At 40.2% G+C, this 144,179-nt stretch overlaps 1 protein-coding gene across 3 annotated transcripts; it reads left to right on the top strand.

Annotated features, from left to right (window-relative positions):
* Positions 1 to 39,238: 39,238 nt before the first annotated feature.
* Positions 39,239 to 127,210, top strand: LOC126185134 (protein phosphatase methylesterase 1). Of its 3 annotated transcripts, XR_007536957.1 has the most exons (11): positions 39,239 to 39,584; positions 71,962 to 72,148; positions 72,223 to 72,332; positions 72,687 to 72,932; positions 81,491 to 81,556; positions 87,561 to 87,780; positions 107,318 to 107,504; positions 107,907 to 108,039; positions 109,284 to 109,382; positions 115,445 to 115,545; positions 124,704 to 127,210. XR_007536957.1 is itself a non-coding variant. In XM_049927967.1 (9 exons), exons 1-9 carry the CDS (start codon positions 39,523 to 39,525, stop codon positions 109,300 to 109,302), a joined length of 1,230 nt encoding a protein of 409 aa, XP_049783924.1. In that variant the 5' UTR covers positions 39,239 to 39,522; the 3' UTR covers positions 109,303 to 109,558. The 3 variants fall into 3 exon arrangements, 1 of the variants encoding a protein (XP_049783924.1); XR_007536956.1 differs by lacking the exon at positions 115,445 to 115,545; XM_049927967.1 differs by lacking the exons at positions 115,445 to 115,545; positions 124,704 to 127,210 and having other exon boundaries at positions 109,284 to 109,558.
* Positions 127,211 to 144,179: the final 16,969 nt, after the last annotated feature.

The raw sequence follows: 144,179 nt of genomic DNA, 5'->3' as shown, positions 1-144,179 counted from the left end.
GGTGCCCAAAGAGGAATCTAAGGGATTAGGTGGAAAAATCGAGGATACGGCAGCTGATTCTGATGTAGGGTATGTGGTGAAGAATGACCTGACATACCCCATTAGTCTGCATGATGTGCACGCCGATTTGCAGCTGTGTCCAGAGCAAGTACTGTAGTTCCACAAGAAGAAACCACCCTAAAACTGATGACAATGCTGGGGAATAAGTGGAGATACATTATTCACTATCATAACCTCCAGCGGTGTCTCAGATTGAGGATGGAGCTGGTTAGAATCTTCACCTGTTGGGTGATGAACTGTGATCCATATGAAGTAATGAGGTACATGACAATGAATTAGACACATCCTCATACACAGCCAATAATCCTTAAGTATTGTTACACAGAACAAGAAGGTTATTAGCCTAATTAATGATGAGGTGAATGGATTGCTGATTATGGAACTTGTAGATCTGCAAGCAAAAATGTGTGCCTGTCACACACTGGAAGGTGCCAGCCAGAGGTGGGCTAAGGGTGTGCATCATGTGGCAACGAGAGCCCTCTCTGTCAAAGAGTGTTTGCGGTGTGTGTACAGCGGTGTTCGCAGTGTTCCGCCACAGCTGCAGCACATTGTGTGGCAAACTACTATCTCATCAAGAGGACATGAGGTGTACTCTGTGCTGAAGTGTAAAATCGGCGTGTCCCTCATGATGATAAAAGGGTCATTTGTGATGACAAGATTCTCACACTATTCACTTGCTGAGTGTGTGGGAGGGGCGGGGACTGATTTTCTGAGAGGGAGACAACGAGACTGGGTAATTGTCCCTGTGTGTGTGTGTGTGTGTGTGTGTGTGTGTGTGATGTAAATATTTATTTGTGTACACTATGTATGCTAGCTTAGTTTGTGTACTGTGAACATGTTTGTAAATACATATGCATACCATGGATGCTAAAAAATTTTTAAAAATATATAGGCACATACCATCTGCACCAAGGTAAAAAGTATAGAATTGCACATCAGACTCCAAAAAATGTAATTGTGCCATTTATATTTGTAAATAGAATAGTCTTTAAGTTTCACCTGCCACTAGCCATCCAAGTCAGATTAGTTTTTAAGTGTATGTAGTTCACAGTCCATTAGAACTCTTGTTGCTCATTCATGTAAATGGTACTTTTGGGACTGCTGCAGTTTATGAATAAAAGTATCCTTGCATTAGTGTTTAGAGTAGATTTATATATATCTCAAAACTGTAAATATTTCAACCCGTGATTTTTTTCGTTTGTTATTCTTAAAAAATAGTATTATGTGAAAAAGATTCAACTTGTAATCTCAAGAACTGGATTGTAATCTCAAGAACTGAACTGTATCTGTGAGAACTGAATAAACGAAAAAATTCGTCACCATATGTGTTAGTTACTATTTACAAAAACTTATCCCAGCTGTATATATAAAGAATATGCAGGACACAAATGACATTACTTTTGAACATGAAGGTGAAGTTTAACATCGAAGATAACGAAATATATAGATTGGTTGCATTGGATTATGCCTATGGTGCAGCATGAATTGGGTTATGGGGACAGGAGGTATATGACTGTGTCTGCTTCCAAAGACATATAGCAGACGTGTCTAAAATGATATCTCCTTTATATCTCCTGCGCTTGAAGAAAACTGCAGACGTAGTATCTGAGCAAAATTGCATATATTTGACTATCAAAGTGTACAAGCATGGCGAAATCATTAAAAAAAGTACACACAATGTATGAGGTAAAAATTCATTTATTTCTCATCCAACTTAACAGTAATTTTATATTTTCATAAGCAGATATAGCAATTTTCACACATCATCCTGAGTCAATGGAGCACAGAACACTTATAGAATTCCAGGTATTGAATAGCAGCATACTTGAAGATTCGACGCATCCATGCAACCTTCTCCTTCATCTAGATGATGGTATCAATGCGGTCGAATAATCTAAGCGGCGTCACCGTATCTTTATAGGATATGCCAGGATTGTCTCAGTGAATTCCATGGTAGAAATGTGTTATCTATTTTGCACTCCTCCGTGTTTTAGTACATTTCACATATCTGAAAAACTTCAGTGATACAATGTTTGCTGAGAATGTCTATGTTATTTCGGCATTTTCTGTGTATGCTATGTATGCAAAATCTTTAAATATGAACTGTCTAAACTCATCATCATAGAAACTCTGAGCGCCTGCAATGATGTTCACACCTAGCGATAACATTGTGGAATGCTCTGGGTATTGCGCAGCACATGTTCTTTTATACAGTTCATTGTGCAACACTGGTGAGTGGTCAGTAGTTAATCACACAGTCATGTAGTACTAGAGCATACACTGCAGTGTGTCCCATGAAATTTTTCGAAAATTCGAGTACAATTCGCACAGCTATGCTTCCAGATTTAATTATCTCGTTCTGCTTGAGCAGTCTATTATGACGATTGGCGCCAGCTCCTTGAACTTCCATGGACATCTCTCCTCTTCTTGGTGTGAAGCATGGAACCTTGTATGTATGTCATATGCTAGACGGTACACATTTTCATCCCACGGCCGTTGTAAATAATCATACGGGTAGAATTCGGAGTTCAGGTAGACTCTGGCATTAGTGAACATGCAGTTATCAAATTTGGTGCACTCATTTGCTATATTCCCTCTTATATTGGTCTGAAAGGCAAGTATGCTGAAACTAGGCGTCTCCATTTGAGCGGAGGCTTTAATAGATCCTGTTTGTCTGCTTGCAGTCGGTAGCATTGGATACTCAAAAACATCCATGAACGGAAAGATAATGGTAGGAATGCACCAGCATTCAGAACTTTTAAAACCTTCAACTGCTGCTCATCTGATACAATGATGTGTGTCACTTTCCATATTATTTTATTGATGATGATCTCGTTCTCCTCTTGAATTCTTTGAATGTATAAGTTGTTATCTGTTGCACTCCATACCAGAATAAGTTCCTGTTTAACATTCAGAATAATTCGCTGCATGTCCTCAAAGTATCCGATAAGCAGTTTTAAAGGTATACATGCAGTATGTCTTGTACTATTCCACTGTTCGATCCACCGACTTGTCTATGAACCACCCAGCATTTTCTAAATGGTTCAAATCTGAGGCAGAAGCAGAGTCATACGTTTTAAGAGCTGATGTTATGCCTTTATGGTCAGTCTCGGCCACGTTAAGTTCATATAGTATCTCATGAAACACGAACGCTAAAGCATTGTGTGTAAGGTTTGATGCCATTGTAGCAGTACCATCCCTTTTCGTAAATGATCCATCAACATATATGAAACTCCAGCAAGTGAGGGTTAAAGCATCTTTGTGTTGGATGAAAATCCTAATTTCATCGTTCTTGTTAAATGTGGTTGATGCATAAGGTTTTTGCGATATGTATTCCTGTCATATAATACACTTGTCATATTCCACTGAGCTTGTTATATCAAACGACATCATTATGCAACTCAGCTATTGATTTAAGAAACTCGCAGTTTTCACGTGTTATCTATCACCTTGCTGTTCTGTTGTCAAATGCTGTGCTGTGCAGTGTGCACTTTGGTTTTATACCTTACATCCCTCCTCTCTTCATTGACAATACGGGGACGCTGCGAACCCTGACTTGTTGAATGTCGCCGCCAATGCTTCTGGTCTGGCAAGTTAAAGGTCACCACATCTGCGTTCAACAGGTTGCAAAAATTGACAATTTGATTATCCTGATCCACAATATGCATCTCCAGATAGTCCAGTGCCTGAACTGTTACTAAGAGGTAAATAGGCTTGGTAGGGGTCTCAACGATCTTATTCCCTGTTTCCACTGATTGGAAGACTTCATAAATTGTATGAATCAATCTGTTGTTAAGATAAGAGTATGTTGCACTGTTACAGTTGACACAGACTGTACTGACAGGGAGTATATCAACTGACTAGTCGGATCTGTAGAATTTATTAGGATCCTTCTTCAAAACCTGTCCTTCTGTGAAACCCAGTAACCATCCTATTGAACATTTCTGGTTAAAGTCAATCGTTGCATTCATTGTCCCTATTCCAGATTTAAGTGTATTGATATTTGCACATAGTGCATTTTGTACTTGTGGAGGACTGTGGCCACTGGCTTTAAGGCGTTGGGCAAAGGCAGAGCTCTGTTTTACATGTCCCCATCTATTAATAAGATTTTCTTGCAATCTAATTTTGAAGGTTCGGCCTGTTTGTCCAACATCTTAAGATTTTGCAATTTGCGCAAAAGGGTAAGAAGTTAAATATTTTGGAAGAAATTGAAATATTTAGGCATATGGAAGACAAAGATTTGTCTCTCCTTAACGGCCAAATATTTGGCGCCAATCAGGCCTTTTTAGAAGTTATAAAATCAGTGTTATTAATGTAATCCTGGAGCTCTCGTTGTTCTGCCTAAATATGAGCCCTGTTCCTCTCTGGTCTTATGTCGTCTTCTTAGCAAAGCCCTTAGGGTTTTTTTGACTCAAATAGGATACTTGCGAATTTGTCGCTTTAAATGATGACGCATTTTACATATTTCAATGTAGCTATAAAAAAAGGGGGGAAGTTTACCCTGCATAACGCCCGTCTTCCACGTTGGTGTGTATTTTTTGAGCCTAATAATTTTACTCGTATTTTATAAAAAAAGTTTTCTTGCTAGACTTTCTAGCTCCGAATGACGCAGTATTGAGTGTTAAATGGGCGGCCTCTTTATTTCAAATTACGGCGTGTGTTTTTAATGTTCTCGTTCTAGTGGTATATGATACGAAAAATCTGTATATGTACTGCATCTGTGTGTTGTATTACACACCTTGTTTTCTCATTTTAAATTTACCGCCTTCATTTATATCTTACTTCGTCAAAATTTTAGGATAAGTTAAGCACAGGTGTTGCCCCTAGTAATTCCATCTTATCAATCTTTTAAGTGCATTACATTTATAAAGTTTTAGTGGGTATGTATATCAAGTTTACGATCTCTCACTTTTAATCACTGTTGCGTAGCAGCGCCACCTCATGAGGTGAACGGGAACGCGTTATGCAGATCTTGGTGCCTCTCGCGTCTTTCTAGAAAAAGTAATGATTTTACTATTTTATGTTTCTAGTTTTTACTGAGTTTAACGAAGGCGATGTTGGCCTGATATAGTCGACGATGTCCTTTGGCTACACTGTCTAAAGGATTCTTAAGAAATACCACGTTAAGGTTTTTTCTCTTTCAATAGGTGATCTGTTTATATTTTTAATAGGTGATCTGTTTATACTTGCTTATAGGTTATCCAAGTCTGCACAACGCGATCGCGATTCTTAAATAGATATATTTGTTCTCTGTTTTCTATTTAGATAACCTGAAGATACCTAAATAAGACGAAACGCGTCGTTGAAAAATAAGAAATCTAAAATTGCAACCAAGACTGTTTTTAACCAATATAATAAGATGTCGTAATTTCATGCATTTTCTGTTGCTGATGATTATTTTATAGGACTGATGCCAGCATACCATAATTTTTGAACCGAAATCAGATGTGAACACTGAGCGCCATAGACCTCTGGATAGCTATATAGTGAATGTATCGCAAAGAATCTATGTGTCCTTCCTTTTTGTGTATAAAGTAGTAGTTTTATTATCTTAAAGTTTCTTGCCATAGAGAGAGGGACAGAAAATTTGCAGGGTGAATGTGTGTCAAAGTGTTCGAAATATGTTTCCTGCATTGGGGTATTAACAGCATTGTATTCCATGCAACTAATATATTGGAAACCACACTGCTTTAACTTATAGCATGTTTAAGCGCAGAACTGTGTAGCCTTAGGAGTGTGTGTTTATGTTCTACAATCGTTTCTCTCTTTCCAACATCTTCTTGTTATTTAATAGATACACTACAACAATATTACAGAATTGATAGCGCAAGTGATTTGCACAAAATGTTTCTTACTCCTTACATCTGGAGCTCCGTGATGCTTCTTCTTCTTAATCGTCTGTTATATCACCACAACGTTCTCAAATGTATCAGACTTGTATCTGTTATACACCAATAAAGGGTGCTAGCTTCCTCAACATGCATGCATCTAGAGAGATCGTGTGTAATTGGATGAGCGATATGAGTAAGATTGGTACAGAACAGTCTTCATGGAACGGAAGTTACGGTATTGGAATGAGAATGCTGGTCTATATCATTGGCGTTGGTCGGCTGTGCAAGCCTGGAACATGTGTTAGGCTCTTCCCTAAAGCAAAATATTGAAGTGCATTGATTACATGGAATTCAGCTCATTCTGTTCCTTAACAAGACATAGAATGCAGTGGGTATAGTGTGCTTCTATTTCTGGTCAGTTCCAAATTAAATTGGAGACAATGTTGCGAGGAGGGTTGGTTAAAGACAGAGGAACAGTTGCAAGATGCATAGAGAGACCATTTAGAGTTTTGCTCAGGATCCATGAATGCGAGAATACTTAGTTAGCCCTATTCACACAGAGAGAGATGGCCAATCATAATAAAATCTTACCGAATTTATGAAGTGTTTCGGCTAAGGAATGCAGTTTTTGCACCTCCTCTCTGCTGATAGGTATTTCCTACACTAAGAAACAATATTTTCGTTATGTGGTGTACACAGTGTAACAGAGTTAACAATGTGTCCACATGTACAGAGCCCTCGCAAAGTTATTGAGGGGGGAGGCTTAGTAACGATACAGAAATTGAGAATCATGCTACAGTGTCATTGGCTGATAGCATCACAAGATCGACACAATGAGACGTTTTGTTGACATGACAAGTCGTCGAGTGTGGTGATTTGGAACTTGAATAACGGGGTAAAATGCGTTTAAATCACGGGAAACATGGTAAAATTACGAAAATTGATGGAGAATACGTAAAACTGAGGGAAATATGACAAAAATGTGGACGAATGAGGGTACTTACATGCTCACCTGGGTTTATGAAAATCATTTCATCCCTCCACTGGTGTGATTGACAACTGAAGGCCCATAATATGGGTGCTGTATGGGTTTAAGTCCTGCAAAATACCCCTTGTTCCACATGCAGTTATGCATTGAAAGCTATAAAAATGAAAGATGCAGTGCCCAAAAATTTGGTGGTCCTGATGATCAACACCTAGGGCACTGAAACAATGAGCTTATACCCAGGTGTAATATGCCCCACCAATATGAGGAATCAATGCTCATGGTCTCTTTGAAAACGGAACACTCCCCATGTCCAGTTTTCTTTGAGCGCCGATGGATCGAAATGTGTTAATGCGAGTTTAACACTTGACATAGACCTCAAAGTCATGGCGGAAAACCAAAATGTATGGCTGTGTACAAAGCAGTAGTCATAGACTGCTTGGATGTGTTACAGCAAAAATCAATGTATCAAACTGCTTATGAAACAACAACACAGAAATCCTCTCTTGCGTTTGACAGTCTGTGCGATATGGTCCCATTACAGTGCAGGTGATAAAACTTTATACAGGTCTATGCAGGCGATTTCGATCACTGCGTACCTGCTCCAGTGGATCAATATGTGTATATTAAATAGCACCACCACATATGCTCGATGTCAACACGCAGACGGTATTTCTTTTCGATGTATCGGAAGAGAGGGATCTGGTAATATCTGATCAAGTTCTCTACCGAGTGAGATTAACAAAGTTTTTATGGTTTGTTGTTTTACTCCGTTGTTTGTTATAAAAATTATGAGGAGAGAGAGAGAGACTGTGCTGTCAATGAAATCTCTGACACCATTCTGTTGTCGTGTTTCTTACGTAGTAATCATAGGAATACGATAAAGGAGATCAGGACATGTACAGGTTGATATTTGTACACCGTCATTTGATATCTATGAAGTATAGGTGTTATGCTTCTGAGTTTCTTTGTGCAGTCTGCGTATACTCTGCATGATTGTGAATTTCCTCCTGCACATTACTGTGCTATTTTTCTCGTTGTGAAAGCTCCCTATGTAGTTAGTGATGGGCGGAGGACTAGAAAGCCTCCTAACTAATGGAGAAGTGCTGTCGGAACATGATGGGATTTCAAGAGAATTAGCAGGAGTCTGTGACTTGGCGGGGGACATCTCTTACTCGTGGAAATAATGTGGATTCAAATGCTATATATCGAACACTGGAATATTCGTGAGAATACAGCAGGTAAGCAATACTCTGAGGAAAGAGGAATTGATAGGTGAGCTCTATAATGCTTCTTCTGTTATGGGCAAACATATTACCACCTCTCACATATGTCACATGAAGTGACTGCAGTGAGAAAATTAGGAGCTAAAACGAAGATTTTTACCAAGAGACAATTAGCAGTAGAAGTTCCGTCATTTGTTTTCTCGATAAATAAGAGAAAACATTCTTCCGTGAAGTTTGTGGGCGTGTAAATGGGTGGAGTGACATCTTAATAGGTAGACTAAGCTTACATTTACTTCTATATCAGAAAACCGGTCTGTTATAGCACTCAAAGTGGACTCACGAAACCACTCAGTGGCTGATGTGCTCTGTGTTACCACGTCATTACCGCCCAAAGACAATTAAGACTTGTCTGTTCAATGCCAAAGCCATCAGCAAAGGAATCAGCATGGGTTTCGAAAAAGACGGTCGTGTGAAAACCAGCTCGCGCTATTCGTCCACGAGACTCGGAGGGCCATAGACACGGGATCCCAGGTAGATGCCGTGTTTCTTGACTTCCGCAAGGCGTTCGATACAGTTCCCCACAGTCGTTTAATGAACAAAGTAAGAGCATATGGACTATCAGAACAATTATGTGATTGGATTGAAGAGTTCCTAGATAACAGAACGCACCATGTCAGTCTCAATGGAGAGAAGTCTTCCGAAGTAAGAGTGATTACAGGTGTGCCGCAGGGGAGTGTCGTAGGACCGTTTGTAACACCATAGCTCTAATGCTGTACTGATTTATTTTGCTTTTGTTTTATTTAATGTTACACTGCTGTGCTTCCGTAAATGTGTGTGATTAATCGATAACATAAAATTGTATACTGCTTTCTTTATACAAACTTTGATGTCATGGTTTGATTCTATGCTGTGTAGCATATCTTTCATTTAAACTCTTTGTTCCATTTGGAGGGAACAAAACTTACTATACATAAATGTAATTTCTGTGTGAATAATTTTTTGTAGAAATGTCAATATGTGCAAATGTTCTGTTTTATTTAATGTATTTGGTTACTGTTATGTAAACTGCTGATCCTCACTTAGGGTTCTTAGTTAGTTTGTATGTAAAAGGTGTAGTGGCTCCCCTCGGGAACGGAACTGTGTAGCGCGCGCAAATTGTGGCTGGCCTATGTAGAAAAGGTGGAACTGATAGTCAGTCGGGGACGAGCTACGAGTCGGGAACGAGCTACGAGTCTGTGCACTGCCATGTAAAAGATGCATATTGTGCTGGTTCCGAGAGAAGCTTTTCCTGCCACTTTCCAATGCCTCGGAAGAATGGATAAATAGCTGGAAATATTCTGGGATTGGTATCAATCATCGCCACCAAGAAATGACAGAGTCCAGCAATTCTACCTGCAATTCCACCTAACAACATGCAGTTGCCACCACATTGCGCAATCATTACATCGGAATACTACAATGATGTACAGTGAAGGAACAGCTTAATGGATGTGTTAGTGTGCTCAAATATAAGGTAATTTGTATCTGAATTTATGTACCTACCTTGATTTTTCTCCTCATCATAACACCTCTCAAGTTCCTCTCCTTTTGAGCTAAAATGATATCCAAGTGTCCCTAATGAAAGAACCTTTATGACCAATGTTATGCTAATTAATGCCTCTTGAACTTAGTAAAAAAAAGAAAGTTAAAGTTAATGTGGCAAGAGAGTGAGTTAAAGTAAATGTTGTTTGCTGAAAATAATTTTCCTATTAAAACTGCTTATTAAAGTGCTGTTGTCAACTGCAAAATTAAAAGTTCTTAAGACTGAGGCTTCTAAAGTTTTGCTTAGCAAATGATCACCTTGATATCTGTAGTAAATTTAAAAAAAGATGAGTCAGTTTCTTGAAATTTTGTCAACATTGTGTTTCGCTGTAGTAAAAGTGGAAAACTGCAGTTGTGAAACGTTATATACTCATGTTTGTTAAGTGTATGTCTCTCTTGTGTATAGGAAGTGCATATTAATAATATAACAAGATCCACAGTTTGTTTATCAAGTAAAGGGAAGACCACTAATTATAAAAAACCATAATTTCTTTAAAGCCTGAAAGTAATAGGGTGTTTTGGTATCTCTTATAATTTTGCAAATAGTTCTGCTGCTCTAACTGCTAGCTTCATTCTTAACATAAACAAATGTATGTGTCAGAGTTCACTGCATTCCCGTGTGACAAAGTATAGGTTGTGTTTATCCACTAAAATTACTAATAACTATTTTCTTGAACGAGAATGTTAATCATTCTCTTGCCTAGTTAGGCTGGCGACCATTTTCTTTATCCATTAAACAGTGCAGATAGGCAAAATTCCGTTTGTTACTGTTCAAATATTTACGTAATTCTGACTTTCATTTCCGATAAGCCACCTCCGTTAGGAATAACACGGTCAACATAACAAAATTCCTCTCACAGGGTAACACTGCTCTGTTGCTTTATACCATAATTGCTGTAACAAAATAATTCTGTTTTGCAAACTGCCTCCAGCTTCGAGGTTAAGGTATAGCAGTAGCAGACAGGAGTGTTATACGTTGCTATTCACAGTATACATAAATGACTTTGTGGATGACATCGGAAGTTCACTGAGGCTTTTTGCGGATGATGCTGTGGTATATCGAGAGGTTGTAATAATGGAAAATTGTACTGAAATGCAGGAGGATCTGCAGCGAATTGACGCATGGTGCAGGGAATGGCAATTGAATCTTAATGTAGACAAGTGTAATGTGCTGCGAATACATAGAAAGATAAATCTCTTATCATTTAGCTACAAAATAGCAGGTCAACAACTGGAAGCAGTTAATTCCATAAATTATCTGGGAGTACGCATTAGGAGTGATTTACAATGGAATGATCATAAAAAGTTAATCGTCGGTAAATCAGATGCCAGACTGAGATTCATTGGAAGAATCCTAAGGAAATGCAATCCGAAAACAAAGGAAGTAGGTTACAGTATGCTTGTTCGGCCGCTGCTTGAATACTGCTCAGCAGTGTGGGATCCGTACCAGATAGGGTTGATAGAAGAGACAGAGAAGATCCAACGGAGAGCAGCGCGCTTCGTTGCAGGATCATTTAGTAATCGCGAAAGAGTTACGGAGATGATAGATAAACTCCAGTGGAAGACTCTGCAGGAGAGACGCTCAGTAGCTCGGTACGGGCTTTTGCTAAAGTTTCGAGAACATACCTTCACCGAAGAATCAAGCAGTATATTGCTCCCTCCTATGTATATATCGCGAAGAGACCGTGAGCATAAAATCAGAGAGATTAGAGCCCACACAGAGGCATACCGACAATCCTTCTTTCCACGAACAATACGAGACTGGAATAGAAGGGAGAACCGATAGAGGTACCCAAGGTACCCTCCGCCACACACCGTCAGGTGGCTTGCGGAGTATGGATGTAGATGTAGATGTAGATCTTAAGGGGAATGCAACAGTTCAATGCACAGCATTGCACCGCATTTAATGGCAGGACACCAAGGGTCATTAACCACTTTGAGCAGCTCAGTTTCCACGACAGGAAGGTACGCTCTTAGAAGCCCAACATGGTCGCAGTACCCTCTTGCCGGATTCGCGATTCTAGTGAACAAGATTCGCTCCTCAAAGGCGCCCGCAGTGGTCGAGTTTTCAAACTGCTGTACGGTTTCACTGATCAGATGTCCTTCACTAAAAGGACAGGAGACGGAACTGCTGCTAGCCACAGGATCACCATTATTACTACAGCTATAACTCGATGATGACTGCGTCCACCCAGTTGGCGAAGTTGGTTGCGGTGAAGTGTTGAGGGGCGTGCACCAGTGTGCACGTACCTTGCCAGATCAGCAAGGACGAGAAGGTGGAAGAGGAGGAGATGCTGCAGTATCAGGCCACTGCGTGCTGCCTGGCTGCGGCTGCTGCTGCAGTCCTGACGTGCTTGCCTGACGGACGGGAGACTGATCTTCAACGACTCATGGACGCCAGAGCAGTGCTGGGATGGCGGTGTCACTGGGGACAGCTGCGGCGGCGAAGGCGGCTGCTCCCGCTTCTCACGCGGCGACTAGCGGTGCCCTTGCCAGCGAGGCATGACTTACCAGACCCACTTCGGTAAAGCAGGCTTCGCCACCCTCGGTACCTGAACCACAGTGTATTGTGGAAATTGTTACCCTGACGGAGCTTCTGTGGAAGAGAGAGGATAACGAAAAAAAACGTAAGTAAATCATTCCAGACATCGCCAGCTGCTGCAAGGAAAGAAAGAACGCTGATTATTATTTGTAAGCAGAATGAGTACACATAAATTAATTACCTATTTCGCTGTGGCTCCTTGCCATCTCCCTGAGGTCATCCAGCACCCTCTCATACTGTCAAAGGCCGCTCTCCATATCCTCGAGTCCCTGTGGCATTTTGTCCCTGTCTGAACTGGGGAAGAGCTGTCTGTCCCTCTCACTGACATCACCTGTAACATAATTATGTACTAAAAAACATATATACACAAAAAGTATGGTAAAAATATTTTTAGAATATGCACTTACAGGAGATTTGTGATGGCTCCTGCGTATTATTGACACATATCCCTCCCTGGTCCTCTTCTCATGCCAGGAAATCGTCTACAACAACAAGAAAGAATACGCACCATACTACATACAGGGCGTTACAAAAAGGTACGGCCAAACTTTCAGGAAACATTCCTCACACACAAATAAAGAAAAGATGTTATGTGGACATGTGTCCGGAAACGCTCAATTTCCATGTTAGAGCTCATTTTAGTTTGTTCTTCCACCTACGCTCAATGGAGCACGTTATCATGATTTCATACGGGACACTCTGCCTGGGCTGCTGGGCTTTACAAGTACGACACAACATGGGGTTCATGCACGATGGAGCTCCTGCACATTTCAGTCGAAGTGTTCGTACGCTTCTCAACAACAGATTCGGTGACCGATGGATTGGTAGAGGTGGACCAATTCCATGGCCTCCACGCTCTCCTGACCTCAACCCTCTTGACTTTCATTTATGGGGGTATTTGAAAGCTCTTGTCTACGCAATCCAGGTACCAAATGTAGAGACTCTTCGTGCTCGTATTTTGGACGGATATGATACAATACGCCATTCTCCAGGGCTGCATCAGCGCATCAGGGATCCCATGCAACGGAGGGTGGATGCATGTACCCTGGCTAACGGAGGACATTTTGAACATTTCCTGTAACAAAGTGTTTGAAGTCACGCTGGTAAGTTCTGTTGCTGTGTGTTTCCATTTCATGATTAATGTGATTTGAAGAGAAGTAATAAAATGAGCTCTAACATGGAAAGTAAGCGTTTCCGGACACATGTCCACATAACATATTTTCTTTCTTTGTGTGTGACGAATGTTTCCTGAAAGTTTGGCCGTACCTTTTTGTAACACCCTGTATACAATGAAATTCTGGTCAAACAGCAGCATACTACATATACACAGTACCATGAAGAAGAAAAAATTATGTACTGCTTACAATGCTGTTGCTACTGATTCTGTCACTGCTTTCAGCAGGCAACCCACCAATTATACGTTGGACATATACTGAAACAATAAGACAAAATATATTTAATGCTGCTACTACGAAATTCTTAGTGGAACAAAAAGTTACAGTTGCCAGTTTGAATCTGTACTTACCAGGTAATTCCCATTCCTGCGGCTGCCTTGTGTGGTTGCTGCCACTGGCACTACTGCTCCTGTTGCCTGATACTGCTGCAGAACGCTTCGTGATGGTACAGGGAAGACAAAGACGAAGCAAACAGACTAGCAATTCACCAGGAAGGAAACAAACTGATCCGACCCAATTGTAACAACAGCAGAATGAGCCTTGGGGTGGAGGGGTAGGATTTATATAGTTATATAGACTCAAGTTCCACCTACTAATTTGGTGGAAACCAATCAGACTGCAGTGTTTGGAGATACCTTGGTCGACAGGTCTGGACAAGTTGCTTCATGCACCCACAAACAGGAAAGAGCCAAAAAAATGGTTCAAATGGCTCTGAGTACTATGGGACTTAACTTCTGAGGTCATCAGTCCCTTAGAACTTAGAACTACTTAATCCTAACTAACCTAAGGACATCACACACATTCATGCCCGAGGCAGGATTCGAACCTGCGACCTTAGCGGTCGCGCGGTTCCAGACTGAAGCGCCTAGAACGGCTCGGCCACTCCGGCCGGCGGAAGCAGCCACTTGAGGTGGCAAAGAACACTGCTGCAAACAGAGGGGACCATGCTTGTGAGATGATCAGATTACCAGATGGTCACAAAAAAAAGGAGTGCAGTATTCTGAGACACTATGGTCTGCTTGTTTGGACAGGTTGGGCGAATTCCCTCAAGCAGTGGCACACTACAGAAAGCAGGCACTTGAGGCATGCCAATACAGCAAAGTGGCTGGTGGTCCTTCATGGAGTGGTGTGTAAGCTGACATTGGCCATGTGCTGCTCCTTCCAGCCACTTGTGGTGCAGCCCGGCGATCACCACATATATTTAGCGCCATCTGTGATTGTGTAATTACCTGTGCTGAGTGTTTGATGATGGTATTCCTTGCGCAGTGGAATAAAAAAGCGCCACAATAGTTTAAATATTCCATCCACTGCATCTGATAAACTGTTTAAATAAACAATATTTCCATACACTGCAATCGATTTCTTGCCTATTAATCAATATTTCCAGAAGGGGTAGTATCCACCAACGAAAACTGTTCCACAAAAAATGACATCGTTTAATTAATTAGTCAATCGGTTTGATTGAGTGGGAGTGTGGCTGTTCAAATAACTCAGATTTCACCTGAAGCAGCTTGTGTTCAACGACAGAATACCGCAAGTGGCACAATAGATTAAGAGGAGATTCCTCAGTTGAGCTACTTCCTGAGATTTTTTTCGATCAGTTACATTAATTTGTCAATTAATTTGATATCAAAAGTGGCACAGGCTTTCTGGGAGGGAGGAAGGCTGGGATTTTCGCAGAAGGGAGGGAGACAAAGAAAAGTGCACCAAAAACCTCATGCAAAAGCGCACAAGATTCTCCTCAGCGGAGAGGGAGGAGAAGGGGGAGCAGTGTGGATTTCGCAGAGTGGAGGGTGACAGAGAAAAGTGCGCTTGTATTGGCAGCCACGTGCCAGTTGGGGAAAACCCATTACATTCACGGGGAAGGGGGATTAGTTGATAAGTTAATTAATTTACTGTCAATCTGATATCAGTTTGATATCAAAAGTGACCCAGAACAGACTTTCCCCTACTGCTGACCTTTATATTAGTAATTTATAGTTTTTTTTTCTTTCGTATAAAATTAGCAGAGTCAAAATAAGTCAGTGAGTGTGGAATGTCTTGTACTATTTTATCCTGCTGCTCCACCGCAATATTATCGTCGGTTGCACCTAGAAACGAAGGTCCACGTTGACTGCGGTATTGTCCGGGGTGAAGAGGGCATGGCTACATTGGCAAATGGGCTGTTGTCATGTGCGCCGAATACATCGTCGACGAATCCAGGAATCCAGCAGGGTTGAAGAATGCATCGTCATCACGTCTTCATGGAGCAGTTTTTGCAGGCGCAACTCTGAATCTGCTAATGTTTATCACATCTGTACCAGAAGAAGAAAAAGGAGAAATTAATCATCAGATTGCAGACATAACAAACACACACAAAGATGGAGAAAAATCGTCTTAAATATATACCTGTAGGACCGCTAGTGTCAAGTTGGAGACACTTATTAGCCTCTGATAACCCGTCATCATAACATTTCTATTACAGTACTTCATCTCTTCTGTTTCTATCAGTGCCACTAATGTTGCTGCTAGCAAATCTCAGACTTTTCGCACCGAAATGACTCGTGTTTATAGACGAAAATCACAGTCCTCTGCCTATTTCAACCAATAGAAATCGAGTATGGTTATCTCTAGTCATGTGTTTTCAGGCAGGATAGCACTGGCTCACAAATCTGCGTAGGCGGTGCTATCTTACACTGCTTCCGCAGGTGTTCTTAAATATAAGGTTATATTGCAGTGCAAGCGAATGTGCTGATCCATCTTGTGGGTGGTGCATCCGCTGATGAAAGAGGAATAATTTTCTGACACTCTGAGGCTTGCTGCACGCTGTGACCCCTACCTGCAAAGTGGTACCCATACACCAGATGCTATTGTCAGCTCTTTTCGAAGAACAACATGTATATTTTTGTAATACACCTTTACCAGTGCCTGATAGAAAGAAAGCCACCGATGTCATATGTAAGCCTCAGGCAGCGCTCAGAGTCCAATAGCTATCATGGTATGCGCTGCTTCCAGAATAATGGTAACGGAATGCAGTGAGAATAATTTTTTTATTGTACCAGCAAGGCAACACCTTAGAGCTGCACAGCATCCAGTACTGGACAACCAATGTCGTACACAGCGTGTCCATGGCCCTGCAAGCACTGCACACTATCTGGTGACAGAAGTGCACATCTGAATCAAAACCTTAACAGCCATTTGTGCATGTAAAAAAAGTACTATAAAAACCTGAATGGTTTTCTACGAATAGCACTCTGTAAATGGTATTTGTAAATCATCCTGTGGTATTTCATATCAGTACACCAACAGTATGAGTTCGTGTAATCAATTTCCATGTTAAATAATTAAAAGTACAGACATACTTCTGAGTAAAGACCCAAAATGGCAGCCCTTTCGATCAAACCCTCTTAAGTGTGGATGTAATTGTAATCCAACATGATTTTATGTGTGTGCTGTGAAATGGATATATTTTGTATCTAGTCATTATATTAAGGAGCTACTGCCTCTGTCTACCATGTATTCCAGTTACTCTAACTGTTCATTTTGGGAGCAGATAGTGCTGTGATTCCAATAGTTCTCCCCCCTGGTACGAACTTGTAACTTTCATAGAACATGTCCAACAGATCACTAGATACTTTGATCTAGTGCTTATCTCACAAATTTCGACTACCTCCTATGTATAAATACAGATGTATGACCATTTTGTATCCATTTTAACATATTTTTGACATTTTTACTGGTTTTTCATATTTTTTCATATTTTATCAATTTTTGCATTTTTTCATATTTTTTCGTTCTTCCAATTTCTTTCCATACATTTCCATGTTCTATATATAAATGTATAAGTGTATATATGATGTTATTGCTTATGTTACCGGGTGTGGGTCGCCTTTTTTACCATCCAGCTGTGATGCAGAGCCCCAATACCACCAGAGTATCTACAAATAATACTTTTTCCAAAACCCAACCCACATAATGCTGACTACCAAAGCATGTACATAGATTGCTGTGGAGGTAGTGTGTTGATGTTATTTTGTTATAAACACGCACCTGTAGCTCGGATACACAATTTTGTGTCTTGTTTTTCCATGGGCTCCCCTCGAATCCCTACCCCAACCCTCAGCTCCAGCTTACTACAGTGGATCCATCTTCAGACACCACCCGGATTTAGTGCTGGTGGATTCACTTCTACACACTATCCTGGACTTACAGTGGTTGGATTCACTTCCAGACAGTACCTGGGACCAACTGCAGGATGAATCCACATTTTGGTCCTACCCCGGCTTGACACATGTGGACTCATCTTCACACTCTGTTCTAGATGTAATGCAGTTGGATCCACCCTCAACATTATCCGAAGCATAATGGTAGTGGATCCACCTTTGGATATTACCCCAGATTTATTGTTGGTGGACCCATGCTCAGCAATATTCCAGGCATAATACTGATGGATCCATCACTGCATGAGTTCTGCACCACATCCCAAGTCTATTTTGGATGGTGGGGACCCCCATGGGAAAATGACACACAAAACTAAGTTGTGTGTGTGTTTACCGCAGAATAATGTCAACAGTCTACCTCCATAGCAATCCACGTATATGCATGTGTTTTAGCTTTCGCATTGGTAGCTGGTGTTATGTGAGTTGGCATTTTATTTACATGACTTAGATTAGCACCTAATACTATTGCTTGGCGTTTGTCTAATTTTTAACCATTTATCTTACTACTAACCTTTTTTCGATTGTTCTCTCTGGCAGTATCAGTCATGGGAAATACACTCCTGGAAATTGAAATAAGAACACCGTGAATTCATTGTCCCAGGAAGGGGAAACTTTATTGACACATTCCTGGGGTCAGATACATCACATGATCACACTGACAGAACCACAGGCACATAGACACAGGCAACAGAGCATGCACAATGTCGGCACTAGTACAGTGTATATCCACCTTTCGCAGCAATGCAGGCTGCTATTCTCCCATGGAGACGATCGTAGAGATGCTGGATGTAGTCCTGTGGAACGGCTTGCCATGCCATTTCCACCTGGCGCCTCAGTTGGACCAGCGTTCGTGCTGGACGTGCAGACCGCGTGAGACGACGCTTCATCCAGTCCCAAACATGCTCAATGGGGGACAGATCCGGAGATCTTGCTGGCCAGGGTAGTTGACTTACACCTTCTAGAGCACGTTGGGTGGCACGGGATACATGCGGACGTGCATTGTCCTGTTGGAACAGCAAGTTCCCTTGCCGGTCTAGGAATGGTAGAACGATGGGTTCGACGGTTTGGATGTACCGTGCACTATTCAGTGTCCCCTCGACGATCACCAGTGGTGTACGGCCAGTGTAGGAGATCGCTCCCCACACCATGATGCCGGGTGTTGGCCCCGTGTGCCTCGGTCGTATGCAGTCCTGATTGTGGCGCTCACCTGCACGGCGCCAAACACGCATACGACCATCATTGGCACCAAGGCAGAAGCGACTCTCATCGCTGAAGACGACACGTCTCCATTCGTCCCTCCATTCACGCCTGTCGCGACACCACTGGAGGCGGGCTGCACGATGTTGGGGCGTGAGCAGAAGACGGCCTAACGGTGACCCGGACCGTAGTCCAGCTTCATGGAGACGGTTGCGAATGGTCCTCGCCGATACCCCAGGAGCAACAGTGTCCCTAATTTGCTGGGAAGTGGCGGTGCGGTCCCCTACGGCACTGCGTAGGATCCTACAGTCTTGGCGTGCATCCGTGCGTCGCTGCGGTCCGGTCCCAGGTCGACGGGCACGTGCACCTTCCGCCGACCACTGGCGACAACATCGATGTACTGTGGAGACCTCACGCCCCACGTGTTGAGCAATTCGGCGGTACGTCCACCCGGCCTCCCGCATGCCCACTATATGCCCTCGCTCAAAGTCCGTCAACTGCACATACGGTTCACGTCCACACTGTCGCGGCATGCTACCAGTGTTAAAGACTGCGATGGAGCTCCGTATGCCACGGCAAACTGGCTGACACTGACGGCGGCGGTGCACAAATGCTGTGCAGCTAGCGCCATTCGACGGCCAACACCGCGGTTCCTGGTGTGTCCGCTGTGCCGTGCGTGTGATCATTGCTTGTACAGCCCTCTCGCAGTGTCCGGAGCAAATATGGTGGGTCTGACACACCGGTGTCAATGTGTTATTTTTTCCATTTCCAGGAGTGTATACAGCTTTTTACAATACATGATTGACTGTTTTGGAGCATAGTTAACACACACTGCAGAGAGAGAACTCTTGAAATGCTGTCAGCCCGACTGTTGCTCATAGCTCACCGCTAATGTGTAAGGTTAAGTCTCCCTCTGCTAATTCATCAAGAATGCCTGTTATCGTTATCTCCCAGGCTGAAAGCTCTTGTCATAGCCCCATGGTTTTAATGTTTAACATTTTACCTCTGTGAATTATTATTATTTTAAAATAAGCAAGTACGCTTTTGCTATAGAGTGGACGTGAGCGACTTCAAAAAAAAATGATTTTCCTTCATTAGTACATGTATCGATGTGTTAAGTAACACTATACACACAAAAAAATCACATCCTCCCTACCCTTGGCCGAGATGGCAGCACACACACAAGATAGTGGGAGATTGCAGTTACTTACATCCACTCTTAGAGGTATGACCAAAAGTGCTGCCACATTGGGTCTTTACTCAGAGATTTTTCTACCAAGACAAATTGTCGACTAATCTTTGTTTCACAGGTGGGGGGCTATTGCAAAATATAATCTGTCAGTCAAAAATTTTAATAATCTAACATGGACATCAATTAAGCAAACTTGTGCTGTTAGTGTTCTCATATAAAATACCAAGGAACGAGTTATGCTCACTCCTCACAGAGTACTATTGCCGAAAAAACATACTCGTTTTTATCATATTTTTAACACATGCCAGAGGCTAATAAGATCTTGATTCAGGCGTGCACCTCTGTTTCCAGCTAGACCATGGGCATGCTGTGCACGGTAACAGCTGTCCGCTAATGGATGCTGCACAGCTGTCAGGTGTTGTCTCGATGGCAGAGTAAAAAATTATTCTCACTACCTGCCATTAGTATTATTGTGGAAGCGGTGCGTATCGTGATAGATACTGGATTCCAAGCGATGTCTGATGCTTACATATGACAAAGACAGGTTCCAAAATAACATGCATCTGCAAAGCTGCATTACTATAGTATGTATGGTATTCTTTGAATGAATCCATCAGCGGTGTCTGAGGTCGGGGTAGTACACCACAGATAGTTGTTGTGTTGCACAACAAGTCTCAAAACATCAGAAAATTATTCCTCTCTATCATTAGTGGATTCACTGTCCACATGACAGACCAGTGCCTGCATCTGTTCTGAAATACAATCCTACTATCTGAGTACATACTGTTGCCTGGCTATGTATTTATTCTAATCTTTTATTAGTCCATCTCATCCTCCCCACTCTCTCTGCCCATTTGGTCCTCCCCTCTATCCATCTTCCCCTTCCCCTTCTGTCCATCTCCTCCTCCCCCTTTACTTCTCTATGTTAACATGCTCATCCAAAGAGGAGGCTGGTGGTTCTTACAGCCACAGTAGTCCTTTCCAGATTGTAGCTAATATGAGAAGCAAATTTAGTTGAAATCATCCCAGAGGTTTAAAATCAGCTCTCTACCCACGACTGTGCCTATGTACGCATATGTCAAATATATTTCACGCATATTTAATGTATTTCACATATATTTGTATACATATTTCACTTATATCTTGTGAATTTCTCTCTGCTGTTTCATTTTCACACAGATCAATGTTTACAACATATCTCCTAAACTATGTTGATATAATGTGAATGATGTAATATTGCAGTTATGTCTAATAGTATATGTGACTACTGTCTGAGGAATGTATTGCAAATAGAGTCTGTAATAAAGAAGGCGTGAACTGAAACTTCATGCTTGATGTTGTAGTTTTTCACACATCTCAGTATTTGACGTCACATTTCCTGAATTGAGTTGTAGAATTACATATTTTTGTGAATACATTCAATGGCCTATGTGGATACTGTCTGTCAAAATTTATGCAAATAGAGTTAGTATCAACAAAGTAATAAATTTGAATTTAAATTACTTGCATGATGCAACAGTTTTTCAGGCATCTCAGTGTTTATGGCATCATTTCTCCTAAACTACATATCGTACAATGATATAATGTTGCTGGTACATTCAGTTCTACATGTGAATATTGTCTGCAAAATGTGTCATAAGTACAGTTAGTAGCAAAGAAGGAATAAATTAAAACGTCATGCATCATGCGATAGTTTTACTGCATGAACAGCAAAAACGTAGTAAGAGATAAACTTCTTTCCCTTCTGCAGTTTGTGTAGGTTGTCCACAAGAAAAAGTTTTTTAAAGGTTTGAAATTACGTGTAAAGTTTGTTGCAAGTCACTAAGTGCTCTCATTCTCAAATACTGGATGACAAGGAGGGGTATACGAGCATCATGGGCTCCACAGCTTCTTCAAGCCCATCCCCACCGCCTCTCTTGGTAGGTATGTGGTTGTTACTCCCACAGCAATTCTTTCTAGACAGTAAGTGGTATATGTCTCAAGTTTGGTTGAAATCGATCCAGTGATTTAGGAGGAGATGAGAAACATACATACATACATATATCTTAAACAATTTTTAGTAACACATAGTTTTTATAGGATTGAAGAGTATCTGAATATGGAAAAGTAGTATTATTTATATATACTGATGAAAAATATTTGTATTTATTATCCAAGTTTTTGAAACAAATTAAGGATAATAAACTGTATTGTAATTGACTACATCCATACAATATATATTGTTAACGGATGAATAAAGAGATTGATTGATTGAAAGACATCCATCCATTTTTATAATATGTATGGGTATTTAAGAATACTGGAACCGGTTTCCTGTGTGCAGCAGTGAGCTGGTGCTACCATCTCTAAAATTACATGACAGGAAGTAAGAATATTCGACTTCTATTGGTTGAAATAAGCAAAGGAAAGAGACTTTTGGCTATAAATACGGATCGTCTCGATGTGAAAAGTCTGAGATCTCGTAGCAGTGACATCATCAGTGCCGCTAGAATCAGCAGAGATGAAATGCCATAATGGAAATGGTTATGATGATCGTTTATCAGGGGCTAATAAGTGTCTCCAGCTTGACTCTTGAGATTGGGATGAGAAGTTTCGCCTTATGCAAGACACTTTTTTTTTTCTTTTGTTTCACCCATACATGTTTCAGCACATTTGTGCTATCATCAGTGCGTTCAATTCTTATTTTTAACTGTAGAATTGTTGTTACATATTAACTTTTGTGTTGTTTACAACATTATGTAAAAGTTCCATTTATAGCTTAATTGGCGAAAAGTGGATGTAAGCATTAGTTAACATACCTTACATGATGTTCTTGTCCATTTATTTTGGTAGCTATTCAGCTACACAATATACAACTTGTCATCTGCAAACAGCAAACCGTAATTTATTTTCTGTTTGTTATGCATTTACGAACGGAAGTGAGTCTGCATCACTTTTTTGTGTGTAACTTACAGTTTTGAAGTTTTGGTGCGTTCTGCTGTGTTGTTGGCGAAGTAAATAGGCTTACTTCTTAACCTATGGTCGCTTGGCACTGCACTTTTTTCGATTTCTCAAAACATAGGCCGAGTTTTCGCTGCCATTAAATGGCGACGCATATAGATGTGGTAGTAAGTCGGTCCATAAATTGCGAGTATTTAGCGTCAATAAGGTGCAAGTTATGCGACAAAATCGTATCAAGTGGCATTAGAATTTGTTCAGTGTTGCATATTTGGTATCATTCGCATTTCTTTGCGAAAATAAATCAAGAAAACATTTCGTGTACGTGTGGAACAAAGTGTAACGGACGTCTGGCAGCGAGTGAAATGTGCCGCGCAAATCGTGAAATAATAGTACTCGAATCACTGCAGAAAGAACTGAAAGCCACAAGAGAACATGCTCTGTTGTTGGAAAACATTATTAAAAGCCTATCTGACCCATCACATAAAAAACTCAGTCAACTTCAGGAGTACAGTGACCCAAAGAAATGTGCAAAACCTAAATTTGTTTCCAGTGAGTTAAAAGTTCCGTTAAGAAATCGATTTCAACATCTTATTACGGATTGTGAACTTAAAAATGTTGAAACAAGCAATTCACACCAAGACTATGAATCGGAATCGGCGGGCAGGAAATTTACAAAGCGTAAAAAGTCAGTAAAACGTAACTGTCTCGATGTTGCAAACAAAGTGACTCCTAAAAACTTTAGTAGGCCTACAGTTTTGCTTGCCGACAGCCACGGAAGAGGAATTGCAGGAATTCTACGTTTCCAGCAGGATCTCAATATTACAAGTGTTGTGAAACCTAGAGCAGGCCTAAAAGAAGTTTTGAAAGACTATAAAAACAATAATCACGTGACATAAAGTGGATGCATTGTAATATTGGGCAGCGCAAACGATGTATATAAGAATGAACTCATAGTAGGAAACAGAGTGCTAAGAGATGTGCTATGTACAACAGAGGATCAAAAAGTTATTGTTGTATGCATACCACACAGACATGACCTTACTGAATCTTCTTGTGTGAACAGAGAAATCCAAAAAGCAAACAGGATGCATAAAAAGATCTGCAAGTCTTCACAACACATGGAATGCATTTAAATAAATTGGACAAATCTCTGCTCAGTCAAAAGATCAAAATGTTAGTGGATAGTGTTTCTCCTAGATGTAAGAAAAGTGATCCTATTCCACTACCACTGGCAAAGGACACCTGCAAAGTATCTTCCCTACCATGTACTCCAGTTGCAGCAGTAACACAACATCATCTATCACTGATTACAAAAGGATGTGCTGGGAGAGAAGAAGCTGTAACTACAGTTACAACAGGTAGAACACCCCATTCGGGAACTAAGGTAATAGAAACAGCAAAGGTGGCAGCATATTCAGCAACAAGTGTACCAACAGGTGATCCAGCTGTCCATTCTGCAGCAACATTTGAACTACCTACAGTGGGAACCCAGCCACTTAGATCATGTCATGAACAAGAAGAAGAGAATAGACCTCCAAGAGTAGAAGCAGTATCAACTGTAGTGGGCAAACGGAAAACTGTACATCCATTACGTCTAAATGATTTTTAGTAGAAGGCAGCAAGGGGAAGAAGCCCATAAGATAAATAGTGACAAAGATTTAATAGCCTCTCAGCAAAATAACGCATCTGTAAAGAAAGACAGGTTTGACTTTATAGTCTGTTATCTTAACATTGAAGGAGTAACGGATAAAGAATTTATTGTCAATGACTTTGGATTAGAAAATAAGTTTGATATCTTTTGTTTAAGTGAACACTGGGCTAGTGAGAGTGAACTTACATTTATTAAATTTGATAATTGTAATCTAGCCAGTAGCTACTGCAGAAAATTGCATTTAAGAGGTAGTGTGGCAATATATGTTAACAAGTCACTTAGTGGTACAGTCAATAGATTAGATCTAGATTTTCTGTGTGATGAACAAAACTTTGAAGCTGCTGGTGTAGTAATAGACAGTTTTAAGTTAGTTGTAATTTCCCTGTACAGGTCACCTAAGGGTATAAACAATGTATTTTTAGAAAAACTGGACCTGCTGTTACCTGTACTTACAGATACTAGATGGATACATTATGATATTGTGATAGGTGGAGATGTGAATACTGAATTCGATGTTACAACACAAAAACGTACTGCCACTGAACTCCAAAACCTACTAAGACAGTGCAATTTACATTCAGTCAATAACAAGCCTACAAGAGAACATGCATGTCTTGACAATATTTTTGTAAATTTTAAAACAACAGAAGAATCGTATTTTGTGACAGTATTTCCATATTCTGATCATGATTAAATTATACAAGTAGGTTCCCTCTTGATAAGAGTAATGTAAATAAGCCTGTCCCAGAAGTTTTGGTCACTAGACCAGTCACAGTTGAGAAAATTGACAGGTTTCGTACGTCCCTTTCTAACAGAGATTGGTTCAAATGGTTCAAATGGCTCTGAGCACTATGGGACTAAACATCTATGGTCATCAGTCCCCTAGAACTTAGAACTACCTAAACCTAACTAACCTAATGACATCACACAACACCCAGCCATCACGAGGCAGAGAAAATCCCTGTCCCCGCCGGGAATCGAACAGAGATTGGTTTGGCCTGTGTTATGATGAGACACATTATACTTTAAGCAATTATCTGCCAGCAAATGTACTATTTGATAGGTTTCTTAAAGCATTTTTGGGACACTTTAATGACTGCATTCCAATAAAGAAATGCAAAATAACTGACAGAGTCGTAAAAGCAAAATTTCCAAATAGACAAAATACATGGTATACAAAACAGCTGTCTACTATGAAAAATCAAGTTATGTTGTTGTACAATATTTATAAAAATCTGAAAAGCAACCATGCTAAATTAGCCTATGTTAGATCTAGGAATGAGTACAAAAAAGCAATTGTGGAAGTCAAACAAGCACACAATTTCAGAAGTATTGAGAAATCCACTAATAAGTGCAAATCAGCATGGACACTAATAAATAGTGTCATCAAAGATAAATGAAATGACAAAATTAGTATCTCTCCCCAGGAATTTAATGACTTTTTTATTAAATCAGTTGAGGAAGTAGGAAGTGCTATAATTAAACCTGAAATCAGCTCATCACAGTTACTGTCAAAAAATATTGCTATGTCATCAACAAACACAAGTACCTTCAATTTATCTGAGGTCTCGCCAGGTTTTGTGTTAAGAATAGTGAAGCAGTTAAAATCACCAGACAGTATAGACATATGTGACCTGTCATGTAACATGCTGAAGAAAGTAATAGACTGTATAGTGTACCCCCTAACATATTGTATAAACAAGTGTATACTGGAGGGTTTTTTCCCTGATGAGCTTAAACTGTCTAGGGTAGTTCCAGTACATAAAAAAGGAGATAAAAATTATGTCTCAAGTTAAAGGCCAATATCCATAGTCCCAGTTTTTTTCAAAAGTTCTAGAATGCATAATTTACCAACAATTATCTGTTTACTTTAATAAAATAGGATAAATAAGTGGATCACAGTATGGCTTTAGAAAAAAACATGTCAACCATTGATGCCATAGACAATGTTGTTAAATACATCCATCAAGTATTTGAAGATAAATGATTTGCTCAAGTGACTTTTTGTGACCTAAGCAAAGCCTTTGACTGTGTGGAACATACACTACTACTGGAAAAAATGGACTTTTATAGTGTTAAAGGTAACAGCCTGAAGCTATTAAGATCATATTTACAAAACCGTAAGCAAGCCGTCTGTGTTGGGCAAGAAATGTCCAGTATAGAACAATTTAAGGTAGGTGTTCTGCAGGGATCCGTGCTGGGCCCTTTCCTTTTCCTAATAATGATAAATGACCTGCCATCATTTATTAAATCCAGATCAGTACTCTATGCTGATGATACAACGTTTCTGAACGGCAGTAATGATCTTAATAGCCTTAAAACATGTGTTACAGAGACAATTGAGCAAGCTTCACTCTGGTTTAAAGCAAATGGGTTCTTGCTTAATGAAAGCAAAACCCAGCAGATTGTATTTAGTTTAAAAGACAAGTTTCCATCAGATGATCCTAGTTGTGTTAAATTTTTGGGGGTATATATGGATGATAAACTTTCTTGGAATCCACATATTAAGTATATTAGTGGTAAATTGTCTAGGGTAATCTATTTGTTAAGGCGATTAATCCACTGTGTACCTAAAAATTATGTTAGAGTATCTTACTACTCATTTTTCCAAAGCATCATATCCTATGGTATTATTTTATGGGGAAACTCCACTTGTGTGCATGATATACTATTGCTGCAAAAGAAAGCTATTAGGATAATTACAGGCCCACCATACAAGGCTCATTGTAAACCTTTGTTTACTCAACAAAAAATCATGACAGTAATAAACCTATATATTTATTATGTTTTAATCTACACAAAAAAGAACTTCCCTAAAGTAATACGCAGGGCAAATATACATTGTTACAACAGTAGGACAAACAGCTACATCTATACGCCCTACCACAGACTGTGAAAATCAGTTAACAGTTATGAACTTATGGGCCACAAATTATTTAACAAATTTCCACAAGCTATACAAAATGTACCAGAGCAACAATACAAATAAACACTTTATGACTGGTTAGTTGTAAACCCATTCTACAATATAAAGGATTTCATGACCTGTGATATTAAACTGTAACGTTATTAGCAATTCTGTTCTTTTATAACATGTACTGTATTTTATTATGTGTATGACTTTGTCTATTGCTGTAATGCCTTAAAGACAAGATACCTACAAATGTTGTTGTAACTCATTATGTGTCATTTGTTGCTTACTGTCTGCTAATTTATTGTGTATTGTGTTGTGTTTGTTTGTGTGTGTGTGTTTTGTGGTTATGTGTTGATTGTTTTTGTATTTTGTGGTTTATTTTGTCTACTCTCTTTGCATCATATCCATTCTCCTGTGCAATTTGTTTTATTGTAATCAGTTCTTCTGTGTGATCATGTTTGTTCCTGGGTATTTTGTTCAGCCTGTGAAGTAAATATCTGAAGCTGGCTTCTTTGTGAGTTATGGGGTGATTGGATTGGTTATGAATAATGGTGCTGGTGATTGTGGGTTTTCTGTAGATTGTGAATTCATGTTTATTGTTTCTCTTCTGTATGGTACAAAATTAACTTTTTCATCTCTTTGTGTTTCAGTGGTGAAGTGTATTTGTGGGTGGATGTTTATGTTTTCATTATGTTCTTTTATGCGAGACTGTGGTTCATCTATTAAGCAAATTATCTCATCTACATATCTGGACCAATATATTATTTTGTATTGTTTTGGTATTACTATTTTGTCAAAGATTTGTTTTTCTATCTGACTGAGGAAAATCTCAGCTAGGAGGCCACTGATTAGGGATCCCATGGGTAGCCCATCTTGTTGAGAGTAAAATCTGTTTTTGAATGTGAAGTGGCTTTGCTCTGTAATGGGCCTCAGTATGGCTGATATTTCTTGTATGTTTGTTGTGGGTCTGTTTCCTTGTAATTGGAGGTTTCTTTCTATGATGTTGATGGTTACTTCTGTTGGGATGTGTGCGTACATTGAAATTATGACAAATGAAACCAATGTTGCTGTGTTTGGTATGTTTTCATTTCTTATTTTTTCTATTAAGTCACTTGAGTTCTTTAGACTTCTGTTTTCAGTGTATTTGTATATTGTCTGTAGCAGAGTATGTGTGTGTTTGGCTAAGTGGTATGGCAGTACTTTGATGAAGTTTATCAATGGACATATAGGTATTCCAGGTTTGTAAACTTTAGGCAATGATTTTGGGGTGGGGGCTTTGGGAATTTTGTGTATCATTCTTTTAATCTGTGTTTCTGTGAAAATTGTTTTTCTGTTTTTCAGGGGTTTCTGTAACTTACTTTGGTATTGGTTTGCTGGGTCACATATTAATTCTGTGATGTTGTTGCTTTGGATGAATTCTAATGTTTTGTGAATGTACTCCTATTTGTTTATGACTACTATTGAATTACCATTGTCAGATTTTGTGCCGATGGCATTTTCTTGTGTTAATTTGTTCTGTAATATTCTATTTGTTTTTTCTTCAGCAGTCCTAGTGTTTTCTTTTATGATAGTTTTGTTCTCTTTGATTATGTTTCTTATTTCCTCTAGTTCTCTCGTTAGATTTTCATTGAATACAGGTGTGTTTAGTTTTTCATGTTGCTTTATGATGTGTTAAGTTTCTGTTATGATATTTTCTACTGTCCTGTGTGACACCACTGTGTTTGTGTTATGTTTGGGTCCCTTTTCAAGTAGGCTATGTTCTTGTACAGGTAATTTTATGTCTGTTAGATTAAACACCCTTTTTTGAAAGGTGTGTTTGTTGTATTGGTGGTGGGATTGGTATGTGTTTGTGTGGTTTATCATTTTGGTGAGTTTCTTTTGTTGGATTGTCTGTTTTCTGCCTATTATGGTATAGGTGTATATTCTGAGCCTATGCATTATTTTATCAAAAAATGGTAGATATGTTATGTGATTTGCTAGTTCTATGTGCAATCTGTATAGTTCAATATTCAGAGTATGTTTTTTGGAATACAAAATCCGGATTTCTTGCTTTATCCACATGATTACTGCCTTACATTTTGTCTGCTGTGCTGCTGGTGGCATGTTGTTTACAGTTATGGTTACATAGTTAGGTACTATTTTAAAAGCCAAACATAGTTTGTTGAACTTTATGTTGAGTATGGTTTTTTGAAGTCTGATGGTTGTGTTCTGATATTTGTTGAAGAATTGAGCTGCAAAGGAAATACCTGGCTTGGCGTAGAAACGATCATCTTATGGTGCAGTTCTTGTTGTTGTGTCCGTGCTTGCTATGAAAATGGGATGAGAAGTTCTGCCTTATGCAAGACACCTTTTTTTGTTTTGTTTCCCCCATATATGTTTAATCACTTTTGTGTTATCGTCCGTGGGTTCAATTTTTATTTTTAACTGTAAAATTGTTGTTACATATTAACATTTGTGTTGTTTACAACATTATGTGAAAGTTACATTTATAGCTTAATTGGCGAAAAGTGGATGTAAGCTCAATAGCTGCCAGAAGAGCCTCTTCCACATCTCGGACAAGGCCCCCTGGCAAGCACACCAAGTGAACGTTGGACTTCTTCCCCACTGCTATGTTCCTGAGGGGCTCCATGACCCACCTAACATTGGAGCTCCCAATAACTAACAAACCTCTGCCCTCACGTGCCTGTCTGGACCTCATTGACTACTTGAGCCAGAAACCAGTACATGTGGAAATGCCTGCCTAAAGTGAAAAGTTCTTAAAGCTGAAGAACACTCAACCACCAAGAATGATGTCCCTTTGTCATATACACTGACTTAGAGTACCTCCTACCTACTGTGATGCATTGTGAAGGCACCAATACCTCACAGACTATCTTTACAGAAGACACATGCCATACACAGCAGAGTATTAAGTTGTATGTTCGTATGACTCAAATGTCAAAAAATTCGAAACGTTGATGGCTGGCTGTTCTCTGAGATCAAAAACTTGTGTTGGAAGTTGATGGGATTTACCACAACAACATTCCCATGACCGACTCGCAGGAGAATTATGCCTTATTTGAGCAGGCATATTTGTAAGCTGCCATTGGATAGAAAATGGAAAGTCCATGTGGAGACCAATAAAATCTAATGCGTAAGTTCCACAGCTTACCCCACAATGCATCCAACTTGAGTGCCAATTGCTGTGACATATCAATGTGTTCTTCCATAATTTGAGCGGGTATGATGTCTACTTCCTTCTTGAGCACTTGGGTCATTTTGGCTTTGAAAGATGATTAGGCCAGTATCATACTGGCACTGTTGAATAGTACATTTCATCCTACAAATGAATCACATCAAAAATAACTCCCTGTATCAGGGATTTGCTGCATTTCATTCATGCTTCTCTTCAGAAATTTTCTGAGACGATGTGTGAGAAGGATATTCTCATCACCAGAGCTGCAACTCCTGATGATGTAAAGTTTCAGCTTGTGACGGAGAAAAGGATCTTTCCTTATAAATACCTAGATTCCATGTGCATGCACAGTTACGCCAAGGCAAATGACCCATGAATGAGTGAGCGGTAGTACAGGCTACTGACGATTTAAGTTACATCATTTACCTGGACATAAAAAACTCTATGGGTATGCCATTGAACAAAGGGTTTCAATGGCTGCTTGAGGAGGAAATCGCCAAATTGAAGAGAAAGATCCATAACGTTTCAGAGGATGCCAGTGAGAGTTATCTTCAGGAGGTAGAACTGGCATATCTCATCTGCATGACGAGCACAGCGAGTTACCACTGTGTCCAGAGCACCTAGTCCCATGAAATGGTTCCATCCCGAAGCTGTTATTAATGCTAGGGAATAAGCAGCGAGAGATTCTAAACTGCAGAAAACTTCAGCATTGTCTCAGTTTGGGTATGTAACTTGTTGGAATCACCCATGGTATCTCCTTCAAGCAGCATTGCTGGTTGAAGCAGTACATTGATGTGAACACCAAAAGGAGGGTTCTTGCGATGTATGATTCTGAAAAAGATTTTTACAAATAAATGAACAATTCAATTTTCTGAAAAATCGTGGTAAATGTTGTAGAATACCACGTAATTCATTTAGTTTACCGGTGGGTTGACGGAGGGGGGTCGTTTGGCACAAGAGATTACATCGCCAGACCAAATAGCACGTGGGTCACCATCTTCAATAAAGCCTGGTCGCTGTGGAGATGACTAAGATCTCAGTGCAGTTCACAAAGTCTGTTTGTATAGCTATGTGAAAACTCTTAACGTTGTTGAAAGAAAACAAACGTTATTCATATTACACATCACTGTCTTGCATGTCTACATATTTACAGTCCTCTGCCGCTGGAGTGCTCCAAATTGTAGCGTGTAACATGGCAATGTGTAATGTAATCGAGTTTCGGATTTGAAGAGTTCGTCCACGCATGTAGCGCCTTATTCAGCACAACAAAGCTACATCACACATGAGAGATGTGATATCTGCATTAATTAGACGTCTTGAATTCACTGTCATCAATCATCCTCCATTTAAGAATTTAAAGAACATCTTCTCAAGAACTTCACTTTGATAGTGATGAAGTTGTGCAAGCAGAGGTGAGGTTGTGGCTCCGCCAACAAGGTCAGTGGTGGTATGAACGAAATGGTCTCTCATTGGGGGAAATGTTTTCGTCACTATGTTGAGAAATATATTTGTTGACTGAAGCATAAGTATGTAGAAAGTTGAAAACGATCGTTTCATTTAAGAAGAATTCAGAATTCTCACATTAGGAATTTCAGCAGTCCCTCGTATTTGTAGTGAAAGTTATCAGAAACTTTTACAGTCAAGTAATAACATTTTTTGTGCATATGCATAATATATTGCAGAAGGAATAGGAACCAAAAAACACTAAAAATACTCTACACAAAAATTTTTAGTATGAATAACCCATTACAAACTATTGTTCAACAACAACATGGTTCATTTTTTGGTCATTGGCTTTAAGACATAAATTTTAACATAGAAACACATTTGATTTTTCTTATTATTTGACAACAACGTCCATTTTCCTCACTAATGGCATATGGGAAATCTCACAAAAGAGTATCACACCATCACTGCTCCAGCAACTTTACATTTAAGTCTCCAGTCACTGGCTCATATTTATCAAGAGCCATTTTCAATCAGAGCACAAGGAGTTAGGGGCGACCCCTGTTCTCAATATAATGCACGTCATATTCTGGTAACAAGTCTTTAACCCATCTCACTTTCTTCAAGTCCTACACAAAGACTCACAGCTCGGGTGGAATAACTGAGCATATATCATTCAGCTCCATATCTAAAGGAGTACTCGCTGAGCCCATGCTGTGTTGATGGTGATTTTCCATCAGCCATATTGCCGAAGTTATACCCAATTCATAGTTGGGTGTTGTCCACTGTAGAATAAAACCACCAGAAACAACAATGCTACTTCAACACCACCCAACACCTGAAATGCAATTTCCTTCATAACAAACTTATTGTCTGTGGAGTGGAATCCTTAGAAATCAAAAAGATGCGTCGTACATAGTTCTGTGCGAGAAGTGTGTTATCACTGTACCCCTTAGAAGTCAAAGAGGTTTCAGGAAAGGAAAAATGATGAGAAATCTCACAAAACTCTCTTCTTAAGCATCAGACATTTGTTATTATCTTCAGTAAAATATCTGACATACCAGTGAATAGAAGTAGGCAAATAAGCAAATTTACAGTTCAAGTTCAGACCACACAAAACTAATCAGTTTTATTTATTTCCTTCAATCTGTGCTCTGTGTGTTGTGCTGTATGATATGTCTTACCTTGTAGACAATTGAAAGAACTGTATTGCTTCAGGTGTAAGTGGTAGACCAGTTAGCAAGAAACAAGTCAATAATACTTTCCAATATTTCATTTGTTACTCAATCTGTTTTTGCAGCTCTGTTGGCATTGATTTTATACTTGTGTCATTAGTAAAGCTCTCACTTTCTGCTTCTTCAGTGTAAGATGGAAGGTCATCTACATACAGCAAGAATGGGACTGGTTCCAAGATAGAGCCCGTGGGATGCCCATAGTAATTTATCACCACTCAGAAGAATATTCATCATGAGAGCTGCATGAGTCATATAACATGACCCTTTGCTTCTTATTACTTAGCATTATCTTATATTTACATATACCGAACGAGGTGGCACAGTGGTTAGCACAGTGGACTTGCATGCAGGAGGACGACGGTTCAAGCTAATGTCTGGCCATCCTGATTTAGGTTTTCCATGATTTCCCTAAATTGCTTCAGGCAAGTGCCAGGATGGTTCCTTTGAAAGGGCACGGCCAATTTCCTTCCCCATCCTTCCCTAATCCGAGCTTCTGCTCCATCTCTAGTGACCTCGGTGTCAACAGGACACTAAACACTAATCTTCTCTTCCTCCTAAATTTACGTATATGCCCAAATTCTGATAAAGACAGTGCCTCTTTCAAAATTTTTGAGAAAGAAGTTAGTAGTGAAACAGGTCGATAGTTCTGAACGTCTGTCCTACTACTATTTTTAAAAGAGCAGGCATACAATGGCATACTTCCTTCTGTCTGGAAAGAAGTATATCTACTACCTGACAATCTCAGCATACAGTGCTCTTTAGGTGTAAGACACCTATCCACTTTCATGGACTTCGTTGCAGAATTCGTATATTGCAATCCATTACTTTTTTCCATTCCAAAGTGAACCCACATTTAGAACATGTAAAGGACTTCACAATTAGAGAAAGTCAGTAATCGTTGGTCTACCTTTGGTCCTCATGCAAGCGGTTATTCGGCTTGACATTGATTGACGGAGTTGTTGGGTGTCCTCGAGAGGTATATCATGTCAAATTCTGTCCAATTGGCGCCTTACATAGTCAAAATTCCGACCTGGTTGGAGAGCCCTGCCCATAATGTTCCAAACATTCTCAATTGAGGAGAAATCCGGTGACCTTGCTGGCAAAGACAGGGTTTGGCGAGCACGAAGACAAGCAGAAAAAACTCTTGCCGTGTGTGAGCGAGCATTATCTTGCTGAAATGTAACCCTAGGATGGCATGCTGTGAAGGTCAACAAACGGGGTGTAGAATATCGTCCACATACTGCCATGCTGTAGGGGTTCCGTGGATGAAAACTTAATGTGTGCTGCAATGAAATGTAATGGCACCCAGACCATCACTCCTTGCTGTCAGGCTGCATGGCATATGACAATCAAGTTGTTATCCCACTGCTGTCTGAGGTATCTCCAGACACATCTTTGCTGTTGCTTGGGGATCAGTACGAAGCTGAACTTATCACTGAAGGCGATTCTACTCCAGTCAATGAGATTCCAGACCAAGTGTGCCCATGACTACTGCAGATGGGCTTGTTGGTGTACAAAGGTCAGTGGTAGTCGGCGTTAAGTTAGAAAAAAACGAAGAACATTTTTGTCTGACATTATCCATGTTGCAGTTGATTACGTTCTGTTTTCTTTTCATTGATCCTACTTTACTATCACCTGTTTACACTGTTTTGTGCCAAAATAAAAGCAAACTTGCAAAATTTTCGTTTGTTTCTTTAATTTTGGAGACTAGTCTACATCCACATTGACAGTAGCTGCCTTGTCCTATGTGACAATGGGATATCTCACCCTGTATGATGTTGGCTTAAAGCCATAAATATGAAGCCAGCGAATTACGCATTTTATTTAGACCAAACCATTGCGAGTAGGGTATGTGTACTGTAGGATTATTAATAGAAATACAAACCTAAATTTGTGTAAAAATGATTACTTATATTACCTACAGATGCAAAAACACGAGTGCAGAGTCGAATATTACTGTCTGTAGGTAAATGCTTTAGCTACAATAATGCAACGGCTTTAAAAATAGACTATTCGTTTCGAAGTTTTTACAGACTGACTTTTATACTTATAATATGTAGGTTCCTGAGGAATAGTACATGGAAAAGCTTGTGGGTCAAGGCTTTGTGACGAAATATAGCACACACTCAAATACAGTACAGTATGTTCAGAATGTGTCCTCAAAACTCAGTTTGACTGAAGGTCGACGTCATATATTCACATCACAGCCTAGCACTTTTTTCATATTTTCTCTCATGCATGCAGCAAACATGCTGCATGCATGCAGCATGTTTGCTGCACTACAGTTTTCATAAATGAATGTAATGTTTCTGTGTATGATACCTATTTATTTGACAGAATTTGATATTAAACTTGTTTTACTTTGCTCTTGGCAGTTCTGTTCACAGCAGCTGACTATGCATTATATGTTTTACTTGAATGTTTACCTTTAAGATAATCCAGTGGGTGAATTTTGTGAGTAGGTAACAAATTATTCGTTTAAAATTTTTAACATACAACTTCTTTTCTGTGCGTGTATTATTATTCTGCTCTGTGCTCATTGTTATGATGGAAGAGTTTTCTTTATTATTGGAACTGTTGCTCCAGAAAGTGATAAAGACCGATGTGTATCAAAAAGTTCAACATTTCATGCAAATTCTACACATCTGTTTGTTTTCTATTATTGCCAAAAGACATTCCCCTCAATCTAGATTTGAGGAACAGTTGTCATCTCAGTTTGCCAAGACAATATCCTGTAATAATAACTGGTAGCAAATGAGGCACTTGGTTTCAGAGGTGATGCAGTATGTACATCCACAGAATTCCACTGATTTAATCTTTAGTGCAGTTATGAGTAAGTGTCTGTCATGTGAGACATCAACTGCCACCTGATAATCACTTAGTATTACAATGTAGTATGGTTCATGCAGTGAGAATGTTGAGTGAAAGTCTTTTTATCACATGAACAAAGGTGAATGCAAACACAGGAATCGTATTATCTTTAAAAGATAGTGAACTAGATTTGTGATAAAGTACACTGCTTAATAAGTAGCAAGGCTGTGTTGTTTGCAAAAGTGGAATAAAGATTTAATTTCATAAAGCAGTGGAATATGTTTTGCTGAATTTAAAATGATAATTTAGGTATATAACCCATTTGTTGCTGAAATACGTTTTTATAGACATTCTAACTGCTTATATGCGGAACAGTGATTGTAATGGTTGGCTAAGATCACTACTGAAATACTGATGTAAAACAAAAACGCAAAACCAGCAAGGAGTTGTGTAACGTAAACGAAAGTTGGTAGGTATGGTTCTACGTCTGAAAGATAACATCTGTTCAAATTTAGCGTCACTCGCGTAAGATTGGTGCTAGTAGTGTCACCATGAAGATGTAGGTCAGGTTCGTTTTAAATACCCACTGCACAGTCGTTAGCCTTCGCTACCTTTGAGATTGGATGTGCTGAGCTGATGTTAGTCAAGAATGCCTTTAAGGCGACAAAGATGGCATTATCAACATCTCACTGAGTTTGAATGAAGTTGTGTACTAGGGCCATGAGAAGCCAGATGTTCCTTCTGCGATACAACACAATGACTTGGCAGGAATGTAGCCACAGTATGTGATTGCTGGCAGCAGTGGTCGGGAGAATTTACAGTCACAAAAGACCAGACTCTGGATGGCCACGTGGCGCTGTCAAGAGGGAAGACCATTGTGTTTAGCGTATGGCTATTGTGCATTATACTGCATCTGCAGCAGCAATTTGAGCACAGTTAGGATCACAATGACACAATGAACTTTCACAAATCAGTTACTTCACGTATAGCTTCGAGCCAGATGCCCTGTAGCGTGCATTCTACAGACCACATACCGCTGCGATTTGCCACTTCAGTAGTGTCAAGCCAACCAATCTGTATGCGTGCTAGACAACCAGGACCTACACCTGGAGTTATAGTCTGGGATGTGATTTCGTATTACAGCAGGTGTGGTTATCCCTCACATGCTGACTGCAAAATTGTATGTCAACCTGGTGATCCGACCTGCTGTGCTGTCATTCATGAACAGCATTCCAGAGGGTGTTTTCCACCAGGATATACTCGCCCACATACTGCTGTTGTAACCTAACATGCTCTACAGAGTGTCGACACATTGACGTGCTGTCCTGACCTGCTCGATAACCAGATCTGTCTCCAAACAAGCACATGGGACATCATTGGACGACAACTCAAGCATCGTCCACAACCAGCGTGAACTGTCCTTGTATTGACTGACCAAGTGCAACAGGCATTTGGAACTCCATCCCACAAACTGACATCGAGCACCTGTACAACACAATACATTCATGTTTGCATGCTTGCATTCAACATTATGTCAGTTACATCAGTAATTAATGTACCAGCAGTTCATATTTGCAATGTTTTATCTCTCACTTACATTAACCTGTGACCTTGCAATGTTAATCACTTAAATATGTTTCCTAGACAAATGTATTCCCAAAATTTCATTACTCTACATAAAATATTTTTTGGTGTTGTGATTTTTTCCCGTCAGTATTTATCTAGTGCCATTTAAGTAAAAGTGTCAAACGAAACTGATAGTGTGTAAATTGACCTAAACATTCCTAGAGAGGAAAGAAATGTGTGTGCGAGAGAGAGAGACATAGGTAGACTTTGCTTAGCATTAAGCTTATGATTCTAATAGTAACGCTTAATTGCATCTAAGCACAGTCAATAATTTTCGTACAGTACTGTCAGAATTGTCATGTTCCTTTACAGATAACTAAAAAGTGTCAGTTTAGCACTTATGTTCTGAAAATATTACATTGTATTAGTAAAATGGTAGGAAGGATCTTGTGCCATTTGTACTGTTAACCATTAAAGGTAACAGATAGACTAAAGTTAAAATGATCATCTGATTTGCCACGGTATGGTCAATGCCTAATGAATGAATTTTTGCATCGACAGATTAAGTGCTCAGCTATGAGCATTCGTCTATGAAAGTATGTCATGTCTAAGTACATACTCGGATGTAACTGTCAATTCAATGACCTTAAGTAGAGAGGACAAGTTTCGCACAGGGGACGGATTTCTGTGCCCCCCCCCCCCTGCCATCATCTAGTGCCTAGGTAACGCTATTTTCCTTTTCTTCTTATTCTAACCTCCTTGTAACATATCCCTTTGGTGTCAAGTTACATTAATATTACAGTCCAATATATACATTTGCATCACTCACTGCTGCAAAAAATTTTCTATCTCTTAGTTGGAATGACACTAGGAGCGCTAGCTGCGAGAAAGCCTGCCGTAAAATTAATGTTTGTTTTTAATAATTTTTCTTCATCATTAACGAAATAGATATTATGTTTTTGCATTCCAAGCATTACTAAATTATCAAGAGACGTGCATGATCGTAAAATAAATGTAAAATCAACCGGATACAAGTATTGTATTTCATACCAGTTTTCTATGTTCCAATTTCACTGTGTTGACTGGAAGTGTTGTGAAGAAAACTTTATGTTGCTGAGTAGATATACGACCATTTTTTGTAAAAGGTTATTTGTTTTACTAGCCATTCACTTGCACTGAAAAGAAGACGACATTCTTCAGTAAATATCTGTAAGTTACAACAGAATCGTAAATAAACTGTCCTGTAATGGACCATTTCATACCTCGCAGGGTCCTTAGGAGAGAAATAGAAAGACAAATGTGGCGCCATTTTTTAATTAGTACCGATTTTGGTGGCACAGCATACGCCCCCTGTTGCAAACAATGCTATTCGCGTTCGTCCGACATCGTAATCAAAAGTGTAGGTTTCGGTCCGCTGGGAGTGTTGTTTTCGCAGTGTTCAACAATAATGAGCACTGAGCAGGCTTGTATGTACGGGTGGTAGGTAGTCTCTGTGGTAATATCTTTATGGGCGATTATATGCTTTGGGGACGAAAGAGAGAATGCTAATTGGCGCGATGGCTAGTGGTGTGTTGTAATTTGTGCCTGAGGAGTTTGTGTGTATTGGTTGGTGAAATGTGATTATTTCACTCCTATTAAGTTCAGTTTAGTGTCCAGTGAAGTGTTGTAGAAAATGTAGTGGTGTACAGACTCTATCCCGAAACCGACTCATCGAAATTTTTTTGATTTTGTTAAATGTCATCATCTGTAGCAGTCGTGACTCGAGCGTGATTTCACTTCAGACGTAGAATTAAATAATGTCATCGCTTCAGAAGAAAGTTCTAAAAACTAATCTCCCTCCTGGCCCGTCTGTTGCAAGGTATTGTTAAATTTGTTCATGATTATTAATGTTAGAAATGGTTGAGGTTGTTTAATATTAGATTGTTACGGTGTAAAATGAAACATTATTGTTAGAAATTACTATGTCAAAATGACTCACTCTTGTCGTATCAAGTGTCTATAAATGACATCTTGTTACTGATTTTGGTAAGATTCAATTTGATGTCGTTAGTGATGGTTCGTTCAATACTGCTATTTGTACACAATCAGTAGTATGTCGTGACTCTTTTGAACTGTATAATTTTTATATCATTTAACAAGTTTTTCTTACCGGCGTTTGTGATGTTAAGAAAAACGTTAAGTGGAAATTTCGTAGAATCGTTGTAACCTAGCAGTTTACTTTTAAACCACTGATATTACCCTTGTTTATAGTTTGCCTACTGTGGTCGTTGTATTCAGAAGGGATGGAATGTTGAATGATTGCCCGAAACTGCTTAAATTTATGAAAATTTTCCCTGTGAGCGGTCGAGAAAGCAAGTAATTTTATTAAATGTAGGAGATTAATCATATTATTTTTTTGTTTGTGTTACATCAAATATGTTAGCTATAACACAGAAGGTATTGGATGTTTGTCAAATAAGAATATCAACTTCTGTCTACAAATAGATAGTATCTTTTGTGAGTAGGCTTACTGGAAATGCACGGGATAGGTATAATTTTTTGTGGTGTAAGGTGCCTCTCTCCCTGCCCCCCCTTCCCCCTCCTCCTACAATGGAAAGGTTCATCTGTTAAGAGAGGACTAATTCCATGTGTGAGAAGGAAACTATAGTTTTTTTCCTCTTTGTGACAGTTTGTTACTGAGCGTATTGTCTGCTTTTGAATTTTATCCATTTCTGCTCCATATCTTTGTCCTCAGCACTGAATACTTTATATTGACAACTCCATTTGTATCCTGTCACTGTTGCTAGGCAAGAGTATTTTCCTATCTTTCATAACAGTCATAATTACACTGGATATAACCAATGATGCCAACACAGCCTTATCAGCATTGGTGGCCTAACTTACATTGAGTTGAGTAGTTCAGGTTGTTAATATGAGGTTTAAGATGTTGCCTTCAGGAATTGGTTCTCTGCCTGCTTGAAGTAATTTTTGGGCAAGACACTCAGGATGATGTCAGGTGAATCCTTGTCTCTGGCACTTGTTTTGATTGTATGAGTCTCGTAGTCTACACCTGTCAAGTTGAAACTCCCCTTTCTGAACCACATTTGATGCTTAAATTCACCCACGTAATTTCACATGCAGTACCCATAACAACTTCACTGGATATTATTGAATTCTTTACTCCAGTGCCACCATTGGCCTATAACCTATCCTTGCAATAAATATTTCAATCTGTATTTAGGATTTTGTTGCTGTTCACATTTGTTTTCAACTAACTTTCTGTTCCTGATACTATATGGGCAGTATTATCTTAAATAAGTGACACTAGTTGTGGGACTGTACCATAGATACTCCTGCAGTTTAGTAATATCATATTAAACTTTTCTATTTCCAACCTGTGAGGCCAAATAGTGTCTAAGAGTAATGTGGCTGATCTATCTTCGATTCCAACGGGCAATTAATCACAGATCCAAACAGGGTGGGGGGCCTCAAACTTGAAAAAAGGCTCTGTGGCAAGGAATATGGATGACAAAACACAGAAAATTAAGTTTTAAAACAATAATCCACTATTCAAACTTGACTCTCATTTTTAGTGCTATCAGAATATACAAAAATACAAGACTTGATTCTTCTCATTTCCTCTTGTACACTGTACACAAACTGCATATTTCCATGAAGCTCCCTTGTGTACATGAACATGCTCTGTGGCTAGGTACTTCAAGAAGTATGATGCACTTGTAGTGCCTCTAAAATTTAGTGGTCTTGGAATGCCATTGACACAAAGTGCTAATGATGTGGAGAATTAGTTGCAAACGATCATGGAGAACTGAATAAGAAGCACTAGAGGGGTCGACAGAAGCGTCCGATCCCACGCGTCGGCTTTGACCCGTGACGTAAGGGTGTTGTTGTGTGTGACGTCATGACGGCGCGGAGTTTGGTTTGAGTGTGGCTGTCTCCAGTTCTGTTTTTATCTTATTTTATTTACTTTTCTGATCTGTTTGTTCTATCTCGTGAGATTTTTTTTTAAATTTAAAAACACTTATTACTTATTTTAATTATCTGTTTCCTCGAATTTCTGTTTTAGTTTATTATATTTATCTTTCTGATCTGTTCGTTCTATCCCGTGAGATTTTTTTTTTTTAAAAAAAGACAAAAAAACACTAATCAGCTACTGAAGCATCTTTATCTTCTATGGGTTGCAGGGGTTACGACCCTTGGGGAGGTGGGTGGGTATTCATGCATGGCTGTCTTCACTTACACGTTGTAGCTACGCAAGGCGTCTAAATTTGTTTATATTTAGTTTGCCCCCCACCCAAAACACCCCATTTCCCGCGCTTGACCCGTTAGTGTCATTAGGCTTCTTGTGGAAAGTGTGTGTGTTTGTTTTTGTTTCCGCCATATTTGTGACGTCATGGGTCAAAGCAGACGGGTGGGATCGGACGCTTCCGTATTTCCCACTAGAGTACCACAACACTGGATTAGGAGTGTCACAAGTCTCTCCATCATGCCAGTATGGCACACACACAATTTGCATCCATTTCACATGCAGAAGGTACAAGCATTGCTGCAGGAGACTAATAAAAGAAGCTAGAATTGTGGAACTGCATTATACATCAGATGCAAGACCAGTGTTCCCCCATTAACAATTTTTGAAAGGGAGATTGTAGGTAGATTCATAATATGCACAAGTGTAAAAAAGTGGACCCTCTGGGCACTCTAATATGTACACAGTGACAAAAACAGTGTTGATATCTGGTGTAACATGTTTTCATAACGTAAGGCCATAGGTGCTACAATAAACATGAATAGGAGAAGTGTAGGCCTATTTGAAAGTAATGTAACAACAGTTAACGTATGCAAAGTGTAACACTGTCAGATAAGTGTCTTACCTTCTTACTTTGTTGATATCATTACTACAGATGTGAAAATGGGCACAGGCTGACACTGGGAAATAATGTAATGGCACAATAGAATGTGCAATAAGGGTCAACATTTATAGATAATTTGACAGTGTATGGCAGATATTTACAATAGTTTTATCATTCATGAATATATTTGTATCTTTGATCTTTTTCGGAAATATTTTCAGAAGTTTGTTGACCAATCATGTGAATACAGAACATTATTGAGGAAAGTTAAAGGTCATCTGGATCCTTTGATAGTGATTGCTTGTGGACACAATATTTAACAGCTAATTTGTGAGATCTCAGAACACTAGAGTTTCTTTCATGTGTCCGTCTGGAATCTCCAATTTGTGAAGGGGAGATTTCAGTATCATTTACTTGCAACAGAGAACATAAGTAGCCTATGTGGGGTCGACAGAAGCGTCCGATCCCACGCGTCGGCTTTGACCCATGACGTAAGGGTGTTGTCGTGTGTGACGTCGTGACTGGCTGTCTCCAGTTCTGTTTTATCTTATTTTTTTTACTTTTCTGATCTGTTCGTTCTATCTCGTGAGATTTTTCTTAAAATTTGAAAACGCTTATTACTTATTTTAATTATCTGTTTCCTCCAATTTCTGTTTTAGTTTATTATATTTATCTTTCTGATCTGTTCGTTCTATCCTGTGAGATTTTTTAAAAAAAAAGACAAAAAACACTAATCAGCTACTGAAGCATCTTTATCTTCTATGGGTTGCAGGGGTTACGACCCCTGGGGAGGTGGGTGGGTATTCATGCATGGCTGTCTTCACTTACACGTTGTAGCTATGCAAGGCGTCTAAATTTGTTTATATTTATTTGCCCCCCCCCCCCCCCCCCCCCCACCCAAAACACCCCATTTCCCGCGCTTGTCCCGTTAGTGACATTAGGCTTCTTGTGGAAAGTGTGTGTGTTTGTTTTTGTTTCCACCATATTTGTGACGTCATGGGTCAAAGCAGACGGGCGGGATCGGATGCTTCCGTATTTCCGCCTATGTGATTTTGGACACAGGCATAATGGATGTGTATTAAACAATTCTTTCTGTGGAGCGTTCAAGTTCCAAAAAGAACAGTGCTTATAAAACACTTTTTTTTTTACAACTATATGTTTTTAAAAAGTACCCTATTCAAGCATCCATTAGCTGCTGTGTAAGTACTAAATGTGCATATTACAGATTTCTTGCAATTATTATGTCACATTTTTCTTTGCACACGACATATAGTATAGCACTTTGCTCATGCTCTTGCTCACATGCTTTAGGAATAATTGAGGGATCATGCCTACATTACTGAACTGTTGTATTTATGTTTCTCTTCTGTCACAGTTAGTTAGTTTTGTATTGTACTGACTTGGGGGATATATTAATTTTATGTTTTAATGTTTTACTAATATTTTGTGTGCATTGGTTGTGATGTATTATGGTGTTGAAGTATATGTTTTCTGGTGTGTGTGTATGGGGGGAGGGGGAGGGTTGTTATATGTACACACATTGTGTTATTGTTGTTTGTTTGTGTATCTGGATTGTTTTTGATCTCCCTGCCTTCTGTCCGTATTTTCCTTTGAGTGGTGTTGCATAGTTTGTGTACTATGTTGCCTTTGTGTCTGTTTTTTGTGCTATGTTGATAACTGTTGTTCTTTTTGACCTATCTAAGGCACTTCAGAGTATGACTCACAGTATTCTTCTAGATAAATTGAAGTTTTATGAGATTGATGGGATAGCCAACCAGCGGATAATGTCGTATCTAACCAGAAGAATGCAGAAATTTGTACTTCTAGTCTGGGGACCTAATTCTGACTGGTGAAATTACATATGGAGTTCCCCAAGGCTCAATCTCACATTTACTATTTTTCCTCATCTGCATAAATGATCTTCTGTGTAATATACAATGAGCAGAATAGTTCTTTTTGTAGATGACACCAGTATTGTAGTCAATCCAAGCATACATACAGAATGAGAAGAAATGGTAAACAATGTTCTTAAAAGTATCATTGACTGGATCTCTGTGAATGGTTTCACTCTCAGTTTTAAAAAGACACAATGTATTCAGTTCTGCACATTTAAGGGTACTACACCAATGATAAATGTAGCAAGTAGCACCAGTAGTATGTAGTAGGAATTACTAACTGAACTGACATACGTATATATTTTTTCTTTTTGTGTTAAAAAAAAAGGCAAAATGATTCGTGGAACATCTAACAAACATGTTTATTTCTTCCTGATAGTTCTTTTTGCTTAGATCACACACAAAATTTTGCCTCCTTTATTTCCCACCCTACACCACACCACTCTCACCCTCTGATAAGTCGGACCTAGAGCGTATGAGCAAGCACAGTGTGCTATAGTGTAGGTTACGTGTAGAAAATGTGGCATATCAATTGGAAAAAATGTGTACTATGTACATAAAGTACATACAGAATAACAAGTGGATTCATTAATAGAACAGCAAATGAATGTAAATGAAGGGAAAACAGTTCTAAATAGAAATAGTTGGATTCAAAAGAGCTGCCAAGAATCAGTACCTGTATAATTAATTTGCTTTGTATTACGGACCACTGAAGACGCCTAGCGTGGATAGGCAAAACATGTACATTTCAGGTGCGTCATATAGCCATGTAAGAGGCATGCAACCTTTTATAGATGGGGAGCTTTTTTATATACGCTGTTGTTATGGTCACTGGAGAAAAATTTAGTCACTTGATGTTGAGCATTATCAGCAAACTCATCTCCAGAATATATGCAGAAAGGTTACAAATGTCTTGGGGAACACAGCTTTTTTCAAAGGAATTACCAAATAATGAAATGGACAAAAGTTCAGAAGAACGTAAATTAAAATGAACATACACTATGTGATCAAAAGTATCCGAACACCCCCAAAAACATACATTTTTCATATTAGGTGCATTGTGCTGCCACCTACTGCCAGGTACTCCATATCAGCAACCTCATTAGTCATTAGACATTGTTAGAGAGCAGAATGGGGCACTCCGCGGAACTCATGGACTTCGAAAGTGGTCAGGTGCTTGGGTGTCACTTGTGCCATAAATCTGTATGTGAGATTTCCATGCTCCTAAACATCCCTAGGTCCACTGTTTCCAATGTTATAGTGAAGTGGAAACGTGAAGGGACACGTACAGCGCAAAAGCGTACGGGCTGACCTCACCTGTTGGCTGACAGAGACCGCTGACAGTTGAAGAGGGTCATAATGTGTAATAGGCAGACATCTATGCAGACCATCACATAGGAATTCCAGACTGTGTCAGGATCCACTGCAAGTACTATGACAGTTAGGCGGGAGATGAGAAAACTTGGATTTCATGATCAACCGGCTGGTACTAATCTACATATCATGCCAGTAAATGCCAAACAACGCCTCGCTTGATGCACGGAGTGGAAACATTGGACCATTGAACAGTGGAAAAACATTGTGTGGAGTGACAAATCACTGTGCACAATGTGGCGATCTGATGGCAGGGTGTAGGTATGGCAAAAGCCTGGTGAAAGTCATCTGCCAGCGTGTATAGTGCCAACAGTAAAATTCGGAGGTGGTGGTGCTATGATGTGGTCATGTTTTTCATGGAGGGTGCTTGCATCCCTTGTTGTTTTGCATGGCACTATCACAGCACAGGCCTACATTGATGTTTAAGCAACTTGTTGCTTGCCACTGTTGAAGAGCAATTTGGGGATGGCGATTGCATCTTTCAACACGATCGAGCACCTCTTCATAATCATGGCCTGTGGTAGAGTGGTTACACAACAATAACATCCCTGTAACAGACTACGTGCAGAGAGTCCTGACCTGAATCCTATAGAACACCTTCGGGATGTTTTGGAACACAGACTTTGTGCCAGACCTCACCGACAGACATCGATACCTCTCCTCAGTGCAGCACTCAGTGAAGAATGGGCTGCTATTCCCCAAGAAACCTTCCAGCACCTGATTGAATGTATGCCTGTGAGAGTGGAAGCTGTCATCAAGGTTGAGGGTGGGCCAATGCCATATTGAATTCCAGCATTAGCGATGGAGGGCACCACGAACTTGCAAGTCATTTTCAGCCAGGTGTATGGACACTTTTGATCACATAATGTACTAAAGGGGGTAAGGAGCATCATAAAGATGATATGGCATCATGTAAAAATACCAGCATCAGAATACAAATGAATGAGGAAATATAACATTATTTACAAAGTAACCAGTATGTGGTGTGAATAGTAGCACAAGAAGCACTGAATGTGGTTGACAAGCCAAATAGATGCAAAATTACTTAAAAACAAAACACATCAATAAGAATGTTATACAGCAAAGATCATAAAATACCTAGTTGCCATATATCAGAAATAAGAGACTTACAATAAAAATATGAAACCTAAATGTAAGATAACGGATGGATGTGGGGCAAGAAACGGATGAAAGCTAGATGGCACATTAGGCACATGTCATATTACATAAAGGAAATACATAAATATTACATTTTACAAAAAACAGACTCTTATTAAGCTGCACTATGAAAGTCAAATTCATATGATTAAATTAAGAATGTGAAGAGAAGGGGACAGAGGTGCCCATTAACAATTTTTGTTTAATACTTACATTCACAAACAGTGAATAACATAACATAGTACATAATTAAAATAAGTACAGTTTTAATGTTAAATCAATGATAAAGAGCCTAAAGAAATGGATATGCAATTCCATTGCAAAGGTTGAAGAGAAAAATGGTTTACATGATCAAATTTGAATGAAGGCCGATTGTTGTCAAAGTGCTGGTTGAAATATACTGTTGTAAAATGCATGTACATCAACAGAATTGTAATGAATGCCGTCCGGATTTACATGGGCTCCATTGTAATTTATGAATGGTAGGTACATCAATAAAGAGTAAAGGTAAATAAAGGGGAAAGAGGAAAATAAAGTGAGGGCATGGAGATGGGTGTAAAAAATTTTGTTAGAAAGACATAAAGTGGAAGGGACAACATGGGTCTGAAATAAAGAGAACGGTGATACAGGGCAACAGATAAGCACTGTGCAAGAGCAGAAATTGACAAACTGTAAATAAAAAGTAATGGTACATTGTTGCACAGTATTCTAAAGAGGGGAGGTAACAAAGAAGTACAAGAAGCACATATAAAATAATGAAGCTATACAGGAAAAATAATAAGCAGGCTATATAGTGGAACGTGGAAATAAACTATGTAAACAACAGGTCGTCAGGTACATTGAAAAACTATTGGTGAGCCAACCCTGTTTGTTGGTTAACCACTTTTGGATGACTGATAGAATGATGAATATAAATTTGAAGCTCCTGAAGAATGTCTAAATCCTGCCCTTTAGGCTTGGTATGCAAGATTTCTAAGTTATCGTTAATCAAGGATAGAAGATGGCCTTCATTTTTAAAATGAGCCATGGGTACTGTTGTTTTTATAAGTGTGTTCCCTTAAATGTGTGACAGAGTCCTTTCGAATCTGCCCTATGTAAACATTATCACATGAGCCACAGTTAATTTATGCTCCAGATATTTTAAATTTCTTTCTCCTGCCATTAGGCAATGGGGTGTGTGTGGGGGGGGGGGGGGGGGAAGAGAGAGAGAGAGAGAGAGAGAGAGAGAGAGTGCCTATTTTCACATTGGCTCTCTTGAAGGTATAGCCTGTTATCATAAACAGGGCCAAAGTAAGATAGGGAAGCAAATTTGGTTTTCTCAGTAAATGGTGCAAGTAGGTGGTTTTTCTCTGTTCAGAATGTTATCACCCATTTCACGAATAAAGCTTTCGGCATCTCCGTTGGCAATTGCAACTTGAGTGATGATGTCAGTTTCTTTTCTAATAGTTGCAAATTTTGGAATGAAATTCCTTTCTCAAGCTGTAGGAGAAAAACACACACACACACACACACACACACACACACACACACACACACACACACATTATTGGGGGGGGGGGGGGAGGCAGCAAGTTACTTTTGGTTTAGGCTTGGGAGGCTACAGGAGCGAAAGATTTGCTTTAAGGATAGCTGCCATCTGCGCAGTTCAGAAATGCTGGAGATGGTGGAGAGGATCCATATGGCACGGGTTGTGAGGCAGCCACTGAAACCTGGCATTTTGTGCTCTGCTGCATGTTGTGCCACTTCTTCTGTTTGGAAGCAGTTTGATTGTGGTCATTCATTTCTGGTTGATAACTGGTTGGTTGTCAGATCAATGTAAAACACTGTACAGTGGTTGCAGCAGAGCTGGTATATAACATGGCTGCTTCCACAGGTGGCCCAGCCTCTGATGGGATAGGACAATCCTGTGACAGGACTGGAGTTAAGAGGTGCTGAGTAGGTGGGTAGGGCAGGTCTGGCATCTGGGTCTTCAACAAGGGTAGGATCCGTGGGGCAGGGGTTGGGAGTGGGAGTGGGAATGGCATAGTGATGGACTAGGATTTTAAGTAGGTTGGGTGGGCAGCGGAACACCACTTTGGGAGGGTATGGAAGTACCTTCGGTGGAGTGTGCCTCATTTCAGAGCATGATGATAGATAATCATAGTCCTGGCAAAGAACATGGTTCAGTTGTTCCTGTCCCAGGAGGTATTGGGTGACAAGGGGGCACTTCTTTCTGATTGGTTCTTGGGATGGGTTGTGTGTGAGTATGGCACGAGACATATGTTTGCCTGTCTGTGAAGGCCTTTGTGAAACCTCACCCCAGTACACTCACTATGGGCTGGGAAAGAGCTGGCTCTTTTTTTTTTTTTTTTTTTTTTTTTTTTTTTTTTTTTTTGTGTGTGTGTGTGTGTGTGTGTGTGTGTGTGTGTGTGTGTGTGAGAGAGAGAGAGAGAGAGAGAGAGAGAGAGAGGGGGGGGGGGGGGGCACACGTGCATGCACGCTTGTTCCTCCTACAGTGTGAGAAAGGAATTTCATTCCGAAAGCTAGCAAAGCAAAGCTCTGTACCTTTTGTTTTTGTATCTGTCGAGGACGCAGCACTTCTGCCTTTCAGTGAGTCATCTCTTTATTCCTTAATAATTCATTACTCTCAACCAGAACTTTCCATACGTCTTTTCTAATAGTGTCATTCTTAAGTTGTTCAGCAAGCCTATTGAACGTAGAAAGGAAATGTACTCATGTATGGGAGATGGGATGATTTAAGTCCATGTTGGTAATTATTATCAGTGGTTATTAGCTTACGATAAATATCAGTTAGGACGTCAGGGCCCTCCGTACTTATTATCAGACCCAGTGCTTACAGGATGAAGGTTTTAATGTGTTGCAGAGTGGCTGGCTTCTCCTTTTTTATTCTCATGGTGAGCCAACCATGGTAACCAGCTTTGTTGTTTTATTCTCTTCATCCCGTTTCTTGTATTTCTGTGGTTTTCTTGTCCACTTTTGTTCATTTACATGTTTGTTGCCCTTCATCATTCTTGTGATTTTCCCTTTCATTCTGTTTTGAGTTGTCAGTCTCTTTTGTTTTATTCTCACACTTATGGCATTGTTTTATTTGGAACAAGGGACTGATGACCTCGTAGTTTGGTCCCTTCTCCCTCTTTTAATCCAACCAACCAACTTGCTCATTCTTGATGGAGCCACTATGATTATGTGGTTTGCTGGTCATATCAGTCAGAGTAACAGAGACTGCTGCCAAGGCTGCAGTCCTTGTACCTCAGGCCACTAGTTCGTCCAATCCCTCTGATGATCTCTCTGTTGCTGTCTGTCAGCAGGTGGTTTCACTTTGGCATCACCACTGATCCTCCCTTTGTGGGATCAAGCTCCAGGGAAAGAAGCCTTTTGAAGTGGCTTGGATGACCTCCTCTGGGCCCTCTCGCCATGGGATCATTTTAGCTAGGTTGCATGTTGGACACTGTGTTTTTAGCCATCGCCATTTGTTAAGTGGTGCTCCCCCAACACTTTGTGCTCATTGCCCTCAGCCTTGGACAGGCTGCCATTTCCTGACAGAATACCTCGTTTTCAACTGCTTACGTTCTCATTTGTATTTGTCGTCTGAGTTATTGGCCATTTTAGAAATGACGCGTGGGCTGTCTACAGCATTTCACTTTTTATCTTTCTCACAGTATGACAAATGACATTTAATCTTTAGTCTAGAAGCTGCATTTCTTTATGGCTTATTTTATAGGCCTTTCTCCACATCCCTGTTATTAGCTGTTTTTCCTTCCTTCGGTTAGGCTTAACATGTAGTCGTTTTTAAATCCCATCATTGTCTTCATGTTATATGGTTCTGACATGGGCATGTATGACCCTAGTTATTTTTGAGCCCTAAAACAAAACAAACAGCTGCAGGCCTTTTTGGGTAAAGTTAGTTATTATTCTAAGTTGCTCCCTCAAGCAGCACACATTACGCACCCACTTAACCAGTTGTGCAAGAAGGGAGTTCGGTTCAGGTAACTGGCTGCCTGTGAGCATGCTTTCAGCCAGCTGAAATACCTTTTATGCTCAGGGCCCTGCGTTACGCCCTTTTCTCCATCATTTCCCCTTGTTTTGGCTGCTGATGCTTCCCCCCGTCGCATTGCTGCAGTGCTTGCGCATCGAAACGATGATGGTACTGAGCAACCCCTCGCCTGTACATCTGAGATACTGACACCTGCTTAGAGAAACTACTCACAGATAAAGAGGCTTTGGTGACCATCTTTGCTCTTAAGAAATTCCATGTGTACTTTTTTAGGACCAAGATTACCCTCACTACCGACCACAACCATTGGCCACACTCTCAACTTCCAGAGTGAAAGGCTCCAGCATTGGGCTCTTTGCCTTATTTCTTATAATTACACTACTAAGTGCAAGCCTACCATGCAACATGGAAACATAGAGGCACTCTCTCGTCTATCCTCCGGACCAGACCTGGCATTTGACTGACAGATCTTCTGTTTCCACATTGACATAGAACTATGCTACTTGGATGGATTTCCCATTACTGCTACTCACATCAATGCAGTTACGTGCTGGGACCCTATTTTACGGTGTGTTACTTTATGTGCCACATGGGTGGCCCACTTGTTTTTTAAAATCAGCTGATCCACAACTCCAAGCCAGGGCTCACCTCTCTCACAACCCCCCCCCCCCCCCCCCCCCCCCCCCCCCCCCCCCCCTGCGGGCCCAGGGTTAGAATAGGCCTGAGGTATTCTTGCCTGTCATAAGAGGCGACTAAAAAGAGCCTCACACATTTCGGCCTTTATGTGGTGGTCCGCTGTAGGGTTTGACCTCCATTTTTCAAAAATTTTCCTAAAGAGCGAGCCAATTGAGGAAGGTGCACCTTACAAGGTGCATTGTGTCCATTGTGCATTAGATCTTTAGCACACTTTCTTGTCGTGGCATTGCAGTCCCACTCATCTTCCATCTCTTGGGCAAGGACACTTTCCTGGGTGTGTTTTCCTCCACCCACTATGCAGTCTCATTTTCTGCACCAACGATGACCATGGAATTCTTTGCACCTCATATCCAGCACGGTAGCCAGTCCGTTGTGGTGGGACTGCCATGTACCCTGTTGGTTGTAGCCCCCTGACTACACAAGGATTGCTCTGCTGATGCCTGCGCCATTAACTTCCCATGTATGCCGAAGAGTAGATGCCCATCACCCTGGGGCATTGGGACTCCCTGCAGTGGCCATCCTGCCAGGTGGCCTTTGCTGCAGCTGGGTAGTGCTTGTGGGGAGGACCCCTGGTCAGAGTGTGTGGCATCAGGGCGAATGACACGCGATGAAGGTACCATGTCATCAATTGCTGGTGATAAAACGCCATCAGTCTCTAAGTGTTCCAAGTCTCAGTACACTGCAAGGAAGTATGATCCTAAATAGTTACCCTCCCTGGCCACACCATGGGAGGAACGCCAGGCTAAGGATGGCAGCTAACTATTCTTGCCATGTTACCTCGTATGTACGAGAGTGATGGGGACTCCTTTGTCTAAGTAAAGCCTCAGTTTTTTTTTGGCGGACAGGTTTGGGGAGGTGGAGGGCTTGTCCAATATGTGGTCAGGGTCAGTCTTGATAAAAACGACATACTCTGCCCAGTCACAGGCATTACTTGCTTGTGATAAGCTGGGGGATGTTTCCATCACCATTGTGCCTCATAAGAGCTTAAATATGGTTCAGGGTATTATATTCCACATGGACCTTCTTTTGCAGTCCGAAAACGAGATGCGCGCCAACTTAGAGCAATGAGGAGTTCATTTCATTCTGTGCGTCCATTGGGGTCTGAGGGATAATCGGGTTGCCACTGGTGCCTTCATCTTGGCGTTCAAGGGTGACACATTAACCAAGAAGGTCAAGGTGATGGTCTGTCACTGTCATTTCGAGCCATGTATCCCTCCCCAAATGTGGTACTTTAAGTGCTGGAAGTTTGGCCAAATGTCTTCCCGCTGTACTTCCAGCATTACATGTCGAGATTGTGGACATCCATCCCATCCCAATATTCCATGTGCCCCACTTCCCATCTTTGTCAACTGTGGAGAGCATCATTCACCTTGCTCGCCAGACTGCAGGATTTTACAGAAAGAGAAGAAAATCATGGAATATAAGACCCTGGACTAACTGACCTACACTGAGGCCAAGAGGAATTTTGAGCGCCTACATCCTGTGACTGTGACCTCCTCTTATACCGCTACTACAAGAACAGTTGTAGCCCCATCAGTTCTGTGAGTTCCAGTCTGCTCTCAGAGCTGGAAGACTACACCTGCCTCCTTGATGGTAGGAGGCACTTCCCTTCCTGTTGCTCACATACCATATACCTCAGGAGCACTGTCCCCCCCCCCCCCCCCCCAACCATTGGGGACACCAGTCCCCACTTCTCAGCTGGAGAAGTGTAAGTCTTCTTCGGCTCTTCTTGCTAGGAAGTTGTCCTTTGTATCACTCCCTCCCCAGGTTTCTGATAGTGGGAAAGATGACTACTGCCAGTGGCTGAAGTGCTCAAAAGCAGCTGGTTGTATGGCTTCACGATCAGCCTCAGTCAAAGAGACTGAATCAGTGAAGCCCTCCCAGCCAGATAAAACCAAGGATCAACAAGAGAAATCCAGAAAGAAGACGTCCAAGACCAAAGGAATTGCAGTGGCACCCACACCACCGCTGCCTACAAGCTCTGGCATCCACTGAGGACCTAGATATCGCCAGACCCTCAGACACAATGGGTATAGCCTGCTCAGGAAATAAGTCAGTGGCGGCAGGTGACCCTGAGGTGTAGACTGCCTCATTGAGTGTTTCATGCCTTCCCAGTCTCATGATCACGTCATCCTCTAGTGGAACTGCAGTGGTTTTTTCCACCACCTGGCTGAGCTACAGCAATTGTTAAAATTTACACCTGCTTTCTGCATTGACCTCCAGGAAACCTGGTTCCCGTCAATGCGGACTCCTGCCCTACGCGGCTACAGGGGATATTACAAGAACCATAGCGAAATAGCGAATATAATAGTGTCAGGTGGAGTTTGCATTTATATCCTGAACTCGGTATGTAGTGAACCTGTGCACCTTCAAACTCCTCTTGCAGCTGTGGCTGTCAGGATACGGCCGACGCAGGAAGTAACTGTCTGCAACATATATCTCCCTCCAGATATTGCGGTATCCTTGAGCGTATTGGCTGCATTGATTGATCAACTCCCTGAACCTTTCCTACTTTTGGGATGTTGTAATGCGCATAACCCCTTGTGGGGTGGCACCATGCCTACTGGCCAAGGCAGAGATGTCGAAACTTTACTGTCTCAGTTCGACTTCTGTCTCTTAAATACTGGGGCTGCCACACATTTCAGTGTGGCTCATGGTAGTTACTCTGCCATTGATTTATCAGTTTGCAGCCCAGGACTTCTCCCATGTATCCACTGGAGAGCACATGATGACCTGTGTGGTAGTGACTGCTTCCCCATCTTCCTGTCACTCCCTCGGCATCATGCCAGTGGACCCCTACCCATATGTGCTTTAAACAAGGCAGACTGGGTAGCCTTCACCTCTGCTGACACTGTTGAATCGCCCCCACATGGTGCCATTGATGTTGTGATTCAACAGATAACTACAACAATAGTTTCTGCAGCAGCAAATGCGATCCCTCGTTCTATAAGGTGGCCCCGGCGAAAGACAGTCCCTTGGTGGTCCTGGAAGTCGCTGCGGCAATTAAGGAGCGTCGGCAAGCTCTACAGCAACATAACCGGCACACTTCCCTAGAGCACCTAATAGCCTTCAAACAGCTCCATGCCCTCATTCGCCAGCTTATAAAATGATGAAAACAAGAGTGTTGTTAGAGGTACATGTCAACCATTGGGTGCCATACATCACCTTCCCAAGTCTGGACAAAGATCAGCCATCTTTTTGGGTACCACACCCCTACAGGTGTCCCTGGCGTTAACATCACTGGCGTGCTCTCTATCGACGCAAACGCGATTGCCGAGCACTTTACTGAGCACAATGCTCGAGGCTCTGCATCGGAGAACTACCTCCCAGCCTTTTGCACCCTCAAACGGTGGATGGGAATGAAAATCCTCTTGTTCACTACACGCCACAGTGAACCCTATAACGCCACATTTACAGAGTGGGAGCTCCTCATCACCTTTGCACATTGCCCCGACATGGCTACTGGGCCTGATTGGATCCACAGTCAGATGATTAACCATCTCTTATCTGCCTGTGAGCGATATCTCCTCGTCACCTTCAACCATATCTGGTGAGATGTTATCTCTCCATCTCAGTGGCTGGAGAGCACCATCATTCTGGTGCTAAGACCTGGTAAAAATCCACTTGATTTGAATAGCTATCAGCTCATGAGCCTCAACAACATTCTCTGTAAGCTGCTAGAACGTACGGTGTACCAGCAGTTGGGTTGGGTCCTTGAATTACGTGGCCTACTGGCTACATGTCAGGACGGCTTCTGCCAGGCTCGCTCTACCACTGATAATCTCGTGTCCCTCAAGGCTAATTTTAGTGCATTTTCTTTGGTCCTCTGTGTCCTCCGCCCTACGGCTTTTAGGGTGGAGGTTTTAATGTGTTGCAGAGTGGCTGGGTTCTCCTTTTTTATGCTCATTGTCAGCCAGCCATGTTAATCTGCTTTCTTGTTTTTAATCTCTTCTCCCTGTTTCTTCCATCTCTCTTTGGTTTTCTTGTTTTGTCCAGTGTAGCGTTTGTTGTCCTTCTGTCTTTATTATGGTTCTTCCTTTCTCCTTTTATTGTGCTGTACATCTTCTTTCTTTTCTTCTTTCCCTTGGATAATTGTTCTACTTGGAACAAGGGACCGATGACCTTGCAGTTTGATCCTTTTTTCCCCCCTTTTAAACCAACCTCTCTCACTCCGTCGCCTTTGCGACCACATTCGTCTGGACTTTGCTGGTCCCTTTCTGGGATCTATGTGGCTCATTGTCATGCATGCTTATTCCAGCTATCCACATGGGGTGAGCATGGTATGCACCACTACCACCACATCACTCAATACACTTAAACCACATTTTTGCCATCAAAGGGCTTCCCTGCATCCTCATGTCAGACAACGGGCCCCAATTCACGGCACTGCCCTTCGAACAGCTCTGCAAAGCCATTGGCATCAAACACCTGTTCAGCCCACATTTTCACTCATCCTTCAATTACGAAGTAGCTAGATGGTGCAAACATTGAAACAACAAATTTTGAAAGCTGTGAGAGCATCCATTAGTGCAGGAGCACTTAGGGTTCCTGAGCACCTACATGACTCCTGCTGTCCATGACCACAGCCCGGCGGACCTCCTCCATGGGTGTCCGCTGCGTATTCTACTCCACCTTCCTTCACCACAGCCCTCTGAATGCCAGATCCAACGTGCTAGACGATACCCCCAGGTTCAGTGGTATGGGCACACTCATAAGGAGCAAAACCTTCACGGATGCCTGCTACAGTGGTGGCCACCCATGTGTGGCACCTCATTATGCTTGATACTCTGAGGGCTTTGGAACATTGGCCCACTAACTGCCTACTGACTGCCCCATCACTGATTAACTTGGGAGTTGTAGTGCCTGCTTTTGCAAATTTCTCAACCAAATGGGTACAGTAGGAGCTCCAGGACACTGTCAGTGGTTTCCATGGACGTGGATATGGCTCTCACTGCAGTCTCCCACACAGCCATTTGCCAGCCCATTGTGCAAAGCCCCTTGTTCCTTCTCCCAGCTGGTGAGCTTCTCCACCAACAGTGCTACTAGTTCTCCTTGTGAAACATTGTCCTGGGTGCTTTAGGTCCTATGTGCCCATTTTGGGGTAGAGGGGGGGGGGGGGGGGGGGGGAATCTGGTATCCCGGCCTGATGATTTTGAAAGCCCGCCAGAACACATGGGCCTAATGGGCCTAGACGACAGCCTCTACGTGGCACTCCTAAAATTTGCAAGTACTGCTGTCGCCACCTCAGTGCTATGTGTGGGGCACTCCACACATGCAAACCTGTTGACACTTGCGGCTGCACTATAAAGCTAGCAGCACAGGAGCCTGGACCTCAGTCATGTTCAGACTGTGCTGTAGTATTGTTCAGTGTATTCATTGTTGTTGGGTTCCTGATATTGCTATGTCTGGGCTCTGGACTTGTCATTCTGCCACTCTCTGGCCTTGTCATTCTGAAATGTTGCCTTCATTGTCCATCCATTGCTGTTGTTGGCTTTCCGTGGTATTTGGCGGCTCACGATTGATGCCCTCGGATGGACAGCCAGTGTCTCCTGGCCGTGTCCAATGCTTGTATATTGTCTCACGTGGTATTGGCGTAGTTTCTTTGTGAGTAACAGTATAAAATATCATTGAACACCATTTTTCACGTAACTGAATGAGTGAATACTGTATAGGCCTACTGCCCACCACATGTTGATGCCTGATAATTCTTTGGACTCTTGTTTGACCTTTCCTCTGCATTCTATTTGCTAATTATGGAAAAAAAGGTTGATCTGCTTACAGCCTGAGTTCTCTTACTTTATCCATATGATACATTTGTGGAATATGATGGGGGTTATAGAATCATATTGCAGTCTTGTCTTAAGTAAGTAGGCTGCTGGCCATTAATATTGCAACTCCTCGAAAGGTAGTGAAAAACAACATTTTATTTGTTGTATGTATGCAGTACAGTAGGAAAATACATAGTTTAAATTTGTAGGTGATGTGGGGCTTTACAGGGGAAATTAAGTACACAGAACTGTCACCTCAGGCAGAAAGAATGACTCTAACCCAACTAGGCATAGAGTTGAGCTAGGCTTGGATGACAGAAATTGGTATGTCATTCCATGATGCTTCAACTGTGGCATAGAGTCCATCAGTCACAATGGCTGGTGAGTGGTGGCTGTGCTGGTCGGGGCAACAGTTGAACACCCTGTGCATTGAGGTATGTCAGGACAGCCTGGGCAATGTATGGTCATGCATTATCCTGTTGAAAGCTAATGTCACAAGGCCCTCAAAACAGCTGCTGTCAAAATAACTGCCTATATAAACCAGATGTGATGATGATGATATGTACCCAGTGGCACCCATACCATCACATCAGGTTCTGGTCTTGCATGAAGTTGACAAATGCAGTCTGGTCATGGTCATGTTTGCTGGTGTGGCTGTTTTCTGCAGCAAGTACATAAATATTTATTTTATAAATTAAAAATGCTATTTTCTTGCCGCAATCTATATTTATTTGTGTTACAGGTGCATTTTGCCTTTGTATTAAGGCATCTTCCAGGGATTTAATCTGGAATAATATAGTTTGTTTTTATACTATATTAATAGATTAGAAAACTCCTCATGTCCTAATTTGTACATTACTAGACTATTACTTATCATCATTTGCTTTTCTGGCCAAAATCAGCATGTTCTCCTCTGGTCATAGGTTAGGCGTCACACTGTCACATCACTTATAAAATGTAGACACATTTTCCACAAAATTTAGCTTGTGAAATATGAAGACAATACACAATGATTGTCACGTGAAAATGTGTCAATGCTTTATAAGTGAAATGAGTGTGCATCCTCTAACCAAAGACTAGATGAGAGGAAATGCAGATTTTGACTGGAAAAACGAATAACATGAACCGTTTCCTCACCTGTAAATGTCGCATATAAAAACAAACCTGTATTTTTTTCCATATTAAGTCTACTGAAGATGTAACACGAAAAACATGTCTGAAACATAAATATAGTTTGCACCAAGAAAATGGCAATTTTAATTTATAAAATAAACTGAAAATATTCATTCTCCTTGGAGCCTCCACACACAGTTACATACATCGTGAAATTGTATGCTGAACTGAGACTCGTCTAAAAAAGGCATGGTGTCACTGATCTGTTAGTGCTTTTGTCGGAGGCATATTCATCTACATGCTTCCCTTTGTTGCTGCATCAAGGGAAGCCTCAACAATGGTCACCAGACTGACAGTTTGTGGAGCTCAAGACATCAGTGTACTGTCCATGTGAATAGTTGTCTTGCTGCAAAGAAGCCAATTTTATGACTCGAGGTGCACAATATGATATGTCTGTCTGATCCTGCACTGCTAACTAAACAACACATCTGTCCTCATGGGTGCTAATCACATGGAACTCCATAGAGTCCTGCATGGCAATGAAAGTGGCGCTCCAGTGCCCCTGAATTACGTATTTGCAAGACAGTTAAGGGGTCCCAACCAGTGTGAGCAGCAATATTGCAGACCAATGAACCACAGGTCTCGATAGATCACAAACCTTCTGCTGTCGAATTCTGACTTGGTGGTAGGCATTTATCCCTGTTACATGAATTTATCACTTGATTTTATCACTTACAACCAACATTCAAATATGATTTTCTGATTGAGAAATCCACTTCATAATTGTTCCTTATATACCGAATTTAGATGCTATTACTCCTATCTAATTTGTATTTTGCAAATGCAGACATGTAGTACATTTTGTGCCAATTTGACATTTGTAGCTTGCCGCATTTGTGCTGTTCCAATTTTAATGGAAAAAGTGTACTTTTCCAATATCGCATTCTTAAAAGAATCTCACTTTTCTAACAAATATTTATAAGTAAGATCTCAGAGCATTTGTAACATTATCAAAGACTCCAGTTACAAATCTAAAAATATGCACCTGAATTCCTTTGATCCCCTCTTTCCATCTGACATGGTGAAGATATATGTATAGATCACCACCAGAATTCAAATTGATTTGGATGCTAAAGAAAACATGGGCTATATTAACTACAATGTTCTTGATATTTGTCTAACCGTGGTAAGTAGAAAAACTGTCAGTTATTGTTGTCACTGAGTTTGCAAAATTCCATTAATCAAATTCTGTCCTTAATTGTGGGTAATCCGTTGAATTCTTACTTTGAAGTTAAGAATATGATGCTTACATTTAGTGGGGTTGACCAATAATGTGAATAATTTTCTCTCTCTTGTTCTTGATTGTGTGTTGCTTGTCTCTTGGTACAACAGAACTGTTCAAAATTTGCCTTATAACCTGAATCTTTTTAGAGTGCAGTTTCTGAGAAAGACTTCTTATTTACAGGGTCATTTCAGCCTTTTTTTTTTTTAATTCCTGATTGACATGATGTTGCAGTTTCAGGGTAATTGTTCACCAGTAGCAAGATTTTATGTTCTGGGAGGAATATCCCTATGAACCTCAGAAAATTTGCTTCAAAATCTGTATTTTGTTCTCATAAATTCGTCTGCTTTCATATATATATGTGTATACATAAAATGCTTGATATATTATGTGCCATAATCTCGTGGCATGTTAACTGATGTCAGTGGTGTTCATCCACTCTCCTGTTATCTCCCTCCTACTGTTGTAGGTAGTATCACTACTAACTTCATATCATCAAATATTTTTGCTGGACATTTTACTAAAAAATCATCAAATTATGCACAAGCAAGACTAAAAACTTTCTAGTTTAAGTCAGGTTCAGTTAGGTTAGTGACATCTGACATTAATAAGTGGAACACCAGTCAAGTTGAGATAATTTGCAAAGTTGCTGGAATTAAAAAAGCCTCAATGCAGAATGAATGTACATTTCCAGAAAACTGGTATATGCACTGGAATAGGTGAGTTGTCAGTTGCAACTAGTAGAGAATTTCTCACTGACATCATTTTTTATAACTATTAGGTATCGATATGGATGGTACACAGTTCTTAAAAAAAGTGGCTCACTTTATATGGAACCTTACATTTAATAATTGATACCTGGTTGGTTACAGTGAAATGTGGGGGAGATATGTTAAACACTTTCTGTATTTGGAGCAATTGCCCAAATACAAAACATAAGAGGGGGGGTTGGGTAAAGCCTTATGGTAACACTCAGCTAGGATATTAATGCAGATGTGATATTTGGACTATTACTCATACACAAGAAAAATACTATATTTGATTTGTAAGCAGAACAGGGGAAGTGTGACTATGAAATCTTTCGCAACAGATTTATTGTTGTAAATGTTCTCAGTGTAATTATCGCATTAAATTTCAACCAAAAAAAAAAAAAAGAGCTTTTGGCAGTATTTGCCATTATATTGGCAGGAAAGCACCTGACAGTTAAAGCAAAAGAATTACACAGATATAACTGATACTATGTAATAGTGCCCACTGTGACCCGATGTTACATTAGAGCCAACAACGAAACTTCACTGACATTGTCTTTATTTGCATCAAAGTATGTCGTTTTTACTCCTGCACCTCTAAGAATCATCCACAGCAGTCACCACTACATCAGTTAAATCTGTTTAATACTTTTTTTTTTTTTTTTTTTTTTTTTTTTGACAGTCAGTTGCTTTCTTGGCACTGGCAGCAGTGGACATTGTGAAAAGCTTGAATTCTCATTTGAAATTAAAGTGACAAGTGCTCTGAGACCATTTAATACAAAAGAGGAATAAGTTTGTATGTTGGCTAATGTGGTTATACATCTAGTACTGCTTCATTTGACGCCTTTCTGAGAGACAATCTCCACTCCTTCCAAATTAAGAATGTACTAGCTTGAATTCAAAGAAATAGTATCGACAGCAGTTGAGAGATACACATGCCAAATAAATTAACAAGCGATGAAGCTGATACTCCTTTTTACACAAGAAGTGTCAAAACACTGTTGCAGAGACAACAAAAAAAACATGCCAAATTTAAACGAACGCGAAACCTCCCAAGATTGGCTATCTTTTACGGAAGCTTGAAATTTAGTGCGGACTTAATGTGAGTTGCTTATAATAGTTTCCACAACGAAAGTTTGTCTCGAATCCTGGCAGAAAATCTAAAGAGATTCTGGTCATAATGTAAAGTATGCTAGCAGCAAGACACAATAAATGTCCTCTCTGTGTGATAGCAATTGAAATACTATTGATGACAGTGTTGCTAAAGCAGAGCTACTAAACACAGCTCCTAAGAGGACAACGTAAACATTCAAGAATTTGAATCAAGATCAGCTGCCAACATGAGTAACATAGAAGTAGATATCCTCGGGGTAGTGAAGCATTTTAAATCACCTAATAAAAGCAAGTGTTCTGGCCCAGACTATGTACCAATTAGATTCCTTTCAGAGTATGCTGATGCAATAGCTCCATGCTTATCAATCATGTACAACTGCTCACTCAACGAAAGATCTGTACCCAAAGATTGGAAAGTTGCACAGGTCATCCAATATTCAAGAAAGGCAGTAGGAGTAATCCACTATCATTAACGTCGATGTGCAGCAGGATTTTGGAACATATATTGTGTTCGAACATTTATGAATTACCTCAAAGAGAATGGTCTGTTGACACACAGTCAACACGGATCTCTCCCCCCTGCGGGTTCGGGGGTTAGAATAGGCCCGTGGTATTCCTGCCTGTCGTAAGAGGCGACTAAAAGGAGTCTCAAATGTTTCGGCCTTATGTGAGGTCCCCTCTCGGGTTTGACCTCCATCTTTCTAAATTATTCCGAAGAGCGAGCCAATTGGGGAAGGGCGCCTTACGTGGTGCACTGTATCCGTCGTGCATTGAGACCTTTAGCCGGCTTTTTCGTCGTTGCAATGGTGTCCCGTTCGTTTTCCATCTCTTGGGCGAGGATACGTCCCTGGGTGCGATTCCCACGCTGCACTCTGCAGTGTTTCTTTTAACTGCGACGACGACCTTGGACAGTTTTGCACCTAAGATCCAGCACGGTAGCCAGTCCGTTGTGGTGGGGCCGCCATGTACCCTCTTGGTTGTAGCCCCCTGACAACACAGGGATCGCTCTACTGATGCCTGCGCCGTTAACTCCCCACGTATGCCAAGGAGTAGATGCCCGTCTCCCTGGGGCATCAGGACTCCCGGCAATGGACATCCTGCCAGGTGGCTATTGCTGCAGCTGGGTGGCGCCCGTGGGGAGGGCCCTTGGTCGTAGTAGGTGGCATCAGGGCGGATGACCCACAATGAAGCGTGGTACATCATCTCTCGCTGGCGGCCTGCCGCCAGCAGTCTCTAAGCGTTCTCGGGCTCAATTTAATGCTGAAAAGTACAATCCGAAAACGTTCCCCTCTCTGGCCACGCCGTGGGAGGAGCGTAAGTCTCAGGATGGAGGTAATAGTTATTCGCCCCGCTTCTTAGTTTGTACGAGAGCTGATGGGGAGTCTTTTCTCTCCACAAAGCCTCAGTTCTTCGTCGAGCATTTAGAGGACAAGTTTGGGGAGGTGGAGGGCTTGTCAAAAATGCACTCTGGAACGGTCCTGATCCAAACGGCATCCTCTGCCCAGTCACGATGGTTGCTTGCTTGTGACAAGTTGGGGGATGTTGCTGTTACGATCACGCCACATAAGAGTTTAAATATGGTTCAGGGAGTTATTTACCATAAGGACCTTCTTTTGCAGTCTGATGACGAGCTGCGCGCCAACTTAGAGTGCAGGGGTGTACATTTCGTCCGGCGCGTTCATCGGGGTCCGAAGGAAAATCAGATAGCTACCGGTGCCTTCATCTTGGCCTTCGAGGGTGATACGTTACCGGAAAAGGTCAAGGTGATGGTCTACCGATGTGCGGTGCGGTGCTTCAAGTGCTGGAAGTTCGGCCATATGTCTTCCCGCTGCACTTCCAGCCTCACATGTCGAGATTGCGGACGCCCGTCTCATCCCGATACTCCATGTGCCCCGCCTCCCATCTGTGTCAACTGCGGGGAGCACCATTCACCTTGCTTGCCTGACTGCAAAGTCTTTCAGAAAGAGCGCAAAATTATGGAATATAAGACCCTGGACCGGCTGACCTATACTGAGGCCAAAAGGAAATATGACAGACTCCATCCTGTGAGAATGACATCTTCTTATGCAGCCGCTACGACAACTGTGCTAGCCCCATCAGTTTCGAGACTTCCAGCCAGCTCGATAAGCAGTAAGACTCCTCCTGCCCCCTTGCCCATGGGGGGCTCTACCCAACCGGTTGCTCCTGCACCACCTACCTCAGGAGCAACCTCCTCCCACCCGTCGGGGACGTCCGTCCCCGCTTCTCAGCCGGAGAAGCGTCTAACTTCTTCGGCTACTCTTGCCCGTAAGAGTTCCCTCGGGACCCTCCCTTCCCAGGGTTCCACCAGCGGGAAGGATGACGGCCGCCAGTGGCATAAGTCCTCACCAGCGGCCGGGCATAGGGCTTCACGATCCTCCTCTGTCCCGGAGACTGAATCGGTGAAGCCTTCCCAGCCGGTGCAACCCAAGGTTCAGCGAGAGAAGTCCAAGAGAAAGACCTCTAAGGCCAAAGAACTTGCGGTGGCACCAACCCCACCGCACCTTTCGCGCTCTGCGTCTGAGGATGAAGTCGAGATTCTAGCGTCCGCTGAGGACCTTGATCTCGCTGGTCCCTCAGACGCCATGGATGCCTCTCGTACGGGTACTGAATCGGTGGCAGTGAGTGAACAATCGGCGTAAATTGCCTTCCCAGTCCTTTCACGCCTTTCTCAGCCATGGACAATATCATCCTCCAGTGGAACTGCGGCGGTTTTTTCCACCATCTAGCTGAGCTCCGACAACTTATCAGCCTTCACCCTTTCTTCTGCATTGCTCTTCAGGAAACTTGGTTTCCAGCAATGCGAACCCCCGCCCTCCGTGGCTATTGGGGTTATTATAAGAACCGGGCAGCATATGAAAGGATGTCGGGTGACGTCTGCCTCTATGTCCTTCACACTCTGCACAGCGAGTCTGTCCCTCTCCACACACCTTTAGAGGCTGTCGCTGTTCGGGTGTGGACGCCACAGGCTGTTACCGTCTGCAGTCTTTACCTTCCACCGGATGGTGATGTCTCGCAGCATGTCCTGGCTGCGCTGATAGCCCAATTGCCGCCACCTTTCTTGCTTTTGGCGACTTCAACTCCCATAACCCTCTGTGGGGTGGGTCAGTGGCAACAGGTAGAGGCGCCATCGTTGAGCATTTATTGTCGCAGCTCGATCTCTTGATTTTAAATGATGGTGCCTTCACACACTTCAGTGTGGCGCATGGCACATACTCCGCCATTGACCTTTCAATATGTAGCCCTAGCCTCTTACCGTCTATCCAATGGAGTGTGCATGACGACCTGTGTGGTAGTGACCACTTTCCGATCTTTCTGTCACTACCACAGCGTCACTCTTCTGGGCGCCCTAGCAGATGGGCTATGAATAAGGCTGACTGGGACTTGTTCTCCTCCACTGCCGCTCTTGAGTCTCTCTCTAATGACGACACTGATGCGGTGGTTCAATCGGTCACCACCGGCATCGTTACTGCCGCCGAATCTGCCATTCCCCGTTCTTCTGGGTCCCCTCGGCGGAAGGCTGTGCCTTGGTGGTCGCCTGAGATCGCTGAAGCGATTAAAGATCGCCGGCGGGCGCTCCAGCGTCACAAGCGACATCCCTCCTTAGACCACCTTATCGCCTTCAAACGGCTGCGTGCGCGGGCCCGCCTCCTTATCCGCCAAGGCAAGAAGGAGTGCTGGGAGCGGTATGTGTCCACCATTGGCCTCCATGTCACTCCTTCGCAGGTCTGGGCCAAGATTCGACGCGTCTACGGCTATCGGACCCCTGCCGGCGTCCCTGCGCTCTCACTGAATGGAGCAGTTTGTACTGACTCCGACGTCATTGCCAATCGCTTAGCAGAGCATTTTGCTATGAGTTCCGCTTCTGCGAATTACCCCCAGGCCTTCCGCTCCATTAAAGAGCGGATGGAACGTCGGAGCCTTTCGTTTCGCACCAACCACCCAGAATCTTACAATGCTCCATTCAGTGAGTGGGAATTTCGCAGTGCCCTAGCTGCTTGCCCTGATACTGCTCCTGGGCCAGATGGCATCCACTGTCAGATGCTGAAACACCTTTCAGTGGACTGCCAGTGGCGCCTTCTCGATCTTTACAACCGTCTTTGGGTCGAGGGGGTGTTTCCGTCGCAATGGCGGGAAGGCGTTGTCATCCCCGTTTTGAAACCTGGAAAGACCTCTCTGGAGGTGGACAGCTACTGCCCCATTAGCCTCACCAACGTTCTTTGTAAGCTTCTCGAACGGATGGTGAGCCGGCGCTTGAATTGGGTACTGGAGTCTCGGGGCCTTCTGGCTCCGTCTCAGGGTGGGTTCCGGAAAGGCCGCTCTGCCGCCGACAATCTGGTGAGCCTGGAGTCGGCCATCCGTACTGCCTTTGCCCGCCGTCAGCACCTGGTCGCTGTCTTTTTCGACATGCGGAAGGCGTACGATACGACATGGCGTCATCACATCCTTTCTACGCTTCATGGATGGGGTCTTCGGGGCCCTCTGCCGATCTTTATCCGCAATTTCCTGTCGTATCGTACCTTCCGCGTGCAAGTCGCAGCCTCCTATAGTTCCACCCACATCCAGGAGAACGGTGTGCCACAGGGTTCTGTTTTAAGTGTCTGCCTGTTTTTAATAGCCATTAACGGGCTCGCTGCGGCCGTGGGAAATTCTGTCTCTGCTTCCCTGTATGCTGACGACTTCTGCCTTTATTACAGCTCTACTGGCATTGCAGCTGTTGAACGTCAGCTACAGGGCGCTATCCGTAAGCCGCAGTCTTGGGCTGTAGCGCATGGGTTTCAGTTTTCGGCAGCCAAGACCCGCGTTATGCATTTCTGCCGGCGCCGAACAGTCCATCCTGAGCCGCGGCTTTATCTTGCTGACGAACTCCTTGCTGTGGTGGAGACCCACAGGTTTTTGGGGGTGGTTTTCGATGCCCGGTTGACTTGGCTGCCTCATATCCGGCAGCTTAAACAGACGTGTTGGCGGCATCTAAACGCTCTGAGATGCTTGAGCCACACCCGCGGGGGCGCCGACCACTCTACCCTGTTGCGGCTCTACCAGGCGTTAATCCAGTCCCGTCTGCATTATGGGAGCCTGGCTTATGGCTCAGCATCCCCATCTGCGTTACGGGTGCTGGACCCAATTCTCCACAGCGGGATACGCCTTGCCACTGGTGCTTTCCGCACCAGCCCTGTGGACAGCGTACTAGTGGAGGCAGGTGTACCTCCACTGCGGTTCCGGCGCCAACGTTTGCTGGCCGCTTATGCTGCCCATGTTCTAAGCTTGCCCGGGCATCCAAATTATCGTGTCCTGTTCCCGCAATCAGTCGTCCATCTGCCAGACCGTCGGCCCCGGTCGGGTTGTCCGATCACCGTACGCGTCAAGGAGCTTCTCTGCGGGCTTGGGTTTTTCCCTGTTCCACTTCCTTTCCGGGCGCCTCTGCGTACACCCCCGTGGTGTGTTCCTCGCCCTTGCCTTCGGCTCGACTTGGCACAGGGCTCGAAGGACTCGGTCCCTCCAGAGGCCTTCCGCCGCCGCTTTTATTCCATCCTGGCCACGTATCAGGGCTCTGGAATTGTTTACACCGACGGTTCGATGGTTGCTGGTCGTGTCGGGTATGCGCTAACTCTAGGGGACCATTCCGAACAATGGTCCTTGGCGGCTGGCTGCAGCGTTTACACTGCTGAGCTAGTCGCCATCTTTCGAGCCCTAGAGTATATCCGCTCCTGCTCAGGTGAGTCCTTCGTTATCTGTAGCGATTCCCTGAGCGGTTCACGAGCTCTCGACCAGTGTTTTCCTCGTTCTCGTCTGGTGATGGCTATCCATGAGTCCCTGCATACTCTTGCGCGTTGCGGCCGCTCTGTGGTCTTTGTGTGGACCCCCGGTCATGTCGGTATCCCGGGCAATGAACATGTTGACCGCCTGGCGAAAGAGGCCACGAGTAAAGCATCTCTGGATGTTGGCCTCCCAGAGGCTGATTTGCGGGCAGTCCTCCGCCGAAAAGTTTTTGCGCTTTGGGACGCTGAATGGCGCGATTGGATTACACCCAATAAACTCCGTGCCATTAAGGAGACGACGACTGTGTGGCGGTCCTCCATGCGAGCCAACCGCAGGGACTCAGTCGTCCTTTGTCGGCTCCGCATTGGCCACTCCCGGCTAACACACAGTTATTTACTGCGCCGGGAGGACCCTCCTGTATGTCGCTGCGGGGCGGCTTTGACGATGGCCCACATTCTGTTGGCCTGCCCCCTTTTAGCTGTGGTCAGGCTGACATTTGCGCTGCCTGATATGCTCCCTGCCGTTTTATCTGATGACCCTGTAGATACCTATGTATGTTACAAAAATTAGCAATTAACCCTAAATAATGAAAAGTGTTAGGTCATCTACATGACTGCTAGAACGAATTTGTTACACTTTGGTTACACGATAAATCAGTCAAATGTAAAGGTTGTAAATTCAGAATTACAATTAAGAACAACTTAAATTGGAATTAACACATAGAAAATGTTGTGGGGAAAGGTGAACCAAAGACTGCGTTGTTTTTTACTGCAGAGCTTTATGCTGTTCTCCAGGCTGTCCAATACATCCGTCACCATAAGGGGATACACTATATTATATGCTCGGATTCGCTCGGCTCTCTTCTCAACCTCCAAGCTCTTTATCCCATTCATCCTCTGGTCCACCGGTTTCAGGACTGCCTGCACATGCTCCACTTGGGAGGCATCTCTGTGACATTCCTCTGGCTTCCAGGGCATGTTGGTATCTGTGGAAACAAGGCAGCTGATATAGCAGCAAATGCTGCCGTCTCTCTCCCTTGGCCCATTGTTTGCATGGTTCCCTTTGTCGATCTACAGAGTGTTTTATGTCATCGTGTTGCTCATTTATGGTACACACGTTGGTCTGCACTTCCCAATAATAAATTACAGGGTGTCAAACCTCTTCCCTGTCCTTGGACCTCTTCCTCTCGGCCTTGTAGTCCGGAGGTGGTAATTTTAAATAGACTCCAGATAGGGGACTGTCTTTTTAGCCATCAACATCCTTTAAGTGGCAGTCCTCCCCCGCTTTGTCCCCACTGCTCTCAACCATGGACGGTGAGACACCTTTTACTTCACTGCCCCTATTTTAATCTGCTACATGCCCATTTACAGCTGTCACCTGACATATCTTCACTTTTAGCAGATGACACCCGCTCACCCGATCACATCCTTGAGTTTATCAGTGTCAGTGAGATGACATCGGTCATTTGAAGCTCTTTTTCGCGGAAACCACCCCACCTTCAATAGCAATTTTCTAAGATTTCCTTCAGTTTTGTTACCCTCCTCCTTGAGTTTTGCTCCCATTGCTGCTCATTTGAAATTCATCTTTTTACCCTTTGCTAAGCCACAGAATGGACACTTATGACCATAGCAATTTTACACCCTAAAACCATAACAAAAAGGTTGCGTTTTGTTGGCAGAACACTTAGAAGATGCAGCCGATGTACTAATGAGACCGCCTGCACTACACTTGTCTGTCCACTGTCGGAATACTGTTGTGCGGTGTGGGATTCTTACCAGATAGGATTAAGAGTACATTGAGAAAGTTCAGAGTAGAGCAACACATTTCATGTTATTGAGAAATAGGGGCGAGTATGTCATTGACATGATACAGGACTTGGAGTGGACATCATTAAAACAAAGGCGTTTTTTTGTTGCGACGTAATCTTCTCATGAAATTTCAGTCACCAACTTTCTCCTCTGAATGTGAAAATATTTTGTTGACGCTGATCTACAGAGGAAGAAATGATCATCATAATAAAATAAGGGAAATCGGAGATCACACAGAAAGATGCAGGTGTTCGTTTTTTCTGGACACTGTTAGAGACCAGAATTATACAGAATTATTTGGCAGAGGTTTCATTGAAGCCACTGCCAGATGCTTAAATGTGTTTTGCAGAGAATCTGTGTAGATGTAGGTATTATATCTGTAAGACTGTTGGTGAAGAGAGAGTGCATATGGTGTAATTTGCTAGATTGTATGGTCATAACTGTCACTAAAATGCTTTGAGAAGGTTGCAAGTTGTTCAAATGAAATGGATACAGCCATGTTTACTTGATCCAGTTTTCGTTACTTGATGTATTGATGGTTTTCCCAAATCATTACAAGTAAATTTGTGAAGGTTTCTAGTAAATGAGGCATTTTCCTCCTTAAATTCCCATTGATAATATTGGCAGAATGAAGTAAATTTGGACACACTGTTTATTATTGTCATGGTGTTGTTTAATTTTGGAATTTCATGGTTACTTTATTAATCTGTTTTTTCTTTATTTTATTTATTTATTTTTTATATACTTCTACCCAATTAAGTTCAGTCTGTGTTATATTATAATCTGTGACACTGTAATCATCACAGATGTTCAGTTTAATAAAATCAGTAAGCAAAGACATAAAAAATGGGTTGTGACAAGATTAGATGTCCAGTCCTAAATAGCAAGATTTTTTTTTTTTATGTATATCAGCTGTACTCAGAAACATCCAATTGTCATTGAAAAATGCTTTAAGCATTATAATCTCACAAAACTGTGAATTACAGGAGCTGATGAGGTCAATCGATATAGTGTTACTGATAGTCATTTAATTTAAGAAAAAATGTTTACTATTAAAAACTTCCAATTTTCTTATTTTTTGTCATTTCATGCTTTAGGTACTCTGTCTTTTTTAGTTTCCTCACATTTATGTTACCTTGTTCCACATTTTTGCACTGTGATTGTTAAGTTTCAAATTCTACTTGTATTATAATTTGTATATTACTGTCACTGTACTAGTGCATATATTGATCCGTTGTCTTCGTTGATTCATTACTCTCTCCTTTTTTTTTCCATATTTCAATTCTCGTGATGTTTACATATGCTGAAGACTGTACAAGGTCATAATTTCTGCTCACTGTTTCTCTAACACCTGAACATCACACACAAACTTTCCAGTGTTACCAATGTTTCATAGCAAAGTGTCCATTGACTTGTAGTGTTATTGCGGTACACAAATGTAATCCATTATGTGAACTACTGGCAGACTGATGAGTCTTTCCCATCCATTTCTGTTTGAAACTATAGACACTCATTTGGCCCTGCATGTGCTGTATTGCTACGTTCTCACCTTTCATTAGGCACTCTTCTTAGTCTTGTCTACTTATATCCAGAAACAAACTTCCTTGATCGGTCCATCTTCAATCCATTCATCTGACTATGTATCACGCTAACCTCTTTCATTTTGGTCATAGTTGTAATTGCGTCCTGCACTGTATGCTGTTCCCTTGATCCATTTATTTTCTTTTACCATAGCTCTTAATAATTCTTGCCATAATTCTCTCAACTACCCACTGAGCAATCCTAAGTTTTTAAGATTGTTTTTGCATTAAAAGCCCGCCTCAGTGACAAAAGGCAAAACTGGTAAGTCACATTGATGGAGAGCTTGCATTTCAGGTACATCTGGATCTTCATTTTAAAAACTCTTTAGTTTAGCAAAAGCACGCCACACCTTTTTATGCCAATTTCGGTTTGTGTAAGTGTAATCATTGTCTTCAGTTACCCGTAGTACTGAAACCAATCCAGCTGGTTCTATGACTTCATTGTATATTTGTACTGTTTTCTTTTTGATGTGTTGATTATGCATTTTTTCTTGTCTGTTTACATCAGCCTCTAATTCTTGTGTTATAACATTTTCTTAGGGATGGAATCTTAAATTTTTGTTTTTGTTCTCTCTCTCTCTCTCTCTCTCTCTCTCTCTCTCTCTCTCTCTCTCTCTCTGTCTCTCTCGCTTCCCCCCTCCCTCTCTTTACTTTTTTTACTTCATCTCATCTCCCTGTATCCTTGTGTGTTTCTTGCGCTCTTTCAATAAAAAGTGGTAGTGTTAAGTTTACAGTTTTTATTAGGCTTTGTCTGCAGTTGACAACATTGTTTGCTAGGAAAAGACAGTTAGCCAGGTATGAGAAGTTCACACTTAAAACAGGTGGAAAATGAAGTTTAAGGTTATAGAGTATTCAGTTTCAGAATCTAATAGTTTTACCTGCGTGGTGCTGCCCTTGTCATTAGCGTTGTGTAGTATAATCATTCTACAATGCAGAGCTACATTTTGTTCTCACTCACAGCCCCTAGTGATCTTTGTCTTTTAGAATATACATTCTTTTCTTCTTTGAGACTGGGTCTACAGAACAAATGGCAACTGCTGGTAGCATTAAATAATTTAAACATGTGTTATTGTTTTACAGAAGGCGCCTTGCAGTGGGCAGTAAACGTGATTACGCTCCCACAAAATGGAATAAATATTTCAGTGAATATGAAGATGTGCATGTTCGAGAAAACACATTTCGTGTGTATAAGCGAGGTGACAGTGGTCCTGCTTTGGTTTTATTACATGGTGGAGGATTCTCTGCACTTACTTGGGCAGTCTTTTCAGTAAGTAAATTCTCCAATCTACAACTGTTGCACAATTAATTTATATGATAGTGTCAAAGTCTCAATGTTCATAGGCATCGGTGACAAACTTGGTTGCGTGCCGAGTTCTGGCTATTGACCTGAGGGGTCATGGTGACAGTGAAACGACAGATGATGAGGACCTGTCTGCTAAGACAATGGCAAGGTAGGTTCATTAAACAAAAGGTTTTGTAAATTTCTAAATCTTCCTCATGAAGTTAGCTAAAAAGTATTGCTAAATGAGAAAAATATTTTGTAAGGAGTTTTGACATAGGATGATAGTAAGATTTTTACAGAGGAACAGTAGTAACACTTTTCATTAAAGCTTGTACCCAGTTCTCACTTTTCTAATTTTCCAAAGAAATGAGTCGTCATAAATATTTGAAGTGCCATTCCAATTTTAACTATTACATCTACAGACTGTATTAAATTTGAATCTTGAGTAATGTCTTACAGTCACCAGGAATAATTTTCATGAGCGATGATATTGTTTTTTGAGTGTTCTTATTTTATTTTTTAGTGATGTTGGAGATACTATAAGCATGCTGTATGGCACTGATGCTCCCCCAGTAATTTTGATTGGACACAGCATGGGTGGGGCAATTGCAGTTCATGTTGCTGCTGCTGATTTAATACCATCACTTTGTGGACTTGTGGTAATAGATGTTGTTGAAGGGACTGCTATGGATGCTCTTACAAGTATGCAGAGTTTCTTACGTAGCCGCCCCACTGGGTTCAAATCAATAGAACAAGCTGTCGAATACAGGTAAGTGCTCAAAGCTTTCAGCTGGCAAAAATATGTATGCTATCATTAATTAAGGGGCTTAGTAGTAAATAAAGAATATCAGTTAAATACAGTGTACAAGACACACATCCTTCATTCTCAATTGTTGCATATGTGGGTGTCTTATTAGCATCTAATTGATTTTGTTTTGAGTGTTTTTACGTTGCTGAAGAAGCCTAAAAATGTAATTAGCAACATATATTCTACTAAAATTCCCATATTATACCTTTGAATTTAGCCATTCAAGTAATTTTACAAGGCATCACCAAACATTTTAATGGGAAATAGTTTTGCAAGTTATCAGATTCTTTCTGCCACATGTATAAAATGAGAAACTTAATCCATGGTTAAAATGTTGTTGTAAACAATATTACTCTCTTATGGATCAATTTTGTTTGCTGTCTGCTCACTTCAGGGCACAATTAGTTTATATTGTCGTACTCAGTTTGATAAACAAATGACTTACTTTCTTATGAACGGTTGATTCTATCGACAAGGAACCCCTTGAGTGCTAGGTTGCAGAAGGCCAATGATGTTTTCAGCATATGGTGCCCTCCATGTTGTCTACCATGCAACCACAGTATTGGCTGCAAATGGCAACAGTAGTCGGCACTGGATATATCAAATGGTGAGCATAGCATGAGGCTTTCGAGTATAGTTGAACTGCTTAGTTGACTAGTAACTCACAACAGTGCTACAGTGCTAGTGGTGTTGATACAAAGCTGAGCAATAGCAACAATAATCAGAGCAAACATGGCATTATATGTACAACAACAGTTGCCGAATTTGACATTTGGTCAGAAAGGAACTCAAGGAATTTCGCAGAGTGAGAAAGAAATGGCAGATGAAATATTAGCATTTCTGCAAGATGAGTCAGTGGAATGTGTGGTGCTGTATACACCCGACTGTGTGGACAATGTACATGAGGAGTACAATGATGATGATGCTTAACAAATGAAAGTGATATTGAACCGGTGTGGAGTCATGTAGTGCATCATCATTGTTGGCCAAGGAGCCACAAATCCAGTCTACAGTGAAACATAGTAAAGGACAATCGTCCAAGGAGCTGGTACTAAACATAATTACATATATGGAGGATTATCCATAGCATAGTAAAAATAATAAACAAATAAAATTGTGAATAGATATTCAATAAGTGTGCAGCAATATAACAGTGTAACTCATCAGAAAAACTACAGATATTCAAGAGAGAACAAGGTGCACCTGTTACAAAAACTGGTGTTTGTGAATTTCAAGGATGCTTGATTCAGTTTGAAGGATTTGCATGGCAGTGACCTACTATGTCATGCTGCATGCAACATAGATTAGTCATTTCAGGGGAAACAGTGGATGTTTGCGTAACTTGAAACAATACTACAGAACTGGGAAACGTAAGATAATGAAATTTCAAACAAAGCGTTAACTTGACGATGCACACCAAACTGCAGAATTGGCCTGAAAATTTGTAGATGGATAAACAAACTTATCCCATCATTCAGTAAGGAATTTGTGTTTTACTCTGACCAAGGGGGATTTGAAGAGCAAACGCATGTGAAAGAAGCTCTGTAAATTAGAGGTACAAAGACAGTTGTGTGAAAATCGACTAACATCAATGCCTTAACACATTTGTAGACAATTATGCCAATTGTTAATCTGGATGGTAAATTGGCTGGAAAGTTTAGTTATTGTGCTACAAGAAATTGGAGGTGCTCTGCTTCCTACAATTCTTTCACATGTGCGTGATCTTCAGAAGGAATATTTATGTCGCAGCAAGCAAGAATTGGAAAATTGGTGTAAGAGAACTAAAACTGTGGTATGATCACTGTTTTTGGCCAGTAGCTGGTCAAAATAAATTGCTTTTGCTTGATTCCTGGTCTGCGTGTAAAAATAATACTTTTTTAGAGCAAACTATCCCTCCTGAAAAATTTGTGACATTGTAAGTGATACCACCTGGAACCACTGAACAAATTCAGCCTCAGTATGTTTGTTGTCTACCATGCCCCTAAAACACATTATCGCACTATCTGCAGCTCCGCCTTCCAGGATATCCAGTTTCATAATGATTTCAATGACAGACTGTTTCGCATTTGGTTTTATGCCATCACAGTCAATCAGTTCTCATTACCATGTTACACCACTATGAGTGTACATGCATTCTTTAAGAATGGAAACGTAGCTGAACATCCTGCACGATTTGTAACTCCCAAGAAGTTCACCTTTGATCTTGAAGGTGCAAATCTTTGTGATCACTGACACACCTTTTTTCATGCGGTTTTCATGGTCTAAGTTAGTGGTCTGTGTTGAACTTTTCTTGAATGTTGTTGATTTCCATTTTGTGAAGTGTAGTACATACATCCCATTGAAGGTTGATCTCTGCACCTCCTGGACACTCATTTTCTGTCGCCCTTCTGATGAACATGGTGATTCGAACTTATGACCTCACACTCAGGGGGTTCTGTCCGTGTGTGTGTGTGTGTGTGTGTGTGTGTGTGTGTGTGTGTGTGTCTTATGATGATTAACATTAGACAGTAATGTGTTTGTTATGTAATGTGATGCCATAATTGATGTGATGTGAAATAGGCTATTTAGGTCATCAGGTTAAATAACATAAACTTTTTTCTGAAGGTAATAAATCATATTTTCAGAGTTAATTGTTTCCAGTGTATAATGTTACTCAGTGTCTCACAAAATGTTCTTTCTTCTTCAGCCACACTTTCCAAAATTAATAATTCACCAATTTGGAAACATTCATTATTTCAACTCTAACTGTGATTTTAAATAATATTGTCATGTAGAAGAAGGTGTAATTATATGAATGACTTCACTTAACGAAGGTGTATTCAGCACTTGCACATACAAGAGCGTGGAGTGAACAGCCTCCGACCAGAACACATACAGTATATGTACAACTACAGAACATTCCAGTACACTGATTCTTGACATTTGTGGATACTTCTAGAATGTACTTGAACCAAATACAGAAAATAAAATTGTACAGCCCAGGTGAGTTTTGAACTCACGACCCTCCCTGCAACAGTTTAGTATCATAACCGGTACACCACAGTGATGGTGCTACTAGACTTCTTCTGCGACATTGCTCCCTCCTTAAGAGAACAGCGTCTCAGTGTTACGTTCTCATAGCCTGGGACCGAGTCATCAGTCCTGCATACTCCGACTCCCGATGACTGATGTTCACCCTGGTGGTGATCCTCTTAGAACTTCCTTTGCTGCTACACTCTTCATCACCTTTCCGCTTGTTGCCTGTTGCTGGAGCTTCAAATTTACCCTGGGTTGCAGGATCGTTGTGGGGCTTCATTTGAAGGATGTGGACCGTATCTCTGATCTTTCATCGTCTTGTGTTGGGGTCGAAATCTTCAACATCATAAGTGAAATCAGACAACTGTATTACAACCTTATAAGGTCCAAAGTAGCGCCTGAGGAACTTCTCAGAGAGACCAACCTTCCATACAGGAGTGAAGATCCAGATGAGGTCACAAGGCTGGTAGACAACGGGGCAGTGGCTCGCGTTATACCTTCGGCAATTGTTTTCTTGAGCCTGCAGCATGTAGAGTTGAGCTAAGTGCCAAGCTTCCTCAACTCTGGTTAACACCTGGCCGATGTAGTCGTCGTCCACGTCATCAGGATGTAACGGAAACACAGTGTCCACCGTCGTAGTCGCCTCACGCCAGTGCACCAGAAAAAATGGCGTAAATCCTGTGGTGTCTTGTTTGGCAGTGTTGAAGGCAAACATCCCAGTTGCTCTGCTCAACATTGATGAACATTGATAGCATGCTGGTCAAGGTCTTATTAAGGTGTTCAGTTAGCCCGTTAGTTTTCGGATGGTAGGCAGTCGTCATGTGATGAGTAATGTTGGACTGATGGTTTATCTCTGTCACAAGATTCGATTGAAAAACTTTCCCTCGATCCGTAATCAACGGCCTTGGGGCACCGTGTTTTAATACAATGTCTTCCACGATGAATTTGGCTACCTCGGATGCTTTGGCTGTTTTCACGGTTTTTGTAATGGCATTGCATGTCAGATAATCAGTGCAAACAATAATCATTCTATTGCCACTAGCAGACATTGGAAGTCGTCCGAGGAGGTCAATCCCAACATGCTGGAAAGGCATTTCGGCTGGTGGAATTGGTATGAGTCAGCCACGTGGTTTCTGAGGAACTGCCTTTCTCCTCTGGCACTCTTGACAGTGTGACACATAGTGGCGGACACTCCTAAATAAACCTGGCCAGAAAAATCTCTTGCGGATTCTATCGTACGTCTGAATAAATCCTAAATGTCTGGCGTCGGGTGTGTCATGGAATTTCTGTAGAACATCTAAGCGCATGTGTTTAAGAATCGCTGGTAGCCATCTCTTTCCAAACGGATCAAAGTTTTTCCTGTGAAGTAATCCATTAACTACCTTAAATTGTCCTTTCACATCCTCTGACAGACTTAGGGCGAGCATAATTTGAGATATCTTGGCATCCTCCTCCTGCTCAGCAGAGAGATCTTGGAGTGCAGCGAGACATTCACGATCTTCATCAAAGTCTTGATGGTCTTGCACAGGGTTTCTTGAGAGACAGTCGGCATCTTCGTGTTTTCTTCCACTTTTTTACACTATGGTAATGTCATATTCTTGAAGACGTAGTGCCCACCTGGCGAGTCGTCCTGTTGGATCCTTAAGGCCTGTCATCCAACAAAGTGAATGATGGTCTGTAACAATTGTGAATGGCCTTCCATAGAGATACTGTCGAAATTTGCATATGGCCCAGATCACAGCAAGACATTCTCTTTCTGTAGTTGAGTAGTTTCTCTCAGCTTTTGTAAGTGTCTTAGAAGCATAGGCTATAACCTTCTCTTTTCCATCTGAAATTTGTACCAGATCAGCACAGATCCCATACTTACTGGCATCTGCGTGTAGTTCTGTAGGTGCTCTCTCATCATACAAACCAAGTACAAGGTCGGTCAGTCAGAACATTTTGCAGCACATCGAAAGAATCTTGTTGAGCACCACCCCAGATAAATTTAGCATCAGCTTTTACAACTCTTGGAGTGGCCAGGCTTTGATACAATAGTCTTTGATAAAACATCGGTAGTAGGAACATAATCTGAGGAAGCTTCTCACACCTCTAATACTTTTAGGAATAGGAAATTCTGTTATAGATCTCACCTATTCTGGGTCTGGCCGCACACCTTCGTTTGACACAAGGTGTCCAAGTATTTAGATTTCTTTTGCTCCAAAGAGACACTTTCTTAGATTAAGTTTCAGTCTGGCTCGTTGGAGACACTTAAGAACAGCCCTCAGTCTTTATATGTATACATTAAATGTATCTGCGAACACTATAATGCCATCTAAATAACAAAGACACATCATACACTTCAGGTGACTTAGAAGATTATCTATCATCTGTTCAAAAGTTGCTGGTGCATTACACAAACCAAACGGCATTCCCTTAAACTCATACAGGCCCTCAGGGGTGATGAATGCAATTTCCTCACGATCAGCTTCATCTACTTTGGTTTACCAGTATCCCGAGTACATGTCCATGATTGAGAAAAACTTAGCCCCCTTCAAGCAATCTAGTGTATCATCAATTCGTGGAAGATGGTAAACGTTCTTTTTAGTTACCTTACTAAGCTTCCTGTAATCAACACACCATCCTTCTTCCTAACGAGGAGTGCTGGTGACGACCATGGGTTCTGCGAAGGCTGAATGATGTCATTCTTCATCACTTTCTCTAACTCATCGTGAATTATTCGACGTTCCGTTGCTGACACATGGTATGCTCTCTGGCTTATTGGCTGATGGTTTCCAGTGCTAATTCGGTGCTTCACCATCGATTTGTCTAATTTGTTCTTCACCTGTTTATTGAAGCATTCAGAGAACTCTTGAAGAATGGCAAGTAGCTTCTTCTGTTGTTCCTTAGTTAGATAGTCGAGCTAGAAGATCTTGTCTCGTAGTGGTAGCACTAATTTTGCCCACAGACTTGGCATGGGAGGTTTCTATGACGCTCAGCTGTTCTTCAATAAACAGCTCAGTGTTTGCTACGCACGTGTGTCTTGGAAGGATCTGCGGTTCTCAGCGACATTTAACTATCCACAATTCAGCGAATCCATTCTTAAACGAGACGACGGAGGCTGGGATGACTAAGTTATTCTTCAGTGGTATGCTTCTCTTACATTTCACGACAAGATCCATGGGTTGCTGCATGGCATGACATGTGACAGTTACCTTTTTAGTGCTGACTGCAGGACCAAGGAAGATTAACATCTGGAGGAGCACACATAGTCTCCACACACTTGGATGCGCATCTTCCTATCCACAGTATCTCATCTCATCTAGCATAATCTTCGAGCGACCACAATCTATAATTGCCTGACGAGCTTTAAAAAAGTCCCATCCGAGAATGACGATCAATTCTAAGGGCTGTGTATGGCCACTTGTACCCACACAAATCTTTGTGTACATTTTACATATTTCCCATTAGCCACCTTCAGCAGAGATGTTTTGTTGTCGACGAATACGGTTTTCTGCAAGTGGCGATGCTACTTCTCTGAAATGACTGAATATGGTTCTCCAGAGTCCACAAGAGCTTGGGCTGGTCGGCCATCCATGAGGATATCAACGTAGTTTCCTATCATTTTTGTAGTGATTGACGGCGGAAGATTTTTCTCTTCGACGGCCTCACCTCCAAGAAAGGTCGCACCCTTTAGTTTTCCAGGTTGCGGTGGCTAGGTGATTGGCTGGAGCTTGTAAACGGCAATGGAGACCTTGATTGGCGTGTTTGGGAGCGTCCTCTCCAGCAGCTAGCTTGTGTTGGTGACCTACGTCATCCGGCACCCACATCTTTTTGTTCATCTTTGTCGTCCCGGAGTTGGCGTCAGCTAAGATCAGTCTGCTGTCTTCTGGCGCGGTCGTCATCAAATATCTGCTGCCTTTCTAGACAATAGCACACGACATGTCCCAGTCGTCCGCAGTGGAAACATACTGGTTGATTATCCTGGGTCCTCCAGACGTCAGTCTTCATTGGTGCCCAAACAGGTTCCTCATGCGGTATTGTAGGAACATAACTTCGCCTTGGTCTCGACTTTTTCAACGTTTTAAAGGGAAATGAAGGACGAGAGATTGGGTTCAATGTTTGTTCCACTTCCTCCCTTATGACCTCTTGAAACGTTTGAGTTTTTTGCTCACCATGCAATGGCAAATGCCTTCTGAACTTCCTCTCTCACTATCTGACGAAGAACACTTGTGAAATCAGTTCCTTCCTCCATCACAGACATCGATATAACCTTTGGAAGCCATTCAATCTTCTTGCGTGTAAATTTTTTTTTTTTTTTGATGCATTGTCTCGATATACTGGCACCATTTTATGAAGTCATCTGCTGTTGAAACCACCTTCAGGAGTAGGGCTTGATACATGTCCTAAGCAACATCCTTCATGAGATGTGCAACCTTATCTTCCTCCTTCATTCTAGGATCCACTATTTTTCACAGCTCCAAGATATCTTGAATGTAGGATGCTGTAGTTTCTCCTAGATGTTGTGCCCTCCACTTTAATCTATCTTCAGCCTTGCACTTTTGTTGTTGCGTGTCACCAAAATACTTGCGCATTTCCGCCAGGAATACTTCCCAGCTTGTGAACTTCCCCTCGTTGTTCTCATACCATTGCTTGGCAGTGCCCTCCAAGTAGAAAAATACATTAGCCAAACACATGGTGTCATCCCATCTGTTAAATTTGGCTATATGCTCATACACCTTCAGCCACTTGCTTGGATCTTGGCCATCATCACCAGAGAACCTGGAACAATGTCTCATGTGGTGGCACACAGTTGCTGTCATCGTTACATCCTCTTCTTCTTCTGTCTCTGATTGATTACAATCTGTTGAATATGGCGCAAACTAGGATTTCTCGCCACGTAAACGGCGGCTCTGTCGTTGCCTGATGGGAGCCACTGTGTCGTCAATAATGTGCTGTATAACAGGTTTCAATACCCGGCACCTTCACCAGAATAATGTCACTTAGAGGAAGGTGTAAGTAGATGAATGACAAACTCTAACTTCACTTAATGAAAGTTTATTCAACACATGCATATACAAGAGTGCGGAGCGAACTGCCTCCAGCCAGAACACATACAGTATATATACAGCTACAGAGCATTCCAGTACAATGAGTCTTGACATTTGGGATACTTATAGAATCTACTCGAACTGAATATACAAATTAAAATTGTACAGTCCAGGTGAGTTTTGAACTCACGACCCTCCATGCAACTGTTTAGTATCATATCCGCTACACCACAGTGACGGTGATACTCAACTTCTTCTGCGACAATATTTTCAATAAGAAAATTTTTTTATATTGTCATAGCTATGATAATCATTTCCTTACACACACACACACACACATATCCCGTAGCTATGGTTTGTTATTCTCTGTGAATCTTAAGTGTTTGTTTCATATCACGTAGATTGGAAAAAAAATACTTACATGCAACAATTGATATGACATAAAGTTATATACTATTTATTTATGTATTTCAGTGTTCGTAGTGGACAAGTCAGAAATTTGGAGTCAGCTAAAGTTTCTATGCCTGGCCAAATAAAGAAGTAAGTATAATATAGGCTTATAAAAGAAAGTAGTGAAGTAATGTTGTCATAGTAGTGAATGAATGAAACCATTATCTAACCTACAGCAGATTTTAAAACCCAGTAATTTCTATGTAACATTTTAGTAGAATGTTTTCCACCCTAAGTAAGAAGTATATGAAAGAGTTTTACTTGCCGGAATTGTTTGCATGTGTGAAAGAGTTTGAGAAATAAGGCAAGTTCCTAAAATTTCAATATTTTGCATTAAATAGTATAGTGAGAAGTAAACTATGGAATGTCAGAGTTTGGACACTTTTCACTTACGCTTCAGAATTCCAATGCCGAATGTTCTGCTAGTTCACGTACTCCAATAAATGCAGCCATGCTTCATCAGATAAAAGGGCATTTCAGGATTATCTTCATCATGGGCAGTTGCAGTACTAATGCCAAGCTACAGTATGTGCATTGGTCAGTCAGTGCGCTAGAGTAACTTGGTAAAGTTTGAGTTTGTGCACAGCCCTGTGAGCCGATGCTATTGGTGAATCAGTCTGAAGTGCTACAGTTGGCCCACTGAAAGAAGGTCTGGGGCAACCAGTGTCTCTTTTGCCAGTGCTTCTACATGGCTGTTTGTTGTTAAACCATGTAGATTACATGATTACGACCATCACACCAGAAGATTTTAGAGCCATTACAGTGCCAAACTACTGAAATGTGAAAAAATATTAATATCTCGAGGATCAAAACACTCTTATCTTCATAATTAAAAAGAAAAGGTTTGGAAATATATTGTGAGGTAAAGAAAAGATTTTAATGTTTCAGTATGTATTTAAATGCATAGCTGCACCTGTTGCCTGCATCTTACGGAAGAGAGTAGACTCCACAGTCTCCAGTGTGTGTGCATTCAAGATCAACATCTCCTGTTTCAATATCACTGTCTTTACTGTGCTGCTGCTGCTATAATCCCCTAACCTCTTACTAACTCTTCCACTCTGTGTTCCTGTGCAACTTCTCATTACCATTCCTTTATGGGAGTAATAATGCCCAATGCCTCGTACACATTAAAAATTCAATACCTTTTGAATTCAAATTTTTATTTCTGTCTGCAACATTCAGATTTCTCCTGAGCCCAAACGAATTCCTCTGTGTTGAAATGGCAATGATATGGTGGATGGCACAATACTTTATGACCGTTTTCCTTGCAATTTTGTTAATGTCATAAATGATATACGATTTATGGTGTTTCCAGATTTCAAGATTTGTCAGGGTGTATATGACCCGGGAGATCTGGGAAAAACCCGGCAATTTTTTTCATCTGGGAGAAAACTGGGAATTTTTTAGAATTCCAGGAATTTTTCATTGTTTTAGTTTTCAGTTAAATTTTTGTAATTTTGGCTGGTTGAACCGATACTCTAAGAAAGGATATTACTGTATCCCGCTACTGCAGCAATAAAATGTGAACGAGAGAGAAAAATGAAAATAAAACTTCATTTCCAAAGGACATGTGCCACATACATCATCAAAACACAGTGCTCATACAAGTGTCTGCCAACAGCAAAATGTGTCAAAGCCTTTAGGAGGACTATGAAATACTTCATAACAACAAATTGCCTCTGATGAGCGTGACGTCACAACTGGTGGTTTGAAAAGCATTAAGCCTATTTTGTACGGCGACTGTGTGCAGATATCCGAAAAGGGAACATTATTCTCCGTTCCCCCACTTCATATTTCAGTTCATCCACATACCATGAACACACGTAACCTCAAAACTCGTGCAACTAGTGTTGCCAAAGTTGGAACACGCCGAAAGTGTTTAGTTTCACAGAGTTGGGCGACTGTGCGGCACGCATGTGCAGTGGTTGGTAGTGCAGTTGCCTGCAACCTAGTGTTGTGTAAACTAGGCTTTACTTTCAAAGTAAATTTCCTTTTACGCAAGATGAACTATGTGCGAGAATGTACGATGAATTTTTAAAATCAAAGAGCGTTTGTCTCTCATTTAAAAATCAACTCTTTGAGGACAAGCCATTTAGAAGAATTTAGAGCCCAGAAGATCAGACATTTATGTCGTTATTAAACATTTTTCTGGCACATTTGTGTGATGTATCTTAAAGTGTAACACGCGCAAAAAAAATCAACATTATATGGGAAAGGATAGCTTTCCTCCGCAGCTTATTAATCTATAGGTAGTGGAGAGCGGGCGTGGTAATTAAGAAGATAATCACTCATTCTTCTATCACTTACTATGAATACTTTTATTCTCGCAGCGTATACACAGTGCGTATACTACAGAGAACTGATCTGACAAAGATACAGTTGTTCTCGCTATGGTAGGGTAGTGACATCATTGGGGAGTGAGCCAGAGTTCTACATCCCCACAAATCATAGAGACCAATATTATATGTGAATGAGCTGTTATTCTTATAGCAACGCTATGTATATTAATTTAAACCATCAACTTTTCCTGTTTGTCTTTTCGCGCTACTTAACAGTGATATTGCTATTGGCTGACTACATCATGTATCCTGTACTCTGAATATCCGCTGTCATCAGCTGGCAAGATCATGTGACATGAGCTGTGACTGGCTGAAAAAAGTGCATCACAATCTTGATTTCAATGGTTCAGAAAGTAACATGTGGTATTAGGTGAAATTCGCATTTATACTTCCATAAAACGAAAATATGCAGCGTACATGTTGCTGCACGTCAAAGATCTTTCCAAAACATGTTCCCCTACTGAGTTTTGTTTTCTAAAGTGCTGAGAAAGTCTACACCAATGTTTAAAACCATAGTCATTCAAAGGATTGATAACTCTTACAGTTCCGCTATAAAGTATACTGTGACGTAACATGGAAAAAGTGTATTTTCACCCAGGAGAAGATTAAATTTTAACCGGGAAAAATCTGCGAAATTTTTTTCGTTGTCTGCGTATACACCCTGTTCGTGCTTTTTTTTCATTTTACTGTCAAATGAATATATGCTGTTCTTGCCTAGTTAATCCACTGTGTCACTTCCTGCTGCTGCATGTAGAAGCTTTATTTAACTGAACAGGTGATACGATGCATTATCAAAAATTATTCAGTTGAATTTTCTTCTATGTTTGGAAGCAAAGAGTGTGCTAACCATTCTTTAAATTCTGTTGCTGTCATTTCTTCATGGTAGTCTACAGATTTCTTGTATGTAAGCAGCAAAAAATTTGGAACAAACCCTCTGATCGTTGCAGCATCTAAAACAATGAGCTGACTGTCTTCTCCATTTGGAACTTGCAGTGTCATGGATCTATGCAGTTGGTTTGAAATGACTAATATTTACCTGCATTTAGTCCAAACAAATGATTTCGTGAGGTTTGCATTTGCATACCTCCCTCAAAAACTGGCATCTTCAGGCAACAATACCTTCCCATTCAAGCAGAACTCCTCTTCCAGGAATTGTTTTCCATTGAAATCTCATCTTCTTTAGCACCACTGAAAGTCTGGTTTTTCATTAAAAAAACCTCAGGATCTCATAGTGAGAGATTGAACTTCTTCCAGGTGAGATATTTTTTCTGCACGTAACAGTCTTATATATGTTGCCGAATTGCGTCTTCTTGAAAATGATCCAGTTCCATCATTTTAGCAACACACTCTCTGGTTTTTCCACAAGTCAAAAGAGTACCAGTTGTTTCCTTTAAATCTTCATCTCACTTCTCTCTTATTTCCTTCATAGAGATAGTTACAATTTTCAGAGCTGCAGCTACTTGTTCGACAAAGATGTAAGAGGCCCACTGTTATCATTTTCTTCATCAAAATAGCATCGTAAATTATATACAAGCCCATGATATTGGCAGAAGTAGCTCCCCTATCTACTTTCCTGTGGCTTGAGGAAGAGATCATACTTCCAGATACATTTGAAATTGGCAGTACCACACTTCACACCTCACTGTTAACAAAATCTGTATCAGTAACTCATGATCTGCAACAAATGTGCAGCCTTGAGTTGTGTAAGTGTGGCAGTGCCACACCATCACTGTAGCAACGTTTATTAGTTCCAGAGCACAGATTGGCACTGAAGTGTCCCCCCCAAAAACACACACACACACACACACACACACACACACACACACACACACACACATGTGCTCTAAGTGTATGAAGTATCAGGTATGTTATTTCTGTGACCTTACTGTAAATGGTGCAGTGATTTTCTTGTACTTCTTTCCAAGGCCTCTCCTAATTCATCTTATTTATATGCAGCTAAAATAAATACACCACCTGCCACACTGTCCAAGCACTTGACCAGAATGTCATGTGATGATCACAAACAGTTCATGTAGGTACTGATTCAACTCGAAGCTGGAGACTGCACTGAATTGTACATGAAATGCCCTGTATTTTTGAAGCTAAATATAGCTTACTGTTAAAGTATTATTATTTATCTCAAGGTTGTTGCAACCAAACAGTTCAAACTCGAGGATGTCGTATTCATAACAATATTAGCTTTCCCTTTTGTGGAGATAAATGCCTCTCTCTTGTGACATCACTATAAGTGTCATCCTCTTCATATTCGGATATCTCAATTGTACCTTCATTTTAATCCTCGTATCCTCTGAAGATCAGGAGGACGTTATCAGGAGAAAGAAAACTGGCATTCTACAGGTCAGAGCGTGGAATGTCAGAGCCCTTAATCAGGCAGGTAGGTTAGAAAATTTAAAAAGGGAAATGGATAGGTTAAAGTTAGATATAGTGGGAATTAGTGAAGTTTGGTGGCAGGAGGAACAAGACTTCTGGTCGAAGTAGAGAGGATATAAAATGTAGACTGGCAATGGCAAGGAAAGCGTTTCTGAAGAAGAGAAATTTGTTAATATTGAGTATAGATTTAAGTGTCAGGAAGTTGTTTATGAAAGTATTTGTATGGAGTATAGCCATGGTTGGAAGTGAAATGTGGACGATAAATAGTTTGGACAAGAAGAGAATCGAAGCTTTCGAAATGGGGTGCTACAGAAGAATGCTGTAGATTGATGGGTAGATCACATAACTAATGAGGAGGTATTGAACAGAATTGGAGAGAAGAGGAGTTTGTGGCACAACTTGACTAGGAGAAGGGATCACTTGGTGGGACATATTCTGAGTCATCAAGGGATCACCAATTTAGTATTGGAGGGCAGTGTGGAGGGTAAAAATCGTAGAGGGAGACCAAGAGATGAATACACTAAACAGATTCAGAAGGATGGTACTGGGAGATGATGAAGCTTGCACAGGATAGAGTAGCATGGAGAGCTGCATCAAACCAGTCTCTGGACTGAAGACCACAACAACAACATCCTCTGAAGATATACCAACTCCTCTTCATGTGAAGGGTATATATTGCTATTTGTATAATAAAGTGTTGTGTTATGTTCTAATGTGTGTCGTTTTATACAGATGCCAAGATACTTCATCTGACAAAGTTGGTCACTTCCTTCTCATGCTATCTTTATCTGAGTGTGTTGAATGTTTATGAAATGGTGCCTTAAACCATCCTTCCGTATGACTGCTTTTGAAAGGATAAAATACCCAAATCGTTTTCTTAGATAATGAGTTGTGATACGTTTGTTTTAAACAGTTGCTTAAATGTTTAATGGTCTCACAGGAATTGAGGACATAATTATTTTCAGTTACTAGTAAATGCTTGCAATATTTTCAGGAACTAGCTTAGAAAAGCATTCTTTTAGTCTGTTTCTCTGTGCTAGCTAGTAATTTTTTGAACATTGACCGCAATAAGTGTGTCTGTACTAATTGGACTAGAAACAAGGAATCAGATCTATATACATGTGTCTATCTTGTCTGATCTGAGGTCCTTTTGTATCTTAATGTTTTCACATATTTTGATTATAATTTCCTTTATTGGGGTGGTGGACATTCTGAAAATGTTACTACATTTTCCACTTTTCACAATTTATTGCATTGTCATCTTACCTGTCAAGTCATAAACATTTATTTGGATTTGATTGCTTTGCCATTGCTTATAATTTCATTGATGAATTAAACTATTGTTCTTTCTCTTGTATACACAGCTGTGTTACTAACAAGGCAGCTACAAATGACCTTAATTTGTATGAACCTTCAGAGGAGTCACTCGTTGCTGAGATATTATCTTCCGAGAATGTTATCCAAGAAGAACCAAGTGGAGAAGAAAATGACAACACTTCTTGTAGTGGTACAAATGCAACTCATCATACCAAAGACTCTTCAGATACAGATGATACGTGGGAACAACAAAGCTGTTCTGTCCAAGTAAGGGTAGATCCTTTGTAAATTAGCTGTTCTCTACAAATGAAGTGAAACTTAATTCTGACAAGTTACACAAAAATTGTGGTACTTTATCTGCATATTAATTCCTGGTTGTAAAGTCTGTTCACCATTTCATCTTACTAGAGTTTTGATATTAGTGGGCTATGAAGTACTGTGTCTAGATTGTCAGTGGTGGAAATGATAGAAACAATTTTAGCAACATAATTGAAGAAAAAAAACTGATGCTATTTTCTATGCTGTGCAGTCACAATATTGAATGGAACACACTATATGGTGTCACAGACACTACCGTCCCACTATCTGCAATACTATCCCCTATCTGCCATTTAACCATGCAGATTTAGAAATCTATATCTTATTGTTTATGGCAACTATGGTACGTTGAACTTAGTATTAAAAAACACACACACACACACACACACACACACACACACACACACACACACACACACACACACAGTTTTGCATCACCCCTATATTTCAAAATTCATGGCACAGAAACATAATTCTCTGAGACATGCGCATAATTTCTTTGCAATGTTTCTAGATCACCAAATGGAAAGAAAATCGTGTAGTGACAAAATCATCAGTTTCACATGGAAGGTTTTTTACAGCACTCCTTACTTCTGTACAGGCTTGAGTCTGTTGTGGCATACCTTTGATGAGATCATCAAGTCAGCCTTGGTCCAAATTGTCCCACTCTTCAATGGCGATCCTGCATGAGTCTCACAGTGTGTGGTCATTGTCAACACCCAAAAACAGCTTGTTTCAATTGATCCTACCCATGTTCAATTGGTCTCATATTGTGGAACAGGCAGACCACTCTGTGGTGGTGATCCTAGCATGCTGAAAGTATGTGTTCACGAGAAGAGCACCTTGAGTGTGAGAGTTATCATCCATCAAGATGAAATTGTCACTAAAATGTTGATAGCATGATTGCGTTGTTGGTTACAGAATTTCGTCCCTGTACATTAGAGTGGTGAGGTTTCCCTCAACAATCAGAAGAACTGTACATGGCCTCATGCACCCCAGAACATCTCTCTGCCACCACCTTGATGCACATGGGAAACACAGTGTTGGGAGACATTCAGTATTATCTGGTTGTCTCCAGACACGTAGTCTGTAATGATCGCTGTCCAAATATCAGAGCTGCCTGCATCAACACCACTCGACCCCAACTCTGGTGCAGCCATTCTGTAAGATTTCTTGCCCATCAGTAATGATGATCTGGTTCTCATCATGTCGTTGAGAGTGGAGATTCGCATCATGCACTCTTCTCCTTATAGTTTGGTGCAATCTGCGACATCCTGTAGCCCTTCGCATGCTGAATACAGTTCTGGAGCACTCAGCCCATGGTTCCTTTGACTCAAAAGTTGTAGATATCTGCCATCTTGTGCACTTTGCAAATGTGGACAGTATGTGTGGTGTGAGTCCTCAAAAAAATCTTCCAGGCAGGACTGATACCCCCTTCCACAGTGCATCACTTTGACTCTGGTGCACACGTCGAGCAACTTCCTCGGTTGATAAGCCTTATTTGCATTGATGGTTTGGACCCGATCATTGGTTGCAATTGTCCTTAGGAGCAGAATGAATGTTCACTCTGGTGTTCCCGTGCTGTCCCTAAGGCCATACCCTACAGCAAGGAACATCTGGATATGCGACACTCCAGAAACAAGTGGCAACATCAGGCGATGTGCTTGGGTGTGCTGCATGCAAATGATAGTGTCCCGCTACAAGATGGCTTCTAGATCTGACCGTCTGTTTCTATAAAATGGCACCTGTAAACTGTAGAACATTGTAGCTTGACAGTGAGGCAGCAAAATTAGCTTTGCTTAGGAAAATAATGTGATACAGAAGCACTGTGCATGAAATTTATGAAGGGAGGAATCTTCATGGAGAATTTCATAATTTATATCATAAAATGTGAATATTGCCACACAAATGCTTTGATTATAAGTGGATGAGCAGAGACACATTCAGATGTTTCGTGAATAAATTAAAGATGAATGTTTGTGACATGACCAAGAACTTTCAACAACTAGTAAGTGCGGGAGAGTGACTAGGTAAATATGGAATAATGAGCGATTTACTGCTGAAGGTATACATGGTGTAATGGTTGCATCATAAAGTAGTAACTGGTATCATTATTAGGTCCCATGTTCGATCCTGGCTACTACTTATATTTTATCACCTATCCCAGAATATATCACACACATTAAATTTTTAATAAAACACAATGAACAAGCATGAAAGTTTACTGATATTTTATTGTTGGTAACGTAATTCATCAGCAATCATTGTTAAGGCCAAGTGTTTCATTTCATCTAAATAGTATGTGTAAGTAAAGCATACCAAATCTTTGAAAAGAAAGTGAAAATTTTTGTGAAATGACATAATAAAAGTGTGAAAACAGGTTAGATGAATATTTGATGCATCTCATTTTCTGTACACGATTTCGAGGCAAAGGCACATCAAATGTCTCAGATCTGTTTTATTTTTTCAGACAAATCATTTTCACAAAATATTTAACAGATTTCTTTCATTTTTTATTTTTATTTATTTATTTTTAATTCAGAAAGCATGATTTCATTGACACCCCATTTGCCTTCCTAGTATCTTCTGTTCTCAAATTTTCTAAATTTAGCACTTGATTTGAAGGAAGCCCTTTGGGCAGTTAAATGTAGCACCAATGTAACTTTTTATGCACAAGGTAGCCAGACCTTGAAGAGATGAACTTTTTCACACTTCATTTACATAGCTAGCAGCAGCTGTTCATGAAATATTTCAGTTTTCCTTAAATCGGTAATTAAATTTTCCTTAATTACCCTGATTACTCATAAACAGTTAAATATTTTCTTGTAATACTGGACCTCACACTGGTCACTTTGATACCTCATTTGCCCGTTTCTCACTCTTTGTTTGGCTATGAAAATTTGGACAAAATCTCTTTGTGTAATTTATAGGAAGTCTTGTTTTTCCTCCGCTCAAACATTTGACCATAATGTTTAGAGTGTTACTCATACAACAAAACACATCCTTTTTGTCTGCTGTCATTTCCAAAAACCTCATCTTGATATCTTGAATCATTTATAAAATACAACGATTTTTACAATCACTTGATTGCAGGTCCTAAGAAAATCATTCAGGTGTGCTGCAAGTGACCTGTCGTCCGATATAAGAACCAATAGCTCAAGAATGAAAAGAGCTATCATTCTGCTCTCAACTTTAAATACAATTTCGATGTGTTGGCTGCATTTAATATGCAATAATGTATGGCTTAAAATGAACTACATGCAAAGTCTACTGAGTGTGATTTTATCTCCATAAACTCTTAAAAATTTTGTGCAGTCATTTATTTAGTTTCGTGCAGCACAGTAACTATGACAAATAATGAAAAGAAATTCAGCCCTCTATTGAGCGAAGATATCAAGCTGCAAGATGCAGAAGAATCAAATGTTTTCATAGAATAGTTTTCTTAAAATCAGGTAAGTATTTCATAATTTCATAACAACCATCACGTCTGCTCCTGTGCTTTGCTGAAAAGACTAGTAGCTATCACTGTCACTGCCACACATGCTGTGGCAACAAGATTCAGACACATTTGAATCCGAACATCACAAGTTGTAGCAAGGGACAGGCAGCTCTATGGATGTTGCCCACCTAGGAAATTTCCATAACTATACCTGTGGTTGTGTTTTGTCTTTCGAAGCAATCGTTTGCTGTTGGTTGCTTTTGTTGCTTACATAGGACATGGTCTAATGCATCGCTACTGGTGCTTTACTTTCAACTGAACTCTTGCAGTCTAATAGAGGGCAGCATTCTACCTATGGGTAGTGCTGATGGTAACTTCGTGTATATTGTTGAACAGCATTGGCGATGACCTTCAGATTGGTACAGGAATGGTCACAATAGCATAAATTGTTAATAATTAGGGACAGGAAAAAATCATTACATGTTGCGGTCAGATTTTAGAACTCCTTTTTGACCAGGATTTGGTTCTCTTTTTACAGTTTAAATGTTTATTGCCAAGTTTGATTATTCCCCCCCTCCCCCAAGTTTTATGTGCCTGTTTTGTTGTTATTTTTTCCCAGTTTTGGTATTTTTCCAGATTTGGTGTTATTTTTGAAGTCGCATCATAGCTCGCTATGCAGAAATTGAATTGCTATTTTAGGAGTGTATGCAAACCTCAGGCTTGAGGAAAAAAGAAGACAAAATGCAATTTCAATATTCAATAACAGTAGAATCGCTCTGCAGTCAGCCTCAAATGCCTGTTCTCTAAATTTTCACAATAGTGCCTTGCAGAAAGATTGCTGTCTTCCCTCCAGATGCTTTCATTTGAGTTCATGAAGCATATCTGTAAATACTTGGATGCTTATGGTATCTACCATTAACAAATCAAGCAGCTCGCCTCTGAATTGCTTTGAGCCTTCCTTTAATTTGACCTTGTGGGGATCTCAAATACTTGAACAGTCCTCAAGAATGGGTCGTACTAGTGTTCTGTATGCTGTCTCCTTTATGAGTGAGCTGCAGTTTCCCAAAATTCTCCCAATGAAATGAAGTCAAACATTCACCTTCCCACAAACCTTACATGCCTGTTCCATTTCATCTTGCTTTGTGCCATTACGCCTAGATATTTATAACACTGTCAAGCTGCATCCTGCTAATCCTGTGTTTGAATGTTACAGGGCTATTTCTTCTGCTTATCCACATTACCTTAAATTATTATTGATTTGGAAAAGCTACCAATTATCACACAAACTAGAAATTTTGTCTAAGTCATCTTGTATATTCCTACAGACACTCAATGACGCCACCTTCCCAGTTCACCCCTGGTAGCTGAGTGGTCAGCATGACGGAATGTCATACCTAACACCCGGGTTCGATTTTCTCTGCTCAGGGACTGGGTGTTGTGTTGTCCTTATCATCATCATTTCATCCCCATCAACACGCAAGTCACCAAAGTGGCGTCAACTCGAAAGACTTGCATCAGGCGAATGGTCTACCTGATGGGAGGCCCTAGCCACATGACATTTATTTACCACCTTCCCATACACCACAGTGTCATCAGCAAACAGCCGAACATTGCTGCTCACCCTGTCCGTCAGTCAGGTAGAGGAAAAAAAAAAAAAAAATAGTTCTGTCACACAGTCCTCCTCCGAATGCGAAAATATTTTGTTGACACCGACCTAGATAGGGAGGAACAATCACCATGATAAAATAAGGGAAATCAGAGATCGTACGGAAAGATATAGGTGTTCATTCTTTCCACGCGCTATACGAGATTGGAGTAATAGAGAATTGTGAAGGTGGTTTGATGAACCCTCTGCCAGGCACTTGAATGTGATTTGCAGAGTATCCATGTAGATGGAGATGTAGAGATGTAGATGTAGATGTCGATGTCGATGTCCTGGGGCAGTCCTGATGATACACTGTCTCCTCTTTGAGGACTGCGTACTGGCTTCCATTACTTAAAAAGTCCTTGAGCAATTCACACATCAGGGAACCTAAACCATTTGCTCGGACCTTTGTCTCCATTCTGCAGTCATGGCACCAAGTCAAATGCTTTCTGCAAATCTGGGAATATGGAATCTGTCTGTTGCCCTCCATTCATGGTTTGTAGGACATCACGTGAGAAAACGGTAAGCTGAGTTTGACACAAGTGATGTTTTCTAAATCTGTGCTAATTTGTGGACACACACCTTTTTTGTCTCAAGGAAATTTGTTACATTAGGACCTGGAATGTGTTAAAGAATCCTGCAGCAAACCGATGTTAAGGATACTGGTATTTAATTATGTGGGTCAGTTCTTTTACATTTGTTATATACAGGAGTCACCTGCACTTTTTTCCATTCACTTGGGGCTTTTGGCTGGGTGAAAGGTTTGCGATAAATGCAAGCTAAATAAGGGTCCAAAGGAGCCAATGCTGCACAGTACTCTCTGTAAAACTGAATTTGGATTCCGTCTGCACCTGGTGACTTACTTGGTTTCAACTCTTTCAGTTGCTTCTTTATGCACAGATGCAGATTCTTTGTCCCCCAGGTGAGAGTGTGTGTGACAGTCAAACAATGGTATGTTTGTACAATCCTCATGCGTGAGTGATTTCTTAAGTGTGAAATATAAAACTACAGCTTTCGTTTTGCTCTCTTCTACAGCCACATCAGACTTAATGAGGAATGGCTGGATAGAAGCCTTCCACCCGCTTACTGATTTTACTATGTATGACCTGAATTTTCTCAGATTCTTAGCAAGATTTTTCACTAATGTGCAACAGTAGAAGTTTTAGTTGTATGCATCATGAATTGATCTTCTTACCTACACACTAATTTCTACTAACTTTTACCCGTCGACATTTTGTGTGGTGTTTTTTTTTTTTAACCAAGAGTGCAACTATCTCTGTTTCCTCAGCATTTTCTAAAGTTGATTACTAAACCGTGGAAGGTCCTTCCCCATCCTTAATCCATCAAACCACATGTCTCCACAGTGTGATTAACAGTCAGTTTAAACATTGCCCATAATCCCTTTGCATCCATTGTACTGGAGCTAAATGATGCTCATTCATTGTCTAAGTGGGGTGTTAACAACTGCTTATCTGCTTTTTCTATCATAAACATTCTCCTGGCCTTTTTTATAGATTTATTACTGTTAGTAACCATTGTTACAATGATATCATGATCACCAGTCCCTGTGTGTATACTGACGCTGTTGATAAGGTCAGACCTGTTTGTAGCTCCAAGGTCTAAAAGATTTCTGTTGCTTGTGGGTTGTTTAACTTGTTATTCAAGCCAGCTTTTGAAAGAACGTCCTCAGAAGTACTTCACAAACAAGATACCTAAATTTAATGGTTTGGTTTTATCTTCACTTCACCTTAAGTAGTTTTTTGTTTTCTTCAATTTGATGAAATTGCTCTCACCAGATGCTGCAGTCACAGGAATTGTCATAGTATCCTCAAAGCTGTTTTAATGTTTGGATAAGCATCTCTTAATGTATACTTTGAATGAGAAAGACCTCCAAATTTCCGAATGGAAAGCTGTGTCAATGCTCTTTCATAATCTCTTTCACTGGATCTTGAAAGAAAGTATTTCATCAAGTAGCCAGATGTGTGATTCAAATAAAGAACATTCACATTACGGCCTAAAACTGTCTGTTTTTTCATTTAGGTGTCCTCACGGAAACAAAATTTATCACCTCTTATATTTGGCACCATAAACAACTGCATGTTTTTTGAGATAAGATAGAGATTTCATTTAAGGCATATGCTGACAGGATATTAATCAGGAGCAATTATGTGATACGGCTGAAGATCGGTTGTCCATTTCAGTCCTCCTCCTCCTCCTCCTCCTCCTCCTCTCATATGCTTTGAAGCAATCAAACTGAAATAGTTCACTGTGACAACGGCGTTTGTTCACAGTTGTTGGCTGAAGGAAAGACTTTTTGTCATGTGCAGAAGAGAACAAAGCGTAGAAAAGCCCACCACATACCTCTCCTGTTGGATTATTTTTTTGTCCATTTACGCCCCCAACCACGGCAAAGGTACTACTCACCACGCCTGTGGTGCACCCTAGTGTGGTGTGAAGTGTAAGTACTCTGTTTAATTTTTGGACCTGAGGATATTTCACACTTCATCAGAGAGGTTGGTTCCTCTTTACAAGAACATAGTAACTTGGTGTATGTATCAAAAGTTTGGGCAGATCAGCTAGAAAATATGATCTGCAATGAGCACCTTTTATTAGCACAATAGGATATAAATGAGTACTTAAAAGTTATCATACTGTTCTTGCTTTCTCTTTGGGAAATGAAATTTGAACGAAAATATCACTGTAGTTATTGGTCTGATTTCTAAGTGTAGACGGCACAGTGTGGCAGAAATTCACTGTAAAATATTTCATGACAGCATAGTTAATGCTTTACCTTCCTACTACCATAGTAATTACTTACTTCACTGAGTCCTTTCAGAGAAAGAACTGTCCTGAATTGAAATGTAATGTTCTTCAGATACGAAAAGCTGTAAAAACTTGGCTGCCCTGTACGTGTGAACATGGCGCATAGATATACAGGGTGTTACAAAAAGGTACGGCTAAACTTTCAGGAAACATTCCTCACACACAAATAAAGAAAAGATGTTATGTGGACATGTGTCCGGAAACGCTTAATTTCCATCTTAGAGCTCATTTTAGTTTCGTCAGTATGTACTGTACTTCCTCGATTCACCGCCAGTTGGCCCAATTGAAGGAAGGTAATGTTGACTTCGGTGCTTGTGTTGACATGCGACTCATTTCTCTACAGTACTAGCGTCAAGCACATCAGTACGCAGCATCAACGGGTTAGTGTTCATTACGAACGTGGTTTTTCAGTCAGTGCAATGTTTACAAATGCGGAGTTGGCAGATGCCCATTTGATGTATGGATTAGCACGGGGCAATAGACGTGGCGCGGCACGTTTGTATCGAGACAGATTTCCAGAACGAAGTTGTCCCGGCAGGAAGACGTTCGAAGCAGTTGATTAGTTTGGGAGCACGGAACATTCCAGCATATGACTCGCGACTGGGGAAGACCTAGAACGACGAGGACACCTGCAATGGACGAGGCAATTCTTCGTGCAGTTGGCGATAACACTAATGTCAGTGTCAGAAGTTGCTGCTGTACAAGGTAACATTGACCACGTCACTGTATGGAGAGTGCTATGGAAGAACCAGTTGTTTCTGTATTGTGTACAGCGTGTGCAGGCACTATCAGCAGCTGATTGGCCTCCACGGGTACACTTCTGCAAATGGTTCATCCAACAATGTATCAATCCTCATTTCAGTGCAAATGTTCTCTTTACGGATGAGGCTTCATTCCAACGTGATCAAATTGTAAATTTTCGTAATCAACATGTGTGGGCTGACGAGAATCCGCACGCAATTGTGCAATCACGTCATCAACACAGATTTTCTGTGAATGTTTGGGTAGGCATCATTGGTGGTGTTTTGATTGGGCCCCATGTTCTTCCACCTACACTCAATGGAGCACGTTATAATGATTTCATACGGGATATTCTACCTGTGCTGCTAGAACATGTGCCTTTACAAGTACGACACATCATGTGGTTCATACACGATGGAGCTCCTGCAGATTTCAGTCGAAGTGTTCGTACGCTTCTCAACAACAGATTCGGTGACCGATGGATTGGTAGAGGTGGACCAATTCCATGGCCTCCATGCTCTCCTGACCTCAACCCTCTTGACTTTCATTTATGGGGGCATTTGAAAGCTCTTGCCTATGCAACCCCGGTACCAAATGTAGAGACTCTTCATGCTCGTATTGTGGACGGCTGTGATACAATACGCCATTCTCCAGGGCTGCATCAGCGCATCAGGGATTCCATGCGACGGAGGGTGATTGCATGTAACGGAGGACATTTTTAACATTTCCTGTAACAAAGTGTTTGAAGTCACGCTGTTCTGTTGCTGTGTGTTTCCATTCCATGATTAAAGTGATCTGAAGAGAAGTAATAAAATGAGCTCTAACATGGAAAGTAAGCATTTTCAGACACATGTCCACATAACATATTTTCTTTCTTTGTGTGTGAGGAATGTTTCCTGAAAGTTTGGCCGTACCTTTTTGTAACACCCTGTATTTAACTGTATTATACTGTGGGTCTTTAAATTATGTTAAGTTACCAGCCTGGTTGTCCACGTGTCAGACCAGACTGACCACCATCCTGTCCACAAATCTGGTCTCTCAGCAGTGCCATGCCTTAGCTCCTACCTCTGAGCTTTGTTGGTTGCCAAGCTGTCACCTGCTGAAGCTTCTGCACGTATTTTGATTATTTCTCTCTTCATTTTCTGTACGATTCTTTGGCTCTCACATTCCAACTTGTCAAATACAGCTCTCTCCATGGTTCTGACATCTCACCTTTTTTGTAATCTTTATGTATTCCTTTGGGTTCTTACTACTTTAAATGCTTATATTTTAAGAATTTATGATGAAGTCTTTCTATAACTCCATGTCCACCCCATTTGGCTTCCTCAACATCATGATACAGTAGGACAGTTCCAAATTTGTTGTTATTTGTGTGTTCGTGGCCATCACTGTTGATCAGTGGCAGCTTGAGATTAATTATGTTCATGTATTGTCCAAATATGCCATGTTGTTTTGCTCATCACAGTACAATCACCAACATACTTCATCAAAGCTCGGAATTATCATCTGTGATAATTTGGTACTAGTTTTGAACTGTCATATTGTTACTGATTTTCAACTTGCTGTTTTTTTTCCTATCATATTAGTGGTACTTAATTACGTTTTAATAAGTCCTTCAAATTACCCTGTTGATTCCAGATGATCTGAGCCCCAAGAACTATGTTAGATTCTTTTTTTCTTTCCTACTTTCTTTCCTACTTTCTTAACTGGATGCATTAATTTTTATTTTTACAGTTTACTATCTAGACTTTTCTATTGAACATTCAGAATTCTTAGAAATTGTTTGTATTTTTATTCCACAGAGGACTTTCCACTACTGTATTGAAATTGCATGTGGTGCTTAAATTCCCCAAACATCTCCACTTTTGTATAGTTTCCAGAAATTTGAATATTTTGTTTTTGAACCACTGGGCAGTTTCTTCTTTTCTTATTTTTCAGGTAGGAATTTTATTTCTTAAATGATTGTTAGTGTTATCCTTGATGATGGCATGTGCCTTCTCTAAAATGTGTGTTACATTTTAAACAAGTGTTAAATACATTCATATTTAATCGTAGGTAGAGAGGAGGCTCTGCCAGTAGCCATTGAATACACTGGTTGTGACTGGCTGTATGTAGATTGAGCCCCACATCACACCAAGTTGAGTTACGTGTACCGCTAGTTTTGTATGAGGGGTGGAAGCACAATTCTTGATTTACAACATAGTTCACAGAACTGCTTGTAATCCTTTAGTTTGGAGCTGATTGAGGTGTTAAACTAGAATCTCAGAAGTTTCTGTGCCCAGCTTTGATGTGGATTACTTCACCTATTTCATCAAATAGAAAGTCATTCCCTTAGCACTTTGAGGGCTGGGCAGCTAGGGTGTCATTTAGTGGCTGATACTGCGCATTTCCACAATTTTTCTGAATTTTATGTAGGAGGTTCTATTGCACAGAATTAAGATTAGTTTGTTGCATTTGGAAGACAGATTTTGTTTCTGTGAAATGCTGCAAAGAAACATAAATGTATATGTATGACAAATATTTTATATCTAAATAAAAATGTGTTTTTTTCACAACAAAAAATTTTTTTCTGACATAATTTCCTAAACGGAGATAAGATTAGAATTTGTTGGTATTAAAAATAAGACTGTTTGAAAATGTATTTTTTTGTCTAAAATTGCTTAACTATATTTGGTTTAGTGTGAAAACTTCTGAAGCATTCTGGGTGATCTTGTGGCAAATCCTTTCCTATAAAAGGGGGTCTACAGTACAGAATTTGTAGACTAATAGTCAATTTCTGTTTTCTAACAAGTCACATATGTAAAACCACAACAAAAAACTTGCGCGGTTCACTGAGTTTCAATTGACTCCACTAATGCCAAACTGTGTGTGGCTCCAGGTTCCACGTTACATTTAACTTGTCAGTAGTTGTTCTAGCAGAGCGGTTTCTCTCTCGTATTACCTTCTTCAGCGGTTCTTTGCCGAAGAAGTAGGTGAAGCAATCAAACACTGTAGAGTTCTTGTCAATCTGAGTTTGAATTCCAATTGATTCTCCAAAACCTTGAAGCTTGGAGTAGTAGTGTTACTTCTTCAGTGCACAGTTGAAAGAGGCAGATTGATATTTTGAGATGGGGGATCTCTGAAGCAGCATCAACATCAGCAGCTTCACCATGAGGGCTCCTGGTCTCATAGAAATGCCTCCTTCTTCTATATAATAAATCACAAAAATTAACTTTCTTGTGTACAGTAGACAATATGTACACTTACGGAAAAATGTGGTGAAACAAGTAGCTTACCATCACTGCATTCAAAACTAGAAATTTGTTCATCAAGCCCAGAGTCACTGTTGTTCAACAGAAACTATATCATCACATAAGTTCATCTTGAAGACAAACATGTAGTGTAAACTGGCAACACAGACAACATTTGAAGTCCTTTGCTGTGTGTGTGACAATGGGAGACACTGCATATGGCAGCTAGGTGAAACAAAACAAAGCAAGCACCATTCCTTTCCCACTAAGACAAGTGACACAGGCTGCCAATAGCATTTTTTTATGGTCGCACAAGTGTTAAAGAATCCCTTCATGCAGAGGAGACATAAAATAAATTTTGGGATTCACATATGAAGCTGAGAAACTGCAAATGTAGCTCCTACATAAATTATCCTTTTTGGAGTAAACCTGTGCGACGTAAGAGCTATGTCATTCATCTTGAAAGTGTTAATAGGTCAAATGAGCACTACCCACCGAAAGCATCTGCAGCTCATGATCTAGTGGCTAGTGTTGCTGCCTCTGGATCATGGGGTCCTGGGTTTGATTCCCAGCTGGGTCTCTGATTTTCTCCACCCGGGGACTGGGTGTTTGTGTTGTCCTCATCATCAGATCATCATTCGGATAGTGGCGAGACTGGAAATGGAAAGATTGGAACTCGTCCGGGCGCTGATGACCACGATGTTGAGTGCCCCACAAACAACCACAACCACTACCACCACCACCACCACCACAACCAACCAACCAACCACCGAAAGTGGTTACTCACTAAGCAAAGTGTATATGTAGCTTGGCATGTTACATGTTGTGTTTACATGGGGATTGTTTCTTGAGGCTAGAGGAACATGTCTGTATGTCCAGTGATGAAGTAGATACTAAATTCGAGAAAGTAGATCAGCTACTTCAAGTAGGTATGACATCTTCAAATGTATTTATGTGCCGTAATCTTTTTTTTTTTTTTTTTTTTCTCCAATCAATTTTAGTGTTGCATTACACCATCCTCAGACCTATGAATGCAGTATACTATCTTTGTTGTAATTGTACATAATGCAATATTGAACTACCTATATTTACTTCGAAATTGGTTACATAATAATTTCATTAAACTAAAACAACTCCAGTTTTGATATGTATGTATGACCAGCAAAGTGTTAAAACCATAACAAAAGAAATGACCCATATATAGTGTGTATATGGCACCATATTTATAATGACTGCACTGAAATGTGACAACCTATGATGTACTATGATGTAGAATTAATAATTAAGAACAGTGCAGTCACACAAAGTAATTTGATGTACATGTGGTTATTCAGTAGGGTGAAGAACCATATTGCTCTACTCAGCCTTTGTCAGCATTCACTGCTTGGCACTGGTACAGGCAGTTACATCTACATATATATTCTGCCAGCTGCCAAGCGGTGTGTGGCGGAGGGCACAATTCGCTCCAAAGTCATATCCCCCCCTCCTATTCCCTCACGGATTGCGCGAGGGAAAAACGACTGTCTGAATGCCTCAGTACAAGCTCTAATTTCCCTTATCTTTGAATGGTGATCATTGTGCGATTTGAAAGTTGCTGGTAATAATATACGCTCTTCATCCTCGACGAAGGTCGGATTTCAGAATTTAGTGAGCAGCCTCTTCTGTTTAGCGCGTCGTCTATCTGCTGGTGTGTCACACTTCATACTTTCTATGAGATTTGTAACGCTCTTGTGATGGCTAAATGTACCAGTCAAATCTTGCTGCTCTTCTTTGGACCTTCTCAATCTCTTGAATGAGACCCAACTGGTAAGGGTCCCATACAGACAAACAGTACTCCAAAACTGCACGAACTAATGTGTTGTAAGCAATTTCCTTTGTTGAAGGACTGCATCGCTTCAGGATTCTACCAGTAAAACGCAATCTAGAGTTCACCTTGCCCATTACTTGTGTTACTCTCAGTGTAAACAGATTTAACATATTATGCATAAATAGGTGGGGAAAGCCCATTACTGTTTGATTACAAGATTGATGATAAATTGCTGGATCTCATCGGAACCAGGAAATAATATTTAGAAGTGCCCACACACGTAACTGCGTGCTTGACAAGCATGCATGCACAAGCATGCTTGGCCAAACATACTTGAGCATGTGTAGGATAAATTTGTACAAGTATCATGATTGTACAGGCAACTTGATGCATGATCAAAAGTCAGTTATGCATGCTTGTGCAAGTGTTCAAGCATATGGGTGCTTGAGCATGTGTACGAATAATAGGAAAGCTTATGCAAGCATTCGTCAGGGATTTGATTTGGTTTAATTTTTAAGTGGTCCTGTTAAATTACATTGTGTACAGAGGTTGTTCTGTAATGTAGGACAAGTCAAATAATACAATATTACATGGAGAAAAAGAGAAGGAAAAACAGCAGTACTGTGAGACAGTTTCTATAGTGTGTCTATCTTGAATAGTTAACATGGGAATAATATTTTCTATCTTTACTCCAAATAACACATTTCCCTTTTTTTCCTGTAACACAAGCAAAAAGGCTGCCAAAACCAGCACATCATCATCTGAGCTTGACATTTTTTGGTAAACAAACTGGTGCTTGTACAAGTATAGTTGAACGAACTGAAAGTGCGAGGAATTTGTGCATTCTTGTGCAAGCACAGTTGCCCATGTGTGCATGTCAAACATGCAGTTGTGTGTGTGATCACTTTAAGATTGTGGTTTCAGAGTAATTGTCAACAGTTCGCATCACTGCTGATGCCTAAAAGTTTGAGCACTTTTAGTGAATTACACTTTTTAATTATCTTACTTTGAAAGTTTTTCATGGTACACAGACATATCCTCAGTGACTTGTGGTGCGAACTGTGTTATATTTGTAGAACATATTTTTCATATCAAAAGTAGTTCGGCTTTTCATTGGTGAACACCCTGTGTTTAAGTTGTGGTTGTAGCACAGCCATACAATGTACTTGTCAACAAGGTTAGGTATGTACTATACTGGAGCAATAATATCTACGACTGTTGGGGACATGAGAGTTGTAATAAGTATACAATAATCAAGAAAAGATGTGCAGGAGGAAATTAACAGGCCCCTGTCATTCTCATCTTAATGCAGGTATCACCATTTGATGCCACTTTCACAACTTATCTGAAAGGGGAAAAAAAAAAATCAGTGACAGAACTGAACCTCTAACCTCCACATTATTAGGCAGCAGCACTTACCTCTTGGTCTTGAAAATGATCTATTCGGATGTGTGTGGTGATAAATAGGAAAATTTGTAATGACCCTGGTGTGTATTATATAGTACTTTAGTGCTTGTTGTCCAGAAGGATAATGTAGCATTTTGTGTATGAAGAAATGGGCACCAGGAAATAGTCCCCAAATACTAATCAAAGACTATGATAGAGATTTGTCAGCTCAGCAGTACCTCAAACTGCCTGCCTTGCACTCAAGCACATCTTCCTCTACATCAAAGATACATTCATGGTATAGTAGCATAGGAGACAGATGATTTTGAGAACACAAAGTTGCTGTGTTGAGCAAACTGCTGCTGGGGAGGTATTATTATGGGGAAACCCATGTAAATAAGGATCCTTGAGAATTTTGTTTTATTGAGGAGGCCAAGTCCCATCCTGAGATTAATGCCAGTGGAAGAAGAGAGTTTTGTTAATGGTGGCAAAAGTTATCAGCTAAGTCAGATGTGAAATTTCTTGTTGGAGGCTATATGCATAGAGCACATCCAACAGTGGACAGCACATGAGACAGATCAAAAATGCCCATGCAAAGGTTAAAATGTCTCTCTCTTGGCTCCCCACCCCACCTCAATTCGCCCTCACACCACCTCAACCCGCCCACAATGTACACAAGATTTAACTAGGTGGAGGGGTTGCTCCCCACTGCCAGTAGAGTATTAGAAGTGTAGGAAGAGCTGCAGTGCCTCAACACCACCAGAAGATGATTTGTTTGACATTCACCAGAACTTCTCAGTATCTCAATACTACTACTGGCTGCAAACCAGATTTTTGTTAGTTGTATATTCCAGGAAAGTCTATGTTCATCCGAAACAGAATGAGGTAACACAGTCTAGGTGCCGGCTGCGGTGGTCTAGCGGTTCTGGCACTGCAGTCCAGAACCGCGGGACTGCTACGGTCGCAGGTTCAAATCCTGCCTCGGGCATGGGTGTGTGTGATGTCCTTAGGTTAGTTAGGTTTAAGTAGTTCTAAGTTCTAGGGGACTTATGACCTAAGATGTTGAGTCCCATAGTGCTCAGAGCCATTTGAGCCACAGTCTAGGTTAATTTCTGTGATATGTTGCTATATTTCAGATGCACAGTGTAACGTGAGAACCACACAGAGGGATGTAAGGTCGTATAAAAAAAAAAGTCTTTCACGTACACTTAAGGGAATTATTATGAGCTGTACTTTGAAAATTACTTCACATCTCTTTTTACAGTGTCAAATTTATGTATGTGTAAGAAGAGTGAAGAACAGCAGAAAAGGCTTTACAGAAAATTGTGTGTTAGAAATGATTCAGTTTGAAAGGGAATATTTTATTGCCCTCACAGCTTTCAAATGTGGGACAGAAAAGTGCTTTGTATCTTCTGAACTTTTGATGTCCAAAGGGAGAAACAGCAGTGTTACACAGAAGTATGGGTAGAACCAATGACAATGTTCCAGTTGTACAACTTAAATAGACAATAAGAAATAAGTGGGATATGTTCTTGAAGTAGACAGACATCTTGGAAATATGATATAAAATTGACAGGAAAAGCTGAAAGTAACTGCCCAGAATTTTTTCCATTTCCTTGGTATCACAAATGCATGTCCTCTCCAAATTAAGATCCCCAGGTGTGTCAATTGCTGTGAAAGTATTTTATATATGCATTGTCAAAGGTATTCGCATGAAAAGGAATTTCTCTGAGAGAATAGTTTTAAAGACAGATATAAAATGCCCAAGAAATGTAATCCAAAAACTGCACAGGACTAAAGTTTCATGGAACATAGGCAGTGTAAGCCTTCTAGTATGTGACATGCTTAAATTGGAGCACCAAGCAGGAACCACGTCACTTTGATGGATCTTCAGAGTATTTGATTTATCAGTGTGTCTCACATGTGAAATAAACTACGTTGTTAATTTTTACTCTAAGGATTTTCGCAGGTAATATAACCACATTCCGTACCAAGAACAATTTATTTTACAGCTCTTGGACTATTTCCCTTAGTATAGCATTCTTCAGGAACATACCAGTTGCAACTTTTTTCACCACAGCAATCCATAATATTTACATATTTGATCAACAGTTACTAGTCCAATTCACAACTCCTAGTTATCTTCCATGTCACTGTGACTTGTCAGCTGTATATGTTACTTTGATGATTATCAACAATGTAGGAAAAGATAGAGGGCTACTTACCTTAAAGAGAACACACTAAGTCACAGACAGATACAATTAAGACACTTACACATAAGCTTTCAGCCTCAGCTTTCATCAGAAAAAGAGAAACACACCATTCATTCACGCAAGCAAGCAGGCCTCACTCGGCTGCATTCTGGCCCTGAGCTGCCGCAGTTGGCAGTCATGTCTACCACTTAGGGTGGAAGTGGCAATTTGGAGAGGGTGGGGAAGGGGAAGAGAGGGAAATATACAGGTGGGCGAAGAGACAAGCAGTGACTAGAATGCCAACAGGCATAGTGTCAGCAGGTTGTGGGGGAAAATGAATTAAAAAAGGAAAGAAGTGGGGAAAATGGGTGGGTGCACTGTTAGAGGGTGGGAGAAAAGAATGGAAAGCAGGTGATAGGACAGAGGGGGTGGAAACTGTTGGGTGGAGGGTGTGGGGACCATATGTTCCCATAGATTGAGGCTGAGATAGACAGCAAAATTTTTGTTTGTAACTTTCAGCAGCTTGAGAAGCTAATGAGGCTAAAAATTCATGAGAAACTCATGATTTTGACATTTAGGGAGCATTAAAATAAGAACGCTGAAGGAGCTAAACATCCCAAATTCTTCTATGACAAACACACTGATGCAGACAGGTTTTGCATGTTACAATTTTAAAAGGATTTGTTTAGTTTTAGCACCATACAAGTTTCAGCATCATCTTATTTGAAAATCTGAAATGCCACACACATTAAACGTTTGGACTTGGCGCTGGAACCTACAAGACAAATGAAGCACCCAGTGTATCTGCTGAATATGATGAGCTGCTAATTGCTTTCGTGCAAATTGCATGTAAGGTACATTACTAATGATGTTGATCACCAGGCTACAAAGTACAAGTTCCCAACAGCAGCATGGTCATTTATGATACAGTTGTACTTTGGAGAGTCAGATGCGAAAATTGTTACTTAAAGCTATGACACTGTTCACACATTTGGTTTTAAGAAATCTTGACCCAAAAATTCTATAATACGAGAGAAATATTACTCAAAATCGTGTATAAACTGCTCATTAAAAGTTTAGCACCAGCTGGATATCTGCAAACGTGTGGGCTTACATTCAAGGAGAGTGGGAAATGAAATAGTAAGCTTTGTGAGACGGAAAAATATTGTAATGAAATAAAAATGAAACAATAGCTTAAATAAAGACAGTTTATTCGAAAGTGAGCATTTTTACACAGGTGTGAAATCAAAATTTGCTGCTGAGCAACATCCTCCCTTGGCATATTGTCTATAAGGTGCTCAAGATGATATCAGCCCTCGAGAGTTATTCCAGTGTGTGAATCAGGTTCCTGTGATGATGTTTTGCAAGTTTCAACTGACCCCACATGTGCTCTGGTTCAAGTCTGTAGATGCAGCAGTTCTCTCCATTCAGTCGATTACTGCCTCCAAGAGTTTGGGTACGGATCTGATCTTTTCATTCATTATCATCTCGAAAGGCAAATCCTTTGCCGAAACGTTCACTATAGGGAATCGACAGTAGGTTGGAGGATACTCTCCTGGTAGTGCACAACTGAAATTACGTAAATTGCAATAAGCTGTGTCAGACATCTGTACGTGGCTCAAAACACGATTGATCCATCTCCCTGCTGAACACGTGGGCATGCATACCAGCGACGTGATCCTCCTCTACTACAATCGTCACGTGTCACACAATTCCTACATTTGTCAATGTAGGAAACCAAACACAAGTTACCCTGGTTTCATTTCAGATGACCCCTTGTCCCCCCTCCACAAACCTCATTGCAGGAGGGTTTGTACTGTTCTTTGTAATGGACATGTAAATTCAAAATTGTTCATGTGGAGACGGTTGTGTACTTTCTGGGGTAATATGTCCTTGTTGCCCCAAAGGTGGCACATAGTTCTATTGCATTCTTCCCTTCATTCCCCCTGTTTTGTTCTCTTCTTCCTATTTTATTCTCCAGTCTCCCTGCACATCTCTCCTTCTGTAAGAGAGGTTGAATCAGTACCTGAAGGAATGATCACTTTCTTCAGTTAAGTTATTCCCTAATGATTAACATAACTTTTTTGTTACCCTAGTGAAAATCACAAACCACCCTATGCAGATGCTATGTTTTATTTTGTATTTAAGGCTTTTGCGTACCAAGAATATTACTGAAACCTTGTGTAATTTGCATTTACTACTGAAAATCTTATAATTTTCCAGGAAAAGAAACGCAGTAGAACAGCTGACAAATATACATGGCGAATAGACCTAGCAAAGACAGAGAAATATTGGTCTGGATGGTTCAAAGGACTGTCTAACATTTTTTTGAATTGTCCAGTGCCAAAAATGTTATTGTTGGCTGGAATAGATAGGCTGGACAAAGAGCTCATGGTTGGGCAAATGCAAGGTAATGTGTTCAAACAAGTTTTGAGCCTGGATAATGTGTGTTACCATTTTGCTGAAAACCGTAGAGAGCATTAGTTGTTTTGAACTGTTGTAATAAACCCTGAATATCCCCTGATAAAAATAAATATCCATGCAACTTATACTTAATTTTCTGTATCGCATATGTTAGGAATGTTAATATTTAGAGGGCAGCTATCATTGTGATATTGTGCATGTGTATTGCATGTTTTTGGGAGATCAACTTGCTGTTACACAACTACTAACATCTCGCTCAAATTCTGTGGAATTGTTGTCTTAAGTGTTTCTAATGAGAGATAGAAATACTCTTTATTTTGTGAATATAGTTGGTTTATAGTATGTTTACCTATTTTATTTTGTTTTGAATATTGCTTCTCGTGTGCAGGTAAATTCCAGTTGCAAGTTTTGGGACAGTGTGGCCATGCTGTGCATGAAGATGTTCCAGAAAAACTAGCAGATATAATGGCATCATTTATGGTGAGATATAAATTTGCAGAGCCAACAGCAAACTTTCAGCGGTATGTATTGGTGTTGTGGAATGATGAAATGTTTTTCAGTAGCTGCTCTAAAGCAATTAATTTGCTTTTATTTGAATCTCCAATAAAATTTTCATTTGACAATGTACTTTATTGTGGCGACATTCTTGTATAAATCCTTCAGAGTTCTTGCCATGTCTGATTTTTCAGTCTTCAGCGCTCGATGGCATCCTCTTTAATCATTGTCAAATTTCAGGCGTTTGTTATAGGTACTTAAGTTGGCTGAATTACGTCACAGAAATATCATGAAATAACGAAACTTTCATTTGCTACCAGAGATTATGTTGATGTCTGTGACCGAAGAACATTGTTAACAATGTTGATTTTGTTCGTTTAGAAAATTCACCACATTGTCCACAGTAACTTACTGAAAACAATACTGTGATACATTTAATCATTCTGTGGATGTATGTGGGATAACCCATCTTAGCTATCTTACTGTGCAGACTATAACTTGTTTATCTACATTCTGTAGGCTTTTGATCAGTACCTATTTCCAAACAATGATACTAGACAAATTATTGTCTTTGAAATGAAAGGATCTTTTTTAGGATTCAGTGGATAGCTGTATTATGCACCATCTGGTCATATGTGTCTCGCTCCTAATGTACAAATAGTGAAACATTTTGTGGAGTATTTGAATACTACAAACTAAGCTTCCTCCTCCAGATTCTTATGCCACGAGGTGAACAATGTAACGGAAAATTCATGAATGATACAAATAGTACACACCGTGAAAGATGTTAGTTATCCATCACCATCAAACTATTGTGCCTAAATTGGAGATGTATACAAGACTAACACTAACCGTAATTGTGAGGTCTATGACAAGGAAGAAAAATTTCTTGTAACGACATGTATAAAGACTGTAGCTTCCTAATTGATCTGCTTGGTTGGGTGATCAGGAACATCACTGCCACCCTGTTGAAGACTGACCATCCCTTTTTCCTGTAACATAAATCTGTAGTACCAGCAATAGACTCAGCTTCTTCTCATTACATTGGAATTGAGTGAATGTCATTAGCTTTTCCCCAATGAAGTAGAAGTTGAAAAAATTCTCAAAAAATTACCATATTATGTTTCCAACCCATTTGCTAACTGACCAGCTGCAAATAGTATTCTTTAAATATTAAGTTAAAATTTTGATTTTCTTGTAATGATTAGTAGTATGGACTAAGCAATGATTGTTTGTACATAAAACAAAAAAAAATCATTATTGTTCACAGGACTTTCCCTGCATGCTAAAAAATAAGAAAGAGTGCAAGAAGACAAGAAACTGGGAAATGCAATGTGTTCTGAGGTGGAGAAATTGGCTGACAGTTCTGGTATGTGAAATGGAATGTGGAGCAGAAAAAAAAGTTAATCATTTATCCAGTCATGTTAAGATATCTCAGCCAGCTGTACTTTTATAAAAATAAGTGTACTGTAGCTGAGCTTATGGCCTATCTTAATAATCTATGGTGTAGTGAGAGAGAGGGATAAATGGATTGATAGCTGTTCAGCACTTTGTATTAATTCCTTTACCAAGATGCAATGTTTTTTAAGAGACTGAATAGCATGCTGGTGTGTTTATTCTCAGCAAAAACAGTAATTTAACAATTTATTCTTGTATTGTTAATGCTATGACTTTCAATTTCAGATTGTGGTTCATTGCAGTGATTTCTGTTTTCTAATAACTTGTCATCTTTCATCTTTAATTCAATGTTATTCCAAGAAAGTTATGTAGAAATTCACTCTGATCTTGGGAACAGTTTATAACTCAGTGTAAAAGCTCATACTAACTCCAAAAGCATTTAAGTATGGGATTTTTCTTTGATTTTAACATCATTGTAAGTTTAGTGAAATTACTATGTAAAATTCACTGTTGTGTAGATATACAGGTCGTCCCAGGAGGAATGGTCAGTATTCAGGGAAATGACAGGAATGATCATTTGAATCAAAAAACTTTGTATGAACATTTGCTCTATGCCAAATGGTTTCAGAGATAGAACTCGTGTAATATATATATTGACAAGAGCCCTATGGCTCCTGCCACATCCCATATCTCGGCCTCCATAATAACCTATTTTGTGTTTTCAGTGGTCAAGCTTCTATCGCTCACACCCCTTCCTATCCTTTGAATACATTTAAGTCCTGGTCTTCCTCTGCACCTTCTGTTTGTTTGGTCTGTGTTCAAATAGATTCTTAGGTAGTCTTCCTTGTCTCATTCTCATTAAATGTAAAAACCAGAAAAGTTGTCTGCATTTCATTTCATCCAGTATGGTATCCCGTACATCCTCATTTGTTCTTTGTTCCAAGTGAGACATACTTGAAGCTTGTCTGTATTATTCAATACATAGTCAGATTTATTCATGTACAGTAGTTAGTAAATATTATAGTATGTGTTTTCCAAAGTGTCGACTGATTTGTACATTTTATAACACATTTATCTGTAAGCAAGATCGTACACTTCACATTACGGCTGTTGTACAGTTCCCAATAAATGTTTCAGTATCCCACCGTCAACTTCAAGGCATTTGTGCACTCTTCGGAGAACATTTGTGTTGCATATCTGAGTGCCTCTGCGTGTTACATAATGACGGCAGCAGTATCCACGATGTGACCGAGCAGTACATCTTGCATATCCACTTTTTGTTTGTACACATGAGACATCATTCAACCCCTTTTACAAAAATCTAATGGCATAAGGTCTGGCGATCTTGGTGGCCTGTCAATTGTACTACCATGACCAATCCAGCGATTAGGGTAAGTTTGTGTGAGATGTTCCCTCAAACGTCTGGGGAAAATATGGAGAGACTCTGTCATGCTGAAATACAACACAGTCTGTGGGGCCAAAGGAACAACCATCACCAAGGTGTTTAACAAATGAATTTTCCCATAAAGGGAGGGGGGGGGGGGGGGGGGCGGCAGCGAGTTATTCTGTCTCGTCATTCACTCTTCGAACATGACTGGATCTGTTTGTTACAAAATGTGCTCCACCAAACATTGATTGAAAAACAAACTTGGAAATTAGTTTCCTCTGTAGCATATAAATTTTCCTAGATGATTATTGTGTGTGTTGTTGATTCACTTTTGTGCAAAGGTGACCTGATCGGTGAATAGTATTAATGGAAGCAGATGATGATTGTCATTTAACCAGTGACAGTATTAGTCCTGTGGTATTGTTGTCAATGTGAAGATTGTAGACAATGTGTGTGAAATGAGTGCAGTTTTTCCCAGTGTAATCTTTGCTGTATACATGTTCATGGGACATTGACATGTGCAGAAAGTCACCGTGTGCTGCTAGTAAGATTATGCTACACCATTTCAACAATGTGTTCCTCTTCCTAGACAGGTTGTTGAACTACATGATCAAAAGAAAAATGAGAACTTGGAAGAATACCTGTTTCACACAATGTGCTGAAACCTCTGGTAAACACTCTGTCATCAGGAATTCAACGAGTCAGAAATTAGCAATTGTATTGCTAAAGGGCAGCAGGAGCACTACCATTGCAGGAGCTATGTATAAACTCAGTTAACAGACACTTCTCTCTGCTACATGCTCAGACTCCCACACTACTTTACTCACAACACACAATGGACAGCTGTGCATTCCATGGGCTAGTTTATTGGCAAAAAAGACATCTTGAGCAAAAAGGTTTGAAAGCAATGAGGTAGGTTGGGCTAACATGAAATTTCAGAGGTTGAGTGGATAAGACACACATTCATGTGTGCCACTAGCCCGAAAACAAATGTACATTATATGTGTCCTATCCCAGAGACCATTCAGAATAGGACATGTGTGCATATGAAGTTTTTTTTGCTATGAATTAGTGTTCCTGTCATATTCCTGAATACTGACCATTTCTTGTGGGACACTCGGTATATCACAGTAGTCACAGCAAGTGACCAGAAAAATTAAACCCTGCTTGATTTACAGGAAACTTCATAGTAGTATCTTGTGAGATACATTTAAATGCAAGTGCGCCCCCCCCCCCTCCACACACACACACACACACACACACACACACACACACACACACGTGCCAGACTAAGTGCATTTTGTTTAAAGGTCATACTGACAAAGAAATTAGCTTCCTTTTGTTGTAATTTTTTAGTAGTACTTTAAAATGTTTAATGGAGTCCTTTATGGAGAATGAGTTGTGAAACAGTTTTGGAACGTGACTGCCTTCAGTTATCACAAAATGAATGTCTTTCTACTACTTTCTAGAAGCAGTGTGGGTGATATATGTGGATTAGACTAGCTAATGACACAATGCAGTATTTGTCAGGTAATCAGTCTACTCTGGTGGGAATCTGTCATAGTCAACAGCTATTAAAGCATAATTCAACTTATATTACCCCATACCATTTTGTCAAGCTGAAGAAAGATTGCCCACTTTTTGAAAAACAGGAATTTACGTTACCATTGTTAAACATGTTTTAGTGTCCGCCATTTGTGGCACATGTGGAATGACACGTGCGAGTTGCTCTGATGTTAACATGCATTGTCTCTTAACTAGCAAGATTGTGGCATCATTGTCCTTAGTTGGCTATTTGAAGCTTTGGCAGTGGGACTATAAATAAACCAATCTCCTTTCTGGTTGCTACCATATATGTGGTGTTTTTGATTTCTTATTTGTTCAACTGATCTGAACCAGAATGGAATACTTGTTTCTCCATGCTGTAACTGTCTTTCAGAAAGATCCAGACATAGGCAAGGAAGAGAAGGTTTTTGAAAATGCTGAAGGTAGTACTAAAAATGCATTGCCGATAACTATTGGATGGCTTATATTCTTTCATCATTTGTGTGAAGTGATGAACACTGGTAATCCAATTATTATGTCAAAGACCAGCTTGAAGTAAAGATAACTTTTTGTAGTGTGGTTGAAGTGATGTATACTTGAGCTGTAGGTTTTCTTAAGGAGAAATTAGTGGTTTTTGCTGAAGATAATCTTACTTATTATAGAGTTTGGAGACAACTGGTTACCCTCCATGAAATGAATGTGAGAAAAATATTGTAACCACGGCATAAGAGAAACCATGTATCAAACTATTTTGCAACATTTTAGCGGCACATTTCAGGTGTGTAAGGTTCTCCCTTAAGTGCAATAATATGGAGATAGTAATTAAAAGCCAAATAGTTCATTAATGAACTGTTCAAAGCAGTTCTCCACCACATACTTTCTCTCAGGTGTGCTGGTGTTGTGTGGGTTAAGCAGCAGAGCATCTTTATGGGCTTTGGAAACTACTCAGATGTAATAGTGTGCCATAAATTGCTAGAGGGCTTCATATTTTGGTACTTTAGTGTTAACAAAACACTACAAGAGGCATAAAAAAGAAATGTTATATGATGATGCATAGTAGAAGTCTTAAATAACAGCTTACAAATATCTGACAAGTTCTGTTCATCTGCACATTTTGGTTTGGTGGCAATAGCAAAATTGTGTGTATGTTGTATAATTAGTCATTGGCAGTGTGAAGATAGCCACCACAAAACTGTAGGCAGATTGTTTTCATGGTACACAGAGGTATCTTCATTGTTACAAAATGGGCTAAGTATCGATTCATAGTCATTGTAAATTGGTGGTAAAAGAACACATTAATATAAATACTATGTCAAAGTGTATTAATTTACTTTCTGACTGTAAAACATTGTGATATATGTTATGTAGGCGTGCAAAAATCGAATGTAGAGCTGTGAAACATTTATTGAATATCGGAAAGTATTGGAATTATTAGGTTAAATTATATTAAAAAACAAGTTTAGACACAGCTTTACTTTTCATGCTAGTCCCATCTTAATTGGTGTTACCAATGTGTAACACATACAGTTGCGACACACACTGCTGTGAAAGTTGTTACCACAGAAGTTGGAACAACACTAGCTCCCCTTGTGGTGAGGAAGCAACTGTAAGATGACATTATGTGTTTAATTATTTTTCTACTTGATTAACAAAATAGTTACTATATTTCTGCAGTTCAATCATGGGTAAATTATCGAAAGATGTGATTGATCCTGAAATAAATGTTAAAAGAGCTAAATCTCACTGATTCAGCGCTATAAGCTACAACTTAGTCATGAATAAATACTTTTGAATATGTGTATAATTGCAGCTTATACAGCTGAAATTGAGAGAATATATACACATATTTTATGCCTGAGAAAAACTTAATTCTGTTGTCTGTTCTTATTATGATAAGCACTTTCTTTGACATGTAACAATTTTCTGTGAAGTCTAATTATTTGCACATTCTTATACTTCTCTCAACTTTCCAAAGTGTGAATATTTTTGTAAATGCAACTACTATTGCTTCAAAAGTGAATGCGTTGAAGATTCTTGCCATTTGTGGTTCAGATGTAGCAGCAATAACAGAATTGCTTTCTTCTGTGTTGGGAAACAGGCGTACAACATATTTTTGCAAAAGGTTGGGTTTATGCTCTTTACTAATCCTTTCTTCTTGTTCATAAAAGAAAATTATATTCTTCAATAAATATCTGTCGGTTACAAGATAATTGTAAATAAAGTGGTCTGTAATGTACTATTTCATACATCCCAAGGTCCTTAGAAAACTAAAGAAAGTCAAATGTGGTGTTACCGTCAATTTTTATGGCACTATATATGTTGTCCATTGTAAAAACTATGTTGCAAATCAATATGAGTGATAGTATTCGCACTCATGCGATATCATTTTCAGAAGCATAACTTACTGGCTGGTTAGTGCTGCTTTCACAGTGTATAACAAAAATTAACAGAAATGTCAAGACTCTGTGTGTTAGACTGTGGTGTTACTAAGTGATGAAAATGAAGTGGAAGTGGGGATGTTGTGTTGTGCAGAATCCTTTATGTAATGATTGCTAGTTAGTCTACCAATGGCAATTGAGCTGATTTCTCAAATCCCGGTGTTTATTCTTTGTTAATGCTTGAATTTATTTTTTTCTTGTAATTTTTTTTTTTTACTTTTTTCCTTTACTGTGTCTATAAAAGCATAAATTACACAACATAATTGTTTTCACAAAAGTCAGTACCGCCTTTAGTGAGGTATTTGATGTTGCCATATGGCAATGCTAGGTGTTTACAGTACCTAAATTTATATGGATTAGTACTTCAACAAAATAAATAGATTATTGAAAGTTCTTATTGCATATATAACTTTCATTTCAATTTATTATAAACTCTTCGTTATACAATTGATATTTTATGACACAATACAATTGCTAACAATACATGACTAAAAGAATCAAATACCTCATACACAATCCCACATTACACTTGGAACATTGTTCTCACAGTAGATTTACAGTCATTGTGAGAACATGTATTCTTCTTCTTCTTCTTCTTCTTCTTCTTCCCTCCTGTATGTCAGGTGGTGAGTTTTATCAAATCTAATTGAACCTGATATACAGCTCTCAGAAGATGCCTTTGATGCAGAAGTTCTTCCAGCTCCTTTGGGTAAAGCTTTTTATCTCTGCAAGTACACAGCTGCTACTTTGCCGTTGAATTCCAGGTGAGAAATATTTTGGTTTCTTCTTTTATTATACAAAATCCAACTCTTTTGTATGCCAACATCTTACATCCTTGTGTGTGTGTGTGTGTGTGTGTGTGTGTGTGTGTGTGTGTGTGTGTGTGTGTGTGTGTGTGTGTGTGTGTGGGCGCGCGCGCACTCACTTTTTTAGTTGCGGAAATCTCTGGACTTGCTTAACTTCTGGAGCACCACCATATGAAGAAGAGATTGCTGTGACAACTGAGTTGTCCAGTCACTGCACATACTGCTCTATTGCTTCTCAACTGCTGGCTCAAAATGTATTGGAAAATGATTTTTTGTTTCCCGGTGGACATTCTTTAGGAATTGTGTTTTCTCTTATGGTACCAATGACAGAGTATCCACAGTACTTGAGAAATGAAAACAGAGATGCACCTGAAAGTAGATTGTCCATGTGGAAACTGTAGCAAAGTTCTCTCTTCACTTCAGGAATTTCGTCTAATAAAACAAGTTAAGGACTTGCTGCCTTGTCAAAAAACTGCTCATAGACTGTATTTCCTTTAGGACCTTTACCCTGATAAAGTCCATAATTTACCAAATATCCATCTATGGTGTTGAGGCTCCAAATCTTGTAGCTGAACCTAATAGGGTTACCACAGCTGAATCGTTTGTGTCCATGACAGCCAGAGTACTTCAACATACATTCGTAATATGACAGGTGTTCCTCAGGTATGAAATTCTCAACACAGTGCTTCATCTCCACAACTGCAGCCCTGGTCTCGCTGGAGATCTGCCCACCGTCCTCACAGATACCGATACCAGTGTTAACAGTTTGGTGAAATTTTGTGAACTATCAGGCCTCATCCCTAAAGTGGTGGGGAAGGGGAGCAGACTTTAGTATGTTATAAACTGCTGTGCATGTGGGGACAGCCTTCGTCCTCACCCATGAGATTTCATGTTGACTTTTTGTCAGGGCACTGATGACTGTGATGTCGAGTGCCCCCTCAACCCAATCCATCATCATCATCACATCATCATCATCATCATCGTCGTCTCCATAACTGGACAGATTTTCCGTGCTTTGTCATTTTGATTGATCTTAGTATTATGTGCACAGTGTAAAAACCTATATATTTGTAGAAATCTCTCTCTTTTTGTAGGCTGAGACACACCCAAGTTTTGTATGTCATATTTTGAGTCCCAATAGTCCCTTTTAGAAGGTAACTTGTTGTAGCCACTAACATACAAAATAGAGATTAAACACTATATCTTGTCTGCTGTAATTTTTGGGTCCTGACAATTGAGAAGTAATATTAATGCTTTGTTTCTTTCATCAAATGCTCAATAAATTCCTGGTCAATAAAAAGTTCAAATGTATTGATGATCAACATGATTCTGTATCTTGAGTACGCAGGCCTTGGAAATGTAGAGGGATTTTGAATGTCAAAGTCGGCTTTCTCCCACCTATGCCCACATGTATCTCCATTAGAAGACCAATTCACAATATTGCCAGATAATGAGGTAGATCCTACTGTGGATACAGAGTGCTCTGGTAGACTTGGACATGGTGCAGCTGGTTCAGATGCAGTAGGATCTGCGCAGCATTCATTGATTGTGCCAGCGGGTCATGGTCCTCATAATAAACACAAATCCTTTTGTTGTTTGGCAGCCTTATTTCAGCATTAGCTCATAACTGGTGAGAGGACAGGTTGTCTACTAATCTTTAACAATACAAAATGGAATAAAAAATCATAAAGTAGTCTCTGTCAGTATCAGTAAACAGACAATTCAAACAAACCAGTGATAGGCCTACTTACCTGCCAACATAATTTCCTGAATCTTCATCTGTGTTTAAATTCAGATCTGGCAGCTCAACAAACACATCACCGTCAGTATCATCATTATTAAGAACACCCAATGCCTCAGAAAGCGATAAACCTCTTCCAAAACAAAAAAGGGAATTTTTTCATTTTACTGAGTAGAAGTGCCCCATGGCAACACCAAAGTTCAAACAGCCTAGCTCAACATAATTTATTGCACAACAAGCAATAATTTTCAAAGAATTTATATTTGAGTATACAAAGTATAACCATACTAAAAACAAAGTCATATTTCGTATATTATTGTGTAAAACATACTTACTCAAAATTATATTCCATTTTTCTTTCTCATTCAGCAAATGACAAATTCCAACACTGCATACATTGCAACTTTTAAATGTACTGTTAAAACCTGCGTTGTAGTGATCTTTACAGTCTTATGAAATAGAAGCAAGTGCTACCAACACTCTTGCTTCATTGATGTCGTGGAAACTATTTTAAAATAGTGTAACAAGCATTGCCATATGACAACGCACAATGCTAATAGGTTAATGGTACATTTTGTAGGACTAAAGCAAGTTTTTTGCAGAAATTAAGCTGTTATTCATGGTCTGAAAAAGCAAATACAGTATCACTATAGTCTGATTAAAATTAGCTTTTAGTTGACTTCTGTCACTTACTGCTACAGTGTTGTCACATAGGCTGCTGCTCTATTACAGATGACACACAAATGTGGCTGGTCACTTCACAAGTGCTGTTAAGGAACCTGCACTGTTTGATATTTATTGACAAAACTAGTTTGTCAAACTTCCGGTATAGTGAAGCAATTGTCACACTATCAATGATTTTGTCAATATTCTCAGTTGACAGAGTGATTTTACAAGGTTAAGATGTTGAAGACCCAAAAGAAAGCATGTGCCACAAGTTTTATAGCTTTAGCTGGTAAACAACATAAAATGATAAGTGGAAATAAGTCCAAGAATGGCCAAAAAGAGAAGTGACTTGTTGCATGTTTATTTACTGACTAAAATCTTAACCATGGACACAAGATTTTGTAAACTATTTTCTTATGAATCCTGCCTCTTACAACAAATTATTAATGTTTGTATGGCATAAAATAGGAAGCAAAATTCATTAATAACAGAAGAGGCAATCACAGTCAAAGAGAGACCAGATGTAGCTGAGTTTTCTGACAACAGGCAGGTCATTCGAACATTTTTATTGTAGTACTGTATTATCAGCGAATACAATTAGCAAAACTGTTATTGAAACCTGTGAAGTAATTAAGTCAGTCCTGCAATGATAAATTCATGTAAGCAATGTAATTTATGTTTTTTGATATTGTTGTGAGGCTGACCTGTATTTTTCACTCATCTCAGTCTACTATGTTTCCAAATTAATAAAGAAGTAAGTGCCATAATGAAGCCTTCACTGACCACCTTAAAGTGGTAAATATTATGACTACCACTGCATAGTCCTATTGAAACTTTTCTGTGCTAAGACTTCTTGAAAATTTGAGTCAGAGGGATGTTATGCTTAAAGACGAACTGAAAACATAAATGGTGCATAGTAACATTGTGTGGCTGGTTCATGAAGCTCTGTAAACATGTTAATAGTGAATATTGTGAAACTGTCAGTTCTTGACCTTACACACTCGGTGTGTGTTGAGAATATGTTTGAAGGCCATCAGTACTGATTGTCAATATATCTGGTATATCTACTATTGACAATACGCCAGTACACATCCTCGGTGGGTCAATATATTCAACAATATTTTTGAATGTGTGAGGTCCTCTTTACCCATGTGTAACATGGAACAGTGTTGTCATGAGGTATGATGGGAACGCGAGATGATGTGTTGACAGCTGATTTTAACTTTGAACTGCTATCGTAACCTTAACCAAGTGATGTGCAATGTATCCAAGATAATGGCAGCCAACAACTATTAAACACACTCTCTTTGTTCACAGGAGTTAAAACTAACATATACAAGCAATCTCTAGAAAGATGACAGTGCTAAAAGCAAACTATCATTTCTCACTTTTGTTGGTTACCTGAAACTAGTCTCACACTGGTGACATGAGCTGACACATTATGGGTTAACATGGGTACGACATGTAGAAATAAAGCCTTTCTGTTAAAAAGTAAGGAAATGTTTTCTGTGTAAATATCTCCACCTGTTGCTAACTGCAGACAGCTTCTTTGTCTGAAAAACAGTAGATACCACTGATTTCAGAGTCACTGGAACTTTCCAAAGTGGATGAACAGCTGGAAGCAATAAGTAGTTCCTTAACATTATCTTCAAGAAAACCATCATTATTCCACACATCAGTTACTCACTTTGAATGCATAGCAACAGGCCCCTAGTCCATTTCAGTAACATTTCCAGGCCCTGGTAGTTAATTGGTTTTATGAAGTGGCAAGGGTTCTAATAATTATTGTTTCTCTGTGTATCATCCAAAGTAACTTAGTGTTATCGTAACCACTGAATAATGTCTAATGTCTGATGAGTTTCCTGAACTTGGTAACTACGTATTTTTGTATTTTTGAACCAGTTTCTGTGGTGTACTTCAGGAGAAGGTTGAGCAGATAACCCCCCCCCCCCCCCCTACACACACACAAATTATTAGTAATTTATTAAAACTTGAACTTTGTATATACTTAACTTTGGAAAAAATTGGTATCCACTTAGACAACATGTATTTGATACTGTAACTGACACTTGTATAACGCTTACCACTTAGTTCATTGCATGGTTATAGTTTCACATCAGAGCACAGTTGGCCTTAAGTGGATATAATTTCAGAATAACTGTTCTGTTAGCACACAGCCAGATCTGTGCTAACACAATACTATTGTTCTTAGCAATGGTTACAAGTGGTTGCTGATTACAGAGGGACTGGGCTGAGTGGCACTGCACTTGGACATAAATAACTTTCCGTTTGCAGTGGTGTAAGGAAACACACAGTGCAACAAAAGTCTTACTTGTGGTGCTGTCTTGAGGTACCAATGTCAGCATGTGACCTTGTTCTGCAGACGACACCAAAATTTTATCATGGTACTCTGACTTCTCTTAGATTTGTATACTCTCACTTTTCTTCAATTTAAAAAGCGGATAGGCAGGAATGAAGCCATGGTAGATATCAACATGAAAAAGAATAATCCTACCTTCTTTGCCTGTGGAGAGTGCTATACCTTATCCTTCGTAGTCATTCCAATCTTTAGTAATGGTATGAACAGCATTCACCCATGCTTTATCAGTCCAAAATGTACTTGAAATTAATGTCTCTCGTATGTCGCACAAAAATCTTTGTCGCCATGCATTTATGTCTTCCAGTTCCATCAACATTTTATGACCTGAGATATCTTTGAATTTAAAACTGATCCTTTTGTTTCGCATTTCATCAGATGTGAAAACACACACACACACACACAGTGAACTGACTATTTGTTTTGGCATTTTGGCAGTAGCATGATGTGGAGTGCTCTGATTGAGGAAACCAGCTCCGTGTGAAGTGTTGACCAATAATTAATTTCAGTCAGACTGTAGAATCCTAGTACACGTTTTTGAGTGAAACAAATTGTGAGCAGTTTCCCTTGCTCTATTGCTTTGATGCACATAAGGTAGTCACGGCACTGAGCAATCAAAGGTTGCAGTTAAATGACAGACTATAATAATAATAATAATAATAATAATAGTTATTATTATTATTATTATTATTTCTGTTTTTCACAACAGAGATCACATTGTTGCACAGTGACGTCTACTCCAGGTTACTTCTGCTTCCTCAAGAGTAGGCCTGGTGACTTGAGTGATTTTATAGTACTTTAAGCAAGATATAGGCAGTACCAAGCAGTACCTTATCTTTTATTTTACTGTCTTTACTACATCCTGGAATTCCATACGGTGAACTGACCTTGATGCTCAGAGCGTTGTATTTAAATTTCTTCTGAGCCGCATTATCATGTATTCTCCCATGACACTGAACTGAGACATCAGTGAAGAGTTATACTCTTTTTATCTGGCTGAACAGTGTCAGACTCGTTAGCGGCAACTGTACTATTGGTATACATTTGTTAATGGGACAGGGTAGACTTGATCTGCATCCACTACAACGTCTTCAAACTAGGCAGTTTGGGTCCTGCCATTGCAAAATTTGTTGTCAGTTGTGACGGAGACATAACATTAGGAGATTGCTGAGAAAAGGGGAAGTATAACCTCCTTATGTAGAAGCAAGTATACATACATTAGTATAATAGAAAATCTTCACTCGAATAGACAGACATCTGCTCACCACATGAATGAGATATTGTGCAAGGGATAAGGACAGCAACAAAAGATTAAAATTTGCATCTCAGCGTTTGAAGTTGAGCAACGTGTCTTCATAATCTCATCACAGTGTCATCAGCTGTGACCATGAAAGTATAACACACTTGGGCAAATACACTATTTTGCTGCCAGAAACAATGATTGTTGCTGTTCTGCTGCCATTGTTGGTATATATCCTTGTACTTAGTATTACACCAGACTAATTTGAATTTGCTTAATTGAGTGGGCACATGAAGTTGCGATTTTGACAACATATTTTGTATAATGAGAACCTGACCGATGGTTCCTGCTGACAGGATGTCAAATGAAGCAGTTCATGGATGTCTTTTTTTGGGCTGATTGTGGGTGCACACTCCAAAAGAAAATTGTAAATATCTTTAGAAATACCATGACCAAGACTGCCAGTTTGAACAGTTATAAGATGCCATTTGTTACACTTTTAGAGTAAACATGGCTACTAAATTCTAAAACAGAATACGGTGTAACAAAGATTTAAAATTGTTAAAAAATGGAAAGATTCAAGGAAGGCAAATAAAACAGTGTGTAATTTTATAGACAGTTGTATGCCCCAACCTTGTTTGTATGAAATAAGTACTGTACACTTATTACACAATCAGCTGTGATATTCCAGAGTACTGCCACATACGTTGCTGTAACATATATTCTGTTCATTTGTAATTATTAAACTTGGAATGAGTTTGAGAAGTAAGTTCTAGATTGGTATTTGTAATACATGAGCTGTAAAGCGTTCTTCTTTCAGTAGCACAATTCAGTAGATGGTTTTTGGACTTTGTTTTCAACTCTTAGTTCTGCATGAACCATAGTAGTGTGAACCATTCTACAAGAAAAATATTGATTGTTACTTGAGAAATTACATGGCAATATTTAATATGACTGTTTCTCGTGCCCACCAATTCTGACTCGTACAGTTGCTTGTGAAGGACTGTTGGCAGGAGCATATTGTTGGCAATATTAACATTTATAATTACACCACAATTATATTCTGAAGTAATAGTAGCTGCAGCTGCTGCTGCTCCTCTGTTTCCCATATTCAAGGCACAAACTTTTCATATTATGTTCTTTTAGAAAGTTACTTGTGAAGTGTGTACTGTGTGATTGTGTTTGCAGATTGCTTAGTCCATATTATGGTATATCAGGAATATTTTAGAATGTAGGTGCTTCCTTAAGGTGCTGTTAAATATAAATTACTGGAAAAAAAAGTCTGCACGGGAACATGAACATTTGTACAAGAGTTGTGAATTATCAGTTTACCTAAGCATCTATGAAAACATGATGTTGATTCCATTCACTATTACACAAATTTTTATTCATAAATGTACTATCAAGCATTATGGAAACAGGGAAGAAATAAAGTTCCACTCAACAAATGTGCAGAGGAGCACTAGAAAGTGCAGATCTATAATACCAAGCCCTTAAAACATTTAAAAATTGGGCTCATGCTTGTGAAATGAATATACTATTCTTCTAAGAACATATTCCTTTTGTGGACTGAAATGAACTGTTAGTGTATTTTAAGGGTTTTGTACATTCTAAGACTTACCTCTTGGTTAGTGTGTGTTCTGTTTCGTCAGTAAAAAGTATATGTGCAGAAGTCAGTATATTTAGTGTTATTTACCAACCTTATTAAACTGAAATGTGGTGAGCACACTGAACTACAACTACACCTGGACCTGGATGTAAATTCCACCATTTCAAAATGTAGAACATGCAAAATTTTTATAACAAGTTTTTGCTTTTCTTAGGATTTAGAAGGGTGAGGGAGAGCTTGTATGTGACCAGTGATGTATTTGGATTGTTTTTCTCAAGCATCCTTCCAACAAAAGGCAGCTACATTAAAACCATTATTTCTGTAAAATGTGCTTTAAATATGAAACTTACTTTAAATTAGAAACAAGTGTCCTACATTCTCCCATTAACATGGTGTACTTTAGTTGCTCCTTCTGAAAAGTTTTATTGTTCATAGAGTTCAGAGGTACTTGTTATGAGCATGTACATTTCTTTTCATGTCATCACTTTGTGTGCATTATATGTGTCTAGTTATGTATGACAGTAGCTCCAAGTTTGTGATGCAGTGTATTCAAATGATTTCGTATTATAAGCTGGAATTGCTCAGAATTTTAAAAATGAGACTTTGTATTCTGAAGTATTTCTGTTAGTTCAAATCCAGTTATGAATTTCCTCTCACTTATAAAGATATATTTATCAGAGAGCTGAATTACCAATATTGAGCACTATAAGGATGGCTGTTTCAATTGTTTTGCAAAATTTCTCACTTTGTCCTAATGTCCTTCATGTAAGATTACTATTGCTATTTGATTTTTAAGTTTATTAAAGAAACAGTCATTTGGAAACAAGCCTTCTGTTCCTTGCAGTGCAGGATTTGTCGTTCTTGTAACTTGTTAGTGGCGTACTTCATACATACTTACAATAAGTTTTCCCTTGATAGTTGTGCAGTTGTTTTGATGATTGACACCTTACTCACATGGCATCAATAGATTAGTAAAGTGTTCTGTCTTATACAAATTTATGGTTTGATTTGAAGAATTTTGTCCACACATACCCTAAAAATTTCTAACGTTATGATTGTATACGTATATAATGTGATTCCGATGGAAAATTATGTTTCTCCATGGAGTGATTTATTAGGGTATATTGCTTACTTTTAAAAATAATTACTTGTGTTCAAGAAGTAACAAAGAATTTTTATGTAATTAAAAAAGCATTATTTTGTATGGAAGGTAGATTGGGTTGTAGGTATATTTGCTTAACATATATTTGACAGTTACAGAAAAAAATCTTATATACTCCATCACAGGACGGCCCAAATTTAACAGAAATACACATTTCCCCTTAAAATGTGTTTTGCATCAAAATTGCCAATCATCAAATAGGATTTTTAAATTCTAAAGCTTGTTTGCTTGTTAGTCCACAGGACTGCTTTACTCAAGTATTCAATCTTTGTCCACTTATGTAACAAATCCTCTGACTACATTGTATATTTTGTTTTGCAGCATGTAAGAGCTGAGCAGTATGCATTATGAAGGTTCAGAAAATCGTTTCAGTGGGGAGCAGCTTTAACTTTCAATTTCCTGGTCCCAACAGTGGTTGTTCAATTGTAAGGTGTACTTTTGTGCTGTTCACAATACTGTAAATTTTGAGAGGGAGAAACTGAGTTCAATGGCTGTACAACAAATAATATAATAAATTATTTTTACCTCCCTCGATAAAATAGATATGTATATATTATTAACATCTTGCCTGTTGTTGTGCATTCTCATTGGTCTTTTGGCAAATAAGGCATTATTCATGTCTGCTATATCCTTTTGTCTCCTTATATGAATGAAATGATGATAACTTTCATTACTATCACTTACAACATCTGCAAAATATAACTTCAAACTGCAGTGTAGCAGTATTATTTCATACATCCAGAATGTCTGCCTTTTTGGACATGTTCCATAACAAGAGAGAGTAAGAGTGAGTGTGTAGCATACTGTAGGAGAAGTTAAGATATTTATTACTTGCTTAGACAAATTCCTGAGTAGATTAATAAATGTAATTATCATCTCTACACATTTTCACATCTTCAACCACTTTCTGCATGAAATGGTACAGTATCATTAAGTCCTTTCTTTGCTTGTCCTAAAGTAGATATTATGGTCAAATCATGTCAGCAAATTTCTTATTGCTGCTGCATCAATCCTCTGAAGTTGCATTTCATGTTCTGTACTCTAGTAATTTAACATGTTGACTACCATGAGGCCACTGGTGGACACAGCGGAGCCTTGTGACTGACATTGCGTGCCCGCTGACAGCCACACATTCAACTCTATTCAGTCTAGTAGTGTGCATTAACTGGTATTCCTTGATTAAGTTGATTCTGATGTACAGGAAATCTGGTACTGTATCTTGTTCAACTTTTATTATTATTATTATTGTTATTATTATTATTATTATTTTGGAAGTTTACGTTCAATGGTTTTTATTACTAATTCTTTACAAAATTACATCATGGCTCTAAATCCATTATGAAGCTGACTCCTAATTTACCTTTTGATATGGACAGTGAGATTTCCTGTCATATAAAGTGAATGTAAATGGTTTTCGCTCAAATAAATCCCACACTGTCAACCAGTGAGATAGCGCAACATTTTAAATTTCCAAAAACTGACTGGTTTCACTGAATTATTGAGGATGTCGAGAAAATAAGGTTTTTATGGTGAACCAGAGTTATCATAGCTTTCTTGTAATGAGGATGTGTTTGTGGGCACAACTGATAGCAACACCAATGACAATGACGTATTGGTAATGGTGATGGTGATGGCAATAGGCAGCAAGAAACCTACAGTAGTTTGAACTGTACGAGGCCACAACTATGACGAAGGCTAAACTAGTAATACCATCCATTTACAGGCTGCAATGATCCGCAGTATGTGATTAACAGGGTGCAGGGGATTGTGATGGAATTATGAACACAACTTCCAAAGATACTCTGTATTGAACAGAGTGGAACTAGGGGCTGCCTGCTGGCACACATCGGACATGAGACTCTGCTGCATCAGCCAGTGGCCTTGTGGCAGTCAACTTGTTAAAAATGCATCCCATTCAGTTACATTACTTACCAATGCCTTATGTGGATGCACATGAGAATTATTACACAAGTCTCCACTTTCTTTTACTCTTGGAACCCATTGTGCAATATAGCACAGTCTTCTTGACTTCGTCAAATTCTATTTTGAGCGTAAGAATGAAAATTATCATAGTTGTGATTGTTGTTGTGTGTTGGACAGTATGCATTAAATGAGCAATATTGTACTCTATTTTGCCTGTATAAATTTGTTTTCTTTTGTGTTACTTGTACTTTAACCTATATAGTTTGCCTCTGACTGTTGTAAGCAATGTTGACTCTTTACTGTTATCGCCTTTTAATGTTTTAGTGCCTTTTATTTTTCATAAATCACTGCTTTTATACTATAATGGGAAGCAAAAGATAACATCTCAGTTTGTAGCACAAATTGTGTCCAAAACACTTTTTCTCCTAACTGATAAGAACCACTCATTTGATCAACTTATTTTCATAATTTGTTGAATATTTATTTTTTTCCTAATACCGGTGCTTTAGTGCACTTGTCTTGAAAGACTGTTTAATACTATGTACAAATTTCTTCAAATGGTATTATGGCCAAGATAAAACAAATCTTTTACTGCAAAGGGTCCATAGAGTTATGATACAGAAAAGTAACAATTCTGGAAATGATTGTTTCCAGGTATATTTTTGAAATACATATTGCCAACACACTTTTTGTGGACATTTGATGAACAAGCCAATTTGTATTCTGATTTGTTTGTTGTTTAAAGTTGAAAATATATTTATTTCATTCCTTGAAGTAGACATTATGCCATAACTGTAACTTATCACACCCTTCAAGTAACTTTGCAATGGGCCGAATTCAGACGATTTTTTTAATTTTCCGCTATGACTGTTGGATGAAATAAAATAAAGTGTTCTAAAAATGTTTGTTTGTAGAACATTCTTTATTTTCCACTACTAGACCAAGGATATTGTGCAGAAGGGTGCCCCAAGATGTGTAACATTGAAAGAATTGTATTGTAAGTTTGGTTAGAGTTCTACATTTTGTTTGGCATTCCGGATCTACAGAATAGAATTATTTAAAAATATGACTTGCCAACAGGTTTCATGTGTTTTGTCCTAGAGTTATTTCTTGTAGACGTAGAGAATTTGCATTGGGCATGATGACAGAAAAGAAATAGCCAAATCAAGCTTAGGATCTTTCCTAGGCTCACTATCCATAATCTTTTTTCACTTGCACACAACATCTGTAAAAAGCTTGCATTTGTAATAGTAATTTGAATAACCAACATCTACAACAGTTACTGATATTTATTAATTAAACAACCCACGATTTTGATAACTACAGTTGATTGTCAAGGTGCGGTATGTATAAGGACAGGAAAATTTCATGAAGATGACGATGTGAAAGTCGCAGTTTTGAGCAAAATAGCATGAAGTCAATGATTTTTATGAGATGTGCTATAAATTTGAGTGTGTGAGTTTACTAATATATGTAACTGATAGTTATTAAATGTTAAAATCACATTTTTATATCTAGTCTCCACAAGGCTGAGGTATGTATATAATATTAATATAATATTAAAATGACAGTTCATTTTCTGTGTAACAAATTCTGATGTGACGACAAAAATAGCGTAGAAATTTGTAAAAATAATATCAAATTTGGCAAAAAACACTGAATGTGACAAAACGGACAGAATTTGGTAAAATGTAAAATTTGGCAAAAAAGATGCTGAATTTGGTGAACTTGTAAAAAAAAAAAAAAAAAAAAAAGAGAGAGAGAGAGAGAGAGAGAGAGAGAGAGAGAGACAAACCACCTGTTCATCCCAGAGTAGCACTTGCAACCTAAATCCTCAGTTATTTGCTGCGTGTATTCCAATCTCTGTTTTCCTGTACAGTTTATATCCTCTACAGCTCCCTCTAGTACTGTGAAAGTTATTCCATGATGTCTTAACTGATGTCCTATAATTCTGTCCCTTCTTCCTGTCAGTGTTTTGCAGTGTTTTCTGAAGAACCACCTCTTTCCTTACCTTATTGGTCCACTAATTTCAACAATCTTGTGTAGCACTCCATCTAAAATGCTTTGATTCTGTGCTTTTCTGGTTTCCCCAGTCCATCTATCATTACCATACAATGCTGTACTCCACACGTACAGTCTCGGAAATTAAAGGTGAAAGGATATCAATTGAAGGTGAAAGGATATCAATAATGAGATTTGCTGTTGTATAACATCACCAATACCAAACTGCAACATTCTGCTTACATGGGTTGAAAAACAAGTAGCCACACATCCAAAAAAATGTGGCAGTGGCTTCTTGTCTACGACACAACAATGTGCAATGTAATCGGCGGCAGGTAATCCACAACATTCTGTTAACAGCCTTGAGGTATTAGTATGATGCAGTCTATCAGAAATCAGAATCATCATCTGGTTGATGAGTATGATGTCACAATAACAGCGACATCCGTGTACTACATCACCACGCCAAATGTGTTCATCAATTCCATATTCATTAGGTGTGGCTCTTTGAAAGAATATGGTTTCAAGTGGATTGCACAAAGCTACACTGTTGTTTCCAAAATCGGTTTTTTGCTCCTTCTTATGATGTGTGTGAAAGCTAGTGTGTATGAAGCTAAACTGCATAAGCGTGGACTTCAAACAAGACTTTCGCCAAGAAATCACCATTGTGCCAGCATTGGTGTTCAAAAGTTAAATGGATAAATTTGCACGGTGTCTCTGAACACGTATTAACAACAAGTAAGTAAATTTTAAGATGAATATGCATTTAAAGATGTATGTAGCTGGCAGATACAATCAAATAGAAAATAGAGGTGTCTGCTATCTGAGCTGCTAAAGTATCGCCATTCCCACGATATCCCTAACTTTACTTTCCCAGCCTCCTGCCCTCACTCTCATTCCCAATTTTTCTATCCTTTTCCCTTACATACTACCACCTTGTTTACTTAAAAGACTATAAATTTCTCACACATCCTTCAGAATGTGCAGAGTTACCTCTGTATTACCACCCCAACATCCATCACCCTTTCTACACCTTTCCTTAGCAATTATTCATCTCAGATGAATTGTGTTGTCTCCAGAAATGTGAAGAAACGTAAGTCCAAAATGTATTCTTTAATAGTACAACAAACTGACAGTTGTGAAACATATCTGTTGTTCTGCATGTCTTTTCTACAAGCTTTATTGTACAGTATGTTACATTGCTCCAGCAACCTTCAATGAAACTGCTACTAGATAACCAGAAGATGGGGAACTTCTGTAATCATGCACTGTGTTGCCTAATGTTTGTTTCACAAATGCCAGCCATGTAATTAATAGTGCTACTATTTCAGATTTATTTCCATTTTTGTTGAAACATGAATAGTTGTTACAGATTCTTGGCCAAATTGATCTGCTATAAAGCTGAAACAGTAATTTATTTTCAACAATGTTCCGTATGAATGAGGCAGAGTGACAATATTGTCAAAACTGATTTGTGCCATTGTCGAAAACCAATTATTTGAGTCCGAATCAAGTAACAACCTCAAGACCATTGCACATCTTCCACTGAATATCACTGTTGCCACAACACACTTAATGCCAGTGCCATATCACAGTAAACATTTCATAAAATCTTGTTCCAGTGCTCAGCAGTGGTTTGCAAGGTATGTACCACTTGTAGGTGATCTCTTTTTATTTTTGTGCCTAGTGATGTCTGGCAGCAGCATGACCATGCAAACTTAGTCCCATTTCTAGAGCACCTTGCAGTGTGCATATATTCCCATGTGTGTTAAGTTGGGTCTCTCTGAGCCTTTCACTTCTCTACATGAGCAGTGGGGTACATTAGCACTGTATTCTCATTCGGGAGGATGGTGGTCCAAATCTCCATCAGGATTTGTTTTCCATGGTTTTTCTAAGTTGCTGAAGTTAAATATGGGGATGGTTCCTCTGAAAAGGACATATCCAATTTCCCTCCTGAAACCGAGCTCTAATGACATTATCTTGAGCTGAAAGTCAAACCGTAATCTTCCTTACATAACTTATGGACATAAATAATTATTAGAGAAGTAAGTATAGAAGTAAATTATTATGCATAAACATAAGCATTGCTGAATGTCATTGTTATTCTCAAACTGAAAAATATATTTAATAATAAAGCTCATTAGCAATAACTGTTTGCCAAGGATGCTTATGCATATAATTGCAAAATGTGTGCTTGCAAAAACCACATTTAATAAATAAGTTTTGTTTTGTGAAGGGTAGTGAAGTGAATACTTCTTGCATAAGAAATAAATTGCCCCAACAGACTGTAGCAATAGATGGCAGTGAATGAAAATTCAGTACATTGGATGCATACAAGATTTCCATTTATAACTATGTCAAAATTGCCCAGTGCAAACTGACCCTCTAGTGGATAGCAAAGTGTTCAGTACAGTTCCTCATAGTGAACAAATTACAAGCTTACAGAATATTAGGCTGGCTTTGTGATTTGATTGAGAACATCCCAGAAAAAGCACATGATGTGTTCTTAGCTGAGATAAATCATCAGATATGAAAGTACATAACTGTTTTTTGATGACTGTCATGTATAGAGAAGTCGCAGTATCAAAAAAATTGTAGTAAACTGCTGACAGATCTGTATTGAAATGGAAAAATAAAAAAAGTTCAACCACTATGATTGCTGTATTATTTCACTTTACCGAGTCGCCATTTACTGAACATATATGCCATATGAACTTCCCTTTGGAGTGTCCTCTCATGAGATCGTAGCCTTGCATCATCAGACACTGTCCTTTAGCCTGGATGAGGAGGAGGAGGAGGAGGAGGAGGAGGAGGAGGAGGAGGATTTCATCGTACATGACCAGAAGGTAGTACATTTTAGCCAATTTGTAAATTTTCATGCTGCAGCTTATTGTCCAGCCACTCTTATTTTCATATATGCGAGACCTTACCTCAACATCAAGATGATAGCACATTGAGCTGTGAGATTTGTTGTACATGCTTCTCAGCTACCATAATCTGCCACTTTGTATTCCCATGAGCCCTAATAAGTAACAAAATAACACCTATTTCCCCAGCCTTCATTGACAAAGACAGCTGTGGATAGTCTGGATTATTTTATGTTTTGGGTACATGTGTTCTATAGACTGAAGGGTAGTCAGGAGAAATTCTCATCCAGTATCGTGCTTCAACACCTCTACAATTGCATGTATCCCCACATAATATACTGTAAATCATCAGATAAATGGGTTTCAAGAACACACACACACACACACACACACACACACACACACACACACACACACGTGCACCCTGATAGAGAACCTCTGTTGAGACACATCTGTGAATATTGTGACATAGTTGTGGTGTTCATTTAAAATTTCATAAAACAAAAAGTTAAAAAAAAAAAACATAACATCATTGGGTGCAGTCTTCTTGTCCCTCAATATATCTAATCTAATTTTGAGCTTCTTGAGTAACCTGGTTGACAATCTGGGTTAGAGTTGGTATCTGTCAAGCGCCAAGAGGTCATCCATAAAGGCTACTTGTCGTTAAATCCTGATTATTCTGGGGGTTGTGGCTCATGATGTCATGCCACAGGTAACCAGTGCTGCCTCCAGGTGTCCCTCTCAGCAAGTCATCTTTAGAGAGAGAGAGAGAGAGAGAGAGAGAGAGAGAGAGAGAGAGAGGGGGGGGGGGGGGGGCAGCAACACTGCTACTTTGATAGCCGTGTTTCTGCCTAACTGCTGCGGCATGCACGAATTGTCAGTAAAAGAGTTCAAACTCCATTGTTATACCTCGGACACCAAGTCAAATACATAAGATGAAATGGCAGAAAATACAATAGTTAACTTGTTTTGAACTATCTTATGCTTATTGCACTAATAATACATCTCCCTAGTGCTACTTATGCTAATGGAATGTGGAGTTCAATACAGTGAATATAAAAGATATTTATGCAGCTTACATATTTCTGCTTTGAATCTTGTTCAGGAGACAAATCACAAATTAGGTGTTTTAAGATTTGTTTTCCATGTCAATTGCAAGAAGTTAAACATGAAACACACATTACACCACATAAGATGAAACCCCACAAGAAATATTAGTGTCTAAATTAAGACAGTAAATGTGCATGTGTGCTATGTCATGAGACTAAGAAATTTATAACCTGAAGTATTGTCAGTCTCATTTGTTCAGCAAAATATCTTCATGCAGAAACTTATCTACAGTAAACAGTGGCTATAGCAACCAAAAAAGACATTAGTCATCTAGTAGATTCTAGTACTTTAAAATTTGAATGGCTGGACTATACCTACAGAAAGATCTGCTGGTCAACTGCAAATGCATGTTTTCCTGTGTCAGTCATTTACTGCTGATGCCCACTAATTTCTTTGTTCCATGGAGAAACGAGCATACTAAATAGACCAGTATTGTTGATGAAACTTCCTGGATTTAATTTACATTAGAAAATTATGATTAAGTGTTTGTTTACGAGGGTGGTTTGAAAAGTTCTTGGAACGGAATAGAAAAAAAATACTTACATCACTGAAACTTTTTTATTTTTCAATATAGTCTCCTTGTAGATTAATTCACTTGATCCAACAATGTTCCAGTGCCTTGATCCCATCTCGAAAATGAGTTTCCTCCAGGCCTGCAAAATAGTTGTCAACTCTATCAGTTCTTCGTTTAAAGTGCATCTTCATCCACCAAGGAAAATTTTCGGTTTTGGGAAGAGATGGAAGTCTGACGGAGCCATATCAGATGAATAAGATGGGTGTGGCAACAATTCATACCTTAGTTCGTGTGATTTTGCCATGGTGATGGCATATGTATGTGGGCGCGCATTGTCTTGATGGAAGATGACTTTCTTCCTTGAGCGGGGTGGCGCAGTGGTTAGACACTGGACTCGCATTCGGGAGGACGATGGTTCAATCCCGCGTCCGGCCATCCTGATTTAGGTTTTCCATGATTTCCCTAAATCACTCCAGGCAAATGCCGGGATGGTTCCTCTGAAAGGGCACGGCTGACTTCTTTCCCTAATCCGATGAGACCGATGACCACGCTGTCTGGTCTCCTTCCCCAAACCAACCAACCAACCAACTTTCTTCCTTGCTAAACCTGGCCTTTTTTCGCATATCTTTTGTTGCAATTTGTCCAGGAAGTTAGCAGAGTATTCTCTAGTAGTTGTTTGCCCAGTGGGGAGATTATCTAGAAACAGAATCCCCTTCACATCACATAACACTGATGCCGTGACCTTTCCCGCTGAAGGAATTGTCTTTGCTTTCTTTGGTACCAGAGAATCAGCATGTTTCCTTTGCTTTGATTATTGTTTTATCTCTGGGGTATATTAGTGCACCCAGGTTTCATCTGTGGTCACAAACCAGTGCAAAAAATCTTGTTCGTTTCTCCTCGGATGGGCCAAACATTATTCTGATATGTCTATTCTCACACGTTTTGATCCAGCGTCAAGTCATGGCGCCTATCTTACAGATAATTTTTTTTATTTCTAACTCTTCAGTTAAAATGTGACATACCCTTTCAAACAACATCTGGCAAGCATGAGCAACTTCATGCACTTTCAATCGGCGATCCATCATGACCATTTTGTGCACTTCTGCAATGATTTCGGGAGTAGCGACACATCTTGGTTGACCACTGCATGGATCATCATCTAAGCTCTCCCGACCAGATTTAAATTCATTTTTCCACTTGGCAACAGTTGAATATGAAGCAGCAGAGCCCCCTAATGTATTCTAGAAATTGGCATGAATGTCCTTTGCTTCCATACCTTTCTTTATGAAGTACTTAATCACTGCTTGAATCTCAATTTTTTCCATCTTCACAAATCACAATGCGAGAACAGCAGCAGAGCCATTCACCGCCACAGCTCTCTTCCAAGAGCATTGACGTGGCACATGTTTACAGCCAACTGTCCAATGAATATCACATGAACAATTCGTTGCGCTAGTGCTGACCTCTTGTGGTGATTCCAAGAACTTTTGAAACCACCCTCGTATTATAATTTCCACTTGACAAAAAGATGTAAAATTTAAAGAAAAGAAAAAAAAATTGGACCATAGTAGATTCAAACATGAGAGACAGTACTCATTCAGCTACAGGGCTCTGTTTCACTTTGGCAAATTGTTTTGTACTTGACAGAGCTCTGAAATCATCTCATTTTTAGAGGCTGCTTTTTCTGTTTTAAAATTGTGTTGCACTGTATTAGGAAACTGATATCTTTCAAATTGCAAAAATATACATAAAGGAAATCAAAGAGTGCCAGTCTGCCGTCTGACAAGAGTTCAAACACATACAGAGTGCGTAACAGATCTGACAGTAACTCAAATACATCATAGTCATTTTCAAAAGTCTGGAAAAGAACACCCCGCTGAGTTTGACATCTACTGGCAGCCTTAGTATTGTATAGCATGACATCATGCACTGCAACCCCCAGAAAGTTCAGGATTTAATGACGGGTGGCTTGTGGGCAATTTGTAAAAACTGATTGACTAGCAGTGCAAGAAAGTTAGGTGTATCGGTGACACTGCAGCAGTAAGTGATCCATTTCCCTGAGACACGATAGGAAGTTGCTGTCAGATGCAAGTGTTGGCTCTCCAGCCTCAACGCACAGGATAGGTATGCAGCTGTCCTAGTACGCACATGTGGCCAGTCTAATCCCTTCATGATGGATAGTGTTGGCAATTGGCAGATAAGTAAGATTCGCTAATTAGTGCGATCTGCATTCAGAATCTAGTCAGAATTGTACACAAACTTTCTGAAAATAGGGTAGGCATCCCCAAAACATTTGACTAAACCACTAGAGAGCTTCAGGTCCCAGGATGTTGTAACTATGACAGTCTTAAATCAAACATGAAGCTGAGAATTGTCATGATACATTTAAGACATAGAAGTGTACACTGTTTGTAAAACAGACACAGGGTGCCCCAGGAGGTATGGTCAATATTAATGGGTATGACAGCAACAATCATTCGAGGTGGGGGAGATGAAAGTGGCTGTGAAATGCATACCTTAAGAGCTACAATCACTTCATCTTCAGTATTGTGAAACAAATCTATTCTACTGAAAGCTGCTCAGTTTTGAGATTTTGGGAGCAGGTAGTATGGATAAAAAAAAAAAAGGTCCAGTAAACTTATTAAAGAGCTACGAGCACTTTTGAGATTTTGGGAGCAGGTAGTATGGATAAAAAAAAAAGGGTCCAGTAAACTTATTAAAGAGCTACGAGCACTTGTTCAGTAGAAGATATGTTTTTCACAGTAGTGAAGATGAATGGATTCTCATAGCTTTGAAGGTATGCATTTTAGGGCCCATGTTTACTATGATTGTTCCTATCATATCTCTTAATATTAACCATTCTTCTACAGGCATCCTGTGTATGAAAAGGATGAGGTTGTCAATGTTAAATCAATAACTTCTGAACCCAGACTAAGAGCATCTTTGTAGCTTTCTGGTCTCAAGTATCCAGGCCAAGCAAGATTTGACCAAAATCTCCAAATTATGTTTTCTACTGGTTTGAGGAAGAGGACTCAAATTGCCTTCCTCCACAAATTGGGAATTTGTCCTATCTGTTGTGTTTTCTTAAATAGTCATAGAAGTTTTTTGGGTTCATTTCAAACTGTCATGGCATTCTGCACTTAATTCAGTTGTGTCCAGTGCAAAATTACCTTTAGAGAATGCTGAATACATCTCCTACATTGAAAAGCAGTGGTTATTAAATCAGAGCACAAGCCTAGGTGGTGATCAAATGCTCAGCGTATGGACCTTATCAGAGACTCATATGCCCGTCATGCCTAGGTGGCACACTTCACATCACCAGGTTCTTCATAGCTAGCCTCCCTACATCAGATCTGTAGAAAATCACATTCATATTCCTAGGCATTGTTGCAGTACTTAAATGCAACTAGTTGGCTGTGCAGCATCTTGTTAGCCTTGCTTAAGAGTACATTCTGGCAGCTTCTTTATGGGCATTGCTCTATTTCTTACACATATGCAGCTTGTAAAATAGTCTCTGGAGTGCAAATCATTAACCACTTCCCACTGAGCGATACCTGTGAGGGCCAGAAAGCACATTGATAGCTTTATGTCAGAGAACAAAATCAACATTAAAATGCTTTGAGTTTCTATATGCATGCTGCTTTCAACAGCACTATCTGTTGAGCAGATGATAATAGAGTCCTGTAGCGTGTAATGTACATTAAAGTCCTCATACCAGAGAAATTGATGAAGAAGCTTTGCTGCAAATTCTGTTAGTCCATTCCGTCTGGTGTCAGAAAACAGATATAGGGAACATAAAGAGGTAACTGTATGAATGTATACTATTACAGTGACTACTTGTATGTTTGTGCTGTGGAGAGATGACGGATGATATTTTTCATTGAAAATATTAGCTTTCCACCCAGGAATGTCATCTTAAGCTTTCACTGAAGTATGGGAGCCATTTTATTGGTGAGTTTTGTCTACATCTGCCTTTTTTTCTTGCTTGTAAGATTGTAACTGCATGGCAGGTGAGGCTTCAGAGGAGAAACTGGTTGTAATAATTGGGACTTGAATTACCGCTTCCTGACAAGTGGCCTGGAGGCATTTATTCCAGGTTTCATTGGCATACAGCTGTGTGATTGATAATTTGAAGTTTCACGAGAACAATTAGCTGGCATTGCTCATAGTGGATTACCAACCAGTTGTCTGCTAAAGAAGTTGAAAAAGATGCCTCCAGGGAACAATATGTCCAGGACTGGTTGGTTTCCTCTGACAACTTTCTATCTGCCATTTTATGTTTCTACATCTATAATCTGTAAACCACTGTGAAGCACATGACTAAGGCTATGTACCCATTGTACCAGTTATACAGGCTTTTTCCCGTTCCATTCATGTATGGACTTTGGGGAGAATCATTATTTAAATGTCCCTGTGTGTACTATAATTAATCTAATCTTGTCCGCATGGGAGCAATACGTAGGGGGTTGTATTATATTCCTGGAGTCATCGTTGAAAGTCAGTTCTTGGAACTAAGTAGGCTTTCTCGGGACAGTTTACATCTATCTTCAAGAGTGTGCCAGTTCAGTTCTTTCAACACCTCTGTGACAGTTACACAGTCCCACATGTTAAACAAACCTGTGAACTTTTTTTCCTTGTTGTTTTTTCTTTTCTTCAGCTTGAGCAAAACACAGCTTTCTTTTCTTCTATTGCACAGACATGTTTCACTGAAGTTTCAGCATTGTCAGTCAGCTTTTATTTTATTTATGTTAAACGACAGGAAAACATCCTCTTTACTACCTGTAAATACACTCCTGGAAACTGAAATAAGAACACCGTGAATTCATTGTCCCAGGAAGGGGAAACTTTATTGACACATTCCTGGGGTCAGATACATCACATGATCACACTGACAGAACCACAGGCACATAGACACAGGCAACAGAGCATGCACAATGTCGGCACTAGTACAGTGTATATCCACCTTTCGCAGCAATGCAGGCTGCTATTCTCCCATGGAGACGATCGTAGAGATGCTGGATGTAGTCCTGTGGAACGGTTTGCCATGCCATTTCCACCTGGCGCCTCAGTTGGACCAGCGTTCGTGCTGGACGTGCAGACCCCGTGAGACGACGCTTCATCCAGTCCCAAACATGCTCAATGGGGGACAGATCCGGAGATCTTGCTGGCCAGGGTAGTTGACTTACACCTTCTAGAGCACGTTGGGTGGCACGGGATGCATGCGGACGTGCATTGTCCTGTTGGAACAGCAAGTTCCCTTGCCGGTCTAGGAATGGTAGAACGATGGGTTCGATGACGGTTTGGATGTACCGTGCACTATTCAGTGTCCCCTCGACGATCACCAGTGGTGTACGGCCAGTGTAGGAGATCGCTCCCCACACCATGATGCCGGGTGTTGGCCCTGTGTGCCTCGGTCGTATGCAGTCCTGATTGTGGCGCCCACCTGCACGGCGCCAAACACGCATACGACCATCATTGGCACCAAGGCAGAAGCGACTCTCATCGCTGAAGACGACACGTCTCCATTCGTCCCTCCTTTCACGCCTGTCGCGACACCACTGGAGGCGGGCTGCACGATGTTGGGGCGTGAGCGGAAGACGGCCTAACGGTGTGCGGGACTGTAGCCCAGCTTCATGGAGACGGTTGCGAATGGTCCTCGCCGATACCCCAGGAGCAACAGTGTCCCTAATTTGCTGGGAAGTGGCGGTGCGGTCCCCTACGGCACTGCGTAGGATCCTACGGTCTTGGCGTGCATCCGTGCGTCGCTGCGGTCCGGTCCCAGGTCGACGGGCACGTGCAACTTCCGCCGACCACTGGCGACAACATCGATGTACTGTGGAGACCTCACGCCCCACGTGTTGAGCAATTCGGCGGTACGTCCACCCGGCCTCCCGCATGCCCACTATACGCCCTCGCTCAAAGTCCGTCAACTGCACATACGGTTCACGTCCACGCTGTCGCGGCATGCTACCAGTGTTAAAGACTGCGATGGAGCTCCGTATGCCACGGCAAACTGGCTGACACTGACGGCGGCGGTGCACAAATGCTGCGCAGCTAGCGCCATTCGACGGCCAACACCGTGGTTCCTGGTGTGTCCGCTGTGCCGTGCGTGTGATCATTGCTTGTGCAGCCCTCTCGCAGTGTCCGGAGCAAGTATGGTGGGTCTGACACACCGGTGTCAATGTGTTCTTTTTTCCATTTCCAGGAGTGTATATAAGTTTGAGTTTTTAAAAAAGTACACTCTAATGAAAAATAAAAAGAAGACGCACCACAAAGGAATTATCCAGATGGGACAGAAATCAGTAGATGTGATGTACACGTTCAGACAAACCAATGATTTACAATTTCAAAAAAATTGGATGATTTATTCAAGAGGAAGACCTTCACAAATTGAGCACGTCAATAATCTCTGGCCCTTATGCAAACAGTTATTTGGCTTGATATTCATTGATAAAGTTGTTGGGTGTCCCCCTAAGGAATCTTGTGCCTAATTCTGTCCAGTTGGTGGCTTAGATCATCAAAATCCTGAGCTGGTTGGTGGGCCCTGCCTGTAGTGTTCGAAACGTTCTCAGTTGGGGAGAGATCCGGCGACTGTGCTGGCCCAAGGTAGAGTTTGACAAGCATGAAGAGAGGCAGTAGAAACTCACTGTACTGTAAGCCCAGGATGGCTTGCTATGAAGGGCAACAAAATGGGGCATAGAGTATCGCCAGTGTTTTGCTGTACTGTAAAGGTGTGATGGATGACAACCAAATGGGTCCTGCTATGAAACTGATTGGCACCCTAGACCATCACTTCTGGCTGTCGGGCCATATAGCAGGTGACAGTAAGGCTGGTATCTCGTCGCTGTCCAGGGTGTCTCCAGACCCATCTTTGCTGATCGTAGGGACTTATTTCAAAGCAGAACTCATCACTAAAGACAGTTGTACTCCAGTCAATAAGATTTCAGTGCGAATATGTCCGACTCCACTGTAGAAGGGATTGTTGTACAGAGGTCAATGGTTGGCACTGTGAGCTCAGGCCCCTTTCTGTGAGTTGCCTGTTAAGGTCCTTCTGGTCACTGAAGCACTAGTTACATGTCAAATCGTTGATGATGCTGATAACGAATCCAGGGTTCTGAGTGTCTCTCTGACAATTGCTTGGTCCTCACGTTCTGTCGTCTCCCTATGTCGACCGCTTCCTACTTGACACTGTATTCGGGCATGGTTCATCCATCCTTGCCAACACTGTCAAGTAGTCACATGACTCCTATTCAAATGTCGAGCAATTCACCAGTTACTCCAACCAGCTTCTTTGAGATCTACTACACATTCTCTCTGCAATGCTGACACTGCATGTATTGTTCACCCACCTCTCTGTGATACATAGTTACTGTCCAATTGAGTACACGGAATGAAATTCACAAAGAGTTCATGCCCTGGTATCAACATGTCCTCTGTTTACTATCCTTGCTAGTTGCGTGGTGAAATTACACTGCAGTGTAACACATTCATCCACTGGCCACTGAAGTTTACAGATTTTGCATTTTCTGTTGATGCCTGTATGATGTATGAATATCAACTTATGACCAATTTGCATACTACTCTCTCTCTCTCTCTCTCTCTCTATATATATATATATATATATATATATATATATATATATATAGGCAGATATACATATATATATGTGTGTGGGGGGGGGGGGGGGGAATATATCTAAAAACAAAGATGATGTGACTTACCAAACGAAAGCGCTGGCATGTTGATAGACACACAAACATACACACAAAATTCAAGCCTTCGCAACCAACGGTTGCTTCATCAGGAAAGAGGGAAAGACGAAAGGATGTGGGTTTTAAGGGAGAGGGTAAGGAGTCATTCCAATCCTAGGAGCAGAAAGACTTACCTTAGGGCAGGGCCGGCCAAACGCTGCAAAGTGTGCACACGTGCGGAAGTGCTGCACGTGTGCGACAGCGACATCTGTTATTAGACATGTGTCCCAAATGAACGGCGGCGGCTCCACTTCCCTGTTTATGTGGTGCAAGCAAGAGCGCAACATACCCAGTCCCGTTTGCCCCTAGTAACCGTAACCTTAACCTTAACAGAGAAGTGCTGAGAAATGGCAGGTACTGTGAAAAAGAAAAGGGCAGGAGATCTATGTTCTCAGTCGCTTAAAAATGACTGGGAACTGCAATTCTTTTTTGTAGCCGTTGGTGAAAACTCACAGTGTTTGCTATGCCGCCGAATAATAGGCGGCCAGCGTAAGTTTTCAATTGAAAGACACTACAATACATATCACAAAGACGAGTGTAGTGTACTCAACAGTGAAGAACGGCAAGCAAAATTAAATGTCCTTAAGAAAATGGATGAGACACATCGCCTCAATTATCATTTCTCATGACCAGTGATAAACGTGTCTGGATTTATTCCTTTCATAATTAAAAATTATTATTTAGTAACTGTGCATTATTGCCTCATTCTGCTCCATGTTACATTATTATCAGGAAAGTTGGTCATTAAACCGATTGTTCCAATGTATACATACATATTTTTTTTTTTAATGTGTGAAGGGCTACTCTCAGCTGAAGTCGATAAAACGTAACATTCATCTAATTGTCGGTTATTAGGCAGATTTCAGACGGAACCGATGAAAGATATAGCAATAATGGTATTGAAATAACAGGTGATCATCGAGAGGTCTGCGGTTATCACTCTGTTCAGAGGTCAGTGAGTCAGAAATTATGTAGGTGTAACTGAGGGCACCGAGAATTAGTTATAGGAAACCTTGCATTAGTTTAATGTTATTTGAAATCATGAATAAGGTACGTTGGAAGTCGCTAAGTGCTCTCTTTCTTAAATACTAGGTCAAAAACATTACGCATATTTACGTGCCATCAGTCAAGCTGCCTTAATAAAAACCCACGGTTGTTAACTGCATTACTTGTCTTACTGGGTTAAATTGTTAACATAAAAGTAGACGTCGCAATGAGTAGACTGTGACAGTATTTTATATGTTTAATACGCGAAATACCTTCCCATGGTTGGCTTGCAAGCTGTGGAAAGAGCACTAGAATGCGCCGGTACAGAGTATCCCAGCAAGTGGATAAAGCGACATCTATGCGTAGAAACATGCACTACATGAACGCTGACGGCTGCGGCGTGCACGCTGTGACCCGGAAGTTGCACATGTGCAGGAGCACCGCACGCGTGCAGAATTTCTGGCCGGCCCTGCCTTAGGGGGAAAAAAGGACAGGTATACTCTCTCTCTCTCTCTCTCTCTCTCTCTCTCGCGCGCGCGCGCGCCACATGTCCATCCGCACATACACAGACACAAGCAGACATTTGTAAAGGCAAAGACATCTCTGCCCAAACCTAAAAAGCCAAATTGTTCAGGTGTCCATGGAGGCCCTAACATGAATAAGGCATCCATAAGAGAACTGAAAAGCAAGCTCAATCCAGAGGGTCCTTGTTTTTGGACATGTGGCTTACATACATTGCATGGTAACTTTACGACAGGTTGTACTAGCATTGGTTGGAGCATTGTTCAGTTTCTGAGAGCTTTACATAATATATTTAAAAACATTCCATCCCACCAAGCTTATATCTACAATATTACAAGCACCTCTGTTTTCCCGCAGAAGTTTTGTGCTGTTTGGTGAGTTGTAAATAAAATGGTACCAGTCTAGGCTCAGCAAGTGTTAACAGTGTTTAAAACTTCGTGTAGGAAGCAGAAATGGTAAATAAGCATAGAAGGGGATAAAACTAAAACCTAAGGTCATTACTGGAATTCATTAGTCATAATTACCAAGTAGTGTGCAAGTCTTTGAGGGATAAGATGAACTCCTTTTTTGAGACTGACACTCAGGTTGAGTCATTTCTGACTAAATTTCAGTTAGATGCCCCCTTAGCTGCTCCTTTCATCTATATGTAAACACAATAGGGCCAATCAGCAATTGAGGAAGAGCATTTGCATTAGCCTGTTCTGTGGGTCGGAAGGGAATCTCAGTTATAGCATGAAAGAAACAAAGTCCAGCTTTGTAGGTGACAGACTGCTTTTTCCAGTAAAGCTGCCAAAGGACTGAAAAGAGAAACCAGAGGTGGTTAGGTTAGGTTATCAGTAATCAAATGAAACTTGGAACTGCATAGAAAACAAGAAATTTTTCGAGCTCACACACAATAGTGAGGGCTTCCTTTTCTATCTGCGACTAGCACTGTTACACCTGTTTCGGAGTTTTGGAAGCGTACACAATAGAGCATTAAGAACCGTCCACATGTTGGTGTGCAAGAAAAGCCCCAAGGCAATACTCAGAGGCATCTGTGGCCAAAACAAGATGTTGGGCTGGTTGGAAGGTAATCGAGCAATGTGCCTTGTGTTGTTTTGACTTTAATAGGATAAAAGCATGCTCATAGGTGGGTAACCGGTGTAAAGGAACACCATTACATAAGAGAGCATGAAGTGGTTGGACCAATGTGGCTGTACCAGGAAGAAATTTATGTGGTACAAATTTTTCTGAGAAAGGGTTGCAACTCTTTGACATTGGTAAGATACGGCAAAGCTGTAATAGCGTCGACATGCTGGCATAAAGGCTTGGCGCAAGCATGCAAGACTTCAAACCGAGAGACAATAGATGACTGAGAAAATTGTGATTTGTCCAAGTTAAATTTCAAACCGGTGGCCTGTAGCACCATGAACAAGGCACGAAGGTTCTACAAATGTTCATCTGTTGAGCAACCTGAGACCACAATATCATCCGTGCATCCTGGCACGGAAGCCTTGAGTTGCTCCAAAAATCGTTGGAAATGGCAGGGGTGCAAGCCATGCCAAACGGCAGGCCGTGGTATTGATACAGTATGCCAGAAAGGGCGTATTCACTATGAGGACACATTTGGAATCATCATCCAGAGGCAGTCGTGAGTAGGCTTCTGATGAGTCTATTCAGGAAAAATGTTGGCCCCCAGAAAGCCATGCTAAGAGTTCATTTGGATGGGGTAAGGTGTAGATTTACAGATACTTTAAAATCTCCACTGAGCTTAAGATGCCATTAGATTTTTTGACTATTACCAATGGATTGGACTATTCACTAGAGACAGGCGTGACAACAACGAAAGATGTAAGTTGATCTAGTTCCAATCTGACTTGCTCCCGTAAAGCTACTGGGACTGGGCGGGCACTAAAAGAACTGTGATGCAAGCCTTGGAATTGGTATCACATCCTACACCTTCCAAAAACACAGAGGAACATTCTGAGCAGAGTGTGTCCAATTGTCGATACAGAACTTGATCTGATACCATACGCACTTCATCATAAATAGAGAACAAAATATTTTGAAGTTGTCTAACCCAAATAAGTTTTCAGTGTTGACATCATCCATTGCTAGAAATGTCAAAGTCCGAACAACTGCT

The sequence above is a fragment of the Schistocerca cancellata genome, chromosome 4 (assembly GCF_023864275.1).
Source record: "Schistocerca cancellata isolate TAMUIC-IGC-003103 chromosome 4, iqSchCanc2.1, whole genome shotgun sequence".
In the NCBI taxonomy this organism is placed as follows: domain Eukaryota; kingdom Metazoa; phylum Arthropoda; class Insecta; order Orthoptera; family Acrididae; genus Schistocerca; species Schistocerca cancellata.
Note: the sequence above shows the minus strand (reverse complement) of the source record. Positions and strands in the feature narration are given on the sequence as shown.

Coding starts and splice junctions, on each gene's coding strand:
- LOC126185134 (XM_049927967.1), top strand. CDS start 39,523: ATGTCATCGCTTCAGAAGAAAGTTCTAAAAACTAATCTCCCTCCTGGC. Junction 87,781..107,317: donor AACAAAGCTGTTCTGTCCAA/GTAAGGGTAGAT, acceptor ATAATTTTCCAG/GAAAAGAAACGCAGTAGAAC. Junction 107,505..107,906: donor CATGGTTGGGCAAATGCAAG/GTAATGTGTTCA, acceptor TCTCGTGTGCAG/GTAAATTCCAGTTGCAAGTT.